This window comes from Rhamphochromis sp. 'chilingali' (assembly GCF_963969265.1).
Source record: "Rhamphochromis sp. 'chilingali' genome assembly, chromosome: 2".
Taxonomy (NCBI): Eukaryota; Metazoa; Chordata; class Actinopteri; order Cichliformes; family Cichlidae; genus Rhamphochromis; species Rhamphochromis sp. 'chilingali'.
Genome location: NC_137930.1, coordinates 55,075,239 through 55,219,001, shown reverse-complemented (window position 1 = coordinate 55,219,001; position 143,763 = coordinate 55,075,239). Strand labels below are relative to the sequence as shown.

General features: G+C 40.6%; 7 protein-coding genes across 13 annotated transcripts; 5 read left to right on the top strand and 2 right to left on the bottom strand.

Moving 5' to 3' along the window:
* Window positions 1-13,081: 13,081 nt before the first annotated feature.
* On the top strand, window positions 13,082-33,424 carry ano5a (anoctamin 5a). Of its 3 annotated transcripts, XM_080873270.1 has the most exons (21): window positions 13,082-13,335; window positions 16,939-17,006; window positions 17,534-17,671; window positions 21,122-21,229; window positions 23,052-23,120; window positions 24,234-24,518; window positions 24,703-24,822; window positions 24,954-25,069; window positions 25,594-25,728; window positions 25,832-25,937; window positions 26,069-26,129; window positions 26,736-26,887; window positions 27,602-27,676; window positions 28,239-28,467; window positions 28,586-28,761; window positions 28,877-28,974; window positions 30,553-30,683; window positions 30,941-31,146; window positions 31,237-31,430; window positions 32,222-32,327; window positions 32,423-33,424. In XM_080873270.1, exons 1-21 carry the CDS (start codon window positions 13,266-13,268, stop codon window positions 32,651-32,653), a joined length of 2,874 nt encoding a protein of 957 aa, XP_080729396.1. In that variant the 5' UTR covers window positions 13,082-13,265; the 3' UTR covers window positions 32,654-33,424. The 3 variants fall into 3 exon arrangements, with proteins under 3 accessions (XP_080729396.1, XP_080729397.1, XP_080729398.1); XM_080873271.1 differs by lacking the exon at window positions 17,534-17,671 and having other exon boundaries at window positions 13,083-13,335; XM_080873272.1 differs by lacking the exons at window positions 13,082-13,335; window positions 16,939-17,006; window positions 17,534-17,671 and adding an exon at window positions 19,351-20,439.
* Window positions 33,425-34,943: 1,519 nt separating this feature from the next.
* LOC308390971 (P2Y purinoceptor 4-like) lies at window positions 34,944-36,265 on the top strand. The gene has a single exon (XM_080873378.1). It carries the CDS (start codon window positions 34,959-34,961, stop codon window positions 35,943-35,945), a length of 987 nt encoding a protein of 328 aa, XP_080729504.1. The 5' UTR covers window positions 34,944-34,958; the 3' UTR covers window positions 35,946-36,265.
* Window positions 36,266-36,492: 227 nt separating this feature from the next.
* slc17a6a (solute carrier family 17 member 6a) lies at window positions 36,493-47,813 on the top strand. The gene is made up of 12 exons (XM_080873296.1): window positions 36,493-37,136; window positions 38,604-38,859; window positions 39,262-39,380; window positions 40,280-40,394; window positions 41,381-41,468; window positions 41,665-41,751; window positions 42,244-42,386; window positions 42,475-42,624; window positions 44,114-44,246; window positions 44,333-44,443; window positions 44,542-44,669; window positions 45,018-47,813. The coding sequence occupies exons 1-12, from the start codon at window positions 37,051-37,053 to the stop codon at window positions 45,345-45,347; spliced, it is 1,746 nt and encodes a 581-aa protein (XP_080729422.1). The 5' UTR covers window positions 36,493-37,050; the 3' UTR covers window positions 45,348-47,813.
* A 3,717-nt stretch (window positions 47,814-51,530) lies between these two features.
* fancf (FA complementation group F) lies at window positions 51,531-53,815 on the bottom strand. The gene is made up of 2 exons (XM_080873335.1): window positions 53,757-53,815; window positions 51,531-53,503 (listed from the first exon to the last, which is right to left on the bottom strand). Exon 2 carries the CDS (start codon window positions 53,449-53,451, stop codon window positions 52,420-52,422), a length of 1,032 nt encoding a protein of 343 aa, XP_080729461.1. The 5' UTR covers window positions 53,452-53,503; window positions 53,757-53,815; the 3' UTR covers window positions 51,531-52,419.
* A 195-nt stretch (window positions 53,816-54,010) lies between these two features.
* On the top strand, window positions 54,011-73,487 carry gas2a (growth arrest-specific 2a). Of its 3 annotated transcripts, none has more exons than XM_080873349.1 (9): window positions 54,011-54,514; window positions 56,596-56,659; window positions 58,803-58,953; window positions 61,695-61,825; window positions 64,517-64,658; window positions 65,910-65,973; window positions 66,090-66,300; window positions 66,387-66,494; window positions 71,995-73,487. In XM_080873349.1, exons 3-9 carry the CDS (start codon window positions 58,809-58,811, stop codon window positions 72,202-72,204), a joined length of 1,011 nt encoding a protein of 336 aa, XP_080729475.1. In that variant the 5' UTR covers window positions 54,011-54,514; window positions 56,596-56,659; window positions 58,803-58,808; the 3' UTR covers window positions 72,205-73,487. The 3 variants fall into 3 exon arrangements, with proteins under 3 accessions (XP_080729475.1, XP_080729476.1, XP_080729477.1); XM_080873350.1 differs by lacking the exon at window positions 54,011-54,514 and adding an exon at window positions 56,151-56,326; XM_080873351.1 differs by lacking the exon at window positions 54,011-54,514 and adding an exon at window positions 56,345-56,483.
* A 1,327-nt stretch (window positions 73,488-74,814) lies between these two features.
* Window positions 74,815-81,051, bottom strand: svip (small VCP interacting protein). Its single transcript, XM_080873390.1, has 4 exons — window positions 80,378-81,051; window positions 80,056-80,106; window positions 78,993-79,109; window positions 74,815-76,719 (listed from the first exon to the last, which is right to left on the bottom strand). The coding sequence occupies exons 1-4, from the start codon at window positions 80,438-80,440 to the stop codon at window positions 76,705-76,707; spliced, it is 246 nt and encodes an 81-aa protein (XP_080729516.1). The 5' UTR covers window positions 80,441-81,051; the 3' UTR covers window positions 74,815-76,704.
* A 2,382-nt stretch (window positions 81,052-83,433) lies between these two features.
* ano3 (anoctamin 3) lies at window positions 83,434-138,801 on the top strand. 3 transcript variants are annotated; one of them, XM_080873239.1, is made up of 26 exons: window positions 83,434-83,537; window positions 88,423-88,581; window positions 107,856-108,062; window positions 115,284-115,414; window positions 115,539-115,694; window positions 115,786-115,886; window positions 116,011-116,055; window positions 120,062-120,196; window positions 120,771-120,877; window positions 121,490-121,545; window positions 124,495-124,616; window positions 125,421-125,555; window positions 125,637-125,733; window positions 126,249-126,309; window positions 130,553-130,635; window positions 130,746-130,886; window positions 131,270-131,434; window positions 131,612-131,648; window positions 131,760-131,871; window positions 132,227-132,284; window positions 132,591-132,688; window positions 132,952-133,106; window positions 133,253-133,405; window positions 134,506-134,656; window positions 134,740-134,929; window positions 135,407-138,801. In XM_080873239.1, the coding sequence occupies exons 1-26, from the start codon at window positions 83,498-83,500 to the stop codon at window positions 135,587-135,589; spliced, it is 3,078 nt and encodes a 1,025-aa protein (XP_080729365.1). In that variant the 5' UTR covers window positions 83,434-83,497; the 3' UTR covers window positions 135,590-138,801. The 3 variants fall into 3 exon arrangements, with proteins under 3 accessions (XP_080729365.1, XP_080729367.1, XP_080729366.1); XM_080873241.1 differs by lacking the exons at window positions 83,434-83,537; window positions 88,423-88,581 and adding an exon at window positions 93,426-93,640 and having other exon boundaries at window positions 115,287-115,414; XM_080873240.1 differs by lacking the exons at window positions 83,434-83,537; window positions 88,423-88,581 and adding an exon at window positions 93,426-93,640.
* Window positions 138,802-143,763: the final 4,962 nt, after the last annotated feature.

Genomic DNA, 143,763 nt, shown 5'->3' with positions numbered 1-143,763 from the left:
TTTTGTCACATAACTCAGACATAGTTTATGACATAACTACACCATGTCGTCACATAGATCTAACCTACCCTATCCACTGTACTATTTCTGCACTTACGTTGCCAGCTGAATACCAGAATATGACATTGTGGTCTAAAAGTGAGAATGATATAGGATTTATTGACTGTACACTTTATCACGTACAAAAACACAACAAGCCAGTATATGTCAAGCAACATCCCATTTCTGCCGAAAAAGCCGCAGCCCTAGATGTCATGATAGGATATTTATTGACTACAGGAGTAATAAAGCCCACACTCCTGTCAATCCTGTGCCAAAGCCTAACAAACCTGGCGTATGGCGTTTCATACAAGACTTAAGGCAAATTAATGCAGTCAACATTCCTCTGCCACCTCTCGTTTCAGATGTTCACAGCATATTGACATGCATTGCATACACATTTTACCGTGGTGGATTTATGCTCCGCTCCTTTTTCTCAGTACCTGTGCATGAAGACACACAGCCGTTATTTGCATTAACACATAGAAATAAGCAGTACACTTGGACTCGTTTGCCCCAAGGCATGATAGACAGCTCTGCTGCTTTCTCAATGGTGCTTCACTCCTCCAGGGCTGTACTGGATGACCTCCTCCTCTGTGCTGAAAGTGAAAAACTATGTCAAACTGCTACACACATGCTTCTCCAGCACCTCCAAAAGACTGGCCACAAAGCATCAGCAAAGAAAATGCAGTACTGTCAGACTTCTGTTCAATATTTGGGATTCACACTGTCTCACGGAAAACGTTCCATGACTGCAGACAGGGTCAAAGCTGTGACCTCCGTCCCTCGTCCCACTACACAGAAGGAAATGTTGTCCTTCCTGGGCATGGTGAACTATTGCAGACAGTGGATACCAGACTGTTCTTTTCATGACCACATTCTGCGTGACTGTTGTAAAAAAGACAAGCCTCCTCGAATACTGTGGTCCACAGAAATGCCTGCCTCTTTCAATGCATTAAAGGGAGTGCTGATCTCCGCCACTCAAAGGTGCTGTCCGTGGTTGTTCAGGGAATGCCGGCCTGCCTGAGGGCAGTAGCAGCTTGCTCTATCATGATAAGGGACTGCGAGAAGCTCACACTCTCACATGACACTATTCTACACACCAATCACCAGGTCACGACCATTCTAGCAAACATAACTACACAACATATGCAAACCTCACCATAAAAGCGAGCAGCACACCTGATTCGCCAGCACATTTATTGATCCTATGCTGTGTTCTTCTGACCGACAGGATGGCTCAGACAGGCTTGACGATCATGACTGCATGACACGTATACAGGAATCCACAGCACCACGTCCAGATTTAGAGCAAACACCTATCCCAGACTCAGCCACGGTTTATGTGGACGGGTCCTGTTCAAGGCCGAGTGACAACTCATTTCTTTGTGGCTATTCAGTGGTAACAGTGCCTGACATCATACTAGAGGCTCACTCATTACCATTTCACTCAGCACAAAAAGCAGAGCTCATGGCTTTAATACGCGCCTGTGAGCTACATTTGGATAAGCATGTGACGATTTACACAGACAGCCGCTATGCATTTGGCGTTGTGCATGACTTTGGCACATTGTGGAGACAGAGAGGATTTAGATCTGCTGATGGAAAATAAATTGCTAAATTCTGATCTTGTGCAAAGACTTTTTCAGGCTATACAGCTACCATCGGCCGTTGCAGTTGTAAAAACGAAAGGACACAGTACAGCTGACACAGACGAAGCAACAGGTAATGCCTTAGCAGACGTGACAGCCAAGGCTGCAGCTGCATCACAGCTCCCACCGCCGCAGGAAGTATTATCTGTGCCCCTACAGCTGCCACTTGTTACACTCCCAGACTATTTAGACACAAATGTTGATTTAAAATTCATACAAGAGCGAGCCTCTGCATGTGATTACACCTATTGGGAGAATAATGACTGTACCTTAGATGACAGAGATGGCTTATACAAAATCTTAAGGGTTTGATTGCCCTCCCATATTCCCTGATGCCAGTCCTTGCCCGACATTTTCACTGTGTGAGTCATGTCGGACAAAGAGGGGTAATAGGGGCAATAAAATCAAGATTTGTAATTGAGAAAACATCACATGCAGTAAAAGCATATTAGCAACCTGTCTAACATGTGCGCGAACTAATGTAGGTAGCTCAAAAGCAAAACATCAGCATTTACCACAACCAGATTTTCCATTTCATACATTACAAATTGATTTCACACATATGCCAGCACAAGGAAGCATCAAGTACTTACTGGTAATAGTGGATCAATTTAGTAAATGGGTAGAAGCTTATCCAACCTCAAAAGAAACTGCAGAAGTAGTCTGTCAAAAGTTGAGCAATGAAATAATACCCAGATTCGGAATACCTCACCAGATTAACAGTGATAGAGGATCTTCATTCACATTAGAAGTAATTCAAAAGTGTGCTAAAACTTTAATGACCTGGGTCAAATTACTTCCTCAAGTCCTCTGTGGGATTAGAATGACTCCATCTGCAGTAACCAAATTATCTCCATTTGAAATAAGACTATTCCCAACACCATGGTCAGCTTCCAGAGGGGCACCGCTAGTAGAAGGTGATGTATATTGCATTGTCCACTGATGTTCACAACCTGGTAGAAAAACTGAATAATAACTATCAGAAAGTTTGTCTCTCTCAGCCTTTCCCCTCCACAGTTCCACCAGTGGAGACAAGGAGATGCGTGTTGGAGAAGTCACTAAAACCAAGGACACTCTGGGAGGCCGCGCGTGTTCCAGCCCCAGACTGTACTGGCAGTGACGAAGAACCAGCATCCTCACAGACGGACAACCTCAGTGGATTCATGCCAGCAGGGTTAAGACCAGCCCAATCGGACCATCTCAGGCGTCGGATCAAGCAGATGACATCTCCGGCGGGCCAACCCCCTTAACCAGAGCAAATAAACACACGGGTAGACGACATCTCCGGCGAGCCAGCGCCCGGATCCAATGTACATACACACACGCAATCACTGATTAACACACAACGTCTGAAAGAACAACAACAAGGTACTCAAACATCCAGCAGGAACAGAAAGCCAAAAGTACCACATGATGTCTAACCTGATAAAGCTAGACTCATTCCATCCTGATAATGGAGAAAATGAAATGCCCATTGTCATCACACGACGCTTATTCTGTGTCTCTCGAACCTGGGACCAGGCCAGAAGACGACTGAAGAACTGTCTTTCTTATATATTTAGGTTATCTATCATATCTATCGCATTAACCTTAGGATTTCTCTTTGCTATTTTGTATTGTAAACTGCAACCATGTTCATATTTCTGCAGGTCATATTTTGCTGACGATACCTCATGCTCTATTTTGCAAGACACCTACTTAATGCACTCCTCACGTTCCCTAAAATCAGTAAATGACAACATAAACGCCACTAATAAACCATTTTATGCACCCTCTAGAGCAGGAGCTAACGCCTGGTATGAAAATGCCAGAACAGCCGCTCGTGATTTAGGAAACAGTAACTGTTATGTCTGTTCAAAGGCTAATCCAGAACAGGTTATAGTAGGATACCCCATATCCGGTTTCCCCCTCACTGAGGGACTAGAGGAAATCGGCGGAGATAATGCTCTCCTTAAAGACACTTTACAGTTGACTCTGAGCCCCCTCGACTGCCTACTTAGACACACACACAAAGCAACTAACCCTGAGACTCCATTAGGCGAATTATTGAAGTTATCTAATGACACCGCAGGGACCTGCGCCCCAATGAAACGCCCCAAGAATAGGTTAAAACCCTCACTGCCCTTAGGACAGATCCCTCTCCATTTTAATACTAGTATGATATGTCTGCGCAGACTAAAGTTAACTGGCCCAGACACACACATAGATTATACAAAGGATAACTATACATTTTTCTCTGACTCCCCAGGTGCACGCTGTAATGAGACATGGCTAGCTGTCTCTATGGCTGAAGTTGTATCATATCTGGAGGAACACACACACAGTTCAAGTTCGAGCGGAGAATCGATCATTGTTCCCCCAGACGGTGTATTAAATGACACTGACTGGGGGGAGTTAGTTAAATCACACATGGTCACGCGCCTGACCAGACCAATCCCACATGCTTATTGGTTGTGCAATAATACCCTTAGATTAGCTTTACCTGTTAATTGGACCGGTACCTGTGGTCTAGTAACCGTTGATGTATGCTGTACTTTCATTCCCAATAATACCGCTCCTAACGGTTCATTCACACAAGCTATGAATAAACTTGAAGCATTGAAGATAGAACTAATTGCCAATACAGGCCACGGTCAGTGGCTACATAAGTGGCTACAGGACACGTTTGGAAGATGGAAGGAACTAATTGTAGCCTTTGTAACCGTTGCAGCATGTTTTTGATGATTATTGTCTGTTGTGTGATACCATGTATACGCTCTCAGAATTTTTGATATTAAGCTTACTCGAAGGACTAGTTACAGTTATGATTTGTCTTTATATTATGTTATTACATTCTGTCTTTATACTATGTTATCATTTCATGATAAAAGGAGAGAACTGTTGTGATATTTTGATACCACGGTTAGCATTTACAGGATATTGTTTTATACAGGAGAACTGTTACTCAATAAGGCCCATCTACTAGTTGTTTTTCTCTTTCTCTGTGACCCAAGAATTAATGTGTAAGACTCACAGGCTGGTACCCCAAGGTCGAAAACACCACAGAGACGAGACCACTTCCTTACTCCCATCCTCCCTTCCTTATCTCTTAGAAAAAGGCTCGTTAAAGGCCAGGTGGTTTGTTTCAGAATTCACTAATGAAAGAACTCTGTATTCTATGTCTAGGAGTGTATTTTGCTGGGATGATCATAAATTGTAGCTGAACTGATAAACTACACACAGGATACTTCTTTGCTCACAAGGCAGGAAGACGTTTCCTTATTTGGTCTGTACCGGTTTGAACTGAGAACTTGCTGACACACGAACCTTTTTTTTCTCTATATAAGCTGTTATGTACTAAATAAACCTTTGAGTCGATTTGGGAAGACAACCTGAAGCAGTCTGTGTTTCCTTGTTCTCCCAAGCTGCTCCCGACGTCGTAACTAACCCAGCTGAATGGCATACCTGAGTGTTACTTTAAATAATTAGGAATCTTAGAAGGAAAGGACAGAACTCTGCTTATCGCTCGTGCCTTGGAGGGAAAACCGGGATGGACATTTTTTCCTTCAGACTGCACAAGACCACTTCAAAAATTCTTCAATAAAGCACTGTATTTGTGTGGTTTCTGATTTCTGTATTGATTTGGTTATATTATGTAGTGAACTTGATTTTAGATTTCTGGCTTACTTACTACCATTGTGTGGGACCTATTTTCAATGTTTATGAAAAAAAGTGATTTTTCAATCTCAGATTCCTTGCCTTTGGCTCATGTTCTGTGAAGAATATATCAAATAGCACATTTTCATTGACTTCACACCTCTAATTACTGTGTTTCACCTCAATGTACTTGCTATTCCTGCACAAGATTCCAACATTGTTATATTTAAAGTACCTGCACGTATTTGCTCCAGCATTCCTGCACGTTACCCTCTGTTTTACAGCAACCATTATCTATCTTCTCACACTCTATCCTAGCTGTAAATCAGGCATCAGACATAACAAATAAAATTGTTTTGTGGCTCCTTACCAATCAAGATTGTAAAAAAGAGTCTCTGCTCAAAGAACCTCAGAGATTTTAGTTCAGAAAGAAGATTTGGAAAATCACAAAGAAAGAGTTTCCAGAATAGAGTCCTTTCACCATTATTGGATGGGGCAGTGCAGACAGTAGAGAGAAAGGTGGAATGACACAAAGGAAATGGTCTGGGGTAGACTGAAACCCAGCCCCCTTCAGTAAGAGCTCTTACCTTCAGTTCATGGCTCACCTGCTCAACCAGGTGAGCAATCTAAGCCCTGTCAGAGTCTGACGGTGAGTTTAACGATGAGAATGAGACACGCCATCAGTTAAAAAACACAAACTGAATGGTCTGCTCGCAAAGAAATGAGTCATCCTGTATGACTGCTGATGTGGTGCAATCAGAGACAAAATAAAAGGGTGATTCCTCTTATTAAATCTCAGATAAGCTGGCACAAACTGGCTCTTTGTTCAGTGCGGCTGATACAGTTATATAGGTGGACGCAAACCTGTTCACCTGTGATGTTTTATTAGATAGTAAACATAATTGTTCAAGATTAACATGTTTTTTATTATGATTATGATTATTTTTTTCAAAATTTTACCTTAAAAATGATAGACCTTTTATTCATAAATGGGCGACAACAGGGGTCAATATCAATCATGTGGTCTGCATCACTTAGAACTGAAATAAAGCTGGTTTTAGGGTTCTGTTGATTTAAAAACACAATAATCCACCCAATCCCCCTCCAATATACAGACACACAGTCACAGATACACACACACACATGGCTGTTGGTTCTCACAAGGATAGTAGAATGCAGATTTCTGTCCTCACAAAGAAAGCTAGACACAAACACACACACACACACACACAACATCCAGTGGCTGCTTTTCCCCTCCAGCACAACTATTTTGATGAGCACTTCCTTTACTGTTGTTCTTGCAGAGACACGTTTTTACAGCACAATCACCTACTGAAATCATTTTAAGTCTCTATCAACAATTTATGTACACACTATTTTATATTTGTCATGTATGGAGGGTCATGTCACATAAAAACCTTATTAAAGCCAGTATGAGATTAAATCAACAGGATAGCCATGACTAAGCATACAATAAAATTGAATGACTAAACATTTGGCCTATCATAATTTGACTAATGTATGTATCTGATACTACAATTAGATTCTGTGTCACCTCAATGTATTTAAACCTGCCTGGTGTCATTACAGCTATACTTTATTGAGCTATGTTTTCATTCTGTTTTAATGATTTTGTGAGATGATGGGGATATGATTCCAGCTGTGCAGTCTGGATCTATTTCTGTGGCCCTCTTCTTAAACTTTAACTAAAGAAAAGGCAAAGTAACATGTCAAATGGGTGGTCCTCCGTGCCTTGTTATTAAGGAGGATTTTCATCATTAGTCTTGGAATCCTGGAAAGGCAACGCTCACCCAGGAAAACCCACATCTCAAGGAAGATAGGCGATATGAGGGCGGAGAAAAAGTGGTTGCGAAAATAAGCTGCTGTATTTCTGTACTCCACCACACCCCTAAGAGGAGGACATCATAATTACACCCACACAGGATTGTAGAACCACTTCAAGGGTGATGGAGGGGGTGGGGGCACTGCTACTAAATTTGACCCCAGTGTAAGAAGACTGGCTGGGGTGGATAGGAGGTGGAGTGAAAATGCTGCAGATAGTCTCTTTCCTGAACTCCACGCCAGAGAGGAAAAGACGTGCCAAACAAAGTCCTGCTCTAAACAAATCTAAGCAAATATATACAAACATCCACTGCTGAGGGGATTAGTTCCAGGAAATGTCTGCTCAACAAAGAAGTGAAAGTCTTATATTTCATACATATATATATAATCAAATTCAAATTTTATTTGTCACACACACACAACCATACACAGTATGACATGGGGGTGAAATGCTTGTAGCTGTACAATGCCCGACCATTAAATGACAGAAAAAAGGTTTTACAGTATTTACAATTTACAGGTTACTACAAAATTTACAAATTAACTTAGGAATTTACAGTAAAAAATGTGCAAACAGCAGAAAGAGATTATAAAGATTATAAATTATAGGAAATGTGTGGTGGTGTGTGTGGTGATGTGATGTGTGTGAGAGTCCAGTCTTATAGTGATGTGTGTGGGAGAGTCCAGTCCTACACCTGGTTCAGGGCCTGAATAGCCTGGGGGAAGAAGCTCCTCCTCATTCTCTCTGTTTTGGCCTTAAGGGAGCGGAAGCGCTTCCCAGACCTCAACAGTGAGAAGAGTCCATTGTTGGGATGGGAGAGGTCCATCATAACCTTCCTAGCTTTGGACTTGCACCGCTTGGTGTAGATGGACAGCAGGTCAGGGAGCTCTGATTGAATGATGCGTTCGGCTCTAGCGCACCACTCTTTGCAGATCTTTTCTGTCCTGCTTGGTGCTGTTCCCAAACCAGGTGCAGATGTTTGCCGTCAGGACGCTCTCGATGGTGCAGGAGTAGAAGTTCTTGAGCACCTTCACTGGCAGATGGAAGTCTCTAAGTCTTCTGAGGAAGAAGAGACGTTGACGGGCTTTCTTAACCAGGGTGTTGATGTGACAGGACCATGACAGGTCCTGAGTGATGTGGACACCCAGGTATCAGAAACTGTCCACTCTCTCCACTGGTGTGCCACTGATGATGAGGGGTTTGTAATTCCTCGCCTGCTTTGTAGTGAAGTCCACGATCAGCTCCTTAGTCTTGCTGATGTTTAGGAGGAGGTTATTCTCCTGGCACCAGTTCTCCAGGTTCCTAATCTCCTCCAGGTAGGCCATCTCGATATTGTCGGAGATCAGGCCCACAACAACAGTATCGTCAGCAAACTTGACAATGGAGGTGGTGTCTGATGTGGCTACACAGTCATAAGTGTACAGTGAGTACAGCAGGGGGCTTAAAACACAGCCCTGAGGCACTCCAGTGCTGAGTGAGATGGAGGGGGAGACTTGTTTTCCCACCCTCACTGATTGGGGTCTGTCTGTGAGGAAGTTGAGGATCCACTGACACAGTGATGAGCTGAGTCCTAGATCCGTCAACTTGGTGAAAAGCTTAGAGGCAATTATTGTGTTGAATGCTGAACTGTAGTCCACGAACAGCATCCTAACATAATTCCCTCTGCCAGTGTCCAGGTGACTCAGGGATGTGTGGAGCAGGTGAGATATGGCATCGTCTGTGGAACGATTAGGTAAGCAAACTGAAGTGAGTCGATGGTGGCAGGAAGTGAAGAAGTGATGTGATCTCTCATCAGTCTTTCAAAACACTTCATCACAATTGAAGTCAGTGCTACTGGACGGTAGTCATTGTGGCAAGCGGGCTGTTGTTTCTTTGGAACAGGGACAATGATGGACTGTTTGAAGCACGTGGGAACCACTGCTTGGGCCAGGGAGAGGTTGAAGATCTCCGTGAACACCGGTGCTAGCTGGTCAGCGCAGGCTCTCAGGACCCAGCCAGGGATTGCATCTGGTCCTGCTGCCTTCCTGGTGTTCACCCTCCTGAAAGTGTTCCTCACGGCATGCTCTGTGATGATGAATGCATTTTCTTCACTGGTGCACTCCGAGCGCGCGCAGCCGTTTGTTGTTTTAATTGCTGCGGCGTCAAAGCGAGCATAAAACGTGTTCAGCTCATCAGCCAGTGAAGCATCGGCATTCATCATTGACGAAGCTGGTCGTTTATCATTTTATCACCTCATGGCACATGAGGTGATAAAATGGGGTCACCGTGTACCCATTTAACTACCTGAACACCCTCTTATGTGAAAGACAGAGTAGCTTGTGGGATCCTACACATACTGGGAAATGTGTTGTGTCTGTTCACATGAGTGTTTGTGTGAGAAAGAGACAGTGCCTTCCCAAAGTTAACCCTGGACATTTTGCTAAACAAATTACACAAATGAAGTTTTACAAGACATCACTGACTAAAAAAGGAAACAAAATCCTTGTGACCATGTGACCTCTGTTTTGGTTTAAAGCAGCAGCAGCATTTTCATTGTGAATTGACAGATCTTATCACAAGGGCTGGGTTGTTGCTATGGCTTCTTCTTCTTTTATTTTTAGCTTTTTCATTGGTTTCAGTGTGTGAATAAGTGAACCAATGATTAGGAGACAAGTTGGGACAGAGCCATGTTTACCGCTGTGTAGCATTCCCTCTTCTTTAGACAACACTCTGTAAATATCTTTCAGCGCCTGTGGTGCCTTTTCCGATCTATAAAGTTCCAGTTCTATGTATAATGGGTCAGAGATGCAGCCACTGAATGCAAGTCAGATGTTTCATCTCATCTTTAGTCTGTAAAAAGTGTCCATCTCTTTGCAATTTTTATGTTGAGGAATAGTAATGTTGTAAATGTAGATTTTTGCAGACTGGTGATTCTCTGTCCATCCTCACTTCTGAAAATCTCTGCCTCTCTAATGTCCTCTTATCTATGCATATTCATGTTACTGACCTGTTGTCTATGGAACGCCAGGACTGCCATAATGAATTAATTAAATACACCATTAAATAATTAATTAAATGTGGCAATAATTAATTAAAATTGGAATTAATTAATTAAATAAATAGTTATGACACATGTAATTAATTAATTATTGCCACATTTAATTAATTATTTAATGGTGTATTTAATTAATTCATTATGCGATTCACATTCGTATATACGCAGCCAATCAACGTAGTTGACAGGCTATGACAGCGTCCTTATGTGCTGACACTGGTGTTTTAGCTAGCAAAGCGGTGTGGCTGATGTGGAGGGAAGCCAACGTGTACAACCATTGGAGATGTGAGCAGGACAGACGAAAAATTGATGGGAAAAGTGTGGACTTTATAACAGTTTTTAAATTGTGTTGATAGGCCACATAACACCAGAGTTGTGATAAAAAGAAATGCAATGTTTGGTTTTCTTCCTTAATACTATCGTTGTTTATATTTACTGCGGGAAGAAACGGTAAAAACTGCGTTTTATAAGAAAAAAAGCTTGAAAGCATTCTCCGCCTGTGAGCAAAAACAACCCCGCCCCCTCTCCCCCGCTGCCCCTTTCCTATTCGTCCAAAAAAGTACCATGCCGACCAATCAAAAAATGATATGGCAACCTGGCATCTAGTTGTTAAGAAACGGGGGAAGTTTTAGGAGTGACGGCAGTGTTTTGAGATGTGAGAGATTTGAGACATTTAGCGCAAATCTTGTGTAGTTAGTGTGTAGTGTAGTTTTGTTGTGTGTGTCAGAACAATGAGGCGACTGCTGAATGTTACAGGTGTTACAGGAGTGATACATCTCCTGTTGTCAGGCCTGCAGGTATCAGGCTGTTTTTCTCCTTTATCTCATAGTGGACAGAAATTATTTGTTGGAGTAGCACAAATTTGTGTGGCATCAAATTTGATGCAGAACAGTAAATAGTTTGAGATGTTTAGTTAAAAACGCCTTGGCTGCATTTAAAAAATAGCTGCAAAAAACGTTGTTTGCTAAACTCAGTTACTTTTTTTGAAGAAGTAACTATATAATTAATTGCCCAACATTGGTCATTATATACTGTATTTTGCAGACAGGACTCTCTCCCAGACCACAGACTCATACTCATGATACAAGTCAGAGCTTTATAAAAAGAAAAAAAAAGAAAGTTGTGTTTTCGAAATTGGGGTTCAAGTTATTTTTACTTCCAATAGTCTTAACATGTCAATGACTAGATTTTTTTTTTACATTTTCATTGTAAGTGGGCTAAAGTAGTTAATTAAAGGTAGTCTAACATAAATGTAAATGCTGTCATTTGATTTGATTTTAATAAACCATGTAACTTGGATGGATTCGATGCTGGCATCACCACAGTGCACACGTCTGATGTCGCTCACAGTGGTCCCAGGGATCGCTCAGGGAGTTTGTGTGCTTGCTCAGACACATGAAAAATTAGAGGAAACATTGCTCCTGGTACAACTTAACTTTTTGAGACTTGTAGCTGGCTGAAATTTAAAAAGAGATCATATTTTTCTATGAAAAAGTAAAATGTCTCAGCTATTTGTTGTTGTTTTTTTAATCATCTGTTTATTATAAAAGCTGAGAAAGCGACCAGCATAGTATGGAAACTTCCAAAAATTTAAAATGCATCAAAGAATCGTACATATCATATAAACATAGAAACAGTGTATAAAAGAAAACAAGCACAGACTTCTCCAGATAAACATTTCCTTGTAAATTTTAATTACTGACTGGCTTTTAATAGTTGATACACATTTTAGAGACTTTGAGAAACATAAACATAATTCTGCACTGCATATACATACAAGGTCTTGAAAAATTGGGTCCCATCTTATCTTAAGAACCTCCTTGTACCATACCACCACAATAGAGCACTTTGCTCTCAGATTGCTGGTTTACATGTGGTTCCTAGAATATTTAAAAATAGAATGGGAGTCAGAGCCTTCAGCTTTTAGGTCTCTCTTCTGTGGAGACAGCTCCCAGTTTGTATTTAGGGAACAGAAACCATTTCTACTTTTAAGATCAGACTTAAAACTTTGCATTTTAAGGAAGCTTATAGTTAGGGCTGGATCAGGTGACTCCTCCCTTATTTGGCTGCCCCTCCCTGAGCCTGATTTTGCTGGATGTTTCTTCCCCTTAAATGGGAGTTTTTTACTTCCTATTGCCGCTAAAATGGTTGATCACAGGGGTTTCTATGATTGATGATTGTTGATCTACCTTGCAGCATAAAGTACATGTAGGTAACTCTCCGTGTGACTTGGCACTATATAAATAAAACTGAACTGAATTACATAATATATCTAATAAAACAACCAGGTTAATAATATTATGTAACTATTTTCCATACAGTCAAAATAGGTGCTTCCACAGAGTTATACGCTTTTGCTGCTCAGTCCTGGAAAAATTAAATTTACCAACAACTTTTAGCAATTTTGACATGGGTCCCCCAAACGGGGGAAATAGCATGAACAAACAAACAAGTGCAAATGATTTTATTAGAAAAATACAAAGAAACCAGTTAAGGTCATATTGCGCAAAGTTCAGGTTAAATACATAGAGATACGTTTAACAAATACATACAATTCAATCTAACACTATCTACCAAGAACAATGGAAAGATTCAGGCTATTAACACAAAAACTGAATGTAAATGTGTTAAATTACCATTAGTTTGACTACGATGACCTGGATGACTGAGAACCTTCACAGCCATTAGTTTGTTTCTTTGTTTTTGTGTTTTATCTACGGTAAGCGTAATATTGTCACCTGGACTATCTTCTTGAATTAGTTCAGTGTACATAGCACGTGGACACTTGGGTGCAGTGTCTGTTCACCGTCGGGCGAAGACTATTGGCTAGTAGCGTGGAGGCACTTCCCTCATGGGCCTCCCTTGAGGCTGTGGTGATGCGCCAGTGAGCGGTCAGTGGGTGAAGGAGGGCATCCTGGCGAGTGAGTCAGCCGTTTGGCTTCCCGAAGGGGGATCGACTGTGAAGCGGAGCGGTTCGGGCGAGACATAACACGCCTGGCTCGGAATATATTAGTCCAGACCAGAGCGGATTAGAACGGCTTGGCTTCGCGAGTGTCTCAAGATGCACAGATTAACGGGGAAAACGGGAGAAGACAGCTTAATTGAGATGAGCCCGACAGACTCTTTCAGCGGTAAGTAGCTGAGAGCCAGCGTAATGGCTGGTCGGCCATGTAAAAAACGTTTAAAATGTAGCTGAGAGATTTTCAGCCTGCCGAGAAGTTACTGGAGTGAGCTAAGTATTCTCAAGTCTGTACGCCAGACTTTCACAAGCTTGCTAAAATTGAACTACAGCTATAATATGAGACCTTTAATATTTTAACAATATAAATGAAACTTTCCAGAATGGGTTTTTCCAGCATTTTTAAGTAACCTTTAAGTCAGCTGACAAATACAATTGTTCTTTGGTTAGCTTTCTCACCGTCAGTTATACAGAGGGTATATTAAAACTTAATTATGTAGCCGTTGCTTCACTGTTGTAAAGCGTTTCCACCCTGGTTATTTCCCCTTTAAGGCTCCAGCCAGCTCACAGTCTGCCTTTCTCTTAATGGAAGTCACAGTGACTTATGTGCAGCTGGGCTCTGGCAGCTGGCCTGCTTACTGGAAATACTGTGTCACTTACAGACAACCACGTTATCCACCAGCAACAACCCCCAAATCCATCTCTGTTCCCCGCCTATGTAAATTTTAAACCAGTGGCCGGACACGGATTTTATTTACTTAAATTTTTTGCCATTTAGGGATATATTTTAAAGAAAATGTGTGTTGATGATTAAAAGGTGAATCATCCTGAATGCAGAAAACCTTATCAACAATATTAAAATGAAGTGTGTCATTCAAACAGTCTGAAATGAAAGTGATAACCACAGGGCCATCCTCTGTCAGTTTGGTGTTGTGTGCTTATGGTTTGTTGAGATAACGTTGTAACAGAAGCAAAACATATCTCACAGTAGTCACAGATGACTTGGTTATTACAATATAGAAGTACAGATTGTGTCTTTTATAGTTTGTACGTAAAAATCACAGAGCTGTTCATGATTGTGGGTTTCACACGAACATGCGTTACTGCTTTGTAGCAGCATTGCCTTAAGATGTGAGCTACGTTTTGTAAAGTAGGTGTATGTGTGCATCTGAAACCAACCCCTCTGCAACATGGCAGGTGACTACTGGTTTCCTGTGCGTGTGAGGAAACCAAACAAACTCATCTACTTTCACTATGGGCAAAATGTAGCAGTTTGAGTTGAGTCTAAAACTGTTCATTTAGTCTAGAAAAACAGCTTTAAAATATGGCCTCCACTAGAGCTGGGCGATATATCGAGTTTTTAAAACATATCGATATATTTTTATACGAGATATAAGATGTGACAATATCCTTTATATCGATATAGTCTATGTTACGTTATAATTATAGTTGTGGAGCCGCAAGTTTGCCTCTCTTTCGTCCATTTTTGTCTCTACGCAACGTTACTCCGCCTCGCCTTCACTGAAGACAACTCCCCCTCCTACCCCATCGTTTCACGTGCAGGCAGCGACAAGACGGACACGGCAAATCTCCGTTAACGAGTTACTGCGCATCGCCCCATGCGTGGGGCTGGACGGCGTCAACGTGCTAACGAGCTAAACATGCTAACGAGCTAACCGCGCTAACGAGCTAACCGCGCTAACCCTAAAATCCTTTCATTCTCTCAAAAGTTGATAGCGCGCCTTATGTATGAATTCTGGTTGTGCTTGGTGGCCGCGAACCGATTTTATGTGGTACACGGCGTTCAGCAATCTGTCAAAAATGTTTGAGTACGACTTTGGTAAGCTACGGAACTGCACCGCTTGATAGATTGTCGGCGCATTACGGCTACCGAGGAGCTTCGCGGAGTGATACGTACTGTGCATCAACGTAATATTACCGTATTGTGTGTGTATAAGGACCATAAATGGCACCTGTAAGAGACGTGGTTATGAAGCGGATTTCAAACTCCAGGCTATCAGTCACACAGTAAAACTTGGGAACAGAGCAGCTGTAAAATCTGTCTGTCTTTGTTATTACGCTCAGCGTCTTTTAGTTTACATTTTGACTGCACAATTGTGAGCTCTTTGTTTAGCACAAAAACAACCTTGTTTTCTTTTATTTATGGAGCATTATTATTTAATGAATGCTCATAATTTAATTTTGAGTAATTTTTCATGTACATCTGTGCTGTATGTTAATAAAAGTGCCTGTGTGACATCTGGGACACAGCTTTGACTAAGAACTCTTTTTGTTCTTACTTTATGGCTTAAAAAAAATATCGAGATATATATCTTATATCGCCATCCAGCTAAAAAATATCGAGATATGAATTTTGGGTCATATCGCCCAGCCCTAGCCTCCACCTGAGTTCAGCTATACCAGTTCTAAGAAGCTAGATCAGTCAAATGAAAGTTGTTTACAGTTTTGACTTTTTGTTGTGACACTTGGGCTTGGTGTAAAATTGATTTGGCGGGAGTTGTTGCCTGACCATATTTGTCGCCGATGTTGCAGTTCATTTGCCATTTATTGTCAGCATGCGCTGTGTTGCAAAGTAGCTTTCGTGTAAATAATCAACGTATACAGTTTTTGACCCCATGAGCCTTTATGGCTCATGGGCTCATAATTTCGTTGTTCTCATGACAATGACAATAAAGTTTCTGATTCTGATTCTGATGGTTGTGCGGCTAACAGAGCGAGAAAGAGGGAGGGAAGCAGCCTTGTGGCATTTCCACTGATCAGCTGCTCACACTTGAACAAAGCCTCAACTGTAGAGGATATTTAGTGGGAAACGACTCTTGGCATGAATGAACTGGCTAATATTGCACACATTCTTGCGCCCAACTGTGCAAAGAATATCCTCAGCTGTTTGAGAGGCGTTGTCATATGTTGCAAAAGAAATCTATCCAAATGACAGTCACTTGCTATCTTCTCTCTTTGTGAGAAGCTGAAAGGCTTTAAAGCTGTTGTTCAGAAGCTGAGAAATGAGTTTGTATTTCACTTTTGAAGTGTGTCTTTTATAATAAATGTTTGTAATTTCAGTTTTGCACCACCAAGTTTTACTTTGTTAACTTGGCGTTTAATAATGTAGACAACGGTCTGTGTAGACACTCTTCCTGTGCTGAACCCAGACTAAATATAACCGGAGAGAGAGAGAGAAACTATCAATTAGAACATTTTCTATTTTAAAACACAGACACAGAGCCCGAGACCTTTCGCTTTATATTTTTTTAGCTGTAGTGGTGCAAGCAGGGCTCCATGTTTGTCTTGCTTTTTCATCTGTCTTTCCATTTGTTTATGTAACTCTTTTCTCAGAATGATCTGGAAAGTTGTAATTACATGCCAAGCAGTGAGCAGTAGGTAAAGTACAACTCAGTTTCAGTTTTATTGTGTAGCCAACGTTCATTTAAAAAAAAAAAAAAGACTTGTAGGGGGGCTTTCCAGACGTTTCGGGCATGTTTCCTGCAGTCACTTCTGAAATGGGTGCATATTCATCTCAGTAGCGTCGTTCACTGTTAAGTCACCCTGTTTGCCCCACAAGACCACAAAATGCTGTAAACATATAGACCACAACATGGGCCAAAGTCATTATTCAGGCAGTTGTTTCTGCATTATCCTGGCTGTCTGAGATAACTTTTTTTTGTTGATTCTTATTATTCTTTTACACTGGTAAGAGAGCCGTCTTTTAACTGCTAACTGTGTTTTTAATTTTGTGTTTTATCTTTTTGTCTTGCAGATGATGTAAATGGCTATCACCATCATGCATCATCCAGCACAGGTTCACCGGAGCAGGGACGATCGGAGGTAAAAACCAAACTCACAGCATGCCCTCAGTCACACAGACAATTCTACAAAGCAAGAACTCCATCACTGACAGTCTTTTCACAACAATTCTAAGTAGGATTTTTTATTGTTATTATTGGTACCTTATTTTTTTTGCATTTTTATGATTGTAGGTGCTTTAGTTGTTTTGCAGTACCTGCTATTTAAAGTTATGGAAAAAAAGCCTTTTGCAGGCAGATTTATGGAGCAGAAGGTCCAAGCTTCACATTCAGCTCCCTGCCTATAATCGTGGTTGCAGGAAGCATATTGTGTATAATTACAAAGATTAATCAAGATTTCCTTCCTGCTCTTTATCCACTTCTTTTTTTTTTTTACCTACCCACCAAAGCAGTTTATTTTGCGTGTATAATACTACAGATAACTGTACTGAGTTTACTTCCATCTTTTCAGTCCATTCATGCTGTTGTTTCACAACATACAAATGGCAGAAGAGAGTTAGGTATAACTCTAATACTCATGTATTCTCCTCTTTCATACTCTAATTAAAGTTTGCTTTAACGCCCGATGTGCGTGTAGAGAGCTGTGAGTCTCTCAACAACAGCCTGGCCTCGCTGGCTCCCTCTGACCACAGCGACAGTCCACAGTTTGCGCCTCAGACCATAGAGCAAATCAATGCTTTAACTGGGGTAAGACACCAGTCGGGGGCACAGGTCGCTGTTGCTTGTGTCTGTGTGTTCATGTCTCTGTCGTGTCTCATATCTCTGAGCCTCAAACATCTAACTGACTGTGATTGTGCCTGAATCTTCATGTATGAAGTGTTTTTGGACATAATCTGTAAATGTATGTAGATGTAATGTAAGCGTGAAGTGCCTGTTCCCCTCTAAAAGGGTGCCGCTTCTGTTTTAGCGGTATGCTGTTGAATTTTGTTTTGAATCGTTTTGTCAGGCTTTCTCTCACTGTGCACTCGGTTCCTCCACAGTTTTCGAGAAAACGGGCCCTATTCCTGAAGTTTCGTTCCAGGGTATGGCATGGTAAAACAAGCTTGTGTTATGATGCAGAAATGTACGCTATATGTGTGACTACCAGCCACCCATTATCTCCTACCTGCTGCTCAGAGTGTATGCTCATGGTCGAGTTTCTCTAGCAGTATTGGACATTCAGGCTATTAAACCTGGACATCGGAGAAATCAATAAGCATTTCTTGGTAGAGAGCTGATGTTGGCTTTTTGAAGGCATGTTTTGTTTTGCCTGCTGCGAGAAATGGAAACATGCTGTTGTGCGTGTTGATGTATCGTGAGAGTTCATTAAAGGTGAAAAAGGCCTTTTCTCTTGGTTTGTTCTCACCTGTGATTATTGTTGGCCTCACTAAGAGAGCAACAACCCAACCATGTGCCACAGCATAATAGAAGCTGCACATGCAGATTTCCACCTGCCTAACTCTTTTGTGTGTGTGTGTGTGTGTGTGTGTGTGTGTGTGTGTGTGTGTGTGTGTGTGTGGTACAGAACTGTATATGCTGTAATCATGGCCCTACCCTTTGCTCATGACAGGACTGCACTGTGGTGTGGCTAACCATATACTGTACTGAAGGCTTCTGCCTTTGAATCCTCTTCAATATGGCCTTGTTTAAACACTGTGCAACCCATGTTAATGAAAAGTGTGACCTTTTATTCAGAGCAGCCAATCTGCAGGGTAAAAAAGAACATTACATTCTAGGACTACAACTTAGCTGAGCATAAGGTCACATCAAGGAGTTTTAAAGGCAGCACATGTATAAACTGGCTCTGTAGTCATTACAGGGATCGAAATCTTGTTTCACTGCAGACAACACGGTTTAAACTACATGTAACTCTTCAAGAGGTTTGGTTTATGTGCATACTTGTATTATGCCGCTAAACCAGATGTAATTTTCTGCAAATCTGGAGATCCAGCTGGACATCTAGCTCTGCACAAAAGTGCACGTTTCAGAACAAACATGCAGATTGCGATGCTTTATTGCAAGCAGAGAAGCCATTGCAGTAATACAGCAGTCACCATCTACATTCTCCTGTGAAAAAAGGGGCACCTAAAGTACTTTAAACAATATAGCTAATACACCGCCTGGATGTTAGATTGAGTGGTACTAAAATCAAAGTGCATTAGAGAAGGTGGATTAAAAACACAGACTGAGGATAGACGGGGGCGTGTTCTTTGTCAGATGAGTCATCACTGAAGTTGATATACACCATAACCTAAAACATACTTTGGTTTGGACAGCATAGGAGTAACATTCTCTGCTGGTCTCCTACTTCCTCTTAATGTTTCAAATAACTTAATAAAGAAATAAAAAGTAAAAATAACACAATTACGTTTCAATATCAACTAAAGTGTGTTCAGCAACTCCTGTGTATTCCAAACTAATTAAGTGACCTGAAAATAAGAATTCATGGTTAAAATTATCCCTCCACAAAAAAAATAGTACCTTGAAAGTAAGTTGAAAATTTCCACTTACTTTTCTACCCCCTGAAATTGGAAGACTTCTTGTGTTACACCATATTCTACATTTACCCTTCACCATTAAGATAAAAGGAACACGTCGATACGCCCAGTAGTTAGGGGTTAGTTCATAAATGTATAGAAGTCTGTGGCTCTGAGCAGGGGCACGTCCCAGCTGATGCGCCGATTCCATATGGCTGATCTGTAATTACTGTAAATTAGAGAGTTTCTGTAGCAACATCCCAGTTACAGAAAGTACCACCCTGCATTGGTCAGCACGTTCCAGTCCAGGCTGGGAGGCAGTGTAAACCAGCAGTTTGAACGTATGCATAATTTGGAATAAGAGACTGTGACGGTGTTGGAAACGACAAGCTGTACACGTTGAACACGTAGTTCAGTGGCCAGACAGGGTGGTAGATACAGCTGTGGAGCTGAAGCATTTAAAGTATATTTTTGTAGCTGAATTGTGCAAGTTGTCTGAGGCTGTTGACCCAAGGCTACACAGTAGCTACCAGTTTTGGTTTTCTTTATCTCCCCCTTATCACCCTTTGTAGAAAAGATTTCTTCATGTAACTGTTTGACTTTTGCACCAAGAAAACTTGAGATGATGTAATTTGAGGGACAGATATACAGTTCAGTCACATTACCTCCCCCCTTTCCTGATGCTGTGCTCTGATTAGATTAGCTAGCTGGCGGCAGCTATGCTACCCCTCTGCTGATGTCATCTCTAGGACTGTGCTGTGTTTCTCTCCCAGTATCCCTCCTCTTCTTTTATGGATGACTGAGCAAGAAGTGAGGGATTGTCCTGGGAGGTGAGTGGACTGGTTGGCTCCCGTTTGGATGGGGATCAGTGGAGTGAGGGTGAGAAAGGCAGTGCTTGCTGGCCTGGACTCTACTCCCAGGAGTAAAGCAGTTTAGCTCTATCAGGCAGCTGGCCTGTTTGCTGCTGCATCGTAACGGTAAAGGGAGTGGACCATGAAGGTAAAGTGCACTTCCTTTCCTCCCTTCCTCCAGAGTGTTGCCGTGATGGCACGGGGCAAAGACACTAGCCAAATATGTGCCTGAAATGGATATTACAGTTTTTATTTTGCTTAATGGTTCTGTGTATTGCCTGTAGTCCTACTGCTGCTGTAATGTGGCAGAGAGAAACACACTATACATAGTTATTTTTAGCTTTCTGAACAGCTGAAGCAGCAACCAGTCATGGGTCCTCTCCTTAAGCACTCCTTTGCGGTCCAGTTTTTGTAGCTTGCTAAGCAACTGCCTCTGTGGGGCTGATACACGTACTTGGAATTTCTTTGGAGGTCAGTGCTGATTACAGAAAAACAGATTATTAAATTGCAGCAATGTTGGAGCCTTAAGTCAGTATGGCTAGTTTTGATCTTCGATATCTGTTTTAGTTTCGCCCTATGATATAACAGGTTTATCGTCTTGTTCAGTATGACTTAAAAACAGACAACAAACAATAAACATCAAAGAAGCTACCCTCCATTTGGCATGTTGTTTGTGTTTTGAGTGATAATTATCAGTATTTTGCATTTTTTGCATTAGCTACTAGATGCAAAGCTTGACTTTCTGGTCTGCTGTGGTGACTGCAAAATATCAGTCCCTGTCTATTTATGTGTGTTTAAAATCTCACCTCCTTTGTGTTGTCTCGTTCTAGATTGACAAGCAAAAATACAGTAAGGACTCCGTGTTCTTCCGTGATGGAGTGCGCAGGATCGATTTTGTTCTGTCCTATATTGACGATAAAGATGATCAAAGGAAACAGGTAAGACATTTTCAATCACATTTTTTTTCAGTTATCACTAACTGGACTAACTTATTTTTTTCATGTTTTGCGTATACAATGCTGTTACAGTTGTATGTACAACTGAAAAGAGTCCCATACAATTGCACTCAATATATCTTAGCGCAGTTTAAATGTTGACGTTATTTCCACTGTTAGATTTTAACAGTCCGAGGTGGCTCATACAGGATATCCTGTGGGTTCCTGTGACTCCACAGCATACCATAAATACCACAAAACAGACAAAGCTAGGAAGACTTTTGCTGTCAGCTGTTAATAATCCTGTCAAGGTATTTTCTAATAAGGTGACTTTGACATGTAAATCCATTCTCAAGTCTTTTTTTTTTTTTGTATAAAAATAATTTGTTTTTAAAGTAAGTCCATATGGTTAGTGGCCTGTTTTATTTATTTATTTTGTGGTTTTTGTCTGTGGCCTGTCTCTCTTCCCTCACTGATAGCCAGTCCAGTTAAATGGCAGCCTCTCTCTGACCCAGGTTCTGCTGGAGGTTTCTTCCTGTTAAAAGGGAGTTCTTCCTTCCCACTTCCTTCCTACTTCTTACAATATAAAGTGCTTTGAGGCAACTTTTGTTGTATTTTGGTGTAAATAAAACTGTATTTAATTTAATTGGTTTTGTCTCCAGGATTATTATAGTTAACTAAAACTGAAATCAAAATAAATATTTACCTGCAAAACATCTTAACAAAAAAAAAATATGCAGGAAATATCTTTACATTTATTTTTTTAGTCCGTGTGGTTGAAATTTGTCAGCATAACTAGTCTGAGGCAGTGTTGCTTCATAGGGTTATTGAGACTGGGATGTCACATTTATTTTTTTAACACTTTTTCATATATCTTGCATCTGTCAAATACAATAATGTTTTTAATGTAAAACCAAAGCTAACACTGAAATTCATAAATATTAAAACATTTCCTGCACTAAAAACTAAATTGAAAAGAGCAGGCCCACTGTGCAGGCTAACTGAAACTAAACTGAATTAATGATGTACAAATAAAAAGAAATTAAAAATTCAAAGATATAATAACTCTGCTTTGTCACCTGTTGAGTGCTGAAAGGCTTTCATTGTTTCACACTGAGCTGCTAGCTTTACATGTGAGTGTCAACACTCCACAGCTGACTCCCAGTTTTGCTTACGGCCTCAGTCGGTGAGTCAACAGTTAACCCTCCTGCCTGGTCAGGAAACCACTAATTTTTTCCACTGTATGAGGAAGGGTAAACCGGAGGCCAGTTCCTGTGTGTTATCTGCATGCATTGTTAAACGTGACTCTAAAATTCAGTTCTAACAAGGCGGATTTATTTATTCAATTTTTGTCAGTTTTTTCTGCAGTGATTCAGATAGGTTTAATGTATCAGAAATCCTCTTGTAGAAAATAACTAAGTGTCATATACCGTGAAAGCTTTTGTCATGTTACTGTTAGCTTATTTTCACTACCTGTTCTTTCTGGTAACTGATACTTCCTTGTCCACCATGGTTTATATATCACTTTTGTAGCTGTTTTGTAGCACCTGTGTCTTTTTTACTTACCATGTTTCCATGATTTTCCTCTTAATGTTGCACATATGAGCCGCTTTCTCTCATTATTATTTTATAATGTATTATTTTCTGCTTATATTTTGCTTTTGGCTCAACATACTTAAATTATTCGGCTTTTGTTATTTCACTTGTTATCTAGATGAGGACATATTTTATCATTACTTCTAATAGTATGCAAATATTCCCTACACTGGCTTTGTGGTAATATTTTGTCCATGTGTATTGCCGTTTTCTTCTTCTACTGCTTTAGGAAAGGAGGAGGGTGTATGAATCCAACTTACAGAAAGTCGGCCTGGAGCTGGAGACAGAAGATAAAACTGTAAGCTACCTACTTTCGCCTGCGCTCTTATTCACAAGGGGTCACCACAGTGGGTAGCTCCGCATTAATGAGTTGTCAGAGTGTGTACACCTTGCACAACCCAAAGGGGATTTGTGTCTGCTCCAGGGATTCTTCCAGGGATCTTTTGCTTATACGGCGAATGTGCTGATAAACACAATCCAATTGTGTGTTGTTCACAGTGTGATCAAAAAGCTCTGTCCACGCGTCCATGAAAATCAATAACTTCACCTGATGTAAATATGGCCATTTCCTGTTCAAGATCATCTCTTTGTCCTGTCCAAACTCCGTCCAGCATGGCTCACTGGAAGTCCCATTATGACCAACTGCACTGTGCAGGCTACGATAAACATGCACAGAGGACAGACATAAACTTGTGCATCAAATACACCCAAATTTATTGTAGACGGTTATAAACTGTGAGAGCTGGGTCTCTGTCTATAACCAGCTGTTTTCAATCAAGATGTCCAAAGCTTACAAGCTTGAAAGCAGCATATTAAGTGAAAAGTAGGATCAGGTATTTGCTCATCTTTCAGGGGGCTTTGAACCTTGAGTTTGTCCAGAGAGTGCGATTATGGACATACTATCAGGGACAGCATTCAGGGAAACCACCTGAAGTGTGGTGTGTACCAGTGTGTGCTAAGTTCACGCTGAGTTTTTTCACTTAAAATGTCGGCTGCTCCCCACATTTGGTTCACTGTAATCTCATCCACTTTTTGAAAATGAGAATCAAGTTCACACGCTACAAAAGAGGCAGAATGACTTTAAAGGGATAAGTTTGAGGGGACTTGTACGGAGTGATCTAAAAACACACACTTGCACTGAAAACCATTTAGACGAAAAGATGATATCTACAACAAAAGTTGTTTTTTTTTTGAGCAGATTCCCAGATTGTTTTGCTTTTTGATCACTCACAATATGTCATAAGACCTTAATGCTATTTAGTGAACAAACTAAGAGCTATAGATATAAAACCTGTCACTTTTCAGCGATGTCCTTTTTTTTTTTTTTTTTTTTTACACTCATTATACTGTAATATACATTTCTATACACCACAAACACAGTGCTAATATTACTTACTGTCATTATTATCAGGAGTCAGAGGATGGAAAGACTTATTTTGTCAAGATCCATGCTCCATGGGAAGTACTGGCCACATACGCAGACGTGCTGAAAATCAAGGTTCCTTTCAAGGTCAACGATATCCCAGACAACAGCGAGATCCCCATGAACTGGCTGTCGACGCCTTTCCGTCTGCCGGGGCACATCATGAACCCTGAGCCAGACTATTTCACAGCTCCATTCAACAAGAGCAAGTCTGACTTCTTCCTTATCGAAGACAAAGAGACGTTCTTCCCTCCTTCTACTCGCAACAGGATCGTAAGCACGCTTATCTTGTTTGTCACCTTGAAGTTCTAAAAATACTCTGGCATTCAGAACTGAATTAGGTTCAAAAATGCAACAATAACATTTTTCCAACAGAGTTATTTAAGTAACTAACCTTCCAGCATAGAAGGTTATGTTTTATAAGACCAATTTATTTTGTTTCTGTCTTCATGAACAGGTCTACTATATCCTGGCACGCTGTCCATACTTTAAGGATGAATGTGGGGATAGAGACAAGAAGGGAATCAAGAGGTTGCTCAACAATGGGACCTACACTGCTGCCTTTCCTCTGCATGATGTGAGTTTTTTCTACTCCAGTTTAGACATTTCTTAATCATTTTTTAGTGGAATATACGCCTATTGTTTTTGAATAGTAACATCTATTCATACAATGAATGACAGTGATCTGTGTCTTCTGTGTGTCTTCAGTCAAGGTACTGGACAAAGTCAAAGGATCCCAACTGCGAAAGTGAAAGATTCAGTCTCTACAAATACTGGGCCAAATTCTTTTGTTTCTTCAAGGAGCAGCCCCTCAATCTTGTGAGGTAAGCCCTCAACACAAAGTACTTGTCTTTGCTTTCTTAAAATATCTGGTTTAATATGTTCAAAAAATTAATTCACAGTAAAGAAGGGAATACACAAACAAAAAGGAAGCAAGCAAAAAATGTGCCTATTATTGATAATTTAATGCACAGCCAAACAACTCTTGTTTCTTTTTAAAAAGAGTGCAGGTGTTGGGAATTTTGTTCATTCAAAATCCATAAAAGCTGCACAGAAACATGAAACACTACGTGGGTTAAAATAAGCATGAGGATAAAATGAGACCAGCTTTCTGTTTGATTGGTTGTTTACAAAGTTAAAAGGGTCTCCAAACCCTTCTTAAATATTTCTTATCTTTCAGTACGTTTTCAATTTTTTTCTACAGATTAACCTCATTTGTTTTATCATTTGTTCAATGAGTTTTTTTCAAAAACGGTGTTTTCTTTGGATACACACTAAGCAGAAATACTCATTATCCAATCTGACATCAGAATGAATGCAATAATTACTGTTTTTCAACTTTCAACAGGAAATATTATGGAGAAAAGATAGGTATTTATTTTGCGTGGCTGGGTTTCTACACTGAGATGCTGTTCTTCGCTGCTGTAGTTGGGACAATTTGTTTCGTTTATGGATTCCTGACATACGATGACAATGAATGGAGGTGAGTTTTTATCATCAGACAGATTCAATTACATCATTAGTTTTTTTTATGTTAATAATATAATCATCTCTTTCATTTAAAATATCCTTTGTTTCCTCTACAGTAAAGAAATATGTAGTGAGGAAATCGGAGGCAATATTGTCATGTGTCCCCTTTGCGACCAAAAGTGTACCTACTGGAGACTCAACATAACATGCAACTCCTCGTGGGTGAGTAATTGTTGTACTTATCATGATTCATCTCTACCCACAATATGTGACATTTAAAGAGCGAATGCAGCTTAATGTCATCAAATCAGTTCTCAGTTACCTCACTTTTTCTTCAACATGTTCTCTTTCAGCAATCACACCTATTTGACAATGTGGCAACTGTGTTTTTTGCCATATTCATGGGGATTTGGGGTGAGTAAATGTGTCGCTTCTCTGCTTTTAGCATTTTTAAGTCCAGTGCTCCACCTAGTGGGATTATCAGTCGTTCAGAATAACTGTTAAATAATTTACATGCTTGGACTGCAGCCCTAAACTTTTTAGCTAGTGTAGTTGTATGTGAGAACACAAAGCTGGGTGATGTGCAGCTGTGCTCACGTGAGAATAAAGCAGGTAACTGTCCAGAGACTTCACAGTGAGTTCATGCATGCCATCATGTCCTGCCTTCTGTGTGCTCTACCTGGGCAAGCAGCTAAAACCATGTGGGGTATTTTCAGTGAGGAAGAACTTGTCTCCTGTTACATGCCACTTGTCAATGTCTGGACTTGTTTATTGCTCACTGCCCTGGCTTCATGAATGAAAATAGCTGCTAGCTGCTAACTTTTCTGAATTTAAAGGACGTGTCAAAAAACTTTTAGTCAGAATTTTTAGGTCTAAAATGAGCAGTTTTACACCACATGTAATGAGTTGTCAAAGCAGTAAGCAAAACTTTAAACAAAATGCCTTTGTAAGCCAGGCAATATTCTTAGTTGATTAAATTAATTTGAAATAAGTTTGTGTGACGTTGGTACGTCTCTGCAGTGACGCTGTTTCTGGAGTTCTGGAAGAGGCGGCAGGCGCGTCTGGAGTACGAGTGGGATCTGGTTGACTTTGAGGAGGAGCAACAACAGCTGCAGCTTCGGCCAGAGTATGAGACCAAGTGCACCAACCGCAAGCTGAACCGCATCACTCAGGTGTTTGTGTGCTCATGAAACACTAATATCCTGTATAATCCTGTTGTGATATAAAGCCACACAAGGTTTTGCCAGGCTAAGTGTCCTGAATGGTAGGACTTGATGACACATTTCAAACCCCCTTGTATTAATTGTTTATAAACTGGTTGCACTCATTTATGAGGTGCTTTCATGGCTTAAATCAAAACTCTTTGAGAACATAGTTATTTAGCTAAATTATTAGCGGCTGTGACACAGAATTTACTATAATTTGCCATGACCACATCCTGCTCGTCTTTAGGAATCAGAGTGGGTTCTTGAAAGGACTGCTACAGATGTAATGGGAAAATTGTTTCTGTGCTGGGCCAGCGTGATCCTCTGGGTAAGGGGGGGGAGGGGTACTCAACGTGAAATGCCAGCTTGATGAGGAGAAGGCTTTGTTGTGATGTAGTTTGTAGATAACAGATATTTCTGGAAAGACTCGGAGGCACGGGTTTCCTTCTCCACCACATTTACTGATTGTCTGCTGGTGGATTATTCTGTTGGAGGTTTTTAAGAGCAGAAAATCACTCAATGAAAGAATTGGACTCAGGCTAATACAATTACAATTACTAGCTCTGCTTCACTAGTGAGGGTTCAGGTAATTCAAGGAACGTGGCCTTTTAGAGATCCTTTTCAGGATATAACAAAGGGTGACTGACTTCTGTGTCCGTGCTTTGCTTGCTTATAATTTAGGAAATGGAGCCTTACTTACCCATAACAAGCAAGTGTGCACGCATATGCCTGTCTGGAGCTACCGTCCTGTTGTGGGTGAGCATAGTATCTTTGGTACAATTTATCTGTTTCCATCTTTCCATCTGTGCATCAACCTGATGTCATTTGTCCTTACTAAGAAACTGTTCATTATAATCATCATTATTACCAAGGCTAGTATGTATAAAATGAGCCCTAAAGACAAGTTGGGAGCTCAGGCTGTTACAGTTTCACTTTGTTTGTGCTTGGTACTTGTGCATGGTCTGATTTTACGAATACTGGCAAAATTATATGAATGTTTGAACTGTGAGCCATTGAAAGTTTATACATACTGGTCCAAACCTCATTACTGTTGTATTTTTGTTTGTAAAGCCCTGTAATATGTCACTGAGCTAATGAGAAGAATATGGCCTGACTTTTTCCAAGAGGCATGTGTGCACACTTCAAGTTTGACATTTAATACTAACATGTCCCGCTTTGTGGAAAAACGAGCTCTCGCTCTTTGCAAAGATGTCTGCATGATTCGTTTGGTGTTCTCACTCCAGTTCTGTCTTTTGATTTTCCTGTGCCATGTTGTAGTTGTCTTTCATTTTGCTTTCATGTTTTCTCTGTCCTGAAGATCTCATTGATCATTGCCTGCATCATTGGGGTCATAGCATACCGCTTGGCGGTATACGCATCCTTTGCTAGCATCATGAAGAACAATACCGCCACCAACCTGGACGTGGTTGCCCCCTACGTCACCCCACAGCTGGCCACTTCTGTCACTGCCTCTTGCATCAACTTTGTTATCATCATGATCCTCAACCTCTTGTATGAGAGAGTGGCTATTAAGATCACTGACATGGGTGAGGGGCCACAGCAGGTTTTCTGTGTCTATATGTCCACACGTCAGTTCACATCATCAAAGTTTTCGACTGATAAAATGTGGAAGTGTATTAAAAACAAATGTTTACTGTTTTATAGAAATTCCAAAGACCCACGTGGAGTATGAGAACAAACTGACAGTGAAGATGTTCCTCTTCCAGTTTGTCAACTATTACTCTTCCTGCTTCTACGTGGCCTTCTTTAAGGGAAAGTTTGTTGGCTATCCTGGAAATTATACCTATATGTTTGGAAGCAGCAAACTGAGGAATGAAGAGGTACTAGATATATCTACGTTATATAGAATCATACTGGTTTTTGAGCTTCGGCCTGAATTTTTGTCAATGTTTGCTCTTTTCCATCTCTTTTCTACCTCGACCTGTGGGCACTCAGTGTGAACCTGGTGGTTGTCTGATTGAGCTGACCACCCAGCTGGTGATAGTGATGACTGGTAAACAGGTGTGGGGCAACATCCAAGAAGCTCTCGTTCCGTAAGTACAAACAAATACATGCAAGTACGCAGTTCATCGGCATCCACAATAAATGCCTTGTAATCTGCGGTGGTGGGGCCACTGTAAATGTAGCCTCGATGCTTAGAGTGATCTCTCCAAATAAGAACTTTTTTTAATCTTTATCTTACCTAACCAGTTTGCAATTTGGCTCAACAAAGTACACAAAGTAATGTCAACATAAATCCACTAAATAGTACTCAAGAGCTGGTCCAGAATTTGATGTGTGAACTGTGCTGTGATTTTAACCTAAAAAAGATTGTTACTAATTACATGATTCAAATAAAGAGAAAAACATTTTTACATTACTATTTATTTTTATTTCACTTATTTATAAAGCACATTTAATAACAACAGACAGTTGACCAAAGTGCTGTAAAAAGTAATAATTAAACAATAACATTAACATCATCAAACAGGTAAGAAAATTCGAATAAAAAATTGGTAACTCTTATACAGGATAGAAAGCCAGCGAGAAAAAATATGTTTAAGATGGGATTTAAAAAGAGTAACAGTTGGGGGCTTTCTAATGTGGAGGGTTAGATCGTTCCACATTTTCAGCACCACAACTGCAAATGCCTGATCCCCCTCTATGAACCATTCTAGACTTGTGTAAGGTAAGGAGCAAATGACCACTTGATCGAAGGGCTGTAGAGGGTGTATAAATCTGCAAAAGGTCAGACAAATAGTCTGGTGCTTGGCCATTTAGCACTTTATAAGTCAAAAGTAAGATTTTAAATTTAATTCTAAAACGCACCGTAAGCCAGTGAAGAGAGGCAAGCACCGGGGTAATATGTTGGGGTCTGTTCATACGGGTCAAAAGGCGGGCTGCAGCATTTTGTACGAATTGGAGCCATGCCAGACTGGACTGAACGACACCAACGTATAGCGAATTACAGCAGTCCAGTGGAGGACTACATGGATTGCTCGTTCCAGGTTTTTAAAGGATAAAAATGATCTCGCCTTGGATAAGAGCCTTAGTTTAAAAAAGGACCTCTGAACAACTGAATTAATTTGTTTCTCAAATGTAAGTTTGTTATCCAAGAAAACCCCCAGGTTTTTTACGTGTGTTTTAATAAGTTACAAAAATCTAAATCTGGGCCATTAAAGTTACAGCTTAGTCCAAAAATAATTACTTCAGTTTTGTCCTCATTAAAGGTAAGAAAATTTGAGACCATCTGGGTTTTAACTTCGTCAAGGCATTTGAATAAAGATTCCATGAGAGTGGAGGTGTTTCTATTGAGCCGAAGATAAATCTGGGTGTTGTCAGCATAAGAGTGGTCTGATTTGCTTGAAATTCTGTAGGTTACATTTTATAATGCTGGACAAGTTTTTACTATGATGCTTAAATGTTATTTTAGAGTCCAAAGTGAGCTCAGGATATTAAAACGTATTTACAACCTCAGCTCCTTGCAGTGTAATCATATCTGTATGAAACTTCGAGAAATATAGTTCTCTCCTCACCACCATTGTTTGTGGTTCAATACAACCTCCAATTTGGCTGTGTGAAAGGGATTACTTTTTCCTAATAGCACTCTATCGCCCCCTTGTGTCGCATAGGTGGCTGATGAACTGGTGGGGCAGCAGGAAGGCACGAAGTCACCCGGAGAGTCTGTACAGCCGCTGGGAGCAGGACTACGACCTGCAGGGCTTTGGGCAACTAGGCCTCTTCTATGAATACCTGGAAATGGGTAAAGATCCAGTACACAGTCAGACTATTACACACATTACTAATGACAGATTATTGAGAAATATTACTATTATACCAGTGATGTGTTAGTATTGACCTCAACAAGAAGCTGAGCTCTACAAAATATATATTCACCTTCAGTAAAAGAATAGGGTGGATGTATGGATTGATTGGTGGACTGGAGTGATCCACGTCATCCTGCAGATGGTGCTGTTTCATTTGTGTCTCTTCCCATTTTCATTCCTCTCTGTGTCTCAGTGATCCAGTTTGGTTTCATCACACTGTTCGTTGCCTCCTTTCCCTTGGCACCCCTGCTGGCACTTATCAACAACATCATTGAGGTTAGAGTGGATGCCTGGAAGCTCACGACGCAGTTCAGACGCCCTGTAGCAGCCAAGGCCCACAGTATAGGAGCCTGGGAGGAAATCCTTGGTGGGATGGCCGTACTCTCTGTAGTCACAAATGTGAGTGCTGGTCTTACTTCAAAATGTTTTGGCAGACACATTATGTTTATTTAACTAAACAGACTAACATAATTTCTTTGCTTGTTATAGGCATTCATCGTGGCCTTCACCTCTGATATGATCCCACGGCTAGTGTACATGTATGCCTACCGTACACACGATGAGCTGAATATGAAAGGCTACATAAACAACAGCCTGTCAGTGTTTAACATCTCTCAGTTCTCCCAAGAAGAAAGGCCTGAGGAATATCCATCCTGGTTCAATAGCAGTATCACAACATGCAGGTGTGTGTAATTACGAGATGGAGAGAGCAGGACTGTGGCTTTATTGTCTTTTGTGTAATCTATATATTCAAATATTACAATTATTTTACTAAAATTAAAGTTGAGTCACATTGCAGAAATATTACCAATATACCCGTGACATGTTAGTATTGACTGTATTTAGACAGTAATACAAGACACCTGCTGGTATGCAGGGCCTTTAATTCTTGAAAATGCGTAATGTGATCTGCTTCTTTGTACCATAATATTATTTAATTCTTCTTTTTTTCTTATTTTTCTTATATCTATCTATATCTATAGATAGATATATAGATATATGGTGGGACAATAATGAACGTTAGTGACATTTAAGATGGCCAAATATTGAGTTGAGTTTATATACAAGTAACTCCTGTGAGCAAAAAGTCAGATGTTATGCTGCTCTAAACACCAGGCTTGGAAAGGTTTTTTTCTACTCCTGACTCTGTGTAATTTCATAGACGGCAGATATCATTTATATGGTCATCTACAGTGCAGCACTCTGGCAGCCAGTCAGATCAAAGTTGGCCTAAAGAGAATGTGGTTTTTAAGGTAAAGAAGCTAAAACAATGTGTTTTAATCAGTAAATGAACTAAAGTGCTGCACAAAAAGCTTCTTTTTTTTTTTGAGAGTTAAAGTATAACAATATAAAGCTGGAGGTTAGTGTGACAATTCTCCTTTGTGAATAACAATAAATAATCTTGAATTGGGAATCACAGTTTGTTTAAAAATCTGCAAGAAATCAAAATACGTGATGTGTTGCTGCTCTGCAGGTATCGCGATTACCGCTATCCTCCTGACGATAAGAAGAGGTACGAACACAACATGCAGTTCTGGCATATTTTGGCTGCCAAGCTGGCTTTCATCATCATCATGGAGGTAACACCAGCACTTAATGACCTTTTAAGCTTCACATTTTTAAGCTTTTTCTTGACCTGGTCTTATTTCACTGATTGTGTCCTCTTCCTCTGCAGCATGTTGTGTTTATGGTCAAGTTCTTTGTGGCCTGGATGATTCCTGATGTTCCATCTGACGTGAGGGCTCGAGTAAAGAGAGAGCGCTACCTGGTCCAGGAGTACCTCCACAACTATGAAGTGGAGAAATTGAAGATCCAGCTCAGCCAGAACAGCAACAATGACTGCACCTGCACACCCATGATCTACCCATCTTTATCCAAACATGAGGTGCTATCAGAGTGCCTCTAGCCCAGCAAGCTGCTGGTCAGTCAGTCGAACACAGTGACATAGATTTCCCTGCTTGTGTTTTCTGATACTGACCACCAGTTTGCTGCAATGCCATGACACTTGCTAAAGTGCTAGACCTCTTGTTCTTTACTCACAGCCATCCCTCTTCTGCTAATCAAGCAATAGCAGAAGATCACACAGGTGAAAGACCAAGTCTCCATGCATGCTGAAAGTTTGAGACACTTGACTTTAAACGTCTGTCGCATATTTATGATTTCTCACTCTCTGTGTTCTAATTGTGGTGTTGAGGATGATCACAAATTTGGTTTAAGGAAAGACAAAATCTTATACACTGTGTGTCAACCAGAGAGCTTTCTTATGTTCTAAATACAAGCCTATTTATTGTTAAGTGCCACTATGAGTAACCAAAGATTCGATGCCTTAATGTGTAAAGCATATGTTGTCATTGGTGTGTCAGTCAAATGATAACTAATGTAGTTTTAAGGCAGAGTTTGCTTATTCTTGAATATTTTTTACTGTATGTGCAGCTTTGTAGAGCCACACAATAGAAATTCACGTTCAGCTCTATTGTTTGTTTGTTTCTGTTTTTACTGTGAGCATTGTTTATTTCTCTGCATCAAGGTCGCAGCACAACTTTAACAAAACCTTTCCTGTTCTTCACGCCACTGGCAGTTAGGAGGCCCAGGCACATTTTTTGCTATATGCTCACATTGGCCTCGACAGTTTCTGCAGGCCCAAACCTGACATGTGAAGTAGCTACTTTGTTTTTTTTTCTTTAAATGAACGGAACTCTGTGCTGCTGTTACCGCTGTGGCGATGGACAGATTTTGTCCTGCAGTGGCCAGTTTTTCAGCCACAGAAGCAGCAGCTGGTGCATGTTGAATGTTGACAGTCCGCCCCATTCTTGGAGATGGGAGTGAAGAGATCCCTTTTTAATGTGCCTATGTTTACCAACACAGAGCTAATGAAAGCCGGGCCTCACCTACTGAACTATGTTTGCTCCATTACACAAAGCACATCAGCCATCACCGCCTTCTTGTGCTTCTGGCTTCCTCAGCAGTGTCTTTGTAGAGAAGGAAAGACACACATTTTGTTTTTTGGTTGTTTTTTTGTTGTTGTTGCACAAAGCACTTAATGAAACATGACTACCGAGATATAAACATGTAAATGTAATTCTTGTCATGACACTACAGATTCATGAGCAGTGTTTTGAAGTGTGTGCGAGTAACTGTTCCTTTAAATGGAACAGGAGTCGTGCTGTAGGTAAGGAGTTCAATGTTCTTTTAAATGTTAACAAGAAGATTAGAGATGATATGAAGGACATTTCACATTATGTGGTTATATAGAGACATGAGAAATATCTGTTTCTGAAGTATTTGAATTTAAGTAGCTGACTGGTTGTGCTGTAGACTCTGTTTGAGGTGTATTTACCTGTGACCACCTTACTGTTACATTTTGCCTTACTTATTATGTCTTCCTAGTTGAACCAGTGCCTGTTAATGCCTTAATGCATCTAGTACTTTCCCTTTTGTGTGTAATTCCCCTTTATTTATCTTTCATGCTCACTTTCTTCCCTCCTGTATTTCATTTGTTTTGCTATAATAGGTCAAATGTCCACGCTTACAGAAAAAGGTGAAGGAGTTTACTGTTTCCTTATAGTTTAAATTTGTTTTTTCTATTTTCTTATGTTATTTTTGTAAACCAGTCCTATATCCAAAATGTGTAATGTACCAAAAAAATAAAGAAAGTACTAATTAAACTTGAGCATTTGTTTGACACGTTTGGACCGATGCTGCCGACCAGCAGCTCTTGTGCCGAGGACATCAAAGTTGCTTTTCACAGAACAGATGGCCGGAGAGAGAGCACTGATAACTATTCAGTGTTTGCTCGCACTGGTGGGTGTGTTTTACACCAAAATATGTTGGCAGGGTTGTTTCACTTGGCACTGTGCAGATCCTACAGTAACAAAGACATGGGGAACAGTCCGGTTCAGGTAGGTTGTAAAGACTCAATGTGATTTTAAATGTGTATCAATTAAAGATGAAACTGTGAATCAACTGAAATATTTTTCAGCTCTGTGATTAGGGCTTATATGACTATCATGTTGTTCGATGAGGATGAATACTTCTAGTGTAGCCTAGATTCTGTATATGAGCCCAGTAAACAAATCGGATTGATAGTTTAGATGATGATGTATTTAAATGCCAATGAGCTGGACACTGTGCTTGTGGTCATCCAGACTCCAGAGGAAGACCTTTGTGATCTGGACACCCATCATGGTTTAACTGTGGTCGAGCTCTACATTATGCCCGCCTCCTTCCTGACTGTGCTTATCCTCGGGCTTCCCCTCAACCTGCTCTCCCTGTGGGTTTTCACCGTGCGGCTGCAGCGATGGACCCGCAGCACGGTGTTCCTCTTCAACCTGACCTTAGCTGACACCTCCTGGCTCCTGGCCTTGCCTTTCCTCATCCATTACCATCTGAACCACATGTACTGGAACCAGGGGCTGCCGCTCTGCATTGCTGTGAGGATGTTTTACCACAACTACTTCTACCTCAGCATCTTCTTCGTCACCTGCATCAGTGTGGACCGATACCTGGCCATCGTACACCCACTGCGCTCTCTAGTGCTGCTCGATCGGCGGAAGGCCTGTCTGCTGTGCGCGGCCGTGTGGACGGCCACGCTGCTCCTAAGCATACCTGTTGCCCGGATGACTCTGATCCAGACTTGCCCCGGAAGCAACCGCACCGTGTGCACCCTGTACGTACTGCTACGTGAAACAGGGGAGAGCCTCCCTTATTCCCTCATATGCTCCATTATCGGCTTCCTCTTCCCGCTGCTCGCCATCTGCTACTGCGGCCTGCGCAGCATCAGAGAGCTTCGCCGTCGACCTCTCCACCCCGATCACCTCAACAAGAAACTGCGGCTCAGGCGGCTGCTGGGCGCAGTGCTAGTCATATTTTCGTCGTTTTACCTGCCCTATCACCTGAGCCGCAACGCTGCCGTCGTGATACGGGCGGTCTACCCCGACAGCCCCGCCTCCTGGCGACCCGCAGACACGGCCTTCGTCCTGGAGATGTGTATTTGCGGCCTCATTACCTGCGTTAACCCCTTGTTCAGCTGCCTTACAGGACGCCAGTTTAGGAATGAGTTTTACGGCACGATTGCTGCCATGTTTCCACGTTGTCCACGCATGCAGGCAACATCTAAAGGGACCCAGATGAACCTTAGGAAAAGGCAGGAGGTGTCCAGTGTTGCACCTGTGCGCGCACTGCCTGCACCTAGACCTTAATGAGGAATTTGATTAAATGTTTTTCTTTTTTTGTGTAAATGTGTCAGAGATCACAAACCGCTGTGAGCCCTCCCCTCCCCTCCCTTTCTTAAGTGGCAATATCGGATACATACACTGCAAAGAACAATGGTTTCTGGTCTCCTTTATCTTGTCTGTTATCTGTGAAGGTTGCTCTGCTTCTTACACAACACTGCCTCTGCGTGGTTGACTGCGTGCTGTACTTTCTTCTGGTTCTGCGTGCGTGAATAGCAAATCTTTTAAATAAACAAATGAATTCAAATACAAATAGTGAGCTGATATCTTTGTTGGATTTTAGCAAAAGCAAGGCTTTCAGCATGTTTTGTTTTGTTTTTCACAAACTATCTTAAGCCGACGAAGACCAGCCCAGTGCTCGAGAGCTTGCCCTTTTATAAGTTGTCTGGAATCATCTTGAAACTATCTTCTCCTGAATTAGAAAATAGGGAAGGGTGGGGAACGATTATGCAGTTGACAGCCGTAGCTGTTAACAGATCTGAAGTTGTAATTGAATTAGAGGAGACGAGCGGTGGGAGCGGAGGGAGGAGGGGCATTGCGCGGAGCTGCTGACAGGTAGATGAGCTGTGCGCTGTCCGCGGTGCTGAAACCTCCTCCAGCTGCACCCACACCGGAGATTCCCCCACCTCAGGTTAGACCTGAGCTCCGATCATCTCCGCCGGCTCAAGCTCTCCACAATCCCACCTCAGTTTCTCAAATAATAGAACAATAAAAAAGGAGGAGAAAAAAATCCAAGTTGTGATCTTCGGTGGTGCCTTTTTCTTATCGCGGGCTGGATCTTAAGATGGCACTGCACGGATTAACATTGCGCAAGGCAAAAGCGGACTTATTTGACTGCTGTTTTGTGACTGTGAAAGCAACCCTTTCAGACTGAACGCCTCTCTCGTCTTTCTCCATTTTTTTTCTGGCGCATCTATTTTATTTTTTAGTTTGTTTCTACTGGACACATGCTTTTCGCTGAAGAGAAATAGGCGCCTTATTTCTGGATTAATATCTTAACAATATGCTTTTTAATGCTGCACTTATATTTGTTATAGTATTGTAGAAATTGTTTTCAGAAGATAATTTGGATATGGAGCCAGGAAAGGAGAAAGCTCTCCCCACCAGTAAAGAGGGGATGAAACAAATGGCAGGAAAGGCCCTCGGGGCTCTGTACAGGTAAGAAATTGTACATCTCTTTTAATCGCAGAATTAGTTTTGGAAGGATCAATTAAAATAGAAAATACGTCCAAATGATTAGATGACACAGACAAAGAAAACGTGCACTGGCTTTGAATGTGCTTATTACTGCATTACAATTATTACAATTTTTTTTTTTTAAGAAAAAAGGTGAATCTCATCTTTATGAGGTGAATCACGAACAGGGTGCTGAGAGCAGAGTCGTGTGGCCCGAATATTTAAGGATCAGATATTTCCCTGGAGGACGGTCCCCCTCCACCAGCAGCTGTGGGTGTTTTTTAATAATTAATGAAACAGAACGAGTCGTGACACAAGGTCGGAGGATATCTATTACCTCACGTATTCATCTGTATTACTTCAAGATAGATGAACTTCATATCAACTGACTTCCTATATTCTTTAACGGCCACGAAGAGCTGCATGAAACGTGGCTCGGGTGAAACTGATGGCTGACTACAAAGGAAACAGCACCCGTTTAGATTTGGAGCAGGGAAGCAGGATGTGGTGGAATAGAAGCGAATTATTATTTATTTATTTTTTCTTTTTAATTCTCATTGGGAATGCACATAAATTATATTATGGCAGCAAAAACAAATCTTCGACAAGTATTCCAAAAGAAATACGAAGGTTTTAATCTGGGTCTGCATATGTTTGGAACTCTTTTGAGCCTTATTCGTTTATTTGCTGAACCAGAAATGATTTTTAGAAGCTGTAGCACAGAAAAAAAAACGTGACTCAAATCTGTTTGATTTAAGCTGTAGCTAGGCCAGTCATTTCACCGGATGAGGCCTTCGCATGTCAGGGTTTTTAAATCCACCTTAAATTTCGGTGAAAATTCCCGAATTGGAGCCAAAGCGAAATCCCTACACCGGATTTATGGCAGCTAATTAAATATTTAATAAAAAACATATATAGGGCGAAATTTAACTGCAAACAGCGCTGATGCAGATGATACTGCAATGCGGTATGAAGGTCATCTTTTTCTCCTCGATTCCATTCATCCTTTCCTTTCAACAAGTCAAGAAAAAATTATAACAGGATATTTCCCCCCTCATGAAGAGTGTGCAGGCGTTTGGAGGCCTGTGTCAGATTAAAGAATAAATTAGAGCCACTGACAGGGCCTGGAGTTGAAATGAAATTCTCATTCATAAACGCGAAGAAGCAGTGTTGGGTATTTCCAGGGGAATTATTTCTGCTGATCTGGCTTAAAAATCCATTTAAAAAAAAAAAAAAAAAAAAAAAAAAAAAAAATATATATATATATATATATATATATATATATATATATATATATATATATATATATATATATATATATATATATTTTAAATACTGTTTTCTTTCTTTAAACACAGTATCTGGCTGGTACTTTGTTATCATCCCTTCACGCCGGCTTTGAACATATGAATCACCTAAAAAAATGAGTATTATATAATCGAAATGCAGGAGACTCGAAAAGCGGCAGCAAACAGGTGAAGCGATCGAGCTGACGGAGGATGGGAGACCGCGAGCGGACGAGGAGCGGAAGACGCCCCTGTGTGACTGCACGTGCTTCGGGCTGCCGCGCAGATACATCATCGCTATGCTGAGCGGGCTCGGCTTCTGCATCTCCTTCGGTATCCGGTGTAACTTGGGTGTGGCCATCGTCAGCATGGTCAATAACAGCACAATCCACCAAAACGGGAAGATAATCATCAAAGAGGTGCCTGTAAACCCCGCCTCTTCATTCACCATGAACCCCATCCTGCACCCCACCCTACCCCACCCTCTTATGTGTGATAGGTGGTGAGATAGAACTGAGTCTGTTGTCCCTTTCAAGTGCCTTTCATGTGTTAAACAGAGTAATTAGCAAAATGAGTATAGTTTGCGCTTTTTTGTTGTAAATTTATTGGAAATTGTGATTTTAAAAAAAAATCATTTTAGATAATCACAGAGGTCAATTTCACTGCGAAGCATTACATTTTATATACACCTTTCTGCAAATATTTCTCTCCTGTAACACTTACCACTTAGGGAAAAAAACGAAAAAGTGATCTCACTGCGATACACACTACAGCGAATTAAAAGAGACGTAATTTTGTTTTTATTTTTATGTGCCTGAAAGAAAGCGAAATTCAACTGGGACCCGGAGACTGTGGGGATGATTCACGGTTCCTTCTTCTGGGGCTACATAGTTACTCAGATTCCAGGAGGGTACATCTCCTCCAGGCTGGCTGCAAACAGGTAAAACTATACACATTTTTTGAGTTAGGTCTTTGAGGAGATTATATTTAGGAAATATCGGTTTCCTACTGATTTCCCATTGTATCTACGAACAAAAAATGTATAATTTAGTGTGCAGACTTGTTGGCAAACCAGTAGGTTTGGAGAAACCTGCAGATAAACTGGGGATTTGGCTGATGCCCGCCAGGCGTGCCTCCTCATGTTAATGAGCTCCCACGGGACCACCGTGTCTAATCCTTTATGTTCAGAGGCATGGCAACCACACCGGCCAAAGCCATGTGTGCGAAGTGCTTCTAAGCAAAGATTGTAGCGTGATTTCAACCACCGCGTCCCACTTCTATACCTTATTATTTCATTAGCAGCTGACTGGAAATATAGATAAATATACAAAACGATCATTCTTTAAAAAAAAAAAAACGGTTAAACTATCGATCAATATTAGAGCGCAGTGTAGACAGATACTGCAGAAAGAAGGAGATGCAAGGAAAAATAAAGTGCGCTAAGCTCGCAGCATGGGTCCTTATTACATTAACATTACAGGATTGTTAAAACTGAATCTAAATGAATCTTTGAAGAGCTTCATCATACCAAGTCAGCTGAGCCCTCTGACGCCTTCTGCTGCAAACACCTCCTGTCCTCACTCCCCTGGAAACCGAATAACAGCCTGTTGTGTGCGCGCTTTTGTGTGTGGCACCCAATTAGGACTGGTTTGTCTTGATTATGAGTGTTTATTCTTCCACTATATTATAAAAATTTAAAATATAGGATTCAGTCTACTGTTTACTGATATTTGCAGTTGATCAAAAAGATGCAGACCCCACTTTTCTTTTCCTTGAGCCACATACAGATTTCATTTTGATACAAATTTGACAAATAATCTTGTAATGCTGTTTATCCAGAGTTTTTGGTGCTGCCATCGTGCTGACATCTACCCTGAACATGTTCATTCCCTCTGCCGCCCGGGTCCACTACGGATGTGTCATCTTTGTGAGGATATTACAAGGGTTGGTGGAGGTACTGATGCACAATTTGGTTTTGACCTTTAAAACACTCAAGGATGATGCCTCATTATCAAACCAGGAGCTGAGTTTGACCCCTTCCTAATGAAATTGTCCTGACATTCTGTTTTCAGCCAGGTTTTACAGCAATCTTCTGTTTCTATTCAAGCCTGCTGCTCTCTATTTGGATTTCTGCTGAAAAAAAAGGAAGCTCTATTCATTATACTGCACACATATTAGTACACAATCGTCAAACAAAGTAAAACCCTGAATAGCAGGGCTTATGTGTACTGGCTTACCTGGCTTAGAGAGCTCCATGTTCACATAGAAACACAATGAACAAAAGAGATAAAAACCACTTGATGCGGGCGGCTCCCGCAGCTCAAGAAGGGGAATGATTTCAGAGGGAGAGACGCTATTATTAGTTTGAAGGTCATCTTCTTTTGTTGTTTTGTTTAGCTCCAAACTGTAGTTTCAGTTGCTGCTCATGACCATTCAGAGAGGGAGCTGCCTGCGTTCAGCGCCATGGCTTATTACTACAAATTAAACATTAGCATTTCAGGGTGTCTCCCACTGCAAGCCTCAGCAATTTGTGTCTATCAATAGTTGATTGTATGCCACTTAGTGTGTAATGAAGATTTAATGGGAACAATCCAGGGCTTCTTTTTTTTTTTTTCATGAAGTGGGCAGTCAGCTTGAATTTGCACTGACTCACACCTAAGCCATTAGTCTCTATTAGAAAGATCAGCTACAATGCATGTCAGTTTGTTTGTTATTAACTGCAATTTGACTTGTAAGTCTCTGGCAAAAAAGAAGAGACGGCGTCAATCAAGCAGAATATATTTTCATTAATTGTGAAAACAGCTACAGTTTTGATGAAATTAGCAAATTAAGCATGTTGTGCTTTTACGCTGTCAAAACAAGTATGTTAAAGCTGGTGGGAAACAATCGCTGTCTGATCTTACTGTTGCTGTAATGTTGTGTTTTTCATTCACCATACAGGGAGTGACTTACCCGGCCTGCCACGGGATCTGGAGTAAATGGGCTCCGCCGCTGGAAAGAAGTCGTCTGGCAACCATCTCGTTTTGTGGTACAAAACAGACACACAAAAGCAAGATTGGCTCGTCATTATCATGCATCATCACGTTACTTTATACACTTGAGTGCAGGTTTAGGGTTACATACCACTGTGCCTAAAAGGTGTGCAAACAAGAAGTGAACACCTTTGTAACTAAATACAAACACAGATCGCTTTCTGCTCAGTCATGACAATTTGTCCTCTTCAGGATCATACGCCGGCGCAGTGATCGCCATGCCTCTGGCTGGGATCCTGGTCCAGTATACTGGATGGTCCTCTGTCTTCTATGTGTATGGTAAGTACTGCTTTATCTGACTGACTTCACCTTAAAAGGACACTCTGTTCCATGTAAAGGTAGAAATAATGTAACAGTTGGGTTTTTTCTTAGCCATAAATGCCATACAGTTCAATTCTGTGCATTTTTCTTGTGCTGCTACAGTCTCATGTGGGCTTATTAGATAAAGTTAGCAAAGTCTACAAAGTCAATGTTATATAACTGACACCGGTGAGTCAGTTCACTGCCTCTCCCATGTCTGTCTATGCATGCAACTATCTAACTAATATATACTCTCTAAACTTCTGAAATAAGCCCAAGCATTATTATGACTAACCCATTAAATCAGATAGTATATATGTTTGTTTTCCATTATTTTGTACAGAATTAACCAAACTTCAGACTTTTGTATTCTGATTTTGACAGCAGCTAAATCTCCGCTTGAATTTTACGTTCTGTGGATCTGTATCATCTGAAGTTTTTTTTAATGACTGATGTGTTTGATTTGTTCAGGAACCTTTGGGATATTTTGGTACATGTTCTGGATTTTGGTGTCCTATGAAAGCCCGGCAGAACATCCAACAATCACCGAGGAGGAGCGCCGTTACATCGAGGAGAGCATTGGCGAAAGTGCCCAGCTCATGGGTGCGATGGAGGTGGGTGCTCAGTCTGTATCTTCTGATTTCTGATGCCACACCAAACACTGCTCAGGCTGATTTAGCATTTGTCACGTTGCTTCAACAGAAATTCAAGACTCCCTGGAGGAAATTCTTCTCTTCTATGCCTGTCTATGCAATCATTGTGGCCAACTTCTGCAGAAGCTGGACCTTTTATCTGCTTCTCATCAGTCAGCCTGCATACTTTGAAGAAGTTTTTGGCTTTGAGATCAGCAAGGTGAGTAAATTTATGCTTCATAAAGTCTATTATTAGGCCTAAAATGTCTCATCTGATCTCACCATCAAATTTCCAAAAAAAAAGATGCTATAATTGCTTCTAAAAAAGGCATAACAGGTCCATTTTGTTGTTATGCCAGCCATCTAATGTCATGTATTTATTCTTAAAGACTAAATGTTTTCATTTTCTAGCTGAACAAAGGTATCCCAACTCCGGAAACCAAAAAGAGGGTTCACCATGCAGCCACTGCAGTGACCCTATGCCTCACCAGTGGGGCTCAACCCATGATTTCAGAACCACAGGGATAAACATACCAAACTGGCCATAACTGAAATTTATTCGAGTAACATAACTGGATGAAAATATTAAAACAGTGTGACAATAATAAAGATTTTGTTTATACTTAGAAACCTACAGAGAATTTTTGGCTTCCTTTAGCTTTTCACCCACAAAGCTGTGGGTGAAAAGCTTAAAATTTCACCCACAGCTTTTACTATTTTAGTTCACTCTCATTATAGTTTTCACTCACAGATGGGCAAAGGTGTTTAAAGCAGCCATAAAGTACTTAAAACATATTATACCCTACTTGGCACATCAACCTCTTTGATTAGATTTCAGCCGCTAACGACTCCCTTTGGCAGCTAAGTAAATAATAACTCAGTTTAAAAGAAGCATCCTAGGAAGAAAGTTTGGGTCTAAATGGTATAAATGTAATTAAAGCCATGCGGTTTTATTCATATAGCATCAAATCACAACAAAAGTTGCCTCAAGGTGCAACATTTGTTCCTGGTTTCTTTTAAGTACTATTGCATTTTAGATTGTATTAATAATTGTCACCCCAGGGTTAAATTAGGCTGGAATGGTAGACCCACGTGTATAATTGTACGTTTAGCTGCTAATACAATGCAGCAGGCTAAACGATATCATCTTAAAAAGTAATATATGAAGAAAGTTTGTTTCTGTTGAACCATTATTATATTTGCTCAACCTCAATGGAAATAATTTCCTAATTTTAAATGTATAACCATGGATTTAAAAAAAAAAAGAACAATATAAAACAAAAGATATTTTGTTTTATATTTAAAAAAGAACATATATAAAAATTAAACAATAATTCTGAAGTTTAATGGATATTTACATTTGCAATTTTGGGACAACTTGCTTTAGAAAATGCTGTGATTTGTTGTTTTTACCTGTCCTCATGTGTCATACATGTAAAAAGAAAGCAGCCAGTCTCAAATTACCCCAGTCCTCTGAGCTCCAGCGAGAGTGTAAAGCATCACTCAGGCTGCTCTGACAGATGCAATTCAGGCTGAGGATGAGTTTCTGATATTAATGTGGTGAATTATTGCTGACATGTGATAGAGGAGCCAAGAGGTTACAGCAGAGGCTGAGATTTGCTCTGAGACTGAGAGAATCCCCTTCTTGTTGTGACAGCTGCTCTGCTGCTGTTGGAGCTGCTTCAGAAAAGTATTTGATGCTTTCCCAGGTTGGAATCCTGTCAGCTCTCCCTCACTTGGTCATGACCATCATCGTGCCTTTAGGAGGTCAGCTAGCAGACTACCTGCGAACCCACAACATCATGTCCACCACTACGGTCCGCAAAATCATGAACTGTGGAGGTGAGGTCTTAATCGTGAGATTTTTGTCAGTTCTTTGAAGTACTCCTCATCAGTTCATGACTTAACTCTTTTCCTGCTGTTTTCAGGCTTTGGCATGGAGGCTACTCTTTTACTAGTGGTTGGGTATTCCCACAGTAAGGGGGTGGCCATCTCTTTCTTAGTTCTGGCGGTGGGATTTAGCGGTTTTGCAATATCAGGTGAGTCCTAAAACAACGATGTATTGTTCATATTTGATCCCACCTCAATGTGAATCAGCAGCAGACTCAGGAAGTCTCCTTGTTTCGTTTGGTTGCAGGTTTCAACGTGAACCATCTAGACATCGCCCCTCGCTATGCCAGCATCCTCATGGGCATTTCCAATGGCGTGGGAACACTGTCAGGGATGGTCTGCCCTCTTATAGTGGGAGCAATGACAAAAAACAAGGTGAGTCGTAATCAGGCAACAACAAACATATTTTTGTTTGAGTTTTTAAAGCCCACAGCCATCTCCTGATCCTAGTCTACTGTTTAATAGTGTAATCATTTAAACCTGGATCACAGAGCTTTCCTTACTGTAGCAAACCCTCTCATTATGCCCAAAATATGACCAATCCCCTCTGTGCCTGATCCTTACCCTCATATTTTTATTTACTTAAATGCAAACCACTGGTGCAGTTGTGGCGTATTTGTTCTGCCTAATCTGAGCAAGTTAGAAGAGCACATCTGTTCTATGATATAACCTAAAACTTTACAAAGGGACTCAGCCTGGCTCCAACCTTTGTCCATTTCCCAGACTCGTGAAGAGTGGCAGTATGTCTTCCTCATTGCTTCTCTCGTGCATTACGGAGGCGTGATATTTTACGGGCTCTTCGCATCGGGGGAGAAACAGCCATGGGCTGACCCTGAAGAAACCAGCGAAGAGAAGTGCGGTTTTATAGATGAGGACGAGCTGGCAGAGGAGACGGGCGACATCACCCAGGGATACGGTGCGATGGGAGGTCCGGCTAAAAGCTACGGGGCCACGGGGCAGCTGAACGGAGGCTGGGTGCAGGACTGGGATAAAACGGAGGAATACGTACAGGAGCCAGCGGGAAAGATGTACACCCAACGCGGCTACTCTTAAACCAGACAGTTGTGGTGAGTCTGCCCACGAAAACAGACTCATCATCACCAGTTGCACAAGCATTATATTAGATGTTTAAATCCATTCTGTATGTTAAAGTAAAAGAAGATTCAAAAGCCACTGTAAAGAAGTAGTTGCAATGCAGAACAATCCTCATTAGAGCCTCATGTTTCTCATCACATGTACCTACAGTAGGGCTTCACTATACAGACAGCAGTCGTACTATTTAGGACCCAAAGCTCATCAATCTACTTGAACAAGACAAGCCAGACGAAACTGCAGTCGACCATCATGTAGGGTCTTTCTCTGAAATACTACTCTGATTGCACTGAAACTATGAAAGTATTCTAAAAACAAGATTCTGTTTCTCAAATATGTTTTATGTACTGTATATACCTGCATACTGTTTCTGTGAGACTATTGTGAATTTTGGGTCGTTGATCTGTGTGAACATTAATATAAAAGGCCATATTTTTCATGGACAGTACCTCTTCAGGGAGACGTCTGCTTGCAAAAAAGGTCTTCTTCTTCTCGAGTGAGGCCTGTAACACAATATAAGACAAAAATAGCGTGAGTGAAGTTGAACCGTAGAGTTTTAGTGTGTGTTTGTTGCATGACTTTTGCTCAGATCAATGTTTCAGACGCGGCCGCCTCACAGCCACCGATAGTCCTCATTCAGCCTACTTCTTTGTTCTTAGATTCAAGCGTCTCCCGCCATTATAAATAATAAGAGGAATTTTCGTAATCAGGTTCCGGTCGTGACGTGAGACAAATCAAAAAAGTTGTGAAGGCAACTGCTGCTCAGAAAACATTGACTATTGATGTTTGGTGTGCACTGCAATAAATTCTGTGTACCAGCTGCCACCCATTACATTCTGTTTTGTAACGTGACACTGGCTTGCTGTATCTTAACTGTAATTGTTTTTGGAGTCATGTGATGATCAACATTAAGGTGTGTGTTTTAACAAATTACAATTAGTGTCTGGAGATCCCCAGCTTTAGTGCTCATGACGCAGGAGGAATGCACTGCTGTGTATGAACAACCACGTTTTGTGAGCCCCTGGTGTCCCTTGGTTATTGTCATTGTCACCAAAAAGTACTTTATTGACACATTGATATCGTCGCATATGAGTGGACCACATGGATTAATAGATGGCTCTTCCACCTGACTTTATTTGCTGTTTAAACACTTTGATTCATTTTGCTGTATGAAAAATCTGCAAGGATGTTTAAAATATATGAATATTTAAGAATGTTTATGATGACCAAAAGATGCTATTACGGCTTTGTGCCTAAAGATTATGTAAACAGATAAATGTGATTTTATGGCTTCTAATATTGTGTTTAATGAAGAGGTATGTTGATGTCAAAAGGTGTTATAAAAAAATACTCATATCATTTTATAAAAAAAAAAAAAAAAAGTAATCAAAAAGGTAATTTTTTGTCATTTTTATCTCGTGTGTAAATGGGATGATACATTAGTCCTCATTGACTGGAGACAGACTGCCAAATCGGTTAACCACCAATTCTCCAATCACTGCCAAGCATCTCCTGTTCTCTCCAAGTTTCTCATTAGTAAATCAATGGCACAGGTCTCTGGGGTCTAGGGGAGAGCACTGGACCCTGTAGCCTGGAAATTGGTAAGAGGCAAGAGATACAGCATTACTAAACTGTTTCATCCATGCACACCACCACCATTTAACATCTTTGCAGAGACTTCTGATTTTAATAAGCTGATGTGGAGTCAGGTTGGGTCTGTTTCAGAGGAAAAAAGATCAGGAAAAAACAAAAAAAGGAAAGGAAAGGTGATGACATTTTAATGTTTGTAATGTGCGGTCTCAGACACACCCATTTCCTTCTCTGCACATTTGAGCTCAACACTGTTCTCTGTAGCACATTAAGGTATTGACCCAGCTCCTTCATTATGTCCAATCACAAGACGAATCAATATTGTTTAGCTCTAGAATTCATTAGCATTTTAAGATAAAAAATGCTCCTGTTTAAAAGATTTAAACAGCACTGATGATTCGCCTTAGTAGTTATTAATGCATTTTTGTTAGAATAAAAAAACATATATATACAGAGCAATAGTAGTCGTAGTCACTGTTTGCAGCTTTAAGGTTGAAAAATATTTATATTGTTGTCATAAAATTTACCTGATAAAACTCAATAAAATAAGTAGCTCTGGTAGGGAAAATTAAAGCATAAAAACATAAAGGAATAAAAATGTACAATGACATTAGAACAAGTGACATATTGATATCTATGGAGATAATCTGTGTAGAGTTGCTGAAAAAAATGCAGATTAGAACAATCAACTCGTACTAAGAAAAATGCTCTAAAGATCAACTTTTTAAAAATATAAACACTGACTCATCTTCTCTTTCTCTTAAGATAAACTGAACAGTAACAGATTTTTTTCTTTTAACTGTTTGCTAAGTAAAGCAAGCAATCTTGATAACTGTGGTAAATAATTCATGTACGTCTCCAGCTTATTGGTGTATAAGACTATGAAAAGCACAAAATAAAAGGAATGACTGACTCCATCATCAGAAGTCTGATCAGCTTCTTGAAGAATGGCAGTGTATGAATTTCCATTGTCCTGTTACTGCAGCACAAGGTGAAAATGTCCTGGGAAAACCTCTGTAGCCTCGTGCACGTGAAACCTTTGGAGCGCTCCTCTTACCCGAAGGGAACGTTCGAAAGGCGTGACGTCTGAAGGGTTGTGTCAAGCACTGGTTTCCTGCCCGTGATGGACATTCAGAGTACAGTAGCCTTTCACCGCCTTAATTGATGGTTGGATCACAGGAAGCAGCTTCATGTCTAAATCATCCCAACTGTCAGGAGGGGGAGCAATTACAATAAATCTCAGTTTCTCCCCTGATTATTCACCCAGCCGAGGAGGGAAACCATTAACCCTCACGCCTGCCTGGCGCACGTTAATTTGACAGAAAACACAATTGTGTCACCACTCACGTGGAACATGTTTTCTCATGCCTAACCAGCCGGAGTCGTCATGGCTGTTACACCAGTGACGTGCCCGTTAGGATGCACAGTAATTGGGCAAAAAGCTTCTGTCAGCATTTCTTTCACAGGTGGAAAGTCTGTCAGCCTTCACCTGCCTGCATCACTGACTCTTTATATTTCTGCAGCATCTCCGGCTCGGTCACTGTGATGTTCGTCTGGTTGTGTAATCCGGAGGGTGAGTGGAGGGGGATTGAGTAGTTGTCAGTCTGTGGGGCAGGTGCACTTTGGCTCCTGGGGGACTGTAATGGGATGAGGCCCAGCCACAATGAGTGTTTGATGACGGGGTTGCACGCCTCCTGTGGGACTCTCCCTGCATGCAATTATCCTCCTGCTCCATCCTCCCGTCTAGTCTGCAGCTCAGACAATTTCTTTTTCCACACTGCATTCTCAATATTTTTTTAGTCCTAACGTATAATTCACATTCCTCATACCCCAAAACATCAGGTATTAATTAAGGCCTAAATTTCAAGGCAGGATTGGAGTAATTACTGTTTTACAACACCCCCCGACATGACAATACACATCCCCGGGGCAAGTGGTTTTTCCACACACCTCCTTCCTCTCTCTTGTTAATTGCTTTATTAATGGAGATCTTGCTGGCTCAAATTGGATTTGCACAAAATAACATGTTATATATCACTACTTTGCACCCACTACAAACCATATGTAATTTGAACATACACACACACAAAAAAAAAGACTGGTGTGTTTCCACCATGACTCCTAAACGTTTAGATATTATATTAAAAAAACGATTTTAAATGAAACCCTCTGCAAAACGGCTTTACAACGGTGTGCTATCATCTCTGCTGTACTTTCCAGTTGTATCCATTAGCATTACATTTGATAGCATTTGCTCTAATGAGTCAGAGAAACGGGGATGCAAAGGTGAGAATTTTCCAGGATGAGAGGAGTAGACAGAGACTGCTACATTTAATTTATCTTTTGTTTTTCACCTTCCACGGAAGTGCAGTCACATTTGAAGCAATCCATCACAGGTCCATCCACTTCCCTACCCCCCACCCCTCCATATCGGATTACACTGACAGCTTCATACACGCTGATATAGTATCAGAAGCAGACAAAGGAAGATAAGATCCAATACGATACTTGTCGTGTTTTGACAAAGCACCGTCAGCTCTGGAAGAAATCGTAATAAGAGAGTGGAAGAATTTGCAGGTGATGAGACAAAATATTTTGCAGGGTTTATTTTCACTTTGCTTTTCTGCACATAATTTTTCTTTATTTATATAATCCATCATGCCGCTCAAAGAAATAAATTTGTTGCCACTATCTTTGTTCAACCTTCAGAGATGTTTAGTTTAAGATGTTATGATGATAATCAAACCCATTTAAGCAGCGTGCCTGCTGACGGTGGTCGCTGATCGTCGTCATCCTCTGAGTGGGACACAGGTGTGCGGAGGGGTTTCTCCTGCCTCTGTGATCCATCGCTGAAAACACAAAAGGGGCCAGACTGGAGCGGCTTAGGCACGTGCCGAGGGAGGGCTCTACCCTCCTGCGCCCACCCCCTCAGAGGACTCCCTATTTATACCACCAGATGGTGGCTGGATCTGAGTTTTAATGAATGTTATCCTTCATGACCCTCCAGGAGCTGCAGGACAGCAGTCGCTCTCAGCACGTCTCACTGCAGTTTGTTACCCCCACGCTGCTGGAGAACAAACGTGACGCTGGACGGATGGAATGTAAAATAAGGAAGGATAAGACAATCATCCAACTCTTTGCTTAGAGCATGTTCTTTATAACAGACAGAACTGATACACATGTATGAAATTATAAGTTTTCTCATTTGTCCTTTTGAATTAATAAAGCGCATGACACATTTAAATTAAATAAGCTGGATGTAAGCGGCTGACTTCGACTCTCAGTCTGTTCTAATAAAGGCTTACTAGCTTGCTGCAAACAGCTGGAGGTCAAATATAAAATAAGCAATTCAGAAGATAGATGGATAGGTGGATGTTTAATAGCTAAATAGTGTTACAGACTGCCAAAAGAAGCAGTTTCTTCTTAGTGGTTTCCAGACATGTGGGTATGATTTAGACTGTTATAAATAACGGGTAAAACATGGTTTTATTAAATATTAGATTGGCATAGGCATAGTACTAAAAATGCTGCTTTTCTTGTAGGCTTATTGGAGTCAGATGGTAACACATCTGAATCATCACCATGGCAGCTCTCTCACCCTGCCAGTAACGTGTAAGGCTGTGAATCAGAGTGAGAACCACAAAGTCTACACAAGAAAATAACTGTGGGTGGAAGCACCCGATGGCTACATGCTAAAAGAGTAGAGGTGGATAATTCTCGTTAGTTTGTGGAATGGTGCTCTGAAACTGCATTTTTGTAGATTTTGTAAATTAAACACACTCCCAACAAATTCATAATTATTTTTGCATGCATTTATAACACAAGAGCAGGTTAGATCTCTGCAGTCGTTGCTGGTTGGCATATGTTCTTCACTGGCTGGAAATAAACTGGTTGTGTATGCGCTGCCCTTTACTCAGTGACCCTCGTCCGTCTCTACGAGAATTGCTTTCACGGTGTGTTAAATGAGCCGTGGCTGTGTTGGTGTTTCCCTCCGCACGGTGGCCCGGGCTCTAATTCGCTGACAGGGTTATGTCACACACCAGCCATTGTGCAGAGTTTGATTGAAGACGCCTGATCTGACTAATTGATCCCTCGCTGCACAAGCGCTCAGACACATGGGCAAGGTCTGAGATGTGTAAATTGGCAGTCAGGTCACATGACTGGAATTAAGCCAATCCAAATGTATAGGTTTAGATCAAGCACTGCTGGAGGCTTTTACTGACAGATGGTGTGAAAAAAAGTGAAAATCATTTGAGGTGTGTAGAGTTAGGAAAGGGTACGTGGTTGCACAGCGCTTTTGCTGGCTTTGCTTATTGCTATTTCCTTATAGCCCCGAGCTTATTATCAAACCCATCTCTCTCCACAGATCTGCATAATGTGGAATTAAACTTTAATTTCTTTTTAGGTCCTCATAAATCAGCCGCTGCAGAATAATTTTAAACAACGCAGCTCCTAATGGCTTGGTATTAGGATCAAATTTATGAGGCTGAATGAAACCTTGAGCTTCCAAAGACCCATGGCATCTGTTTACTGTCTCACAAGTACGTTCAGTTTAAGTGAGTCGGATCGTGTGCTGACACGGTTTACAAAGCAGCACAAAAGCTATAATGTGTCCAAACAAGTAAGTTCAACAGTTCAACAAACAGCCAACTGGACTGACTAATATATATACATATATATACACACACACACACACACACACACACACACACACACACACACACACAAAAAACAATAAATCCAGAGATAGAGATTAACTCCTGAAGCATCAAGAGCAGGATCTCATTTGCCATTGTTCTTGTATCATATGCCCCACCCTGTTCTTCGTCCTGCCTCTTTTTCCACTTTTCTAGATTAAAATCTCATATAATAAGCAATCTGGCCAATTTCACCAACAGTGAAGTCATCACAAATATTCTAATTATCACAATATATCATTAAAAACATGTTTACATTTCAACAAGAATTACTATATTGCAACAAATTTTCAGTCTGAGAGGAGCCACCACAGTGACCATTTTTATTATATCTTTCTACTGCATCTGTAATTAGCAGTTATGTGTTTGTCTAGATACATGAACTGAGGAAAAGTGCAACATGAGTCAAATATTGTACTGAAACACATTTCTGTAAACAAAGGTGGAAAACATTCAAGAAGAACCTAAAACTTTTTGCTCTGCTAGAACAATTCTTCTCATCACCAGCCTAAATTCTCACATGTTAAATATTTCATAAACCCACAGTCATGCTCACACTTTGGTAAAATTAAACAAAACTGACAGAAATATCATTACAATTGTTAGAACAACGTGACCATTAAGAAAAAAAACTGATGTCAGCTGTTTAATATGCTTTTTCTGATACCGAAAAATATAGACAATATCAAGATATAAACAGGAATTTGGCCACAATTTGATCATCTTTCAAGCTCCAAGACCATCAGTCACATGTTTAAAGCTGACAGCAGGTCTCCCCACACACTCAGCCCTGTGACATCAAAGTCTCCATCAGAAATCTTCAAAGCATTTAGTTCTTTTTCTACATCCCCCCTCAGAGACGGACTGGCATCGAATAAAGCCAGAAAGAGCTCAGTAAGTTTCTTGAAGGACACTCCGGGACCCGTGCTGGTTAGAACCCATTCGCCGTCACTTAAGCTGTATTCCATTTCCGAGGCCCACTTTTTCAGTACATTACAAGATGCATCTCTGAGTTTCTGATGTTCTTTTGCCAGGTCTTTCAAAAGTGTAGGAGACAGTAGAGAACACATGTACTGCAGCAGGCTGTGTTTCTTTTGCAACCAGTCTAAGAGAAAATCATGTGCAGCAGTTTGTGCAGTACAGCTTTTGGATGTCAGCAGAGCTGCAGCGATGACTAGACAGAATTGTTGCAATGCCCCTTCGCATCCCTGGAGAACAGAGCCTAAAAATTGCTCTGCCCTGCAGGTTTCACTGCCTTGGTTCAGCAGAGCCTCCAGCCTCTCCATCAGCATCTCCCCCTGCACCTCAGCATCAGCACCAAGGGCTGACATATCAGCTACGGGGCTCAGGACCTTATAAACTGATTTGCATTGAACTATGTGACTGCAGAGACCTGTGACGTCCTCATAGTCTCCGTGCATCGTCTTGACAGGACGCGTTGTGTCAAAGAGGATCTTCATGAGAGAACTAGGAAGTTCTGGGTTGTTCAACAACCTGACGAGCAACAAGTGCTGGCACCGGGGGAGGTCCGAGAAGGAGACTTCGGTGTATCCGGGGATGGTATCTCGCAGAGTTTGGTTTGTGAGCTGCAGCTGTTTCTCCATGATCCTCCTAATAGCGGCGTTATTATGGAACCTGGAGAAGACGTGCTCGCAGTACCGGGCCCAGTGAAACGCCCTGGACAGAGTTTGTTTATCCCAGTGATTCACCGCATCGCTCTGCGCCGCCACCGCCAGCATCTCCACCGTGCTAGCTAAGTTTTTCAGCACCGCCTCCATGTGGCGCTCTCAGCATTCAGAGTTCAGCCTTCAGTCCGGCTTCGGAAACCCACTGAGGAGAAAGGTTACAGCCTGAACCTGAATCATCTGAATTTCGCTATGCTGCTGAAAAACTGCTATAGCATTTGAGATGTAGCGGTTTAGCTACATGTTAGCTAAGATGTCAACATACTAGCATGGCAAAACAAGACTTCCGGTGCCGCACTTCAATAAATAATTCCTCTTGAGTAACGTGGGTTTCAATAACAGCTGACGTTACAATAAAAAATGAATATGACAGCACGGAGAAAGTTGAAGAAACTCACATATCTGTTGCCGGTTTCTACTGCTTGATTTTCCGGTTGAATATACCGCTCGTTAGTGCGCAAGTGTGCCAATATAATTTCATCCCCTTCAAAATAAAAGCACATCAAGTGATCTTAGCGCCACAAAATGAGTTAATGAGTTCGGTACACACAAACTCGGAATTTTTGTGCTTACGTGTATTTATTATATGGATTACACACACATTTACATTAAAAAGCATCATAAGGGTGTTCTGACTAGGAAGACTACACCTGAAACACGTAATTAATGTATTAATAATGATCGTCATTCATTATTTCAATTTATTCTCAAATGCAAGATAGTGTCAAATTACGCCTAAATGAACCAGTCTTGATATAATAACAATGCGACTAGATGGATCAAACAGCACAGTTGCACACACAGACAAAAACTTTACATCAAAGCGTTTGGAAGAATAGAAACTCAGGCCAGAAAAAAATGTTACAGAGGGAACACAAAGAAGAGGCAGTGCCAACACGACCAAACTTTCCTCCCATCATCATAATCAGCAGCAGCAGCGTAGCCTGCTGTGAGTGAGTATATGTGTGCGCGCGTATGCGTGTGCTTGTGCAGTCAGCTTGTGCAGCGAGAAAGATCACCCCGGTACACACTGGTTTGTGATTTTGGAGGCTAACCTGTGGGTCGGTGCACCACTGTGAAAAGCATGAAAATTGGGAACCAGCATCTCACAGGACGAGTGAGAGGAAGGAGCGCACCAGCGAGCTGAACCCTCAGGGTGAGCACACACGAGAAGCTTTTCATTCAGGACATTTTTCGCTACTTTTACACTGTTGCTGTATGACTGTCAGACTATTCATACTTGCATTTCTGTTTTAGGTTTAGATCATTTTTAGAAAGTACCCTTTGCAATCTCTTCCTTTTGTGTGCTTTGCAGAACAATACTATCTAATGAAACTCATTTAACAGTTGAGGGGGGCTTGGTTGAATCTTACTTCTTGACAGTTGACAGGAAGGTGCTTGCCTTTTTACTCCTTTCAGAGTTAACACCAGACATCTGTAATTAAACGGAATATCATATATTTTGTGTACTAGCTGCTCTCAGTCACTTCATTGGTTTTTAATTAGCAGGCGCTCTGCTGGATTTGAGTCATAACTCATCAAGCGTCCTCCCTTGGACCTATTTCAAGAGTGGTAAATTGTCTGTTGTGGGCGCTTTATTTGTGACAGCTGTAAAGAAGGAGACAACCTAAAAAGCCTTATTGCAGTTGTAAATGAAGTGAGAGGCCAATACAGTTCTACCCAAAACCAAGCCCTGGCACCAAATTCAGAGAAACTATAAAAATAGCTCATTTTATCTGTTTTCTTGACATACAGTCAGCCTGAACTTTGGTTTGTTGACAGTTCAAATGTTTCCTTAATCAAAGGTCTGAGGTTGCATATTCCATTATGAAATCATTTCATTTGTAAGACTTAAGTGCAGATTCCCATACAGACAGTGTGCTTCATTGACTGTAGCACCTCAAGCAATCTGATACCTGAACACAACAGATTACTTGTCAGCAGTAGAAACATGCTGAGTGTCCTTATTTAGATGGACAAATCAACCTCCAGATCGGCTAACTGTTGTAGTGGAGGAGGGCACGCAGGGCAAAGAGGGTTACGAGGACAGAGCCGCTCTTGTACTTTCTAATGTGATTCATCAGTCAAAATTCCCATCCATATGCCTTTCCCGAAGCAATCTGCAGCCAACCGTGGCACATTAGCATGGCTTTAGTGAAGTCACGAGATGACTCAGGATGAATGTAAATTTTGTATTTCTATATATATATTTTTTTAATGTTTTGGGTTGAAAAGTGGGATCTCTTTGTGAATGCACAAAGCCTAGCATTCGATCATGAACCAGATTCTTAAAATACACGCAGTTTAGCAGAGTGCAGGCTGCTGAAGCAAAACATGTCAGGAAACAGTATGGTGAGAGGAACCAGGTATGTTTTACAACAGCTGGCCGGGGCTATTTTCTTGGGGAAAAAATGGTGAAAATTGAGCTCGATGTTTGTTTACGATCTTGTCAAGAACAATAAAACTGAACCAAGGTTGACATGAAGATTTATTGAACAGAGACTAGTATGTGCGAATTCAAACAAAGCAAGAAAATTGTAGTGAATTTTAAGTTAATTTAAAGTGACATGTGAGAAGACACATAAGAATCTTTCAGAAAGTTTTTATACCATACAGCTTTAATAAGGAAAATGTACAATAACAATACGTAAAATAGCAGCTTGATGCATTGCCCACTGACGCAGCACAGGGAATGAGCTTGTTAAGCTCTTGCACTGGGAGACATGAGACATCCTAGTGCCCTTGTTCTGTCTGTCAGCCTTCACCAGTGGACATGGGAATGTAGCACCTGTGTGTGAGCGCCGAGCTCCAGACTTTTGTGTGTGTATGCAAGCGAGTAGAAGTTGCCTTCTCAAAGATCTGACAGCCTTGGTCGGACATCAAGGTCCTGATGTCCAGTTTTGCATCACGGTGCCATTTAGTTGCAGCCAACTCCAGACGGACCTTGAAATGTTACACAGCTTTAAAGGTCAGATTCCTCATATCGTGCTGCACTCACTCAGTATTCACAGGAAATTTTCATCCACCGCGTGCTTTGAACTACTTGTTCGTGGCAGCTTCCTTGTTTAAATAAGCTCTTCTTGCAATTTGCATCCGATATCCTGTTTTTATTTGCGTGCCAGACGGTATGTGAAATGTTCCTGCTTGGAGGAAGCGGTGGAGGCAAAACCTTTAAAATGCAACAACAAGATTTCAAGAATGTGAATTCTCTTCAAGTAACTTTCTGTTTCTTTAAAGAACCCCGGACAAAGAACTTTACCAGAAAAAAGGAGAACAAAGTCACTTCATCATTGGCTGTTAGGTAAGCTGTAATGATACCAGACTTAAGATGTTTGTTCTGTATGTAACAGAGAAAAGACATTTTGCTCATATCTTATTTGTTATTTTAAAATAGAAACTCTTGAGTACTTTGGGAGCCTTTAAATCCCCGTTATGCCACTACCTCTATGCTCTAAAGGTTGGGGTGTCTCCTTTCTGTCTGCATTGCATCGTTTTTCTATGTCAGAGTACTTTAGAGAACAGATTGACGCTTGCAGTGCTGCTGATGTGCCCTGTTACACAGCTCAGGTCTTGCATCTGGTGCCCAGTTGTTTTGTCAGGCACTCACTCTTCTCCACCGCAAATCTGTTAATGGAGTGACACTGGACTGATATCTGAAAGATTTTCATATTGCAGCTAATGCGGTGCACCCTTGGCGCACTGTAGCCTGGTATTGGAAAAGACTGGGCCAAATGCTAATTTACTCAGTGACTTCACTTTCAAGGAAATAAGCAGCAGTTAAATATTGTTCCAAGTACTGATGTCAAATGCAATCTGTCCATCAACCTGTAATGCAAGACCTGCTGCACTGTTGACTGTGATGGGCTGATATGCACCGCTGGATAGACTGCTTAATAGATGGCAGAGTAATTTGAAGGAGCTCTTTGTTGGTTGAATAAAAGTCCTACTGTACCAGTCTGGCTGGTATAAAAGTGTCTCTTGTCCAAAGAAGGGGTGGAAAGAAATGGTGCTCTCTAATGTCATCAGGTTTATTGTAATCCATACCAGGATTTTGACCAGGAGAACAAAGCTGCTCTCCTTTCCTGTTTCAGCTTGCTCCTCCTCTGCCCCTTTTGTGAATATGCAACATGAATGATAGCTAATACAGAAGAATTTTATTGTGAGGATCCGTTTAGATCACGAGTATAAAACACACACATGTTCAGAGGTTCCTTCTGTTATCGTGACATATCATGACCGCTGTAACCAACTTTGTTTAAGCTTTCAAAAGAGCTGCACAATATTTGGAGGATGCTAACTAGAGCTGAAATGACGGATTAGTATATTTCCAGAAAATGTGTAACTACTTTGAAGGTAAATGAACCTCTGGTTTAAGGTTATTACATATGAGAATTCTCCGATTCACTCTGTTTTGCATCACTGTCAACTGAATGGGTATAACACTGGGAATTTCTCTTTTTGTTTTTTGTTTTTTTCCTTTTTGATATCAAATGAATTGAAGAAGCCCTTTCCTAGAGTGTACCCCAGCTCTTGCCCTGTGACAGCTGAGATAGGTTCCAGCCCACCTCCTGGCAACTCTAAATTGAATTAAGTGATGCATTGCATCACCTAATTATTCCCTGGAGAGAGTAATTCCTCGCAGTACTTGTTACATTACTTTAGCATTACTCAGAAACATTGCCTGAGATGAATTGTCCCATTTACCAGTTAATAGTATCAACCTTGAACTACAGTGCCACACACTGGCATGAATCCCTATCCTAGTGAGGACACAGGATCTTTCTTTTATTGTTTAAGTATTAACACAAAGCTAACAGCAAAGTTGAAAATCAGCTCATTGTGCAGATAACTGAAGAACCTTTGTAATCTAAGTAATGCTGACTGTGAAGTGTGCAGGAGTGGGTCTGCGTTACAGTGTGATCAGGGGACTTGGTTGGAGGGAATGTCTTGGACTCTTTGTCATGTTCTTTGAGCCATTCCTGAGCCGTTTTTGCCATTTGATGAGGTACATCGTCCCGCTGGGGGAGGCTGCTGCTGATGTCTGGCAGAGTTTTTCCAGTTCTTTCCAGCTGAACGCTGCTTTTTAACAATATGATCAATGTTTTTTTCACTTCACCACTTAATGGTTTTAATGTTGGGGCTCATGTATGTATATACATACATACATGGGTGCATACTCAAACATATGCATGTATAGAGAAGAACATGATGGTTTTGTTGCCTGCTACAACAACAAAGCATTTATTAGCAGGACTTAGATGGAGTCCAATTAATATGCTGAGGTATCTGGATAATATGTACCTCCTTTATTAATGTTTTGAAGATCTGCTATACTGCACACTGGAGCTGCACATTGTGTCTGCTTGCATAATATTACAGATATCTTACATGTTCATGAATTCTATATCATTGGACTGTCTTAACCTTCTACTGCTGATGAATAGGGAACCATGTGCAGTTCCCTGAGCCCCAAACAGCCCAGCGGGCCCGGCCTGACAGACATGCAGCAGTACCAACAGTGGCTTTCCAGTCGACATGAGGCCAGCCTGCTGCCTATGAAGGAAGACCTGGCCCTGTGGCTCACTAATATTCTTGGTAAGTCACACTAACGAGCAAGAAACACATGCTATTAACAGTGAGGATTTATTACCACGAGTTATAGTTTATAACATGGTTTAATTCGCTAAGCAAAGCGAATTTAATTCAGTTATATTTATATAGGGCCAAATCATAACAACAATCGCCTTGAGGAGTAGTAATACTATTACATATATAAAGTTACAGTTATATTCCTGAACTGTGGTTAAAATGTGTTTTAAATCATTCATTTCTCAGATGTTTTGCTAGCTGTGCGAAATAAAATAAATTTAAAAAATCAGGGTGTGGTTTGTAGATTCATTGGATACACAGGCTTAGAAATAGCTTGGCTTTGAAAAAATCCTGCACATTTCATTGCTTTGTGTCTAAAATTAACTTGACTGGTCTTTGCTGATGTAAACACCTCTGCAGGGGATTGTGATCAATCCGCACCTCATTACAAACTATTTTAAAGTCCCCAGATTGTGTGGACCTGTTTCAGTTGCAACGCTCTTTCATAGATTTACTTTAAATGAATAATGGACACCATTAACTGTTCTTAAATAATGCACAGTGGGTGGGAGCATCAGCACTGTGCAAGGATGTGGTTGCATAATAAACAATTCTCTGCGCTGTACTTCTTTAACAGCGCAGCCACAAAACAAAAGCACAGTGCACTTTGATCTGATTTGAATGGGTGTGTATGAATGAGTTTTGTATGGTTTTTTTGTTGTTGTTTCTTTTTGTTTGTTCCTAGAGCCAGGGAAAAATTTGTATTAAACATGGATATCATTAGTGAAATACCTTAGAGAAACACCTACAGTCATTTCCATGATGTTTTCTTAAGCATTCTTGCACCAATGACTCACCAGAGTCAGCTCATAAATATTCTTACAAAGGCTGCCACCAGAGTAAGAATTATGTATTTGTTAGTTGGGTTTCAGAGATGTAAACTGTCTGTTAACCAGTGTTTCATCAGAATTTTAAATTTGTTAGAGTCAAGTTCTCAAAATTTCAATGACTGAGTGCTAATGAGGAAGCCAGTGTATGAGTGAACACACAAAAATACACACATGCAGCACGTTTACTCTAGCTTTTGTCATAAGTATGTTGGTTTGTGTTTGTAATTATCATGTTTGTACTGCTTTTAGGTTATTAACAAGGTCGCACCTATATGTTAGAAGAGATAAGTATGAACTGCTTGATTGTTTCTTGTTACACAAAACCAAGGGCCTCCGCTGGCCCTGGTGCTAAACGCTTCATAGACTGTGCTTTTTGTTTAAAATATGCTTAAGAACTACTGTATGTGTTATGACTGGGAGTTACTCCTGGATGCATATAACAGACACTTTTCAAACCAACTATAAGGTTCCTGAGACTCTCTCATGTCTGTGTGTAAACAACTTAAAACAACTTCAGTGTCTTCCGCGTTATCTCTGGCTGTGTGTGTGTTTGCACTGGAACCAGCTGAGCCAGAAAGCCATGGAACTAAAGGGTTCAGAAGCAGGAGCATGCAAGTGTTTCCAGTGAATAAACACTACAGAATTAATTTGTTGGTTTAGGCCAAGTTCTGTATTTGCTCAGTATTTTTTTTTATTCTGTGAAACAAGATGCTGACATCCTTGATTACAGTTTCAGGTGAGACCTGCCGTGTGGCCCGCTGCCGTGTGGGAGGCATATGTTTGGTTATACTGATGAGTCATTGTTGTCAAAGCGGTAACAGCTTGGCTCGTATTGTTTTCACTTCCCGAGTCTGTCTTTTTGTCTGTCATCATGGCAAAATGTGCTCCTCAAGACACTTACTTAAGCAGGAACTACCACAAAGGTGGTTTAAAGCACTTGGCAGGTGTTTATGTTTGTCTTTGTGCATTTGTCTGTGGACAGTTGTTCAGTTGTTTAGCAGTGCAAGAAAAACCCAAGAAACTTAACAGGTGTTTAATTGTAGTTTTAATGCAAGGAGAAGGCTGAGTTTGCAAACGGTCAGAGCTCACTGATCCTAATATATTCCCAGTGTAAGATGATCTCAAGTCAGATTGAAGGAACTGGGCAACTCGTATGATTAAATATTTAATTTTACTATACTTCTATTGGAGCCCGGTGAAAGATATTTTCCTCTCACAGCGTGGAACGAGGGTCGTACGAGTAGAGTATAAGACTCACTGAGTGTTTCTCAAGATTTCAATCTCTCTTTTCTGGGCTCAATTGCAACATTTGGAACTCATTAAACATTGAACCCCTAAACCCCTCCTCCAATAAGACAGAGAAAAGGGATAAAAAAAAATATCTCCAGTTTCTTTCCACAGACACCCCCCTGCCACCACCTCCTATTTCACGATGATCTAACTAAGAAAGAATGGTCCTCTGGAAGTCAGTCAACTGGACACCACATGTTGATCACCAACGTAGCTCTGCAACTGCACAGGATAATGAGGCATTACTGTGTACAAACAGATGCCACGTTTTTTTTTGGATTTTTTTATGCATCCCCGTAGTTGCCATCCCACGGTGTGTGACCAGGAAATCCCCCAGATCCTCTCAAATCATGTTGTACTATTTCAGCTTTTGGCTCCTCCAGAGCCGCCACAAACCCGGCAGCAAAAGCGACGCTCGGTCATTAAAACGGTTTTAGGAATCAACAGCACTGCGTCAGGTTTGACCGCAACTCGGAGTGAAGTGGAGATTAAATTTTATTTCCTTACGCTATATGTATATTTTTTAAACTTGTGGCGCTGCTCTTTCTTTATGTGTCTCCTGCTCAGGTCTGGAAATCACTGCTGAGAGCTTCATGGACCGCTTAGACAATGGCTTCCTGTTGTGCCAGCTGGCTGAGACACTGCAGGAGAAGTTCAGGCAGAGTAATGGAGATCTGCCTACCCTTGGCAACAGCAAGGTACAGAGAGACTGCAATAGTCCTGTGTGATACAGGTTACAGTAAAAACACTAATCTGAAAGTTAAATCTTGGCTGAAAATCTTCCCAGACTATCAGCTTGAACGATTTCACAGAGCATTGTTCCTGAGTATGAAAACATCATCTGAGCAGACACTTATTAGGTCAGATTGACTGACAGTCACTATTTAAAACCACTTCCACATGTAATGGTCTTTTTCACATCTAAATACAAAAGGATATCCCAACACAACATTTGGAAAGTAGCACAGAGGCAGAAAGACGCTCTTGATGACTGCGCCCGTGAATTCCTACTTTGCAAAGAACTCCACAATTTTAGAAAGAAGTGCACATAAAGTGGGATGGGGGGATGGGGGCCTCTTGCCTTCAACAGGGCAAAAAAGAAAAAAAAATAAGGCTAGCAAGGACACGTTAACTGATGGGGCCCCACATCCCCTGTGAGATTTGGGAGAACAGCATTAAACGTTCTTTTCTTGTGAGCCTTGACTGAGGATTTAATGAATTTCATTAAAACGGGTGCCTTGAGAGTGGTTACCTGTAATTTCACCCAATCAGTCTGTCCAGATGTATATTTATGGGGTTGGTGACTAAAACAACTAGGCAAAAGAAAAATGTTTCTATTTATGCCCCATATATTATAAAAACCCCATGGATACATCCTCAAAAGTTCAAAAATATATGTTAAAAGATGGATATTTACCTTCAGTATCTGTTTATTGCAGATATTTAAATGCTGAAGTGACAGCTGGTCTCAGTGGCATGCAGCAAAAACTGTGATTGGGTCATGTTCGTGCCTCTGTTCGGAAGGCAAGAAGTAAAAGATGTTTGTTGGTCCTTCAGTGAGAGTTGTTGATGTTTGCACTGAAGCATTACTGTGCTGATGTCAGTGGGTCTCCTGATCTCAGTGTGAGCGCAGCAGCACAGATGTGAGGAAATACTTGAGGTCAATGACCGTGAGACAGCAGAGGAGCTGCCGAAATAGAGGAGTCTATTGATTGTGAATGCCAACAGAGGGAGAGAGAGAGTCCTTGGATAGGCTTTAAAATGAAACAAAGCTGCATTATGATATTGTGCAGCGAGCGTGATTTGATTCTGTTTGTCTGAATTAAGGGTTTTCATTAAAAGATTAACCGTGTTATTCATGTCTGATACACAGTATGTCATCCAATGAGTCTTTATGCTTGTCGTGGCATTTGATCAGCTCTAGTTGTTTGCTATCAGATTTCACCACTTAAAAGAGGACATCCATCTGTGTTCAAGCCCTGTTATAAGTCGATGTGGTGTGTGAAGTGGGCCTGTGACTACAGCACAGGGGTACCATCAATCACACTTTGCAGATGCTGTGCTCCAGACGTCTTCCCATGTGTTTATATCAATCAGTATTAAGTCCAGATGAGCAAAGGTTGTTTTCGTTCTTGTCATAACACTTTGACAGGCTGATTTTTGTACAGTCATTTCAATAACTGGGGGAACTTATTGCTATAGCACTGAAATTTTAAGCAAAAGTGCAATGTTCAAGACTTGGTTTCGGCAGGAGAGTGAGATGAGAAGATCAAACATCGTAAATAAGTAGCATTGACCAAAAGGGATTTTTTTTACAGGGAAAGGAAGGGCCATGAAGCTAGACGCAGCTGCTGGTTATCTCAGCAGAAAGGCTTGGAGAGGAAAAAGTAGCCCGGCTCTGTACAAAGTTCATGAAATCTGTCCGCTTGCACCCATAAAGCACACCACATATTTGCTTAACCAGTGCAAAAACAGAGATGTCAGTCGAAGACAGTTCAACCTCCAACTAACATATGTGATAATAGCATAATCTTCTCATCTACCTCTTAAAGTAAGAAAGTACCAAGTAAATGTATTTTTAAAGTGTCAAACTGCTCATCTCGTGTGTGCATGTTGAGGTATTTAAATTCTTTGAATGAAATAATTTGATTATAGCTGTCGTTGCTCATTTCAAGCATAGCAGTTCCTTTTCCTTATTATTATTCCCATATGTTTAAAGATAATCTTTTCCAGAAGTCCCCTACCTCCTGTGCAATCATTAGACATTCAAAGGTGCAGATCATTTGGCAGCCAAGGCAGAAATAATAATACATTCATCTGATTGTTAGATGAAAAAAAAAAAAAACAACCTTGGCAAAGTTGAATATTTATCCGGGAATGCAAAGTCATTTAACACAAAAGATCCCCTAAAAAAAAAGTCAAAAGGAGAGTCTGGAATGAAAAGAAAAATACCCACAAAAGCTTGCATATTTCCAGCATGAGCTCATTCCACCTTTCTCAAAGCACAGACACACATATCCTGTATAAAACCACAGCAAAGCGCATAAATCTCCCCGAACAGACCGTGTGGGGGCTGAAACCCATAAGCATGTCATTTGAGCCCAAATCATAGACAGCCTGGTAAAGTAGCACAGGTTTTCAAACCCGTCATTTCTCATATTGATCTCAATGGGAAGGGTTCTTGATCCTGGGCTGAAATCAGAGCCTCAGCAGACATCAGTGTAGATGTAGATAATGTGGCTCTGTGTTTTGGTGGAGCTCTGGGTATTGGTTCGAACAAGTCACTCTGGAGGACTTTTGTCCTTTCTTTGTTAAACTGCAGAATAAGATGTTTAAATCCGATCTTGTTTAAGTGAAAGTAAGGGGGTTCTTCTCTGTGTCTGTGACAGAGAATTCCCAATCGGAGGATACCGTGTCGGCGGAGCGCTCCATCCGGCTCCTTCTTTGCACGGGACAACACAGCCAACTTCCTGGCCTGGTGTCGTGAGGTCGGAGTTGGAGAAACATGTCTGTTTGAGTCAGAGGGTTTAGGTGAGTCTGTTTTTATTTCTCACCCTGCGAAAATGTCAAGATGTAGGACAGACCGGGTACATAAACAGGCATCACTTTCCTCACAAAGATTCAGTTCTCTCAGGCTTTGGTTATCCCTGGCACTGCTGGGGCAGTGGGCTCAGATTTCTATCTTCTGTGAATGGCCTGATTGTACAGGTACAGTGACATGCAGGTTGGCCTGCTTCCCTCTCCTCCCCTCTGAGGATTAGAAGCCTCACATCACCAGACCGAGCCTCACCTTCTTTGACGTGCTCAAAAAGCTCACAGTCCGGGTAGCACAGTGATGGGAGCAGCTCTACCTGACAATAAGGGAATCTCAGACAATGCACTCATGCACAAAACATCTAAAGTAAAACTACAGGAGCGTGGACATAAAGGTGTGAGATGGTGAGAAAGTAGGCCAACAGTATGCAAATGTTTTCCTCAGCGCACAGTAGGGATATTTTTCTCTCTTCCTCATTCGCTCTCTCAGTGTTTATCTGTGTCTTTCTGATCTTTCGCAGAGCTTTCTTGCACGTTATTTCACTGCAGTGTCCTTGCAGCAAAGATATGCCCGGACTGAAATATTTCCCTCATAATCAGATGTGCCCCTGACAAGAGCACAAATACGCAGAATAGTCATAAATTCTTGCCATATTTTTGACTAAAAGGTTGATCAGCCATTGCTAAAAATATTCAAGCTATGTAAATCATTTCTGGATTCCAGGATATACACACACGCAGTGAGCTAGCTGCAGTGAACTATAATCGCCTTCGAATCCAGTGGACATGTGATTGTAATAAAATGCTTCAGTGAACAATCCAGCTGACGAATGTCTTTTTTTTCTTTCTTTCCTTCCCTCTTACTTTCTCTGGATGGATTTGTCAGTTCAGCAGTAGGTGTAACAACATCAGGTTTGCTATCACGCAGTGGATATATTCTTTCTATATTGCATGGTGTGGTGTGTCACATTATTCATGCTTTGTGTGTCCACAGTCTGGTTTGATCTATTATTTGCCGTGGTTACCGTTACCCTCTGAAGTGGTTAAAATGAACATGTGAGCAGTATTCTTTCCATTTGGTTTGGGATGAACAGGATTAGAGAGGACCATGTGATTGCATGAAGTTCATAAGCTTGTTTTTATGTCCATTTCACCATCACACAGCCACTCATTCTCATTCATCACCTTCATCCAGATACAGTACAGTATTTTAATCACCAAATCCTAAAAGGTGATCTCTTTTTGCAGTTCTTCATAAGCAGCCACGAGAAGTCTGCCTTTGTCTTTTAGAGCTGGGCCGGATAGCATCACGGTATGCTCTTGGTTTTTACATTTTCCTCCTTGATTGTCTAGATTTTCCTGTGTATGTCTTTGGATTGTTTTGCAAATCCTTTCATAATTTCCGTGTCTCTTTTATTCCTCATCTAGGTACAATGTGGAGCCTCCTGGCCTTATAAAACTGGAGAAAGAGATTGAGCAAGAAGAGAAAGCGCCTCTACCTCCTCCGTCACCTGTATCTCCAGCTCAGCCTGTCCCTCCATCACCCTCTTCATCTCCTTCCCCATCCCCTTCCCCATCCCCAACTCCTACCAAAGTGACTTCTATCAAAAAAAGCACAGGGAAGCTTTTGGATGATGCCGTAAGTTAGCAAGTGTTCACCTCTGTTTGCTGTTTCTACTTAACTTATCAGAGGAAAAACATCAATGTTTGTTTTTGTCAAAACAGGTAAGACATATCGCCAATGATCCACCTTGCAGATGTGCAAATAAGTTCTGTGTAGAGAGACAGTCGCAGGGTCGATATCGTGTTGGGGAGAAGATGCTCTTTATTCGGGTGAGTGTGTTACAGTATTGTACAAAAGTCCTCGTTTCTTTGTATTTTGCTTCCAAGGAGCCAGACTTTCTTGGATTTTTTTAAAAGCAGTCTTGAAGAATACTTCTCCAGGCTTTTTGCAAGTCTTTCCAAGTTTTTCTTTGGATATTGGCTGTTTTTTCCCTCATTTTGAGTCCAGTCCTTGTACCCGACCAGTTTCAGGAGAATGTTTTTTTGGTTTGTTATGCCACTTAGCACTAACCTATGACTCATTGAAGCATAAAAAACGCACATAACTCAAAAGATGGCCCAGTCTTGCGTCTGCACGCGACAGAGACCTTAGCAAATCGTCTATCTTTAGGCACCTTGTTATTAGCAGTCTGTCACAAAAACATAATTTGTCCCCATTTCTTTCGTTGCATCCAGGAAAATGTCACCATTTTACATGAATAAAATAGTATTTTTGCAACAACAAAGTGATTCCCAAAGAGCTATTAGCCAAACACTTGACATGTGGTGTGCAATATGTCCTTAAAATTTTTGAGGAAAATGGACAAATAGAGGAGAAATGAAGTTGCAGGCCTAAGAAAAATATCTAGAGCATAAGAACAGGATTCTGAAAGTCCCGTCCTTAAGAAATGGGGGGGGGGGGGGGAAATCCACCAAAGACCTGAGGCAGGACCTGAGCTGATTCATCCACTATTCACTGCAGCCGCATCAGAGATACTCTCAGCGGAAGGGTGGCTAATTCTTAAGAATAGAATAGAATGCCTTTATTGTCACTATACAGTTGTACAATGAGATACAGAGGAAGGGAATCAGGGAAAAATGGCTGTGGTATGCCACAAAACTGAACTGAAAATCAAAATCATCAATATGTATGGGGCAGGTCACAAGAGAGATACAACTACAGCAATCTTAAAAACACAGTGATTGCTTGGGGGTGCATTTCAGCCAGTGGTGTTGGGGATCTTGTTAAAGTGGATGGAATTATGAACACAAAAAGGTACTGTCAGATTTTGATCTACCAAGCAATACCACCTGGAAAGCATTTGACTGACAGTTTCAGTTTCATTTTTCAGCATAACAATGATCCCAAATACACTGTCAGTGCAGTAAAAGGATGCAATCAGTCAAGGATTGGCCTTGCCAGAGCTCGGCCTCAACATTATTCAGGCAGCTTGGGATCATCTTGACAGAGAATCCAAGAAACGGTGACCAATATCCAGATAAAATCTTTGGATGTCCTTCAAGAAGACTGCTTAAATAAATTTATAAAAAGCTTCCCTAAGAGAGTTGAAGCTGTGTTGTAGTATAAACGTAGTCATACCAAATACTGACCTTCAATCATGTTAGACTTGTACAAACTCTGTTTTTGCCTTATATATTCTATTTTCAATGTTTCCTATTTTCCTTGCAAAATATAAGGAAATGAGTGATGGCTCAAGATTTTTGCACAGTACTGTATATAATAATTAACATAATCGTTTTTTCACTTGTATCACTTTCATATGAGGTTATCAAATTATCAGGTTTTGGATATTAGCATAAAACTGTTCAGTGGAAAAAGTCTATTGTTGGGAAGGCCCCAACGGACATAGTTCTTTACTGGTGAGCTTATCCTTAAGCTTAGTTTTCAGGTCACTGTTCTGAATGTTTCACATTCAGTTTGCTATTATTACACTGTTATGCACTACTATAAAGTCTCAGTCCAAATAATAATGAAGACATTAGTCCCAGCACTGAAGCTTCAGAGGCAAATATTACACATTATACAATAATGACTCTATGAAATAATTGTTCAAATAAAGTAAATCATACATTACATTGTAACCTTCTTTTACAAACTGGCAAAAAGAGTAAATAGTCTATTTCTAGCAGTGGAAAATGACAGTAACCGTTTTCTTATTTTTTAATTATTCCATTCATTTTATTTTCATTCCACTTTGCGGTTTGTAACAATAACGTCTCACATTGCAAAGCAAACTCTTTTTCCAGTCGTATAGCAGATATGTGGGGCTGGTTTTGGCATGAAGGTCATCCATTGTGTCTACAAATGGCCTTTGCCTTGACAATGTTTACTTTCATTTGCTGTAAAGAGAAAGCAACATCCACACATTCACCTATGATCTCACAACCAACTTACCACTTGGAATACGTCTGACCCAGAACTGGCTGTTGTACTAACATAATCACACACAATCAGTCTTTAAGCTCAGGAAATGTTACTCAGCTTTCTCTGAGTGGAGAGATAAAGGCGATTCGTGAAAGATAAATGGAGAATAACAGATCGGAGAAGTAGCATCTCTCCCCTTGGGATCCTGGTTACTTGGCAACCCACAACCGGGATTTACACCTCCAAAGATGTGATTCATGCTGGCGGTATGTGTACATTAGCAAAAGGGAGTTTACTCTTGGATGTCCTCTGCTGTTTGTCCATTGTATTGCAACTACTAATAGTTAGTAGTTGGTTTTTAAAAAACAAACCAAAAAAGTCTTAAACAAAAATGGGGAAAAAAGCTTCAGGACAAGCAGCAGAGGATGAATATATACCGTATAGTATATAAATGGGCAGCCATACTGAAAAATAGCTAAATTATAACAACATTATTAAACATCCGTTACCATGTGTCATCGTGGATACTAGTCACACCTTCAGTATGTGCGATACTGCTTAGGATGACAAACAAAGCAAGTGTTAAGCCTCTGTTCCTCTGTCTCCCAGCCAGCACTCTTCATGCTGAACATGCTTTAATTAAAATTCCTCACATGGCTTTTTCCCCCCCAGCAGCTGGGTCGACTGAAAAGGCATGAATACAGTAAGCCCAGTCACTGTCTGTAGGCAGCTGGGAGCAAGGACAGCAGTGACGTGCAGCAGATCTCACTTCACAATAATCTGGGCCGCTGGAGAGGCTGACCTTCTGCTGGAATAAATGAGCTAGTTGTAGCTTGAATGAGAGAGCAGAAAAACACCAGAGTGGTTTTGTGAGAAGTGCTGTCCCAGCTCAGCCCCGGGCCTCTGCCCTTCTCTGGCCTACTGAGAAGGGTTTGGAGTCCAGCAAGGGTCTCGTCCCAAAGCAGCGTGATTGAAAACCCCTCTGCATCACACAGGTCCATTAAATCCACAATCACAAAGCCTGAGGCCTGGTGCTGATGATTGGATCTACTGCCCTGCTCCTGCCCTCACGATTGATTCATTTAAGAGGCCTATAAATGTTGTATGTTATGCTGCTGCAGGGCAAGAAGCGTCATATCTGGCCAAACTGAGGTGACAATTGCATGATGTAATTTGCCCTTTTTAACTATGTATTGTTTTCCTATTTGTCTGAATCATTTTTGAGTTGAGTAAATAATCTTTATAATAACTTGTTTTGGATTTACTCTTCTTCAGATAGGGCCATTCAGCAAACAAGCTTGTTTCCTCAGAGGTGTAATGGTGTGTTAATGAGGTAGAGGGGCAAAAAGCCTCCATAGCAAGGCAGACATGTTTTATGTGTGCAGCCTCTGGGGAATGCAGGCTTCTGATCATCGAATATACCAGCGCCTTTTATTTCGTCTCTTTATTATAACCGGTGACGTTGCCATGGTAGCCAACCTTGGGAATGTGCCCTGATGTGGCAGGTGGCATCGTTTTCAAGCAAATGTTGTAGAAAAGGGATAGGAAAAAAAAAACACTGCATGTGTCTGTTTAACCAGACATATAATTTAAGGTTTTATGCTTTTTAGTGATGAAATCACCTGAATATTTATTAGCTATCCTAGTAGGTTGGGAAGTTGATCTTCCAGCTTGTCAACTCAGACCCATAAAATGTTCAGTGTTACCAGAAGATATCCCATTAACACTGCAGATTGTATGCAAATTCATGTGTATGAATTATCAGTCAACAAAATTGTACGATGAAATTGGGGTGGCTGTGGTTAAGGAGTTAGAGCGGGCAGCTATTGAAAGATTGGTGCTTCTCTGGCTGCTACAGCCTGCATACCAAACTATCTTTGGGCAACATGCTGAACACACAGTTGGTCCAAATGTGTTCATCACAGTGTGGTAAATAGAAAGCATTTAGACGTAGAAAAATGTGCTTGCACGGATGTGTATGTGTAGGAAACATGTTAAATAAAGTGCCGTGAGTGCTCCAGTAGAGTAGAAAAGGGATATATAAGAACCAGTCCATTTACCATATAAAAGTGAACATCTGTAAATTTTTCGGTAATGCTGATGTTTGTTTAGAGTCAGTGATGTAAATGTGTCAGACTTAGCCACATAGGCTAATTTTCCTCAGCATTCCTTGGCAGGTTGATTATATTTACAGACATGCTTCAACTTAACTTCCATTCATATTTATTGCCTGATTATCTATGTCCCACCTGGACACCAGTGGGGCCTACCCCGCAGTTTGAGAACTACTGGGCTAAGCTATCACTTATTGATTAACCTGTAGACTTTATGGGTGGTGTAATTGGGAAAGTAACAGTAATAAAACAATAGAACACCACTCACCAAAACTGAAGCACAAACCTCTTGGATGTTAATAAAGTTGCTGCACCTCAACCCTGCTGTACAATCATTAAGTGGGTAATTAGCTAAAAAAAAAAAAAAAAAACAGCCTGTAAAAGTGTCTGCTTCTGCTCTGAAGTTGTAAATTGTAACATGGGTGTCAAAGAACACTAACTTGTTTTGGAGCCAGTATTAAGCACCCATTCAAATTCAACAAACTGCCCAATAACAATAGAAGTTAGAACTGGAAGACCTTGTCTATTAGCTAATGCTGGCAAGCTTGGTTTGCTTGTTACATATACTCTAGGGGGACTACACACCGACACGTCTTAATTAGTGCACAATTAGCAGAAGGTACAGTAACAGAACAAACAAAAATTCCCACTTGACAAACATCAGTGCTCTCTTGACTTTTATTCTACCACCAACAGCTATTTGTCATTGCATTTTTTGCATGACAAAATATATATGACCCAGTAGATAATCCTCAGACTTATTTGAGGGAATGTCTCATTAATTAATAATTTCTCATACCGACCATAAGGTCCCACTCAGAAGGAATTTTAATAACCTAATCCTTTGATGTTTCCTGTAGCACCATCATCATCAAAAACTGGAAATTTTAATGGGCCTAGTTTATCATCAAATGCCTGCTACTAACAGAAGCATTTGTGTTTAGGGCTACTTTTATTTTTATATGAGCATAAGGTCAAAGCAGTGCTGCATCTGCACACAGTCTCATCACTGTTAGAGTTAAGAAATAAGAGTTTCTTAGTAATCAATTCACCTAGACGTTAGGGCAGCAGGGTTGATAAAGAATCCCTCCAGGGATACCAACCACTTTTGGGACACCCACATCAATCAACAAGCTTTGACATCAAAGCCGCGCTTACATGTTCGTTCAGCTAAAACCCAAAGCTTCAATCAGGGTAATGACATTAGTCCTATAGAAGGGTTCACCCACATCTATTAAAGCACCCCTTCTGACACACCAGCATCACAACATAATCCTATTTTCTTCCGCAGATGCTGCACAATAAGCACGTGATGGTGCGAGTCGGTGGAGGCTGGGAGACCTTTGAGAGCTACCTGCTGAAACATGACCCATGCCGCATGCTCCAGATTTCCAGGGTGGAGGGCAAGATATCCCCTATAAGCAGCAAGTCCCCTAATATCAAGGACCTCAGCCCTGACAGCTACCTGGTGGTGGCAGCGCACTACCGCAGCAAAAAGTGAAGACACGAGACTGAAAAAAATTCCATTAATAAAAGGACAGATTGACTTCGTGCTGTTTTTTACTGTGTAGAGAAGGGGGCGTAGCTATGCAACATATCCCTGTTCTCATGAAGTAAATATTAAAGCTGTAGTGCAACACCATTCACAGAAAGCACATTTTTCTCATAGTGATGATTTTGTTTTGTTGGTTAAAGGTCATTCTTGGGTGTTTTCATTTGATTGGGCCTGGACACATGTTAGTAGGCCTCTGGGTGTTATTTACTTTTACATAACAGCAAACAGCTTTGAAAAACATGCTCATTATTATCGTAACAGTATAATTGGTTTCATAATTAGTGCAAGGGAAGGTGTAGATTTTCTTGAGATTTGAGATTTTCCTGTTTTTATTGCATCTGAAGCAATATCACATATGGTAGGTAGAACACTTTCATCTTTTAGCTCCTCATATAAATATCTGTATTTGTACAAGGTAAAAACACAAGTTGTTTTTTTACATGAAATGAAATGGGTGCTGGAGATGTCGGCAATTTTATGAAGCCAGTATTCCTTGGTACCTTGATGTGGATTCTATTGATTTGTCTGTGCTAGTGTTGTTTTCCCACTTTTTTTCATTTCCCATCAAACTGATCTTCTTATCTAATTTTTTAATAATACACAGACCCTATCGGGCTGTGGCTCAAATGGGATTTTATCTCCCACATTAGAAGAATTATTTAAACCCAATGAAGTTTAAATGCTTTACTTTATACATTTAAATTCTTGTAAAAACTCTCATAAAACCTAAATTTATTCACAAAATGTTATAGCTTTTTCTTTGTGCATTTCTTAGTAGGCTAAAAAAAATAAAGCAATGCTCATATTGTTTACATTTTGCATAACTGTTCTATGCAGTACATTTATATATTAGCATTTTGATTGTATTATGCATTACTAGAATAGATCCTGTGTGTAATAATGTCTTCATCCGACAATCATATGTTCGAATCAGTTTCACTAGCTTGTGATTTATAAATAGATTTACTCATTTAAGGTCTCACGTTCTTCACTGTGTCGTATTACTGACCCCTACAGGTGGTGCAGTGATTTAAATACGATTATTATTGATTACTTTTGGGGGGTTCTTACAATGGAGAAATATCAATCACTGCATAATAACTCATGTTATATTAATTTGCTTTTATTCCTGGAGAATAAATATGTCGGTTTGGTATTATATTCACTGGTTGTGGAAAGCAACTTTCAAGCCAGATTTTAGTTGTACATTTCCAATAAATGCTGAAAAGTTGAAACTTCTCATTTTGATATTTGCACGTTGTATTTTAAATTGTTAATGAAATACTAGTTTGCTTATCACTTTAAGAGTAGGCTGCTTTTTTGGGGGGGGGGGGGGGGGGGTTCCATATGTATAAAAACAAAATGTACGTACGTCTTTATCTGATCATCCTACAGTTACGTCCAAAAGACCCGAGCCGCCCGTCATGTGCACAGATTCGGTGAAATGTGCAAAAATAAGTGGAAATAGAGTCCATCAGGTAAAAACAGAGTTCATGCTGTTCTAATGAGACGAGGTTTTGGTTTTGTTCATTAATACTGTTTCTTTTATTTTGTGGACATCGTGTCCGGTAGGAACTAGAACTGATGTTACAGGCAGTTTGTGTGTCAGCCAAGAACACTGTGTGATTTTCAGTCCCCTCAGTAATTCATCTCCGGTTAATACTGCATTAAAATCTGGCGTTAATAAGAGGTTGCTGAAGGGCATGCCTTTTTTAAAAAAAAAAGAAATGTTACTGTTAAGTCTGGAGAGATACAGAAACATGTTGCTGTTTGCACATATGTTATAATGAGGTCTGCACAGAAGCTGAAGAAGAGTCCAGGATAATATTCATAATAAAAACACAGCAACGATGATGTTGGTTTGTGACTTTGCTTATGTCTGAACATACTTATTTCAGTATACTCTGGGAGACAGAGCTAATGTTTCAATACGACACTGACCTGTAACGTTCAGGATATTTTACTGTAGTTAGACGAAAAGAAAATATGTCTCCTTCGAGCCGGATTTGAACCAGCGACCTAAGGATTTCAGCTGTGACGTCTACAGTCCTCCGCTCTACCAACTGAGCTATCGAAGGGACGCTGACAGTTAGCGTATCCATGTGTGTGGATGAGCTAACGAACACACCGGAACAATACTTCTGCGTCAGCCTACGTCATTAGTTACGCCTTAAGGCAGCGAGATTGTGAAGCGCGTGCGGTTCGGGTAGATGACGTATGTGATATTCGAAGCCACGTGAGCCGGTGTTGTGGCAAAACGTGATAATCTGTTTAAATAAAAAAAATCATTTAAAAAGTCTTTTTCAAGAGCGATCAGACCAGGAGTGCAGGATAAACGGCAACATCTATAACACAAGTTATATATTTTTAAGCGTCCAAACGGACCCGGATTGATTACAAAGTAGAAGACAGTCGTAATTACACTTAGAAAACAGGTTATTTCTTTATTTGTATAACCAGTTTTAATCCTGCTGTCTGCAGACTATTTATCAAAAGGATATTAGACACCCGTGGTGTGTCAAAAAGTAATCATCTGACCAAAAGTGATTTCCGGTATTTGCCAAAAAGTGATTATCCGTATTTAAACAGCTGTAAATGATTTGTTGGCCAATAATATGTGAAACAATGTCAAATGCATCCCTCATGAATGATATCAAGTCATTTGGAGCCACAAACAACATTCCTGTGACAAAGTAGAAGATACTATCAGTCTATTTAGCAACACAAGCAAAGATACATTTAAAAAAAAGAGGCACAGACAACATTAAACAAAATCCTTAAATATAAAGAAATTGGGGGTGGCTCAAGACTTTGCACATCTCTGGCTACACCTGAACGACTCTAGACACATCACAAACTGTAAATATTAATATTTGCTTATATTTTTGTCAACTATATTAACAGTGAAACTCTACCACTAAGTATTACCTCTAAAACTGTGATTCTACGCATGAAATTGACACAAGGGTAGCAGAAATGTGATTTATTGTAGCAAATAACATTGGCTAGATTTCTTCTACAAAATGACAAGAGCACCAGAAGCATTTAAGGAAGGCTGTAAGAAACGCACTCAGCCAAGTAAGTCAAAGAAAATATCTTAAAACATCCGTTTTCTCCTTCATATTCCTTCAGTCTCGTTTCCATTGTAGTGGACTTGAACCTTCGAACGAAAGTGAGCATATTGGCTGATGGTGTGCAAATAAGTGTGTAACAAAAGCTTCAGTTGTAGTATGGCAATTCACAAACATTTCTCATTTAGATTAAGCAGCCATTCCATCCGTGTTTGCATACACTACAATTCAATGCAACAAACTCAAAAACTGTGCGTGATAAACAAAGTAATTTAAAAAAGGGCTCTATTAAAGTAGGGCAAAGACTAGTGCGAAGAACTAGGGCATTCTTATTGGCTGGAGAGTGCTCTACAGTTGCTCTACATCAGGGGTGTCGAACTCCAGGCCTCGAGGGCTGGTGTCCTGCAGGTTTTGGATCTCACCCTGGGTCAACACACCTGAATCAAATGATTAGTTCATTACCAGGCCTCTGGAGAACTTCAAGACATGTTGAGGAGGTCATTTAGCCATTTAAATCAGCTGTGTTGGATCAAGGACACATCTAAAACCTGCAGGACACCAGCCCTTGATGCCTGGAGTTCGACACCTGTGCTCTACATTATTCAGCAGTATTTATTAGCTGCTGCAGTTTTTGTCAAGTATAAAGTTTGTGCTTACCAAGGAATCGCCGCATTAGATGCGCCACATAGAGTTCACCTACATTCTCAGCACAAAACACCCATTTTTCCCCCCAATACAAACACACAAAATAATGACCCCAATGTGGTCTGTGTCACTGACTCGCCTCGGTGATGAGCAAGGAGCCCATTATGAGTTGGGTAAAGATAGTCAAGTTTGCACTGTTTGCACTAGTCTTTGAGTTGCCAAATAACAGAGCCCATCACAAAGTGAGTTCATGCTAAAAAGGTATATCCAACTGTTAATGGATATACGTGGAATACTCTGACTAGGAAAACCAAACACACTGAGGGAAGCTCTGTATTAATGTACAACTGCATATTATAGCGATGTTCTTCCATGTTACCTAATGGGAGTCACTGTACTGCAACACTGTATCTAATCAATCTTCACACAAATCTCACATAATTGTGTTTGCTTGCACATTACTGTGTCACCCCTGACTCGACCAAAGGTACAAACTGGTTTGTATAACTTGGCAAATTCTGCTGTGTTTTGTGTGGAATAACTTAACTGTTTTGCACCTGACAACTGTAGACTCATAACATGACACAGATACATAACAAGCAAAGAAAAGAAAAAAAAGAAAACGAAAGAAAAAGTAAAAACGGACAGCAGTTCCAACATCTTTCAAGTCATCTTGCAGCAATACGTTATATATTTAGACATCCGAGTTCAGACTTTACCATCAGGATTTTCAGCCCACCTGCCACTACAGGAAAAAAGAAAAACACAACACAACAAATTACAACAATGTTTATCATTCACAATGATAAATAGCAATCATTGATATGAAATTATCCTCTAGAATAACCAATCACTTCAAAATACAGTCACATTTTAATTAGCTTCAAAACTATTATAAAAGTTCTTTTGCAAATGTCAAAGATTTTTCTAGTTTAATTTTTTTTAAAAAGCTGACTGGTAAAGTTCAGGCCAGAAAAAAGAACACAAACACAGACATGCTCGAAGTGGTGTTTAATGATTTCTAACCCATCTTATGGGTAACTACTAGGGGTGCAACGATACTCGTATCGATATTGAACCGTTCGATACAGTGCTTTCGGTTCGGTACGCATATGTATCGAACAATACAAAGTTTTTAATTTATTTTATCAACTTTCCTTCTGACGATGCTGTCTGTGTTGAGCGCTCAGTGGATCTGCGCTCGACAGTGCAGCCTAGGCGGAGTAGTCGAATGCAGATTCACTGAGCGCAGGGCAAGCTAGCGAGACAGAAGTTAAGCTCTCCTTGCAACATGGCAAATTGAACCCCCCCCCACCCTCATTCAGATGTGGCGTTTGGAACTATTTTGGTTTTCATGTGACGTATGACCCTGAAGGTAAGCGCGTCATGGACTAAAGTAAAACAGTATGTTGGATGTACCACGCAATGCTCAATTACATTGGTGGGAACTAGTGTGTTAGCGCAGTTAGCTCGTTAACGTGTTGACGCCGTCCAGCCCCATGCACGGGGCGATCCACGGTAGCTCGTTAACGGAGATTTGCCGTGTTGTGGCTTTAACGTCATTTCAACGAGATTAACGCTGACAGCGCTAGTGGGAACACAACGAATATGACTGCACATTTACTCCGACAGCATCCTAGTGCAAAGACAAGTGGAAGCAGACAAAAACAACAAGCACGCATGCTACAAACCCGAGTCATACCCGAGTCATTTAGACAGCCGTTAGCACATGATTCTCCTTATGGGGACCTGATATGTTTAATATGCTGCTGAGAATATAGCCCAGAAGAAGCGTATAGTATAGCTTTTATTTTGGAAAGAGCCATTTCTCTGTAATAAACTCTCTTTTCCAAAGATGAGTGATTCCTCAATCAGATATATTTATTTTTTTTATTACTTTGTTGTTTCAGCAACATTAAATTTAAAAACTGTACTTTTGAGTTAAAATATATATTTATAATTTTAATAAATGACAAATTAAAAAGGCATGAACATTTTTTTTTGTATCGAAAAAATATCGAACCGTGACACCAAAGTATCGAACCGAACCGTGAATTTTGTGTATCGTTGCACCCCTAGTAACTACATGCTGTGCAGCTGTGTTCAGGTTTTGCGTTTCTGCTTTATTACTTGAAGTAAAACAATGGAAACTATGCTGGTGCTGAATGTTTCTGCAGACAGGCCGGAACATAAACACCCCTGTTATCTTCTTCACTGCTGTGGTTTGGATTGACATAAACTCCATGTCAACCCAAAGTTCATATTTCAAATTCCAAATAACTCCCTGCTGTGTTTCAGACATTTTGTGCATGAATTTACGTTAAAACAATAAAAATAAATAAAAACATTCTGCAGCCTAGTGTCCCCATTCCTTTTTACCCCTTATTGAAGTGTGAATATTTTTTATGATGTTACTTGAAGATAAAGTGCATAAGCACACAGTCTAAAGAACAAAAATATATGCCAATACATAATTCAGAACTGTGTTTGATAGTGTGTTGGTCCTGTTGTTATGTTGGCTTGGTTGTGCCACTTTGTGTTCGTAGCTTTTCTAGCCTTGTGTTTTCATATCTCAGTGTTGATTAAAAAGGGCAACTTGTTCTTTTTTTAATCATATGATGTTTCAATTATTAAAGATGCAAAAAAACCTTTTTTAATGAGTTAATGAATTCAATTTAATGTAGCCCTAAAAATAAGACATGCCATAAGGACTTTTACACCTGAGTTGATAAAATACAGGTATAGCTCATCTATAAGATTTATGATGCACTCAAGACAAACTTTTAAATGAGGCTCTGAAGGCAGGATGTCTCATTTTGTTGAAATATCTTTACTGAGGAGATGGGTCAAGGAGAGGTATCGAGCATGTGCAATCCTGTGTCTCTCAGTATAACCAAAGCGTTTTTTGATCACTTTGATTCCCTCTGAGTCATGAGTTTATGGCCCACCACTGCCACTATCTACAACAGATACTTCTGTTTTTAACCCGCTAAGTTTGAGGATAAACACACAACTGACCTTCAGCCCGCCACCACCACCTGACACAGAGGTGCTCATCGCTTGTTTCTCAGCTTCTTCCTGTTTTTTCCTTTTCCTTTCGACTGCTTCTGGATTTTTAACACCCCTGTACGCCGTCTGGAAAAAAGTGTGGGGTATAATCAAGTGCCAAGATGCAACAGCTTGATAATAAGTGTTTTGTTTTGTCTATATTTTCAGCATATACAAACAGTCTCAAAAGCATGCATGTGGGTTTTAATAAATTATTTTACCACAACCTTTCAGGTGCACACAAGGCTTGTTCAACCACAACCAGCGAGGGGGCATTCAACTGCCAAATAAGGCAGTTCAGCTGGAGGTTGAAGCAGCTACTTTCAGCAGTGCTGTGCTGCTCAACTGAGACGACTGTGGGTTGTTAGAGACCAGTGCTTTGACCTGCATCAGAGTGTGAACTGTCATGGTGTTGGAAGATTTAAGGATGAAAACGGTGACTGGGAGCACAAGGTTGTGGTAGTTAAGCCAATCCAGAAGACTCACCTGGCCAGGTAGAGTTTTTCACCCTGGTCCAGGTCTACTTACCTTGAGAGAACTCTAGTGCGTCTCTTTTTCAAGTGGGTTTTCTGTGCGATAAAAAATACTCACCACACTGTAAACTAACTCCACCTTTAATACTGCACTCAGTTACCAGATTACTGGGTACGTATGTGGCGCCAAAGACACAGTCCAATACATAAATACCGGTAAATAATACATTTTGTGAAGTTCAGTTTTTGGTGAAACTTTTGTTTGTTTGTTTTTTTACAGAGCTCACTTTAAGAATGGTGACTTTTATTCATATTTTAATTCTACTACCAAAAATGCACTTCTAGTGATGTTATAAAAAAGCTAAAACAAAAAACAACACAATTCAACTTCACTGCTGATTTCAATGAGTGATGGCAGAGTTCATGTTTGTACTTGTACTGAATAACACACCTCTGCTATAGCGAGCTGCACCCAGTAACCTGGTAAATGTACTACACACGTGTAACAATGTTTTAGTACTTGAAAAATGGACAATAAGACGCGACTCGTCGTAACTTACCTCTTTTTGTCTCTTTTCGGCGGCTTCAGCTAACTGTTGTCTCCGGGTCTCCTGTTGGAAACATGGGAAACTTGTGAGCTAAAGCTGTCCTCTCTGAGCTAAGCATGTTGGGCCTGAAGCATACTTATTAACATGCCGCTGTTCACATACAGTCAACGCCTCCTCTGCGTTACCTACCAGGGCCCATTGGTGTCCTAATGGTGATTAATCAAATTCACGTGGGCTCAGCTAATTCCTATATCAATTCGTACTCATTACTACTATACAGCTGACCGAATTATTGTTAAAGCTGTGTAATAACAATCATAGTAACTTAACTTACAGGATCTGGAGTGACCACAACGTCGTCCGCTGCTCCACCAAGGCACGGTAAGCACATCCCCATACTTCAGTTTTTAATTTAGGCAGTAAAAGGCAACGCTGAAAATTAGTTTTCTCTGTTTTCGTGGTGCCTAACTACAAAACTAACTAGATGGCAGGCCCGTTTATAATGCTGGGTGAGAGTTCAGGCAAATAAAATAGGAGCAGCAGCAGCTTCTATTCCCAACTACTACTACTGCTGTTGGGTCATCTGGCATAACGTTACCGTTAGCTACGGAACATTAGCATTCTAGCTAGCGGCTACCACTACAAGCCCAGCTGCGTCTCCAAGCCGCATGATAAATTACTCCTCCTCGCACCTCTTGTTTAATCGCCGCGACATTTGGAAAACAGCAGTGTGGAAGTCAGACGCCTCAGTCAAATGCTTTTTTTCCTCCTTTGAGTTTGTTTTGGTCCGAGATCAACTGGCTGACGAGTCAGCCAAAGTATGTTCACTAGCGATAGGTTAGTAAACACTCTTTTACTGTTCGCCTCCAATAAAAACAAGAGTAACCATACTGCAATACCACCATGAAAAACACAAAAAATTTACTACTGTTTTTAACAGTTGACAGTACAGTAAGTAGTTGTAGTCTTATTTAGTTTTTACTCTCTGAATAACAATTAGGTGTAGCGGGACTTTGAACATAACTAGCTGACAAGGGGCGGATACTTCGCTTGTAGATAGGTCAGCAGCACCACCTTGTGGCGAAGAGTGGAACGAATCGAATGAGAAATACTTTATATTCTTTTGTTACAACGACAATCCGGTTGTTCAGTCTGACGTCACTAGCCGTGTCTGGGTCTAAACTCCGCTGCAGGTCCATATATCAAACGATCACTGTGGCATTACTGAGAGTTGAAAAACTGTCTAAAGTCTTTCATCTTTAATAAAATGATCAGCGTTCTGCTCTCCCAGGTGTAACAATTGAGTTTAACATCCAGGCATCCATGAAAACGGAATTTATGACATTTAACGGAGTTAGAAGTTAGCAGGGAGTTAGCTCGCTAGCTTCTATCTAAATACAATATAGCATGTCCTGACTGCGGGGTTTTGGAAACAAATTAAAACGTACAGCTCTGTTATTACTTCCAGCATAAATGAAGACAGAAAACTAAACAGCAGTAACGTTTGTAGGGTTACTGAAGTTGGGCTAGCTGGTATATAATGATGTGCTGCGTGACCGCTAGCGACACAGCTACGTTAGCATAATATAAACAAGCTAACTTTTTTTTCCACTCGATAAAAGTTACCGTGAGTGTTCTCGGTGGTCAGGAACAAATGTAATCGCATGGCAGGATGCTGTAAAAGGACCAAACTTCAGCCAGGAGAACAACTGAGATAATCCATCCACAATACGAGGTTAGTCATTCATATACTGCTGCATGGGCTGGGCTGTAGTTACATCCTAAGGTTTTAAAAACTGAGCTTAAATAAATGATTAGCGGTAATAAAAGCCGAGGGAGGTCAACAGTGATCACTGACTGTTTTAGGAGCTTTTTGAGATCAAATAGAAGAAAATACATAACATTAAACATGTTAACAACACAAAAGCCATATTAAACGCAGACTACTTTAGACCCGGAAGTAGGATTCGTCGCGTCATCACTGAACAACCGGATAGTAATGATAATGATAATAATAATAATAAACCTAATAACTAATATTAACTAGCAGGTATATTTCTGCTAGATATATAAACTGTTTTATTCAAGTGATAGCAGGTGGGAGTGGAGTTGAATATGTTACAGAAAGTGCTCTGCTGCTTGTCCAGTAAGGGGTGCCGAGGGCAGTTGGGATTTTCCCTGATGGATAACAGACCTATTCTCCACCACGACAAAAGTGTCCAGTTTGCAGCCAGTCATAGACCCAACCTTCCTAATCGGTTTATGTAGTATGCTGGTGTCACCAGCTCCCCAGCAGACCACTGCAAAGTACACTGTGTTCACCACAGCTGAGTGACAGAAAATATCCATGATTTTGCTGCACACTTTGAAGAATCTCAGGAAATTAGATCTTGCTCATCCCCTTTTTGTGTATGGCATCTGTGCTGATCTTCCACTTCAGCCTGATGTAAATGTGGATGCGCATAATCAAAATAATAACAAAATATACGACAAAAGTTCTTTCAGATCTACAAACAAGCCTCGTTACTTAGCAGAAATTTTAAAATGTCTTCGGTCACTTATTTTGGTAGTTATTGTCAGTCAGAATGAGAATCAGAATACTTTATTAATCCCTGGGGAAAGTATGTAAATTAGTTATCTAACTTGTGAAATCCAATTGTCATCTGGGCATCTGCATGGAGTCCAGTGAAATCTGATAAAGGTTTACTGACTTACACTCAAAAAAGGTATTACAAGCTCTTGTTTCCCAATGGTAGTTATGCATTTAACATCATCTTTGCTCTTTTGAGAATTTTTATCACAGATTGTAATTCTCTCTGGTAACAAGTGTTTTTGCTGGATATACTCCCCTGTAATAAGATATTATAATACCAGGATATTATATCCTTTTATTCTCATTCCCACAAGGACTCTCGTGGTGTACACATAACTACCTTGCAAGCAGAATTCACCCCCTATAACCTGCACAGTAAATGTTGAAATGATCAGATCAACAAAAATGTAAACACATGTTTAGGGTTCATTATTCCCTATAAATCTTGTTTTGAAGCAAAAATGAATTAACACAACAAAACGCTAAAAAGTTTTTATTTAAAAAAAAAAAAGACCCTTAAAGGGGTGGATAGATTCACAGTATGTTCTCTTAATACACTTACACTCTAACTTACACAATCTCCCGAGAAACCTTTGTGTGTGAAATGAGTAATGTTCCATAAAGCACTCAATATGCTACAGTCAATAGTCTGAGAGTTTAATGTTGTACCCCTCTTTGTCGGACCAAACCTCAAACTCCACCCATTCATCCCTGCTGCAGCGTCTGGGCTATTTCACAGCTTTAAGTGCTGCACTGTGGGACTGACAGGTCCATGAGGCTGCACAGCGTTTGCAGTTTGTGCAAGTTATCATTCAGAAACTTATTGATGGGGGAATTATACTGAAGGTGGAAGCAAATGCAATGGAAGTTAAGGCGTCACAAGCTCTAGGCACCTCCTCAGGTAGGTTCAGCTCACTTCTGAGCAGCTAGCTGTAAAACTAAAGGGCTTAATATTAGCTGACTTGATAGACTTGATATGATCTGTTATACAACGTTATCTTATTTCACCCAGCTTGCTTATTTAATGGCTTTGCCTTTGGTAACAAACCTATTTGCTGGCTATACTCTCGTGTATATGCTGTTCAATATTCAGCTGTTTTCCCGCTCTTTTTTGTGTGGAATAAACAAACGCTAATATTATGCAGTCATTCAATAACATTGCATGCTGTAGCAGTGCATGCTTTTCACAGTGCTTGCAACATGAGCATCTGATGAGAGCATGAATCTTTCATATGTATGAAACATGCTGGTAATGCTCCTGATGAACACTGATACTGGTGGGTTAATTTATTAATGAAGCATGATGTTAAATGAATAGCACTTGGAAGTGAAGTTTCATCATGGTCAATAATAATGTTCCTTGGAGAGGTGGGTGTTCTTCATGTCATTTTCTATAAGTTAGGAAGAGAGAAAGTGGCCCAGCTTGTGCTTGACTAGAACTGATGCGCCTTCTTGGAGCATGCTAACTTATCAGTGTCTGCACAGCACTCAGGAAAGCTCATTGTAATCTTGTACTGAAAACCTAAGTGGTAAGCCACAGACTGATAAAAGTAAAGAAACTTATTTTCTTTTTTTCCTAGCGAAATCCAACAAACATGTCTTGTGTCATTCAGTTCAATGAGGCGGCTAACTAACGCACGAGTGGAGTGGCTTTTATTAGCTGCTCTAAATCACCTCTGCCACAGGCAATCGGGGAAATGGTAAATGCTGTGGTTATCCCATCTGTGCTGAGTGGGCGATGTATGACCAGGGGACAGGCGCTCTTGAGGGGGAGGGCGCGGGGGCCAAATCGTGACGTGGTGGCGCGGCAGGAAGTGTCATGAAGTGGTCGCAAGTCATCAGGAGTTCAAAGCTGTGAGTGTATTCTGGTCCATTTGGGTCACTTCTCCCTGTGACTGCCTCACATGAAGCAGAGATGTCACAGAAACAGTTTCTGATAGCGAGCGACCCGGGACGTGACCAAGTAACTGTGCCCACGATGCTTATTTTGTAAATGTCAGGTTTTAAAATCCCAGTTAGTTCACGCTCCGAGAGTCGCTGCAAAATGTTATCTCTTGCTGAAAACAATGAACTGTAACGAAAACAATACTGCAGAATGACAGAGTGAAGCTGGATGACTTTAACCTGAAACTTCTGTATGAAAAACGAGGCCGTAGCTTAAAGTGACATGAGTGTTCAGGTGAATATGCAACATTTTTTTTTCCTTTTTTGCTGACAATTTGTATTTTTTCAACTTTCCAGCACTGGACACCCGATTCCTTGCTGACTTTTGTAACATATATCAATCAATTTATATAAAGAAAAACACAAAAATCAGGAACAAACTGATGACCCAGCATAGGCAGGTGTTTTCTGAAATCCTCTTCTTCTCTTTTTTTTTTTAAAGTAAGGATAATAAAGGCAACAGGAGGTTTCCCCTGTGCCCTCTTGTTACACTTGATTCTTTTTGTTCTTTTTGTTATAGTGTTGACAGGCCATGCATACAGACCTGCTGCTTCATAATGCATTTTTTAATAAATCTGAAGAAGGCCAGTATATTGTTCAGTCACTTTGGATTAGAGAAAGAAGCACGCATGTTACAGCCATTTATGTGGCCTAAAGTGATTCACACAGACTAATGTAAGCTGTCCAGGCTCATAACAGCTTGGAGTGGTCATCGTGTAATGTAAATACCACACAGTAAATTTCCCATACGCGGACATGCACCTCCCTTTAGCTTACATGTGTTAAAATGATAAACACTTAGGCCCTTTTTATTGAATTAACAGCAGGGGTAGATGTGCACCTGACTACACTTATCACGAAAAATTACATTATCAGCTGCTGACGTTGACAAGTTTTAGCTGGCTTGAGTGCGAGCACATTAAGCAGTTAAAAGTCCAGTATGTGTTTCTGGGATTTGTTGTGTTCGGTCATGCTTGTGAGTCCAGCCCTCAGGAAAGTTTGGCTGCCGTGTAAAACGGAAATAAACCAAAACACTTAAAAAAAAAATCCAAAATGAGCCAGACATTCAAATTGTTTTTTTGAACAGAGCTGTGAGCTTTTAATGGAGTCACTCTTTCCTCGACAGCTCATCGCAGATTCGCGTCTGTTTAAGACGGGGATTTAGTCAGCTTTGAAACGCACTTGTTTAAATAAATAATCAATCTTCCAGGAAGTTTGAGTAGGAAGTTCCCTGCTCATCAATCGATACCTAATGTCTCTATAGTTTTTGAAACCTTCAGGAGAACATACTGCTGCACTTAGCACGCACATCTTTAATGGACGCAAGCACATTTTGGCAATATGTTTCTCCCTACTAGTTTTCCAGAGCTTTGATGACCTGGATGTTGCACTTTCTTTGATCATCCCCTCAAAGTGTTATGATCTCGTTAATGGCAGAAAGTTTAACATTTGGCATTTCAGTCACAAACTGTACTCAACATGTCTGCTTACCAAAGTTTACTTTTCTTGTGGGCTTCATTAAAATGAGACATTAAATCTGTGAAGAGTCATTTCTGACATGAAAACTCTTAATGTTACTGAGTCATGTTGTTTGGACTGTGAGCTTCCTGTTGGTCTTAATGAGGCTAAATATACACATCTCCCTTCATTACACACACACACACACACACACACACACACACACACACACACACACACACACACACACACACACACACACACACACACACACACACACACACACACACACACACAGGATTGTTATTTTCCTTTTTACAATTAAAATGTGGTTAACCTTGGTGTGACCTGTTTAAGACTATGAATCGTAGCCTCCACATTAACTGATTACAGCAATTATTTCAGTTTAACTTGTTTAAATAGAATAAATAATAATAAACTGGTTAAATATAGTGTAATGTTTAAGAGGCCTTAAGCCGTTTCACCTTGTGTTCATTATTTCAATTCAACACATTCACACAAAGAAGAGCAAACACTGAGCATAAAGAATTCTAATCAATTAAATTAAGTTAAAAAAAAACAATTTTCATACACTAAAAAGTCACTTATTGTGCTTTTTCTTATCTACTGTATTCAGATATTCAGTATATACTTTCACTATAGTGAACTATGTTTTATTTACTGCTTCTAAAAGCCACATATTTTTTTTAAAAATAGATAAAATAAAAAAATACAAATAAAGATAAATATTTTTTTGAAAGTACTCTAACTCTATGCAAGTCTTCTTTTTTCTTTCTTTCTTTTTCTTTTTAAAAAGAGCAAATTTCTGTTAATATTAGATCTGCAAATTTTCTTTGTGTTCTCTCCCATTTTTCCCATTTTAAGGATGCTCAAATCAAACATGGTCAGAGTTTCAAATATAGAGGTCAGTGCAGTCAGTGTGGACATGAAATAATTCCAGTGAGTCAAAAGTTCAGACTTCGTGGTGCTCTAACAGCTCTGTTTCATATAAGATCAGTCAGAGCACGCATCCTTACTGTGGTCATCTCGGTTACACAGCTGAGGTTAGGAACAGTTCCACCACCTGCTGTTCAAATGTAATGCTGGCAGGAAGAAGAATAAAACTGGCTTCAAGGGAGAAATACCTGTAGATTTCATGAACTAAGGCCCATAATGCACTGTGTATCATGCATAGCTACTCTGGGGTGGCTTTAGCTCAGGCGGTAGAGCAGGTCATCTACTGATCGGAAGGTTGGTGGTTCAATTCCTGCATTCCAAATATCCTTGGGCAAGATATTAACCCCAAATTGCTCTCCGATGCATCCATTGGAGTATGTGTGTGTGACTGTTACTTAGAAGGCACCTAGAAAAAATGTGCTGGTGTTAATGGGTGAATGCTTTGAGTGCTCAGAAGAGTAGAAAAGCGCTATATAAGAACCAGTCCATTTACCAGAGTAGTAAGTAAGAGGAGTCAAGGGTACAAAGAGAGAGGCCCCCCTCACGCATCTCTCCCGAGTCCTGCTTCAAAGTTTTGGTGTTAAGGTTTCTAATACAGTCCCACTTAGTTTCCAGATGGGTGGGTTCACAAGAAGAATAGAGGTGTTTGACAATATAAGTGATGTCCTCATTTATACTGTTGAACTCTAGTAGAGACTAAGATTAAAAATGAGGTGCTAGAAAGGAGAAGAGTCCCTCTAAGAATCAGTTCTAGCGAGTCGGGGCATGGACACGTCGTCTCTGGAGCTGCTTTTGGCAGAAATCATGTTGGCTTAGCGGTTGGATGAGGTTACAATATTTTTCTGTGTCAAAAGGAAGCTCCAGCTAAATGCCAGATGAAAATGCATGACAGATGTCGTTTGTTTTGCCAGCCAGTGGATTTAATAATGCTGCTCGTGTATATTTGTGAAAATCCACATTATTTAAAATGTGAGCAGATGAAAAGGTAACTTTACATAACGGTGTAGGCCAAACCATCAGTGTCTTCCAGTTATTTTAGTTTGGCTAAAATCTGGTTTTCCAAAGCTGGTTTGAGTGAAAATGATCCCTTAACAAAGCCTTGATATTAAACATCTGGACTTGTCTGTTAGTTTAACTGTCCCACAGTTGAGTTTTGAAAGCCAGAGTGTTTAGTGGTCCCCATTAGTGTCAAGTATCAGAAGACAAAAAGGAATATCACAGACTCATTAATAATGGATGAGCGTAGTCACTTGAGAAGGATAAGTAGAGAGCTGGGCTTCTCTGATCATCAACAAAATTAACTGATGTGGACATGCAAGCTTAATTTTCCTGTGGACAACTTACACAAGTGATATTATTGTTTGAGCTGGAAAAAGCCTTCGGGATGCTACCACTCACTGATTTCTGATATTTTCTTTGTTTCACAGGATCATGTCATCAGGAAAACTCTGTGTACCTCCCCCTGCTGGAGAGTCAGGTCTCCAGCTCCTCCAGTGGCATCAGACACCATGCTACTATCAGTCCCACCATCAGCCCATCCTGGAGCAGTTCCCGCTCTGGAGGCACAGACACCGACCAGCAGTCTGGTGAGCCTGCCAGCAGGTCTTGGAAAGCCAAATGTTTACAAACAATCCAAGCACTGCCTCCTGTCGATAAGCATATTTTTCCACATCTAAATTGTGTGTATAAATTTGCGGTTTATGACATTTGAAGCTGTCTCCCTCGTGTTGCCCAGTGAGTGGCTGACTCAGTCAGTCTAGAGCAAGCTCCACACATTTGCGCCAAAACAGCACAAACAGCACAAAAAGTGTTTGAACCAAAGTTAAAGCCAGTAAAGTCAATATTTTGAGCCCTTATTTTCATTGTTTCATATTTTTTATAATATGTTACTGAAAGATCAGTTACTGTAATATTTATTTCAATTCAGTTTTATTTTATTTATATAGTTCCCAATGACAACAACAGTCACTTCAAGCTGCTTAATATTAGGTAAGGTAAAGACCCTATAATAATACAAAGAAACCCCAGATGACGTCCTATGAGAAAGCACTTTGGCGACAGAGGGAAAGAAAAACTCCCCTTTAACAGGAAGAAACCTCCAGCAGAACCAGGCACATGGAGGGGCGGCCATCTGCCACGCCTGGTTGGGGGTGAGCTGAGGGAGAAAGGACAAAAGACATTCTGTGGAAGACAACTAAAGATTAATATTAACTAATAATTAAATGTAGAGTGGTGTATAAAAACATGGTGAGTGAAAAGGTTGAGAGAAGGAGAAATGTTAAGTGCATCATGGGAATCCTCCAGCACCCTATTGCAGCATAACTAAGGGTGGATTCAGGGTCACCCAATCCAGCCCTAACTATGAGCTTTCTCAAAAAGGAAAGTCTAAAGCCTAAAGATTAATCAATGAGAATTAAAAAGCATTTGTTGTTCAGGCACACATTGGGAGTGGTTGGCTTCACTTCGGTCCAGAGAGGAAAAGTTTTGAGCTTCAAATGAACTTTTAAACTGACTTAATCAGCAGATCTCTCAGTTGCTAAGCCTTACAACAAAACCATCATAGTTAATTTAGCTGAAAGTGTTGATGCCAGAGGCCTTCACTATTCAGGAGCCTCTCAAGCAGCTTCTTTGATTCTCCGAATGGCACGCTAATGCAGATCCTTCCTGAGGGGCGAGTAATGTGTTGAATATTAGATAGCTTTGATGGTTTCTGAGTGGCTGTTTTTCACGTTTTCTCTGAGTTGAGTATCTGTTATTCTATATTACGCCACTGCTATACAGGCTGAATAATGGTCTAACTACAAATCACAGCTCAATAAAAATGTATTGATGTGCCGACTACTGTTACTAACAGATTTTTCATTATGGCTTTATTGGCATTTCCTCTTTATTATCCACATTTTCTGGCCATTTACATACATTTTTATGTAATTGGCCAGAAACCAACACTCAGTCACCCAACTGATTATTCCAGGCAATTTAGTTATAACACATATTACTTAAAAATAAAAACTGCAAATAAAAACTTTTCATTCCAGGATTTCTAGAGGCCCTGGGTACACATTTCCACTCTTGCCCGCACTATGACGCACCTGCTTTTTTTAAAAATGTAAACATTTCATGCAGCTGGCCATTTAATTTCAAGGATTCAAGGGTGTCCTTCTTTTTGTGTGTATTTGCGCTCATGAGCTGAGGTTAATAACAGTTAGCCACACTTTCCACACGGTGGCAGTATATCATTTGTCTAAATTCATCCCTTTGCAGTGCTCCCATCTGACCTACATCCTCTAACTACCAGGCAGGAATGGAAAAGATAGAATTTAAAGTGGGACTGACCCACTGATAAGAGCTGCAGTTTTATTTATTAATCACCCCAGTAGAAGAAATGCATTAGCTTGCTAGTTCAATGTCGCGTCGCTGGGGTTGGCACACAATGCCCTGATAGCAGTCTTTAATAAACATCAGAACAGTGGGAGGAGTAAAAGCATGCCGAGCTGCAAGAAAACAGATGGTATTTGCATCTATGACAGATGCCAGGCTTCTTTTCTCAGTAACCCCACAGACGTAGATTAATATACAAAACTAAGGCCAAAGGATTATGTTATTGTTCCCGAGGCAAACAGTCACCAGATAACAGCAGTCAGTTCAGTGTCTGCTTGCACAGAAACAGCATGAAACACCCATGAGAGAGCTTTCCCTCTCATGATCCAGATTAGTGGTCTGCTGCTGTAACTCTCTGGGGATGACATTGAAATAAGACCAGTGACCTTGCAGATAAACCTCGATGAACTGGCAGCTTGGTTAATACTATAAAACTGGAGACTTAAAAAGAATTTATTTTCTATCCCATAAACTACCTGCATGTTTTACTAATAACCGTGATAATCACGATCCTCATTGACATGTTAGGTAATTCATATACACTGAATTTTGCTATACTTCATGGCTAAAATACATAGGATTGCATCATTACTCAAATATTATTATTACTATATCAACTGAATCTATCGTACAGTCTCACTTTTAACAACCTGATTGTAAATAATAAAAATAATCTCCTGATTTGTTCCATTATTATTACTATTATTTTGTGACTCTGACTACAGCTGCTAAAGAGAATGCCAAAGGAAGAAGGTGGCACCTGTGATAAAAAGGTAACACGTGCAGTCTTTGATTAAATGTACAATTTTTTTTAAATATCATTATCGTGTTTGCCAGTATATAATGTCAATAAGTTATATTAAAAAGAACATGTGTGGTCTTAGTTTAAAGGTTCGGTCCTAAGTCCTTAGAAGGTCTTACAATTCTGTAAATACAATCTCAGCACATGACAACAAAGCCAAAATGCAGAAGCAGTGTGTGGAAAAACTAAGCACACCTCATGATTTAGTAGCTTGCAGAAACACCGCCTACTTCAATTATTTGAAGTTATTTTCTGTATGACTTTATCAGTCTTGCACATCACATAGGAGGAGTTTTGACCCACACTTCTTTAAACTTCTTCTTCTTTGACGTTTTTGTGCATTTCTTTATGCACAACTCTCTTAGGATCCCACCACAGTGTTTCAGTCAGCTTGAGTTGAGGACTTTGACTGGGCAATTGCAACACTGTGATTCTTTTCTTTGTTGGCCATTCTGTTGTAGATTTATTACTGTGTTTGGCATCAATGTCAGACAGATGGTCTCACATTTGCCTCTAGAATTCTTTGGTATACAGAGGGCATCATGGTCAACTGAAGGACTCCTTAATGTGCTTAATGTGGCACATCATGGGCAAACATCTCCACGGTGGTGTCATCTCTCCAAAACACATTTGTTCAAAAGCAACTTTGCAAACTCAGCTATCAAAGCATCTGCTTAGATAGAGGTACTCACACTTAACTGTTTGACTTGCTGTCAATTAACAGTTGCATTTGAATAGTTGGCTGTTACTTACCCTCTTAATTCCTAAAAATGCAGGAACTGCATTTTGCTTTAGTGTTTGTTAAAGAAATAATGGCACAGTGTAACATCTCAAGTATTATTGTTAATCTAATTTTGTATTCACCTTATTTTAAGACCTTATTTTAAGGACCCAATGAAGTTTTAAATTATACTAAATATGATAGTAATAGCCTAGAAATTAGTGCGGTTGCACTTTTTATTTTCCACATAACTGTAATATAACTGTTTAACACTGTCAAAAGCAGTGCAGGTGAAAACAAAAATGTTAACGTGCAGAAGCAGAGAATGATTTCCTGATGAAATATACACTGTTGTGTATTTCACTGCCCAAATCTGCAATAAACAACAAATCTCTCATTTAAGTGGATTTCTGTTTGTGCAGTGCACGACTATTAGTCCTCCAGTTTTAATAGTCTGCAATCAAAGTGCACTGCAGCTACATGGTGCCCTGTTCAGCTTTAGTTTTCATGACTGATGAAACATTTACTGTCATACAAGGGGTCCCCTGCCTCTGCAGCCTGGGCTCTGTGAGGCCTGTGTGAGCTGAGATATTGACTTTACAGACCTTTTGCTTTTGCATTTAGTTATTTTTTTTTATTATTATTATTATAATTTCTTTTAGTGTTAAAAAATTTGAATTGAAGCCTGACTGTAGCTGCAGCTTCCTCTAACAATAATAATGGATTGGATTTATATAGCGCTTTACAATTCCATTATTCATTCACTCTCACATTCACACACTGGTGGAGGCAGCTACAGTTGTAGCCACAGCTGCCCTGGGGCAGACTGACAGAAGCGAGGCTGCCATATCGCGCCATCGGCCCCTCACCAGTAGGCGGTAGGGTACAGTGTCTTGCCCAAGGACACAACGACCAGGACAGAGAGCTCGGGGATCGAACCGGCGACCTTCCGGTTACATATACGCTTCCCAACCCCCCTGAGCCTCGGTCGCCCCCCTAACAACAACTTTACGCCATCATTGGTCTTGGATTTTTATGATCATGTGTCCCATGGCTTGAGAAAATTAGAGAGGGAAAGAAAGTATTTTTACATTTTCGTATTTTTCGTTTTGTTATAAAAAGGCTGATTGCAGTGTCTCAAATGTGAATTCAACTTAAAAAGAACAAACAACAACGTCCCCATGATTACATATTTTTATCTGTGATATTTGGGAAGCAGTAGCCTGTACTGCATTATATTTAACTTAATACTGGGTCCACGGCTGTGGGTTTTTTTTTCTGTTTGGATAAGTGCAGCTTTCAGCAGGAGGATAACTGGAGAGCAAATCAAATTTGTCGACGGTCCATTTGCAATTTGCCGTCCGTGGTAATTTCCCGCAGCTTTAGTAAATCAGCACGGAGGAGGATAGGAGGTGGACGCGTCCATCTCAGGACCTCCCCTACCTCCGGTCGCCATGACAACAGCCGTGGATGGTGGCGATAGGGGAGCGGAGGGGGGTGTTGGGGTAGGGGGGTGGGAGCTTGCATAGAGGAGACAGGTGTTGCTGGCGTTTGCGCATCGCCAGTGAGCTCGTTTGGCAGGATGGGAACTGAGGGAACACCTACACAACCCCGCCACAGTTTCCCATGTTTTCCGCAGTTTTGCTTTTTTAAATACGGAATTTGATTTGCGCTGGGAACCAACTGAACGCCGCCATGGTGCACCACTCGGGCTCAATCCAGTCCTTCAAGCAGCAGAAAGGTTTGTGGATAACGTCAGGGGAAATTCAAGGTGTCAAGATGTGATTTTCTTTTTTGTCGTTGTTTTTAGACGAGTGTGGCTACTTTTTTTCCTCTTGTTGAACAGTTTGTGTGTGAAGTGGTGCTCGGAGGTAATGGTCTCTCCACTTGCTGTTAGTGTGACGCAGAGTTGGAAGCTTTGCAGCCTCGTCCTCCTGGGAAGAAGCCTGTTTCTGAAACCTGCACTTTTGGTATTTTGTCCGCTACTTGACGTTGCACCGACAGTCATACCCACGTTTTTATTATAAAGGTCCAGCCTAGTTAAATAAAACCGTACAGGTCAAAATGATCAGTAATGTAAAACAAAGATCAACAACTTGAAACTTGAAGCACGTTTGGTAGATTTAAGCGGAAAGCTGCGGGTTCTCAGAGAAAACACATTTCTGCGCAGTTCATACAAAAAATAGCCCAGTTTCTAAACTTGTGTTCGTATCCATGCTCATATGAATGAGTAGGACAAGAAGCTGATAACCAAACTTAATATTCAGCTGTGCTTTGAAGGGGAAAAATAAATAAAAACCATTCTGTTTAGATCTGTTCAGAAGCATGCCAGATAGTTTGTGACAAAGTGATATGTTTGTGCCCTGAAACCTGCGAGGAGTAGCTTCCTCAGCGTTTTCTGACAGTCGTTTTTTTTTTTTTTAATGAAGCTGTTAAAAGTTCCTGTAATGCAGTCAAAATGGAGGGGAAAACAGTCAGATTTAATTTCTCCATGTTGGTGTGCTGTTGGTTGTTTTGCATTTCGGACAGGTACTCTTTTTACACACAGGACAAACTGTTCTGTAAAAGAAAACTACTTCGTGTCTGCACACTGCTGCAAATCTGTGAGGGGAAAAAAACCCAAAAAACAGTGCCACATACAACAGCTTCTAAGTGCAGCTTGATTACACTGCTGGGCCAGTATTGATTTTACACCCTAAGTAGGGTTCCTTGGGGGAAATTAGTGCTTCTTCAATGCTTTGCGGTTCTTGCTGTCTAAATTTAGAAAAACGATGAAGAAAGATCTTGTTTTTCATGCTGAGCTAGGCTAATAAATGTGGAACAGTTACCTCTTTTGTTATGCGTACCCAGCTGAAGATGGGAAGGTGCATCCCCTGGCTTCTGATGAGACATTGCTGAGCACCTCGACCTCATGAGTGGGGGATGCCCTGCTGGGAAAGGCTGCTCTTGTTCACCTCTCTGTTTATTTTGGATTCTTTGTTTAATCGTGCAAATCGTTCGTCTGTTCAGTTATTATTTCCTTCTGTATTAATGCATCAGAGAAAATCCTACATTAAAAAATTTTATAAGCTCAGAATAATGACCTCGTGACTTCAGTCAGCGCTCCAGAGGACTATATCAGATTTATGTTAAAGTTTGTAACCCAGAGGACCCACTCAATATTTCAGTGGCTGTTAAGTGCACCATTAAAATAAACGCGAAGGTGGTGAATTTTGGCTCACAAAGGCCTGCTAAAGCAAAACTCAGCGATTATATTGCACTTCCTGGAACACAATCAATTGCGCCATATGCATTAAAAGGCTTGGAGCTGGAAATGCTGTTTCACCATATGAATCCATATGAAAAGCTTTAGTAGGATTCCTGCAGCAAAAAATTGAAATTGAAATTTAACAGAAGAGATGTCCTTTTCATCTTGCCTTCAAAAATATCTCACTCGGGTGATATGAACAGCAAAAAAAGCACAGCTACAGTTAGTCTTTGGCAAAAATGACTCATCTGATTTGTGCTTTCAAAGATTTGAGTGAATTTCAAATGCTCTTTGGCAGACTGATCATGAAGTCAGATTTGTCTGCAGCATGCTGGTGGATCACGTTGAAATCCTGAACACTCTGCAGAAAGTTTTTCTTCTTTTATTTTGCTTTAAGCGTATAAAAATTTAAAGGTAACCTGGTTCTTCAATCAAAGATTTAAGTCTAAGCTCCATGCTTCTACGTAGCGTTGTGCACTTTGGTGAGAGGTGTGTAGTTCTTCCAGCCGGCTTCTATTATAGTTTGTATGTTCTATATCAGATGATATTCTGCTCATCTTCATCATGGGTGTTGCTTTTTTATTTATTTATTTATTTTTAACCCAGAAGCCCTCATTAGCTTAAAAGGGAGTAACTTTGATGTTTGCGAGTGCTTGTCAGTGGTAGATGGCATCTGTAGGACTGAGGCTGTGCTCTCTTTGCAGTTTTCTACAGTAAATGTTGAAGTTTTTGTGTATTTGTTGTTGTGGTGTGTGCATGCACACGTGCATAAACCTTTGCTTGCACAGTCCAGGGCTGACCACCTGTCCTCTTATGCAAGCAGGCAGATGAGTTTATTGCCACAGACACTAATATCAGAACAGATAATATTATCTGTCTATTATATATTTAAACAGGCTACTGTAGGATAGTAGGCAGACATCAGTTTTATGTACGATGACTTATTCAGCATGCTTGGCTGAAACAAACAAAATAACAAAAACAATGTGTGTGCGCACATGTGTGTGTGTTGTCTGGCAGTTAGCGGCTTTAACACTTTCACAGTCCTTAAATAGTCGGCGCTTGTTTGGTTGCTAGGTTATAAGAACAATGCAGGCAGAAGTTCTGCTGGAGCCCAAAACATATTTAATCACATCCACAAACCCCCGCAGGTGTGTATGCAGAAATGCAACAGACTCCGAGTCTGTTGCATTTCTGCATACATTTTCTGCAAAGCCTCTGTTGAACAGAGGCTTTGCAGAAAATCCTGTCATGTAGTGGAATCAGAAGCAATCGGAGGCATAAGTGGATAGTGTGACGTTAAAGCGATGAGGACGCAGATTGGAAGAGAAAGAGGATGTTTAATCTCCTATAATGATGCAACCCAGAGGTCCTGCCAGGCTTGTATAATAGGATCCTGAATTGTGTAAACAGTGGGTAAAAATTTGCCATCTGTGCAGAGGTACGTTTACGGTCAGGCTGTCCGGCTCAACTGCACGTGACTGACAGACGGGTCCGTGGGGCTAATTATAAATGTTAGAAACCATTTATGAATTCATGTATTTCAAAGTGTTTTGCTGTTGGCATTTAAAAGTTTAATCGAAGCAGTGACCGTGCTATGTTGTTCTTTGAAACCAGACTGATTAGAGACCAAGTATTTTTTTTAATTGGTCATTCACCAGTTCCTCAAGCACTTTAGCTGGGATGCAAACTTCAGAAATGGGTTGATAGTTATTTAATAAAGTGGGATCACCACCTTTTTGGTAAAGGTAACACAAAAGTTCTTCTCCAAATATCAGGAACAGTATAAGAACATTTGACACTGTTTGGGCTATAATACCAGCAGTGAGATGCAAGAAATATGGAGGGAGGTTATGAAGACCTGCCGATTTTTTTTAGGATTGAGGCCTTTTACAGTCTTTAAACTTCACTGACAGAAAATACAGAAATAGAAAAAGTTTGATATTTGAGAATTTTTAGCCCTTATTTGAGCCTTTATTTTGCAAATACTAATTGTTTTGTGATGGACTCGCAGGCCTAGGCCCCTGCAGCCTTTCAGCATATGGGTCGCTTGCTCAAACAGATGACATATAGTTTTAGCTCCATTGCCTGTTTTTTAAATGCTTTTAAAGCTATTGTAGCCTAATGCCACTGTTTAACCACACGGTTCATTACACAAAAAAAGTTTGAGGGCTGAATCAATTATTAGTGCACAACAGAGTCGCCAAAACTGCAATTTTATGACAGCTGAATAAATGCACTGAATACTGCTGCGTGTTAAATCAAGCTTAGGGATGCGTTATTGCACTCTGCTGTGAATCTATCACTTGGCAGGTGTGCACTGAAAACAATCTGCCACCCTTTGCCATCTAATGGCTTTTAAGATCATTCAAGGAAGCTGTTTGCACCAAAATTCTCATATGACTCATATCATTAGAATAGCCTTCACACCATGTTTTACTGGCTAGGCCTGATAAGGGACGGATGAATGGGAAAAGTGCCCTTGCTCTATGTGTTACGGCTCTTGTTCAGGTCCTTCTAATTAAATGAACTTTCCAAGAGGTGATACATCTTCAATGCCTGATGAAGCATTAAGCTTTAGAAGCTTAGAGTTAAGGCAATCTTAAATACTGTGAAGAAAAACAAGACTCGAAGACTCTCCGGACTTTACTCAGCAATGTTTTAAGACTGAATTTCTCATCATCTGGAAGTGGGGAGTCATAACTGTGTATGAAAAAGAAATGTGGTAATCTGTGTGTCTTCAGTCAGTGTTTGCAGGTCTTTAAACTTAAAAAGTATTGGTTTATTAAAGATGGCATCATTTTGTGCTTCAAACCAGTGTGCCATTCTCCCAGTAACTTAAATGTGTGTCTGTGGTCGTAGTGTCATTGTGTTCCTGAGGTCTGGGCAATTTCCACAGTGTGATCATCATATCGCCCCCCTGTGTGATCAGCAGTAACTGTCGCCATCATCCCTGGGGGTGTATCACAAAAAAACGCAAACAACACTCTCACCAGAACTGCTGACACACACACACACACACACACACACACACACACACACACACACACACACATGTTTTGGAGTTTATTTCCCACTCACAGCATGATAACAAAGAATAGAGGCTATACCAGCGGGAAAGCCTCCTTCGCATACAGTGGTGAATGATTTAATTTACTGTTGTGGATGGATATATCGGCCGGACAGCTAAAACCCTGTGAAGTCATAACATTTGCTCGGTTCTTTATTTTTCTTTGTCCCTGCATGTCTTCCTCTCTGTTTTCATATCTATAAAATGAGCAATCCCCACACACAGCAGACTCTTTGACACCTGCCTAGTTTTTGAAGGTGAAGACGGAGGATGAGCGTGTATTTCTGCAAAGGCTCAAATGCAATAAGCTTCAAATCAAGCCAGCAGACACAAACTGCACTCCTGCTGTTGTCCTGATGATGATGGATCAGTGTAACTCCTCTCCAGACGCACATTCATCTCAAAGAGGAGAGACGTGAGCTTGAACTTCTGCGTGGGTGCCCAGACAGGTTTCTGTAGCAAGTGTCAGTTATTTATATGCAAGGATGCTGACATGAAACTATAGCAGGTTAAATATAATGTGAACCTTATAATGATGATAATAATAGCTGAGTACAGTAATAGGGCTGCATGCAGAAATTTGCAGTGATTTGGAAGCTGTTACCAGTCACTCCACCCATCATCCACCCTAATGCAGAGAGCTTCGACCCATTGTGTTCCAGTGTTCACAAGCAAAACGGCTTTTTGTAGATCTGTGTCCTTTAACTTTAGCAGGCAGTTAGGTGACTACAGTATCGACAGTGTCTTACTCACCAAAAACACTGACATTGCACTCAGGATCATTTCCAGTTGATAGGAGGATGGAGGCAGCTGGGCAAGGTAGTGCTTCAAATGATTTCAGAATATATTCTACTGTGGCCAGGCTTCATGTCAAGTATTGTTCAAGTAAGCTTTTACCTGACACCAGGGGGAAACTGTGGACTTTCATGTGGACTTGTACAGGATATTACAGACACTGAGCAAGTCCTCTCACCGGATGTGGATGAACAAGAACCAGTTGGATAATGAACACATGTGATTTCCCTTCACAGCTCACCCTGAAAGGCTCTTTGAACCTCATGAAGTCTTTAAAACAAGACAGAGGCCCCACTTGGCTGGAGTATTGGAGTATTCTGTCTGCGCACAGGCCCGTACTTGATCTGAGCCTGCAGATTTTCTGACCTCGATCATATTTGTTTTTTTACATACTTAATGCTCCTTAGAGGAGGTGCATTTGTTCATTCCCATGTGCTGTTGCCTCGGCGTTTTACTGCAAATGTCAAGTCTGATGGTGCTTGATCCTGCAAACCTATGCATGAGTAGGTTTGAGTCATCTAGAACCGTACTGTTTATTTTGTGAGGTGTTTGGAGGAAAAGCTAATTGTGTTGGTCACAAACGTTAATCCAGGCCACAGTGGTGGTGAGGGAGAGGCCATAGTTGTTATTTCATAGTCATTTTATTATGGTAATCAAAAAAAAAACTGTGTTTGTCATCAGTCATAAATGCAATTAGTTTCTAAAAAATGAAACTGATGAATGGTTTACTACATGAGCTTTTCTCGTTGCTGCCCCACTTCCGTATGTCTGTTTTATGGAGGGATTCTATTCTTGAAGTTAAACCAAGCTAAACGCTACAGTTAAGAATCACGTGGGCTTTGAAACACGCTGCCAAACTCTCGAGAGACAACATCAGTCACATTAACACAGACTTCTGAATAAGTCTGTCCCAGCAGCTAGCAGAGAGAGCACTCAGGTCACATTATTATCATCTGAACTGATTCTGTCAAGATTTTATTATATAAGAAAAACATGAAGTATTACACACCCAGAAAGTACAGTGAAATATAACATTAATGGTGATGATGATAACAAGAAACACTCCGAGAGTGCAAATCTCCCCCGTGCAGCTCACTCTCTGGGTATTCTTTACTTTTAAGGGAATATTTGTTTTCTTTGTGGTAGTGCAGGAAAATAATGTATTTTGAAAGAAACGCAGATGTGAAAGTGAGGTCAAAGGTCAAATGTGTATAAAATGCATCCTTGAATGTGATATTTAGAAACACCATATACCAACATCATTTTCTAAATGTTCCCAAACAAGCAAAGGCAGCAGAATTTCAAGCATAGCTTTAAAGATAAAAGACATTTTATGAAGATTTGAATTTATTTGACCTTGAAGAAAAGGTCAGAGGTCCAAAGTAATGTTATGCTGTTGAACGGCAGTAAGAAACATAGTTTTGAAAAGCTGTATATAGCAGTATTATCACTTTGACCATCACATCAATCTAGTGGCCTCAGATGAAAAGTCAAAGGTCAAATGTGACATGATATTTTAAATATTTCTACAATAACAGTACACACCACACTTGGTTATTCAGGGTTTTTATCCATTTTTGACCAATAAATCATTGAGTTGACATTTAAAAACAATTCACATCCTAGAAAATAAATGTGGACGTTCACGGAAGAAGAAGAAAAAAGCTTCATCATAAAAAAAACACAAACAAGGTTACATGTTCACAGTTGCAGTGATCTATAGAGATTGACAGACCACGTGACTTTCGCGCGTTGCATGCCGGGAACTCGTGGCGAAACAATCCAAGTACCGCATCAAATGCAAGCATTTGCAGCACCGCAAAACATTCATTCTCCGGTTCCAATAAATTCTTGGTTTTTCTTTGCCCCCCAAAAAAGGTATGTACAAAACGAAGGAGAACAATGCCGGTCCGTACAAAGACAGACTTGATGAAAAGTCAAAGAAAAGATACGAGGAAAAAATCAAAGGAGTGAAAGGGTTAGACCCTTACGAGCACACAGAGTGGACAAAATACGTTAGCGTGCTGCCCAACTTTCACCACGCTCATATTTATAATTACACGGTTCTTGGAGTGAGTGCATACACTCATGAAGTTTAGTAACTTCAGGTCACTGCAACAAGCCCAGGTACGGACCTTGAAATACACTGTGTAGAACGAAAGACCATCGTACGTATCATAAGTTTACCAGTCTCACAAATCGTCTTCATAAATACACATTCGTTAACCGTTTATTAATAGGACCTTTGAGCTCAACGGTAATTAATTAGTAGTGGAAATAATTTCTGGTAGCATCACAGAAATGTAGCAGTGACAATAATATTGTATGCTGTAATCGTACTGGGCAATTAGTGATACAAAAAACCTGTTTTATCCTGTGAATAAAAGTATATGTTTTTGTCAATGTACCATAATAACAGAAGCGAAACACAATATTGTTTCAGGACAATTCACTATTTATGCACAATAAACAAAGGAGCATAGCGCGACAATTTCTTATATAGGATCACCAGTCATATCTGACAATTTCAGACTTGCTTGTAACCTATATCACCAATTATGTTAAGAAAAATGACGTATTAACTACTACAAAACACTCACCTTTGTGGAAATGCTTGGAGCAGACTAACCTGTGAGCTGGAGTGTTCTGAGACGTTATATTTGGTCTTTGAATGGCTGCAATCCAGGCCATCCGTCGCCTCTTTGTTACTTCGGAAACATGGCTCAAACAATTTCTCCTCAACGACGTAATCCGATAACAACCGATCTCTTTACCCGTCGGCTTTCCGTGGCTGTCATGCGACCGGCTATTGCAGTTAATAATACAACAGCTTCTTGCCATTTTTTGTGTTTCTTTTTATCGCTGTATAACTGATTTCAATTGAAAGCCTGCGTGCGCTAGTACCGCTTGCCACGAGTTCCCAGAATTCTTTGCGGTTTTACCCCTGAATGACGTCACATTTTCAATCTCTATTCTGACCAACTCTCTGTGAGAGAGAGGGTTTGACAGCATTTATCCAGTGCCTGACGTCTGGTCTGAGTTTTACTTTGTTTTGCTTTTAGAGATGAAATAAAAGAAGTGCCTTCGGGTGAAGTGTATTTTCCTTTTGAGATACTCCTGCTGTTTTTTCATCGGAGGCCACACATAGCACTTAACCAAAGTGATTGTGTGTCAAATGTGAATAGAGAAAAAAATAATGAAAAACTCAATTATCTATAAATCACCACGTCTTGAAAAAAAAATATTAATTAAACATCATGAAGAAAATAATGGTGATCCAGCATGGAGGAGTGACTCGCTTTGATAATGTAAAAAGTGTTATCTTAGGATGCAATGAAAATGTAAACTAATCAATATGGAAAAAATCGAATTTTTAAATGTAATTTGGTCTAATTAATATTTTTCTTTTGTAATCTGATGACACAATCCAAGTGATGTTTAATCCTTAAGTACCTAACCCCAGCATTGTTTGAAAAGGCCTTGATGCAGTGTTCCTAATTTGAAAGCTGTGACAGCGAAAGTGTTATAAGCTGAACAAGGATGAATAATTCAAAGGGTAAAGCAAGGAAACTTAGAGGCATGATGGGAAACAGCCCACTGACCTGAATTCTCTTTGTGCAACATCCTTTCACATAAAGCCTCAATGCCTCATAGCCCTTTTCAGTGATAGCGGACAAAAGTGACTCAAAGTGACATCCCGCAGAACTTTACGTCTGTTTCACCGCACTGTTTTTAATATCTCACTGCTTGTACCTGATCATCAAATCCTTGCTGTTTTTCAAATCAACCGCTTGCTCTTCCAGCTGGCTCAGAGTAGAATCGCTGCATTCACACCTAGACACAGTGCTGTGAAGCTGTCAGGCGTACGCCAGACTTATCATATTATGACAGAATTAATCAAGAGGAGCATAACGATCTGATAATCATCCTCCTTTCTTGGCTTTAGCATTTGTCACTAACATTTGGAGGCAGTAATAGAGTACACAGTATACGATCAAACAGGCACATGTATACGGTATCATACCCACACACATGGACAGACCTGAAAAATCCTTTTAATCTCACATTAAAAGACCGTCATGGACAAGCTGCACAGGAGAGATCCAAATCCCAGATCACGACCCTCCCTGAAGCTCGTCCAGCTTCACGTCAGATGAGCCTGAGTGGGTGTTTGCGAGAGTGCACAGAAACTGTCTTAGAGACTTTGTTGTATGCTGATGCAGAGAGAATTTGGAGGTGTTTTTTAACCTTATCACCTCACAGCGAGCGTCTTTTTCTCTGAATAGTGGGCGAGTCCCGTACAAAACTCGGACGTGCACACATGCACGCACAGTCTGAGCATGCACATGGGATTAACTTTCTCCTCACAAACCAGTTTAAGCCAGAACACAGCGAGATTAAGCATTACTAGATGAACCCCTTTTATATTTATGTCTTACACAGTGCACCGTCTTCAGATGCTCTGACAACAGAGTACATAGATTCATCCTGCATGACAAAATTGGGCCAATATTATTGATCAGGCCAGTGATTGTCAGATAACTATTATCATATCCCTAATATCCACAGAGTCTGATTTGAATGGTGCTTTTATCATCTCTAAATCATCTCAATTTCCACAGAAGCAATTTCACACAACACCAACTCCAATTTGTGGGTCTATTTTAAACTTTGAGGACCCATCGAGACCACCAAGCAGTGCCCCCGCAGACCAATTAGCTCACTTTGCTCTGACGTATCATCTCAGACATGTTGAGTCTTGCTGCTGTCTTTTAAAATAATCGGGACATTGTTTGACTTTTTTAACCTTTATGCATAAACATAAGCGATTCAACACAGAGTCAGCTTATTGGACAGTTACATTGTATAAGGATACAGCCACTCTTTAATCTAATCCACTGTGACCAGTACACTTTAGGCCTCTAGCCACTTAAGCTCTCAATGATTTACTCCAGTCATAAAGCAAAACACGCGCTGAGCCTTTTTGCTAACCGGACCGTAAAAGCTCTGTTTTCTTTTTAAATGTTAGTGCAGATGTAATTGTCACAAGAAGTCTCCCCACAGAAAAAAGTGCTTGACAACCTACAGCTCTGAGTTGATTAGAAATATCAAAAGTCCTTCCAGAAACAAGTCTTGTCACTAGTCTTGCCATCTTGAAATGCCTCTGGGAACTTAGTTGCTCAGTTATTTTGAAGCATTGCCTTTTAGTGGCCACTGGGACAACTTGTATAGGATCACCAGTCATATCTGACACTTAAAAAGTTTGAAAACTTTTCCCCAAAATAATGTTTTAAAACTTGGAAGTTGTGCCTCTACAACTGTCTTTTGAATTGATTTATCCCACAGATTTCAGTCTCTGCATGTAATGACTCTCTCTGATAATGCCTCTGATGAAACTGACTGAAACGTTAAGCGTGCCAAGGAGGAACCTTTGTGATCCCATGTTGTTATGAGCCTGAGGACAAATTACATGATGAAAACAAAAAAATAATTTCCAGCCCCCATGTCGTGTTTTTGCTGACCATTCAGAGTTATTTTTAAATCCCCGCTCTTGAATGGAGTGGATTTTAAGCTGTAAGCACAATTTTTCTTTAATGCATTGAAGTTTTTCACTTTAATAATTCATTGTAGATGTTAGCTAGAGCTTACGACTTTCATTCATTTCATATCTGCGGGGTTATTGGGGGAACGAACACCATGATTGGCCGACAAGCTTGCATATTAAACTGGCTTTATTCTCACTCAGTGCTGAAAGATCCCGTGATGGTTGGCTGAATGTTAAAAGCATCAGGGGTCATTAAGTTGTTTCCGATTCGAAGCTTGCATTTTTGTTTTATTTTCCCTTTGTCTTTGGAGCTGGGGATTAATGCTGCACATTTACAGTTAAATTCATTAACTGTAAAAAATGAAGAGCAACAGGATGCTTTAAACTTTAAAAGGAGAAACTATAACATACAACTTTGCACCGGGCTATAACCTTTTAAAGTTGGGCCCTTGGTAGAGCAGCCACTGTGGCCTGATTTACCAAAATGACCCTTGTTTATATAAAGCAGTCTGCTGCCTTAGCCTACGGGGCAAAGGCAAATTTTTCAGACTCCAGTGTTGCCAGCATATCTCCAGATAGTTAAAAAATGGATGTGTGGCTCAAGACATCCTGCCGCGTGCATTAGTCATTGTTTACAAATGCAGATGATTTCAAAAATCTTATAAGATGCGAAACTGTTGTCATGCAGCAGCAAATGGATTTCAGATTGTATATCAGCAAATTCAATCCCTCTTTTGCTTTCTACATAACTCGCTTCAGTCCAAACTCTGAATAATCCATTCAAACTTTTTATTTTTTACACTCCTACATTTTTCTATTTCATCCATAAAAACTACAAGTAAATCCTTCTTAAACCTCATCACTGATTTAAATTTAGTCTACAAGCAGACTCTAAACAGAAACCAGGTCTGATACCAAGCATCTTGTAAATTCTGCATATTCGCATGTAAATATCTGTTTATTAAGATTGTGCAGACCAGTCCAGAAGAAAAAAAGAATCAATTAACTTAAAGTGGTGCTCTTTCATTAACAGACTATATTTAAACAATACTAAGCATGCTAATAGTGGAAACTTGGTCTCCAGCTGCCTCCAAGCTTTCCTCCTCGTTATGTCATCAAGGAAAGCCCACACCACATGGGGGTCAGTTTGGTCCTTCCTGCTTTTAAACCAGAGAAAGTGCGGCCTAGAAAACAGGTGAGAAACACGAAAATGAATTAAAATCTTCTTCAAGATCTCATATATGACCCTGTGTTCAGCATAACACTCACAGGTTTAAATGCTTAACCTGCAGCACGATGGAAGGATGAGGATGACTGCGGTCGACGAACACTGCGTGCCACGTCCTCTTTAATTTACAGGGCCTCCCCATGACAAACCCATTCAGCTCAATGTCATGAAAATGAATTATTGAACAGCTTGCAGCTCGGGCCCTCACTGTACAGAGAGTAAATGATCAATTCATGTTTCACTTGAATGTTTCAGGAAGGTCAGTGAGTGAATTCATCACTGGATGTGAAAAGAAGTCACGTTCCCGTCTAAAGACAACGCCTTAATTTTGTTAATAAATAAGTCAGGAGCTGCAGAGCTGAGGCTGAAGGTCATTTACAGTGTTCTGTTTCAACTGATGGTCGTTCATTATTCTCATTAACTTCTCTCTTTACAGTTCATCGTCACAGTGATGAATATTCTGTTAGCGCAAACTAATCGGGGTGTAGAACAAGTTAATGTTATTAAATGTTTATTTGTTCAGGCGGTTGGAGTGCTAAGGCACTGCTGGTCTCGAGGTACTGGAGTGCGTCATTTGATGGAAATGAGGGAATGCTGATGGTTTTAATGCACTATGAAGGACAGACATTATCAGTGGAGCCCATAAAAAAGTGGACCTTTTGACAGAGATTTCGCCTTTCTTTTGTTTTGTTTTTTCATCCCCTCTCATGATTTCAGGGCGCTCAGTTTTTTTTTTATGTTTTGTTGTTATTATTACTGGTCATATATGCTGTTTTGTAAGATACAAGCAAATATAAAAATGGTGAATGCAAAGCAGATACAAGCAAGGAAGTAAAATGATAAGATGAATATTTTAAATAAACTTGTAGCAGGTTGACTAACTCTCGTGTTGCCTCAGTGATGATTCATGATCTGCTTTCCATGGGGAGTTTGCATGTTTGTGTTGGTGTTGCTTTTCTATGGGTGCTCTGGTTTCCTCCCACAGTCCAGAGACAAACACTTTAATTAAATGTTGATTCTGAATTGGGCTGTTAGTCATGTGATGTAGCTGTTAAAGGTGTAACCCTACATCTTGCCTAATGTCAGCTGGGATAGATTTCAGCCCCACTGTGACCCTGGTTGGATAAATGATTAAGAAAATGGATGGAAACCTGATAGGAAACAGCGGAAAGAAACTCATTAATGCTATAATTGATGTACAGCATGTCAAGTTCTTCTTACTTTAACATCTTACCAGGGGTGTTATTTTACTGTTTATTGACTTCAGCTGCTTTATTGAAGAGATAATCCAGTCATGCGGTGTTTATTATATTATATAAAACTGGCTGACCCAGAAGAGCTGGATTTATTAAAGAATTATCCAAACTGATGCAACATCAAATGTCCAAACTGAAATGCCATCATTGTGGTGATTTCCACAATGTTGTACAAGCATTGAAATTGGAGAACAGCATTACATGACTGTTGTCCACTTAGCCATAACAAGTAAGCTTACTTTCTGTTGAGCGGTGCGCCTTTCATATTTTCTTATCACTTTCTCATTCATTAGCTACTATGCTACCAGCTGTCAACATGTAATCTAACGGTGTGAGTTGTGAGCAGACCTCTTCCCTGATTATTTTCAGAGACTTTCGTGGTAATACGTGTAACCATCACATACCACATGGACTTTAGAGTACCACTTTTGTAGTATTGCTGACTTATAATGAAGTGCTGATGTAGTGGTGAGTAGTTCTCTCTGCATAATTTTTGTTTTTTTTGATGTCTCTTTGAGAGCTTCATCAACGAGCGCAGCCAAAGCCAATCCATCCTTTAATGCAAGTGCATCTGATTAAAACATATTTGTATTATTCTATTTGCCGTATATAGAAATATAAATTTCACAGTGGATCTGTGTATAAATTGTACAATATGACATAAAACTAAGTGTATAAAACACTTTCTTTTTCTCCATGAGCTATTCTGAAAAACTCATGCATGGAATTTTTTTAGGCTTGAGAGATTTCTGACTGCTCTTCTTTCTTTTAAGCAACTATTGGCATGAACTTTTCCTCCGTTTCTTTTTCCTCAGGCATGCACACAAGCATCAGCGAGATCCTGAAGGAGAAGAGCCTAAAGCCATCTCGCCGCAGTCTGCCCTGCCTGGCCCAGAGTCAGACTCATCCAACCAACCTCAACCACTTCCTGTCTGTGCCTCTGAGCCCGGAGCCTAAACCAGAGGTTGAGGGTCTGAGTCAGAGCATCAGCACTTCCTGCAGCCTCCTCCCCCCACAGACAGGTCAGTCCGCTGTCAGTAACTCACATGTTTTCTATACTCATTAGTGGACGAGATGCTTCAGTTATTAGAGAGCGCCTACATCAATTTAAATTGATCTTGCGAGATATTGAAGCTCACCATGAAAGTATGTGCACACTTTAACATTACAATATCATACAACTGTAGGTTTAATCACTGTGTCTTGTTTGCTTTTAATTTGTGACTTCTGCTGTTCTTTGCTGGCCAAAAAGAAATAAATAAAAAAAAATAACTTGAAATAAGAAATTCTTGTTTTTGTTGACGAAGCTTTATTTTTTATTTTAATTTTTTTAAAGATCCACAGCAATCATGGTCTGCAGGGCCTCCTAATAAATATACAGTGGAGGAAATAATTTCTTGATCCGGTTAATGTGCTTCTTCTTTAGTCACTCGTTTGTTTTTTGGTGGTATGATTGCATGTTTTGGATCACTGTCGTGCTAGAAGACCAAGAGTTCTGGCTGAGGGAAGGAGGTTCTCTTCCAGGATTTTATGGTACATGGCCCCGTCTAATGGCCCCACAGTGACGTACAGTTATCACGTACTCTAGCACAAGAACGGCCCAAAAACATAACGTTTACATCTCCATGCTTGATGGGGATAGTGTTCTTTGGGTTTATACTCAGCATTGCTCTTCCTAAAGAATTATTTCCCCCAGTGTAAGTGTTTTCTGTGAAGTAATTGTGTTGTATACATCACAGGTTGTATAATATTTCCAAAAAAACAAAAGCCTCTGAAATGTTTTCACCATTATCGCCTTTCATTGTCTGAATGGCATGTTTAATTATTTTCTCTGTCCTGTGGACTGATTGTATTGAACTTTAGGTTCAACAGGAATTGAGCTGGTCACTACACGGATTTTTATATTGATGGTGGTACTTAAGGTTTGTGTGTAATATTGATGGAACAGATTGTGTTAATGCTGCAGGGGATTTAGAAAACACTGCGCAAAGTCGCAGCTGCTGGGAGCACGTTCCGAGGGAATGCGATAGCATGGGAAAACGCTGGTAATATAAATGCAGTATATTATTGTTATGGGCCAGTACCACGGATGTGCCTGCTGGAGACGAAAATTACTCGGTCTCATTAACAGCTTCAAGAATATTTAGAGGCCACAGACGGTGAGAGTGCTATTTTTTTCACAGCATGAAAACTAGTGCATGCAGCACTTCAGCATATTGGTATTTTCCTGACCTTGAAATGCCCTTTATCTGCATACTTGTTATTTTGGTGCGGAGTGCAGTGTGCAAAAGTGGGACTTGATATAAGAATTACACACTGTCTGCACGAGGTGTTTCTATTCTGGTGTAAACCGTCTCTTCGTGTGAGGAGCAGGTCTGAATTTTTTTTTTTCCTTTTTGGCTCAGAGTGCAGACAGAAGGAGAGAGTGTAGACAGAGCAAAAAGCAGGAGCTGGTAAACAAGGAAGATCATCCATCAACAGTTTCCCACCTGTGGAAAGTGACAGATGTTTTTCAGTGGTTCTCAAGCTGGAAGACAAACTGCTAGAGAACTGAAAATGTACAGCGGGTTATATTTTACTGCTATTGTTATCATTTTATCGCACCTTGAAACAGGAACTACAGGCATAAAAATCCACACAATTTTTATTTGAATGAGAACTTGAACAGTGCCCACATTATATAAAGACAATTAGATCACACTTCACCTTAAAGGGACACATTCTGCTCATTATTCCACCTCCTTACGTGTACAGAATGGTGACAACTGCACGCTCAAGAAACCCTGCAGCACCTGTGGTGAGCCACTTTGGTCCTTCGAGCCGGATATGCCGCACCTGCATGACATGGCTGCCTCCAGAGAGCAGGATGATGCACGAAGTCCCAGTCCTAGCAGGATCCATCGAATCCCTGGACATCTGGTGGACTATGAGTTGTCCTACCATATCCGTGGGCCAAGGCTGTCACCCAATCTAACAGAGGAGGTTATGATGGCACCGTCAGACTCCCACTACACAAGGAGGCCGGATGTGGAGGAGATAAGATGGCGAAGAATGGAGGATTGTCTGATTAATATCCAGCATCAGATGCGATCTCTGCAAGTGACTGTAGCAGAGTCCCGCGACCTTAACAAACGTGTGCAGCGACTTGAGCAGCTCACCTCTCCAGTGCCAAAGGGGATATTAATGGAGGTGGAACCAATGGCTTCAGCTGTCTCTACACCAAATCCTACAGCCAGGGAGCCCGAATCAATTCAGGAGGGGGAGAGAATTACAGAGCCCATCCGTGTGATGTCAGCTCCTTTAGCCCCAGTCCCTGGCACTTCCACTGCACACGTTGGGCCACCCACAGTGCTCTCTATGGATAGATCAACGTCTGCCCCGAGATTCACTTCGCCATGTCCTTACTATCTTCTCACACCAGTGCATCCAGCAACTCCTGCTCCACCTGCTGTAGCCAGCACTGTAGCTCCACCGGCAATACAGATGTCTGGGCCTCCTGTGCCATCGCAGACACCTCAACCAGACCCTCCCTTAGTGGCTGAGCCAGCCACTATGCAACCTTCTACTGCAAAGGAGGATTTCACTCGGGGTTTTGAGCCATGGATCCCCCCCACTTTGCCCTCTTCCTCAACAGCCTCGATATGCTTCATTCCAGCCTGTGCTATCTGCACAGGAGCTTAGACCTCAGCCAGGTATGCCCCCAGCAGCAAACCACGTGAGTTCAGAACCCAGTATGTTGGAAATGTTGATTGCATTATTCTATGGCCTCCCTAAGCCCAAGCTCACTGTTTTCAGTTCTGGGAAGGAGAGTGACTTTGCCTTACTGAAGAAAGGACTGGATAGTGTTCTTGGGCCTCACAAGCACTTGTCCGAGGATTATAAGTATCAGATCTTGCTAGATCACTTGAAGTTCCCAAGTGCATTCCAAGTGACTAAATGCTACATCCATGACCCAACTCCATATACTAGTGCAATGAGGGCTCTTGAGCAGAAGTATGGTCAACCAAGACAACTGGTACAGAGTGAACTCAGCGATATCCTGTGCAAACCCAAGTTGGCCTCTGTTTATTATGGACCTGAAACCACAGCCACCAAACCACCTGCTGTGGCCCATCCAGGTCCAAAGGCTGTTGCGATGCAGAAGAAAAGAGAACGTTTCAAGCCTTACTACTCTTTCTGTGAAGGGACAGAGCATTACTGGAGTGGATGTAATGAGTTCTCCCGGCTGGATGTGGCTGCGGTTTGGACTGGATCAGAGATAAGAATAAATGTTGGAGGTGTGGCCGGAACCATTCTGCTGACAACTGCACGCTTAAGAAACCCTGCAGCACCTGTGGTGAGCAACACCTCCTTGTATTACATAGCCTCGCCAAGGCTAAAGAGCAGAACCTCAGTATCCTGACCATGTGCACAGCATCCAGTGTCATCTATGTTGACCATCCCAGTCACTCTGGGAGAGTGATGTTGAAGGTGGTAAGAGTTCAGGTCCGCAATGGGAAGAAAACCATGGACACCTATGCTGTGCTGGATGACGGTTCAGAGAGAACCATAATATTGCCTGCTGCTGTGAAGTTCCTCGGCCTAGCCCCAACAGACGAGGCTCTGGCCCTCCGAACCATCAGACAGGATGTCCTGCAGCTGCATGGGGGAAGCATATCATTGGAGGTGTCCACTAAAGCTAAGCCGAAGGTGAGGCATCAAATACTAAATGCATTCACAACAGAACAACTGGTTCAGGCGGAGCAATCTAGCCCAGTGGAAACACTCAAAAGGAAGTACAGTCACCTACAAAGACTTCCCTTCACAGGTTTCAGCAAGGTGAAACCTATGATCCTGATTGGATCAGATCACCCGCACCTTATCACTCCAGTATACCCGGTGCTTCGTGGACCACCTGGAGGGCCAGTAGCAGTCTGCACAGAGCTGGGGTTGATGCTGCAGGGACCTGCCAAGAGTCTTCCTCATCCAGCCGCTGGACAGGCATGCTTGCACTCATCATTCATCCCACAGACTTCAGAGCTCTCCAAAGATGTTGAGAGGCTATGGCAGCTTGATGTCCTCCTGTTTAGGAATGAAAAGGAGGTCACCAGGTCAAAGGAAGACCAGCAGGCAATCGACATTCTTGAATCAAGGACAGTCCGCATACAGGTAGAGGGAGTCCACCGATATGCTACTCCCTTGCTTCGCCGCACGGAGTTTACTCAGGTGAAGGCACCTCAAGAAGCTGTCATGGCTCTTCTGAGGGCCAATGAGCGTCGGCTATGAAAACTGGAGAAGGCGGGCTATCCACTTTGTACAGAATGGTGTATGTCAGTTTAATGCTGGGTGGTGCTGCAATAGTAACTATCCTCGGTCAGAAGGAGAGGCTGACATCCAGGGATTAGATTACCGCAGGTGGAGTTTATTGGCGGTCAGATGGATGGTACAGGGAGGTATGGCATACAGTAGGAGGATGTGGGGGGGTAATATGGTGTGGTTTGTTTATGTGACGCACACCATCCCCAACAAATACAGGATGGGCTATTTGCTTTCCTTCCCAGCAGCTCTCTCCTCAATCGTTAGCCCAGGAACGAACGAAGACCATCTAGCTCAGAAATCCCATGAATCCCATCACTGCCCAGAGGCCACTGGGTAATGTAGTTCACACTAACACACTGGCTTTTCTACATTAAGTCTATTGTTTGACTCTACTCCGCATTATTAACAGTCCAAAGTAATCCTTACTTATCTCAGACTGGTTCTTGGTGCAACACCTCAGTTAATACACTCACAGAAAGAAGCTATTTTACCTCTCTTCCCCCTGTAACAGTACACCTGACAGAAAACAGGGAGAAACATAACCGGTCCCCCTTAAAGATAAAAAGGTTTTGACAGTTAACATCACATTAAGTAGCAAGTATTTCTGCTCATCTGTATTATAATGATATTTTTTCCAGATGTGAAATAAAATAGATAAATCCGCTCGCTTTTTACTTCTGAGCCTCTTCATGAATCATCGCAACTGATCAGCTTCAAATATTCATATTAGTTTCACAGTGTAATTGGACATCTCGTCTCCTTTCGGATTTGTTTTACTACCAAATATTAGCCAGACGCCAGTCATTTTTCAACACAATACTTTTATTTCTAAATGATAAAAAAACTACAAATATTAACTTTAATTGTGGGGAAACTTTAAACTAGCTGCTTTGTTAGGTACATCTTACAAAGTACTGAGTGTGGACCCCCTTTTTCCTTCAGAGCTTCCTTAATTCATTATTGCGTATATTCGTAAAGGTGCTGGAAACATCCAACACATCCCCAAGGTGATCTATTAGATTGAGATCTGGTGATTGTGGGGGCGTTTTGAGCACAGTGAACTCGTTGTACCAATTTGAGGTTATTTGAGTTTTGTGACATGATGTGTTGTCCTGGTGGAAGCATCTATCAGAAGATTTATCCACTGTGGTCATAAAGGGCAGGCTGTGGTGGTTAAACAATGCTCAGTCGGTACTAAGGGAGCCTAAAGTGTGCCACAAAATTATGCCACCATGAGCGTGAACTACTGATTTAAGGCAGAATGGATCCATGCTTTCATGTTGTTTATGATAAATTCAGAGCCTACCTTCCCAACACTCCTGCAGAAATTGAAACTCATCAAATCAAGCAATGTTGTTCGAGTCTTCTCTTGTGCACGTTTGGTGAGGCTGTGCAAGCTATATCCTTGGTTCCCTGTTGTTAGCTGACAACAGTGACTTTCTGTGTTGTCCATCTGCTTCTCTGTGTTCAGAGATGTTCTGCATACATTGATTGTAACGAGTGGCTATGTCAGGTATTGTTGCCTTCCTGTTAGCTCAAAACAGTCTGGCTATTCTCTTCTGTCATCACCACCCAGAGAACTGCTGCTCACTAAATATTTTCTCTCTTTCGGTCCATTTTCTGTAAACCCTGGAGACAACTGTATGTGAAAATCCCATTAGATCAGCTTTTTGTGAAATACTCAACCCACCTTGTCTGGCACCAACAACCATGCCACATTCAAATCACCTTTCCTCCCTCTGTTATTTGGTTTGAACTTCAGCAGAAGGCACACTCTACACCTGCCCCACTTCATTAACAAGCAGTTGAGCGGGTGTACCTAATAAAGTGAGTATAAATAGAGAATTAAAACAAACTGTATACAAACTGTGTACACCAGTAGGTGTAAAGAAGGTTGTCAATTTAGCTCCTCTTTCTGGACTAGATTTGTAGACTTGGGAAGAAATGCTTTAATACTATTATAGTTTCATCCTGTTTGTGCTGGGGAACAGATATTTCCTTCCATAACCTCCCTGCATTCGACATCTGACACATGTGAAGGTGAGCTGAAAACGTGGAGGTTGTTAGCCACAGCAGGTATAAATGAACCCTATGCTTCTTCTTTTTTTTCCAAACACTGAAGTTTTGGCTCATTCTGATCGCTCTAAAAATCCAGACGAAAACTCCAGGTCACAGGAGCAAGGTTAGCTACAGAAAAATAAGTAGAACCCATACAGCAGCATTGCTTCTCTTAATATGGATTTCTTATACTTGGTTTCTGCACATCAGTATCAAACAATACACTACACTGATAAGGAGGTAAAGATACAGCTGCCTGAAGAAATTAGCTAATGAGCTGTCACATGTACCTGAGAAAGTATAACTTGTGCTGTGCTGTGAAATGCCTCATCTCCCATGTCACGCAATTACAGAGCTTGTATTATGAAGTTTAGATTGTGTCATAACAACCCACACAACAAGTATTTCTTGAGACTAATAAATCATTTTGTTTTGCACAGCAAACACATTTGCCCTCATAAAATGGTGAGCTGAAAAGCTAACACACATTTTGCTGCAGAGGAATAATCAGCAAGGCAAAAAAAAAAAAAAAAGCAATGCTGGGACATTTAGAAAATGAATTTATGGCACAATATTTACTGTTTATATTGTGTGGGCTGGACAAAATGTTATTTGGTTTGCACATATCAAGGCAGGAAATAAGATTGGGGCTTTTTAAACGTCGGTGCTCGGATCTGTTAAATTGCATCAACCTGTTTTCAACCTGACACCCACGTTTAAATAAGTTAGCTCTTAGCGAAATAAAAATCTAATGTCAGCGTTGGCAGCCAGATTAGGGAGAATATTGACTTTAGCAAGAACAAAGACCTATTGCACTTCAGGTACTCTTAGTTGTTTCTTACCAGTTCAGTAGTGTTTTTATTGGTCCTGCTGTGACTTGTGTGCAGCAGAGGATGGCAAGGATCACTTTGTGGAGGAGTCTGAAGTGAGTACGTGTGAAACGAGGGCAGACGAGTCATTTCTGCTGCAAAAGCCTGTCACCCGTGCTAAATTAGAGGCCCGCACAGATTCAGTTCAGGTAACACACTTTCACTGATCCACCTGAATCATCACAAAATGTAAACTGATGATGTTCCAAGTTATTTTGGCATTAGCACACTGAGAAGCAGTCCTTTGTGTTGGATAAAACTTTGTTGTTCCAGAGAAAGAAACCAACGGATTCATCCGGGCTCTTTTTCCGAGATGGTAAAAAGCGCATCGACTACATCCTGGTTTATAAGAAGTCGAGTCCACAGGTGGAGAAGCGGTGCACGTTTGAAAAGAATTTACGAGCTGAAGGTTTGATGCTGGAGAAAGAGGTAAATATACCTGGGAGACTTTTAGTTGCTTTATTATTTACTTAAATCTCCCTTGTTCTCAGTTCCCTGCACTCCTTTTTTGTTTCGAAAGCCTTCCTTGACGAACAACGACATCATGTTTGTGAAGATCCATGCTACCTGGGACACGCTTTGCAAGTACGCTGAGCAGATGAATATCCGAATGCCTTTCAGGTAAATAAAGAATGAACCTTTTAACTCTGAAAAAACATAAAAGTAGATCTTTTTGTTGTTGTTTTTTAAGCCACAAGCAACTTTACACAGTCTTTCTAACCTATATTCTTGTCTGTTATTAAAGAAAAAAATGCTACTTTACAGACTGGAAGAGCAAAACCTTGGGCAGGTAAGTCGATTTAAGGAATAATTTACTCTGAATACATCGGTGTCTCTAATCAAATCCATAGGCATAGGTGTGTCTGGGGGATTCAGTAGTAAGTTGGATGATGGACTGAATTTATGAGTCTGTGAGGAACAGAGACGGTGGAAGATTGAGTAAGCCTGTTTTTGTCCTTTTGCAGCCCTCATAGTGATAAAGTATGTGAAAGTTGAGTGTACTGTACATATAGAGTATTTATAAACATTGGAATTTTAAAGTTGGCAGGTATGCAGTAAAGATGAGTTGCAATAAATAATTGAAAAGGAAAGCTTTTAACAATAATTAACAATATCAACTACTATTCTTAACTGATTAAGTGCGGTACTTAATTTTTCAGGGTTTTCCAAATACATGGCCTTTTTTATTTATTTAAAAAATAATGAGTTTACGATACAGCACGTTTTTAAAGGTCCAGTAAAGCAGCTCACCCAGTTCTGACTGCTTTTCTATAAAATACTCTTCATAAAAGATAAAATGGAGCCCCACAGACTTATTTGCATGCTATTTTTAGAGAGCCGCATTTGCGCTTTGATGTGGCGTTCAAGTGTTGTCCAAGTTCTGTGAAGAACTCCAAATTTCCATTTCCTCTTCTCACTGGAAAGCAGACAGAAATAACCAGAAACTGAAAGAAAATGTGGTAGAACACTGTTTTAAAAACCACCATACTAAAAATCAAAACACCTGGTTCTTAGATTTTTGTACACCAAACTTATTTTCCCAGTCATGTAAAGGTCGCATCAAATTGCTGGATAGATCATCAGTATGTGGTTAATCACTCGTGAATGAGTCGTGCACAGCCATAGTTTTCATTAAATGCAAATGATTCTCAACTGATGGTCAAATATATTGATTTACAATATTTCCTTTAAAATATATACTCACTCATGCAGCAAAATGTTTGATAACTTTAGTCATGGCTTATTTGTTATAATTATTTAACATTACGGAGAAATGCATAAAATTTGAAAGCTATTTTTTCAATGGCTTTACTCACTTGATGAGAAAGAACTAAAATGATACTTGAGCAACAGCAAAGTGGACACTTAATGTCTGAGCTATGAAAGGGCCTTTGTTAAGCTCTGTAAAGGTAACATTTAGTGAAGTGTGATACTGCTGGTGGTGGAGGACTGTTCGCTTCAATCCATTAAACTATGAACATGCTGGGAGTGTTGTCGTTGCTGTTGTTTTGCTGTTTTGAACACAGCTTATTAGCATAGCTGAACAAGGCTAAGTGGACCTGACACACTAACTGCAGTATAAGTGCCCGCTTTAGTGTTTTATTCTACTTAAATGCCGACTGCGTTGTAGCCATAAACTAACACAATGACACATGATGGACAGACTGTAGTCAGTAGAAAATTAAAGAGGTTGACCGTACTCTGATAACTGCAGGCTTGTTTTGTTACGCTTTCACATACCGTGTATACACACTAACCGCACGCACAAAAATCAGACAATATCACACGGACAGACAAGAATCACTCGCCCACCTGTCCAACTGAGAACAAAGCACTTCAGGGAACTAAATTAAATCTTGTGTGAGAGCGATCTTAGTCATTGTGAAGAATGAGGATCATTATGTTTTCCTCAGCGCTCCTGCAGGCTTTCGCTAAGCTGTTGTTCTTAAAAGAAAAATCTACCCGAGCAGTAAATGAGCTTTATGTGTTAACTAATGGTTTGTCTCTAACTCACATTTCTGTAATGCCGAACAAATGGGCTGTGGCGACTGCTTGTTGGTTTGATATCAGTATCTTTACATACAGTACCTGGAGCCTTCATAACAACACATTAAACACTATCTGTCAGCAAGTACGTTTTGCAGCAGAATTGCTATTTGTATTTATTTAATGCATACAAGAACAGCAGCCTCACAAATTACTGGAGGCCTCTCCAACAAATCTGGAGAAGGATGCATTGCCAAGCGAGCAGATTTTTAGCTGCATAGCAGAGTCACTGAAAGAGTGTCTGTCTGAAGGCTGATCAAACACTTGTCCAGACTGAAGGATTGTCAGGACATTTTGTACAGAAACTGATGGCTGCCTGAGGATAATTCCTGCTGGGACTGATATTAAAGTCAGATACATTTTATTAATAAAGCCCGGTATCAAAAACTGTGATGTCCTCTCTACCCTTAGATCCTTACATCTGTTTCTTTTTGCAGCTTCTTACTACTTATGTCATCACCATTAGGTTTCAATTTATTAGATTTTAACTTAAATTTCTTTATAATTGTGAGTCGACTACAGTTAAATTTTATATGCAAATTTTTACATTTATACAGACCAAGGCATCGGCAGCAGCTCTGAGATTTTCACCTTTTTATACTTTGAAATATCTTCAAATGTACTCTTTGCATTGATGAAAATGATAATTCAGTTAACTTGTTATTGACTAAATATCTGAAAATTAATGCTTCACTGTATTTTTTTTATGACAAGTTAATGTCCTAAAATTAGATAGTGTGCAATGTAAAACTCAGACAGGATATAAAAGATATCCAACAGTATCACCCAGTTTGTTAAATTCTGTTTTAAACTCTCTTTTTTTGGGCGCCACAAATGACCATACTTGGAACTGGGTTCAGTGCTAACGTAATACTATACATTTGGTTATTCCTGAATGGTGAATATATGTATATATGGCACAGTCATACAGATAGACACTAGTGCACATTTAAATGGCCTGTATTTGTATAGCGCTTTTACTAGTCCCCCCCCTAGGGACCCCAAAGCACTTTACACACCCAGTCATTCACCCATTCACACACACATTCACACACTGGTGGAGGCAAGCTACAGTTGCCCTGGGGCAGACTGACAGAAGTCAGGCTGCCATATCGCGCCATCGGCCCTTCTGGCCAACACCAGTAGGCGGTAGGTGAAGTGTCTTGCCCAAGGACACAACGACCGAGACTGTCCGAGCCGGGGCTCGAACCGGCAACCTTCCGATTACAAGGCAAACTCCCAACTCTTGAGCCACGATCGCCCTACTACTTACTACTTCTATAGGAATTCAGAGGCTAAGTTGGTGCCAGATGTCTGCAATTAGATACCCAGGAAAACCTCATCTCTCTGACAGCCCAGCTTAGATTTGCAGTGTCCTTTGGACCACATTGGAGATGTTTGGCATAATACACAGTGGAACAGTTGATTTGGGCTTGTTTTGCAGCCACAGGACCTGGGCAGCTTAGTCATTTAGTCGAGTATGAGCTCCGCTGTATATCAGTGTATTATAGAGTCAAATGTTAGACCATATGCCCAACAGCTAAAGCTTGGCCTGAAACTGGGTCATACACCAAGACAATGATGCCAAGCACAGCAGCAAAGCTACAACAGAATTGCTGAAAAAGAAAACAATCAAGGAGCTGCAATGACCCAAAGTTCAGAGCTCAACCAAACTGAAATGCTTTAGCTGCATGCAAACCTCAATGAAGTAAAGTAACGTTTTAAAGAAGAGTAGGTTAAAATTCTTTATAAGTGAGACACTTATAAAGTCATATAGAAAATGATTGCTTCACGTTATTGCTGCTAAAGGGGGTTGTGGACGCTGTAAAATGTAATGGCCTACACCTTTCACCAAATGAAAACATTTGGCATGAAATAAACAATAAAAAAAAAAGTTTGTGTGTATAGAGACCGCATGGAGTTCAACAAAAACTTTCCTTTTTCAATTGACTTGGGTAGGTGTTTGTTAGCATAAGCAAAAATATAGTGATGCTATGATTTGGATTAAGCTAGCTGTTATCCTGGATCAGTCTCTCTCGGGCTCACGGAAATGAGAATGAAAAAAGATAATCAGACGTGCTGTCCAGCAATGCATGTACATGTGTGTGCAAACATGCTTTTTTGTGCTAGCGCGAAGTCGTCATGGTAGGTCCGGAGAAAAGGGTCAGGGAACTCCGTCTCATACCAAAGTAAACAATCTTCATTTAATCTGTGCTGTTAATCTCGTTTCTCTGCGTGCGCCTGTGCAGCAGGTTTCATCTGAGATGTCGCCAAATCAAAAGCTGGCTTCCCAGAAATCCCATGAAGCTGGACAAAGAGGCCTTGCCTGACCTGGAGGAAACCGACTGCTACACAGCTCCCTTCAGCAGAGCACGCATGCATCAGTAAGGAGGATGTATACACACTCGTGCATGCCAGGACTCACAAACAGGATCACAGTGTTTTTACCGGGCAACAGCATTCCTAGCCCCCCCACCCCTCTTTTTAACCATCACTTCCACTCACGTCCTGAAGTCTTAATGTGGAATTTAGAAACCACGCGATGAAGTTTGCACTTTAAAGTCTTGTATATTTTATAGTTTTGCATTTGAACTTGGGAGCCATGATGATAAAGACAAGTTGATCATAAATAAGAAATTGAAATACAGCAGCAGATGTGCGTGAAATAACTTGCTTGCTGTTCCATATTTTCAACACTTCCCTGTGATGAAAGGCATCATCTAATCTCGTCTATCAGTGAATCATTTCCACTTTCCCTTAGCTTGTCAGCCTGGGCCGTTTTTTTAAGGGGAAAGGGGATAATAATGTTGGGATGAATACAAGCTTTGCACCATAAATTGTGTTTTAATAACCTCCCATCGTTATCGACTCAGCTCTCATTAAAGGCCTCTGCTGAGTGATATTGATAGACTGTTGCTTTATGAATAACTGAAGGAGTGTGCCGTTATTTCCTCCCAGCTTCACGATCAACAACAGAGAGACCTTCTTCTCCAATTCTACCAGAAGTAGAATAGTCCATCATGTCCTGCAGCGCACCAAGTATGAGGACGGAAAATCAAAGATGGGTAAATCACCGTGCTTTCTCCTCACGTTCAGAACAATGTTTCCCGCAGCATCGCACAAATGCCATTCCGTATAACCATCTTAATGATCCATTTAGGACAATTTATCCACTGAGAAAGGAACGGAGCCTACATTTATTTTAAAAGGGAAAACGTCAGTTTCTGTTAATTTGATTTCAGAGTGATAGGGGGAGCTGCCGATGCAAAAGTGGTACAGTCTAATTTGTGTCTGATCTCTCCTCTCTTCTCCTTCTGGGCAATTGGTTTTCTTTTTTTCTTTTTATCTCAGCATCTTCTCTGTCTACTGCCAACATTATTTGCTGATTAAAGTTTGGCCTCAGCATCTTGGAATGGGTTTCACGTTAATATTTTAATAGCTTTGACCACTTTACTTTCCAAGAAATCAGATCAGCTCAGTCACAAGATGGAGCAACCCTTTTCAAATCCATACTCCACCTTATCGCACTGTCTGGTGTTTCAGTAAATGGATGACAATAATTGCGCTTTTGTCCTGCAGAAATAACGGTTTTAATGAGCCACTCTGTGGATTTGTCTCTCAATTACAAGTGGGTTTAAATTTTTAATGTGGCGTCCTTGTTCTTTATTCCACTGTAGGAATCAACCGGCTATTGGGCAACAATACGTATGAGGCTGCATTTCCTCCACATGAGGTGAGATGATTTTAATTCCTACTGAAAAGATGTTGAGACTCACAAATTACTAATATGAGTAATCACATTTTTATTCATGCAGAGTTTTTAAAGGCATTCAGAGACCTTTTGCATTGATTCATTCATTCAAAGAGAGAGAAAGTCTTTAAACTACGTGGTTTGATTACAAATCCATAAAGAGCAAATGAGATACCTGATATAAATTTGGCTGCTATTCTCTTCCAAGTTCGCTCCTCACAAGGTAATGCACCTCATCCAGAAGTCTTGCTATAAGACTGTGCATACTCATGCCAGGTCTTGTACTTACTACATGAATATTCACAATTGCAATTTTACCATTTGATGTCAGACTATCGATGCAGAGCTCTACAACTGAGGTGTCTGAGAGAATGATCAATGCAAACAACCTAAACTTGTGGCTCCAATTCAGTTCCAGTTCAGTTCCAATTCAGGGTTGTACCTAAAAGCTAATTCAGAAATTAACTTATCCTTTGGACTCTGGGAAGAAGCTGGAGTACCCGAAAAGAACCAATGTGTGCCCAGGTAGAACACGCAAACACACACAGAAATGTCCTGGCTGTCTGACTGGCTGGCTGGTGGATTCAAACCCTGACGCGAGTCCCAGATTTGGCTAAAATTAAATTCAGATTGCTTGCACAGGCTGTGCAAACATCTTGAGCTCAGTCCCTCACTTCTTTAAATTTTGCTAAGAAAGTGAAAAGCAGTTAATTTTTATTTAAACATTGTTACAAAATCAGTTTCACCCCGGTTCTTTTTTTATTCCTCGAAGCATCCAGAGACTGCAGCGGACTCAGTAGTCATTTTCACAAAAACCTTTATTCATCTTTATTCATCTTCATTTACGCATGCATCTTCTAGAAGGGAAGACGTGCAAGGCCGGTGTCCCTCTGCAGATCTTCCACTCCTTTGTCTGTGAAACACAATTTTGTAGAAGTGACCCCATCATAAAACCCCCATGGTGTGCTGCAAACTCTGTGTCTGTGTGTATGCACGAGCACGTGAGTGCCTGTGTGTGCGTGTACCCTGTATGTCTATGTGAGTGCACGTGAGTGAATGTGCGTGTGGATGTGTGAGTGTAACAGTTTAAGCACTGTGTGTGTGTCTCTGCGTACGTGACTTCCTGGGGGTCATAAAAGTAATCTCACCCAAGCTACACCAAATTCCTCTACACAACATAGAAAACAGAGTTAACATATTACAAACACTGAGACCCCCACTCTGCATGGGTCAGATGGGCCATTGGCCTCTTGTTGTCTTACATTTACAGATAAGGTGGAGAGTCTCCTACAAACCTACTTCTAAGTTTATAACAATTATGAGTTTTATTAAAGGTACAAGCATCAGCATCAGCAATCCCCAACTGTAGCTTCCTGTCTCCTTTTATGGCAGGCAGACCCCCAGTGTCCATAAATTCCTTTTTCTCTAAACAAATACACACTCTCAGGCCTACAGCTAAGCCAAACTAAAACGCAGACAAATCCTTCCCTATTCCTCTGATCTAAACAAATTTAACACATCATATTATAATAATTATTTTCTTGTACTCACAATAATACATAGAAATACATATATATATGTATTTGGCATAACCACCTTTACTTCAAAGTTTGAACTCTCTTAGTCAAACTTTCTTAGAATTTCTATCTGAAGATGACTTTTCCATAAAGTCATCTTTAGGAATATCCATTCTCTTCTGCTTATCCTTTTCAGGGTCACAGGGGGGCTGAAAAGGGCCTCTTGCCTTAAGCTGTCTTAGGGCAAGAGGCAGGGTACACACTGGACAGGTCACCCATCTGTCGCAGGGTCAACAAATAGAGACAAACAACCATTCACACTCACAGCTATGGGCAATTTAGAGTTACCAGTCAACCTAACCCCACTAACTGCATGTCTTGACTTTGGACAAGAGAATGTGGGAGGAAGGTGGAGTACCCAGAGAGAGCCCACGCAAACACGGGGAGAACATGCAAACTCCACACAGAGAGACGTTGGCCTGATGGTGGAATTAAACTCAGCACCTACCCACTGTGAGGCAGCACCTTGCCACCGTGCTGTCCCATCTTCAGGAATATTGCTACAGATTTTTTTTCAGATCACATTCAAATCTCTTCTTTGAATGTTGTCTGCCTTTTGTTTTGTTTTCAGTAAAGGTGATCCTACACAGTTGTCATGTAAACTATTGTCATGCTGAAAAATGAAGCTGCTGCCAATAAGATGCTTTCCGTATGGTATTGCATGGTGGATCAAATCTGATGATACTTTTTGAGTTCATAAATCCATCAATTTTGAAATGCAGCCCCAAACCAAGACAGAGCCTCCGCCACAGTTTACAATTAGCTGTAGACACTAAGTGTTGTACACTGACACTGATTTTGATGAGGCCTTTGTGGACAGTACGTGGCTCACCAAAGAGACCTAAAGAAATTGGTTCTTTGCTAACTGGCTGTTGTATGTAGACACAAAACAAACAAAACATTCCTCTGAAAATAGTCAGGTACGAGAACTGGACTGAAGATATTTGAAAAAGCAGATAATGTACAAAGAAAACCTTCGACCTTCAGAAAGCCTGGAAAACAATTGCTCAAGACCACTTTCAAAATTACGAGCAAGTCTGGCACCTCTGAATCGAAATGTAAAGAAATGAGGTGCGGCTCAAGATTATTACACAGTACTGTACATCATTTTTACACTGTGAAAGACTTCCGGTGCCCTTCACAGAGGTGCAGGTGGAGAGAACCTGACTTTCCATGAAAGGCAGCAAATATAGGAGTAGCTTTGGTAGTACTTCACTACATCACAAAAAACAACAATGCAGGGGATAGTGTGAAAATTCAAATCTGGTATGTTTTGTGTTTCTTATCGGCTGATTATATCTGAAGGATATAAAAAAAATTTTTAGTCTAGACTCTTCTTCTCTTGTCTCATCAGGGCGGTTACAAGAGCAGACATTCAATCAAGACGCACGGTGCCCAGAACCACAGGCATCTTCTGTATGAGCGCTGGGCCCGCTGGGGGATGTGGTACAAATACCAGCCTCTGGATCTCATCAGGTAATCAGCTTTGAAGCAGGTGACACAAATCACGAGCTGTTTTCGTACACATACATTGTGTACGTGTGTGCGTCGTACGCGAGATACCGCGTCCTGATTATGTTGCCGATCCTTTCTTTGATCACAGTCAAGATATGTTGTTTAAATGGAGTTTGAAGTCTGCACGATCACAGATTTCTCACGAGGAGCAGTCTCATCTACAACTCCTTGACATCGCAGCACGTCTGTTATTTCTGAAGTGATGGAGCTATTTTAACAGCTGATGATGAACTCGCTTTAGTTTCCGGCTTCCTTGGTAGCTCTGCATTTCATCACCATCTGTCAAGTCTGTCATATCCATCTTATTACGAGGAACATGAGAGTGGCAAGGAATGGTTTCATATTTAGGGAAATATTATTTTCACTTTCTTGTCAAGAGGGAGTTGAAATGATGACTGTCTCTGAAGCACACCTTGTCATTTTCACATTCACAGCTTTGTATGCATTAAACAGGTGACAGACAGCGTGAAAGTCATTAGGTTTTCGAGGTTCTAGTAAGTACTTTGGAGAGGTTTTTTGGTTTTACACTGTATTGGATCTTTACGAGAGCAGTTTTGAAATAAATGTCTTGCTTAAGCTTGCTGGGATCATCGATTATTTTCCAGCCTTAGCGTTCAACCTTCTATCCATTAAGCCGCTGTGATCATCTCACAGTGCACCACTGACGCCCACAACTCCACGCTGAACGGGCACGGTCAAGTCTAATTAAGTCGTCACAGTTAATTGGTGAATTTTCTCCACTCTATTTTTTTGTGTCTCTCCCAGGCGATACTTTGGTGAGAAAATCGGTCTGTACTTTGCGTGGTTGGGCTGGTACACGGGCATGTTAATCCCCGCTGCCCTGGTTGGGGTTTTTGTCTTCCTCTATGGTCTTTTAACCATGGACGCGAGCCAAATCAGGTCAGTTCACACAACTATGCCATGTAAGTCCGAACATCGTGTCGGTTGATGATGGCATTTATTGGTTTACTCTCTCCCCAGTAAAGAGATTTGCGAGGCCAACACTACCATCATGTGTCCCATGTGTGAGGAAAACTGTGAGCCTTGGACGCTGAGTGACAGTTGTGTATATGCAAAGGTCAGTGCAGCTTTGGTATTTCTCCATATGCACAACATTACATGATCTTAGAGTTTCTCAAAACTGTTACAAAGATGCCAGCAGACATGTATCTAGACTAGAAACGGGGGCACAGTGAACCTGGTTCTTCAGGTGAAACCTTAGGTTTATTATTTTATTTGACTTTTTTAATGTTGATTAAATAAATTAGGTCTTTTTTTAGTAAGTATTAGGTGGATTTATTCCCACTTGACAATAACCAGTGAGCTGTTTCCACCTGCTTCCAGTCTGCATGCCAAGCTAAGCTAATCAGTTGGTAGCTGTAGCTGTACGATCATTATTATAGGCAGTTGATGCTATTTTAAAACCATGATTTCTTTAACAAATCTCCTGCGTTGGGACCTGAACTCAAAAATGTTGATTGTCAGAGAGCCTGGAGATCTTTTTGGGTAAAATTGGGGCTGTGGATATTGATAATGTATTCTGTTTCACTTTTGTGTTTTTAAGAGCAGCGCTCCGTGTGCTTGTGCTTCTAGGTGACCTATCTGTTTGACAACGGTGGCACTGTATTCTTCGCTATCTTCATGGCTATTTGGGGTGCGTAGAAGCAGTTTGTGTTGGTGGCTTTTTCTTGTTGTTCCACATAAGCTTTGTTCTCTGCCTGATACCAACCCTACTGGAATTTGATTCTATTTATACTCGAGTGCTTGTGTTTCCACTCACCACTCATCTCTCCCAAACATATTAAGTTTTTCAACTGAGAATTTAGTCCACAAGACACTCTGCAGTACACAAACAAGACAAACAAGAGATCGTCAGTCTGTAATGTGTTTTTCAGTAAGTAAATCTCAGTCCGCCTTCTCTGACTCCACACTTGTACTTCCAGTGCAGTTCTGATGTAATTAGTTTGATAATTAAAGATTTCTCCAGGGGCAGAATATCACTCGGCTGTCAAGGTTGTAGAATTGCACCGTGATATTCATATATTGCAGCTACGTTTCCCACAGCTATAATAACTTTGTAACGTGAAGTGTGAGCATTAGAGTGCATCGGCTGGCCCAGATCCATCTATCTGTCAAGGAGGTAAATAATCACTTGTGCCAGAGGGAGCAATTGACACAATTTGTTCTTTATTTGGACTAAGTGAAGGATAATGAGAGCTCAAAAGCCAAAGAATGTCCACACAGTTGCACTAACTGAGGTCTGTAGCTCCAAATCCTGCATAAAAGCTTTTGGCTATCTGGACCAAAGTTAGCAGCACTGCACCACTGAGTGAGTGCACTCAAAGTCTGGAGTTAGTGTTAGTGAGTGTGTGTGAGATAGACATGAAAAATTGGTTAGCCCAAGGGATTGAATGTAGGCATCAGAGAAGGCCGCTTTTCTCTCTCTTTAAACAAAAGTGGGTCAAGCTATATTAAACTTCAACATCTTTACGAGCGGCTAAAGTTGTTCTGACTGAGGATTCAAACTCTGGTGCATTTTTTGCCTCTGGTCTTTCTCATTTTACTCTACATTAAATAAGTTCACAGAAAATATATCACTTGTTTGGTTGCTTTGTTTGCTTGATTTATCACTTATTAATCTGCAGGCTTTTAATAATTTGAGTTAAAACAGTGCCGGAAAAAAAGCAAAACAAACCACATGAGGTTTAAAAAAATCCCCAAGGATAAAACATTTTAATAGATAAATGAGAGCCATTGTGAGGCTACAAAGAACCAACCACATATTTATATATTTTATTGGAAATCTGTTATAAAAACCACATTGTGTGCATATCTAATGCAAACTAATACACAAACTGTATCACTGCTACAGTGAGGTCAATAATATTTTGGACAAAGACACAATTTGTGTAGTTTTGCCTCTGCACTACAGCACAGTGGCTTCTAAATCAAACAATCGAGATGTGATTGAAGCGCCAACGTTCAGCTTCAATTCAAGGGGTTTAACAAAAGCACTGAATTAAGCATCGCTCATTTTTACAATATAAACTGGACAAGATCGGTTTTCTTGTTCTTTCATGACAAATAATTTTCAAAATTCATTCGAAAATATTGTATTTTGTCTTTCTTAAATATGAGATGAGATTTCAGGGCAAGTGAGGGAGGACTGAAAAGACATAAAAACTTCAGGAGCAGCCAAATCAACAATCTTACATACTTGAACAGATGGTGTTGTCAGCTCAGCAACACCAAAATAACAAGAAAGACCCCAGAAGACTACTAAAGGCTGTGATGACTAGGGATGGGTATCATTTAGGTTTTATCCGATACCAGTACCAAACCGGTACTTCTGAAACGGTGCCGGTGCTTAAACGGTGCTCGAACCGGTGCTTAAAGAATGGAGAACACAAAATTGGTCCAAAAACCTCTCATGTGCAGCTGTTTTTTTTTTGTAAAAAGATAACAATGTTAGCCTTTTCTGCAGCTATAGGGGATTTATGGTATCACTCTTGGCTGGAAGCAGTGCTTAATCAATGGAAAAAACACAAACTTTGTCCAAAAACCTCTCATTTTTAGCTGTTTTTCACTTTTCCTTTGGTCATTTTAGCCTTTTTGGCCAGGGTGAAGGGAGTATCTGCCATCAAACAAGAAGACAGCCTCGTGTAACTACGACGGTGTTTGCTAGTTCACCTTACGTGCATTAATGTAATCACGCGGTTAGCGTACTCAACGTAAATTACACACGAACAACATTAAGCTACTCACGCAGAGAAGAACGGCTGCTGCTGCCATCATCATCCGTCATCATTTCTGCTACACTGGCAGGGCTAGGGGCCAGGACTCTCCTTTTCGGGTTTTTGGGGGATGTTGCTAACTCCGGGTCCGATAACAGGCACCACACCCGCAGTAGATGTGCTCGGTGTGAGGTCTCGCAGCAAGCTATCAAATACGGCGCATTTCTCGGCTTTTAACAAAAGGCTATAGGTCGCCAGGTTCGTCGTCAGATTCGAGGAGTTACCTCCTTTGACAGTATCACAGTATCACCTTAAAGCACTTGTTGCAGGCTGCTGAGTTTGCATCTTTTGCTGTGAAGTACAGCCAGACTTTTGACCGCTTCGCCTTGGGCATTTTTACTCTGTAGCTCTGCTCTAAAAGAACGTACGTACCTGGGCCCGCCTACTATCATTGGAAACGTAAAATGATTGGCTAGAATCCAAAATGTATCACAGCTCAGGAAAGAAAAGCACCGAAATAAAGCACCGAAATGTGCGCTGCTTTTCGGTCTGTTTACTACCGTTTATGTCAGAACCGATACCGGTACCCATTCCTAGTGATGACAGACTTTTTTTTTTGTCCTTAGTTAAGAAAAACAACTTCTCAACATCCAACCAAGAATACTGTCAACGAGGCAAGACTATCACTGTCAAGATCTGCACTCAAGAGATGCCTTCATAAAAGGAAATAAAAGTGTTTACAACAGGTGCAAACCACAACAAGTGCAAACCACTAGTTACACTCAAGATCAGGAAGGCCAGATTAGACTCGAAAGACTTGGAAACATCTAAAAAAGAGCCTTCACAGTTTGGAAACAATATTTGGACAGGTGAAACCTGAAAGATGAATTTGTACCAGAATGATGGGAACAGAAAATTATACAGCTGGAGAGAAACAATTCATGATCTGAAGCATACCACATCTGTCAAACATGTTAGAGGCAGTGCTATGGCATGTGCATGTATGGCTGCAATTGGAACTGGGACACTGGTGTTTCATGATGATCTGACTGCAGGTAGAAGTAGCAGGATGAACTGTGAAGTGTGCAGGGCTGTACTCTCTGCCTAGAGTCAGCCAAATACTTATAAAAATAGGATATTCTTCAATGGCGAAATAGGTGACATGATCTCAACCCAGCCGAGGCGCTTTTCAGTTGCTGAATGCAAAACTGACGACAGAGAGACCCATCTCAACCCAGCGTGATGTCCATGGGTTCTAGACTTCATGCAGTCGTTGAGTGTACAGGATTTTCACCAAAATAATAAAAACAGTCCTTATATTTCAAATTACATTAGTTTGTAGAATTAATTTTGAGCCTCTGAAAATGGAGACATCTGTCTAAAATATTTTACATTTCCTAAACAGTTAGTGCAACACTTTTGTTAAACTACTTGAATTAAAACTGAAAGTCTGCAGTTCAGTCTTAGTTATTTTATTTAAAATCCACTGTGATGTTAACAGAGGTAAAACTGCAACAATTGCGTCTTAATCCAGCAAATTGTGCATCTTAATGTATAGAATTACATTGTGTTTTCCATCATACATGATAAAGTTTCAGTTTTTTACTGACTTTGAAGCCAAATTCTTCCAACATGTGGATTTATGTAAATGATTCCTTTGTGTGCACGTTTATAAAAGCCCCCGTTTCTCTGTTACACATTTGTCACATTTTCAAGGCGGAAAACATAAAAAGCCTTGACAGAAAAAGAACATCATTTCCGACGTTGTTTTTTACCTCAAGTCACAACAGAGCCTGACACAAAGGAAACAATGCCTCCAGTCTGAAGTCATCCCACAAAAAGCTTTACTTTAGAAGTCTCTCAACCCAAAATGGATCTTGCTCGACAAAGACACAGTTTGAGGATGTGCACTGAACAAGAAAAAGTCTATTTGCTGTTGCCAGTCTCCTTTAACTTGACATCCACAGTGTGAGTGTGAACTGATGACTGTAATCAGTCTCCATCTTGGGCCGTGCACATCACTGCAGCCTGTTTCACCCAGGATATCTGACTATGATGTGCTGTTTGCTTCTGCATGGCCTCTTCCTCTTTGCAGTTAGCTGTGCTATAGTGTATACATCAAAAATGATCAATAACGTGATTGATTCATGATCCCTTCTGCAGCCACTGTATTCCTTGAGTTCTGGAAAAGAAGAAGGGCAGAACTGACTTATGACTGGGATCTTATTGATTGGGAGGAGGAAGAGGTATGTTAGACATATGCTCAAATATATGATTACCTCACAGTTTTAAGGTGTTCATGCTGTAAGAGAGCTACAGTTCAGTAGACAATGCTGGAATATGTGTTGTTAATCAGGAGGAGCTGAGGCCACAGTTTGAAGCCAAGTACTCCAGGATGGAGAGAGTTAACCCCATCTCCGGCAAGCCCGAGCCTTTCCAGCCTTTCTCAGACAAGCTTAGTCGGCTCATGGTGTCTGTGTCCGGAATATTCTTCATGGTAAACCCTTTAACCTTTGAATAATCTGTCTTTTTGGGAATCGGGCTCGGTGTAAGCTCACAGTTATTTTGTGTGCCATCTTTATTAGAACAGTGTGATGCGTTTGCAGTGGTGTAACATCTCCCCCTGCTGGACAAAGACCATACTCAAAGGAAATGGTGTATTAGCCCTTTCTCATGGCCTAATTTCTCCTGTTTACATATAAGTTGCTTCTGATTATCTATCATCTAAATAGTTCAATGTTTCTAAACTTACAGTTTTTTCATATTTATGGCACACTTCTTCCTTATAGGATAAATTCAAAACTTTTTTTCACCCTGTTAATCGTACTGGTTCTTCATCCTTTCTGCTGTGCTTGTCTTCTCTCCATCACCTCTGCTTAGATTTCCCTTGTTCTGACAGCAGTGTTTGCTGTAGTGGTTTTCCGCCTTATTGCGATGGAGAAGTTTGCTTCCTTTAACTGGTATTTTGTGAAGAAGAACTGGCAGTTCGCCACCTCTGGCACCGGTGTCTGCATCAACTTTATGATCATCATGTCTCTCAATGTGGTGGGTGCCCGGACGAGCATCATCCTACATCCCACGTTCGCATTTTCTATCCCATAAATACTTCACTCAGCACTTATTTAAGACTTTTTTTTCATTCCAGCCTTCCTCTGTTTCTCATAATCATTACCCTCCTCAACCTTTTCCTGTTGACACTGATGTGTACTATCATTTTGTCAGGTGTATGAAAAGGTGGCCTATCTGCTGACTAATTTAGGTGAGTGTTTCATGCATTTATGCCTTCATTATCTTTGGCTTCCCAGCTGGTTGAACATTATTTATTCTCTTCACCCATCTGCCTAACAAACCCCTGTCCCTCCCCTTTTAGAGCACCCACGGACGGAGTCTGAGTGGGAGAACAGCTTTGCTCTGAAGATGTTTCTGTTCCAGTTTGTGAATTTAAACAGCTCCACGTTTTATATCGCCTTCTTCCTTGGAAGGTAGGCAAACTGCCATAAACTTTACAGTGACTGTTTACACCGACTTTAATGAGGGATTGTGCAAAGATGTTTCCTTTCAAACTCCCAGTCATGACCAAGCCAAGACTCCTTCCCTTCCCCTCCTCAGCCGGGGAAATCGTGTTTTTTGGGTGTTTCATCTTTCAGCAGTTACAAAATGCTGCCCTGCCTACAAGTGTAACTAGGTCACGGATTGTTGCACATAATTAGCACCTCTAAGTGTCTTTTTTTTCTACTCTAAGTTTATTATTATTATTATTATTATTATTATTATTATTATTATTATTATTACATTGATTGAATCAACAGCTAATGTTGGCCGTCTTAATTTGATCAGGTTTGCTGGCAGGCCTGGAAAATACAATAAACTCTTTAGTCGATGGAGATTGGAGGAGGTGAGTGCAATTAGCCATCAAACGTAAGTAGGTGATTATGTCAGCAGTGACTGGGCTGATTAGTGCCTTCTGTTTTGGGATATATTTAGAAATTTCGAGTAATTCATCTTTCTAATGATCCGCCTGCATGTGAACCATTAATCTCACCACATAATTACTGTGATTTTCAATTTTAATGATTAAAAAAATGGAATCGGATCAAGTGTGTCCCAGAGTTTGCTCCTAGCTCTGAATTATTAGGCACGAAATATGAATGATACGGTTTTTGTATTATTATTATTTTTCATTGAAATCTATTTTTCTCAGTGTCACCCAAGTGGGTGTTTGATTGATCTGTGTCTGCAAATGGGAGTCATCATGTTCTTCAAGCAAATCTGGAACAACTTCATGGAGCTCGGTTATCCGTAAGTGCCTCATTATAATCGCACGCCTTCTTGTCTATGAACTATTAGAAATGACATGAAGCTTAATGACGTGAATTCAAGTGATGGCAATTAACAGGCCGTATGTAGTTTCTGCATGGCTTTTCCTCTTTCAGCTCATTTGCATGTGAAAAGATTTTTCTCCTGAAGAAGCACATCAAATCCTCTCGCATGTGGCTCAGTAAAACAGTTCTTGCAGAGCACAGTGCTTTGCCAGGGTTTATCGCTACTCTCTATGTTTTCAGTCTGCTGCAGAACTGGTGGTCTCGTAGAAAGATGAAGAAAGGAGGTGGTGGAGGGCAGAATGTAGAGAATAAGGCCCAGCTTCCTCAGTGGGACAAGGACTGGAATCTGCAGCCGATGAACGCCCATGGGCTTGTGGATGAATATCTCGAAATGGGTAAAAAATGCACTCCTACTAAGAATTGTGTTTTGACTTTCTGGAGAAGGAAATAATCCATGCAAATGCAGGCTATTATTCAAACCTCAGCATTTATTTTTTTTTTCGTGCCAGTGTTGACATCCGAATGATTCTTTCCGCTGCAGTTCTTCAGTTTGGCTTCACCACCATCTTTGTAGCAGCTTTCCCGCTGGCTCCTCTCCTCGCTCTGCTCAACAACATCATTGAGATTCGTCTTGACGCCTACAAATTTGTCACTCAGTGGAGGAGACCCATGCCTGCTCGAGCCACTGATATAGGTCTGTGCAGCTCACACGACATCTTCTTGGATCAGAGTCACTTTTAATTATTGTTTTTTCTTCCAGCAGTAAAATGTTGTGTTAGTTTAACATGACCTCTCCTACAGTGATGGATATGTTTCCATATCCTGTCCTTCTGCAACTCCATATGCTGCACCTCCCCTCTCATCAGCCCATCTCCCCATACGATTACAAACTGCATCCTTAAACTGCCATATGACCCAGTGATTCATGTGGCATGTTTCCTTGTAATTAAAGGAGGAATCCACCCTGAAACATTTAGAAATTCCTCCGCTGTAATGAACACATTATGTGTCAGTCACACAGCAAGCTAAGCTCCTTTGAAGAGTTAGGCTGACATTTCCTGATCATCCACACACAGATCTAAGGCAGATAAGGAGGAGAGATCCTTTTTATCTACTGTCTCTGTCTTCATTCAACTGCCACAAAACAAAACATTTTGTGTAATTCAATATGCTCCATTACCGGAAGCTGTTCAATCGCATTCGGGGACATTATTAACTAAGGCAGAAGTAAATCGAGTGCAGTGAAGTGAAAATGGCATCTTGAAAATTGTTACTTATAGAGCTTGAGCTACACATGTCAGGAACTGCTAACAACTGTGACCATAAAAGGTTCATTTCTGTTATTTGTGACCTTATCACTAATATGGAGTCTTGTCACACCTTCAGTTTCTCTGATCAGAAGCGAGCCAATTAGATGACGCTTACTATGCGCACAATCGGTTGGTGGAGAAGGAGCAGGATTGTTCACCCCGGGAGAAGCTTTAAACAAAAACCTGTGCAACCTATAAATTTACTGCAATTTAAACTTTAGTTTATTGGTTAAAAAGGGAGCAAGAACAACTGAATAAGATGGCCTCGTCCTTATTATTATAAATCTATCAGCTGCATTCTCATATTCACTGCATGAATGTTTAATCAGCATATCAATTTATCGGTGCCTACAGTATTTGATGTAGTCTGTGTTTTATAAAGCAAAATACGGTATGCTGGTCATGTCAGCCATTGCAGATAAAGGCACCCAGGTTTAAACCAACATACCAGCTGTTTTTCTTTCTTCTTTGTTTTGTCTGTCAGGGATCTGGCACGGGATTCTCGAAGGTATTGGTGTGCTGGCAGTCATCACTAACGCCTTCGTCATTGCCATAACCTCAGACTATATCCCCCGCTTTGTTTACGCCTTCAAATATGGCCCATGTGTGAACAAGAGGCACCACCATGGCAATGAGTAAGCCTTAAAAACAGCGTGTAACCTTTAAGTGCCCTGTATGTAGCCTATGCGTTTTACGTGATGGCCGTCTGCTTTCGCAGGTGTTTGCAAGGCTACGTGAACAGCAGCCTGTCCGTGTTTGACATGGGTGAGCTGAATAACAGAAACCACTCGGGATACTGCAGGTATAGAGACTACCGAGCGCCGCCCTGGAACACAGTGCCATACGAATTCACTCTGCAGTTCTGGCATGTCTTGGCTGCCAGGCTGGCATTCATCATCGTCTTTGAGGTTTGTAACCATTGGCCATTTCTCTTCTGTATGTTTACAAGCAGGACAAGCAGCTGAAGCTAAATCCTCTTACGCTGTGCCACTTTGAGTCAGCCTCAATATTTTTGTAGCTTTGCAAATGTTTTATTTTAATTATTTTATGTGCTGAGACCGAAACCGAAACCTCACAGCAGCAATTTAAGTGATTTTCATGGGTTAATTAAATCAAGGTCCTGGAGAAGGCTGAGAAAATTCTACCATTCGAAAAAAATAAAATAAAAACCATCACAAATTACATGGTTGCCATGCAAGATATTCCCTTGACAACACTGCCTTGCACATTCTACACTACACTACATATAAAAGATAGAAGGGCATATGAAGTTCCTTGGGTTTACTTTTACTCTTGCATGCGCCACTAATACCAAAACAAAATTGGCATCTAAAGCACGTGATTTCTCTGGATGTTGACTTATGAATAATTTAATCTTCCCTCAGCACCTGGTGTTTGGGATCAAGTCCTTCATAGCGTACCTCATTCCAGACATGCCGAAGGATCTCTGCGATCGCATGAGGAGGGAAAAGTACCTGATGCAAGAGATGATGTATGAAGCAGAACTCGAGCATCTGCAGAAGGAGAGGAAGAAGAATGGGAAGCGTTATCACCACGAGTGGCCTTAGCTTAAATCCCCTCACCCTGTCTCCGCTACGCGATCCTCAGCTCACAAGCTCCACCTCCCCTGCCTGCTTATTTATGTGTTAGCTTTTAGAGTCTAGCTTCACTGATGGCTGATTCTGTACACCAAAGACACCCTCTCGAGATCCTCTCCAGATCTGGCACTGGCCACTCCCTTGCCATCTGTTCCACCTCCCGGTTTCTGGCTCTGACCCTTTCTGCCTCCACCCTCATCCCTTACCTGGCTTCACCCAACAGGGTGCCCTTGGGTCTGTGCTGCATTGTGGCTTAGCTGGGGAAAAAAAAAAAAAACAACTTTGCAATTGTAATGTTTACTATGCAGATCAAGGGCTGCAGATCAGCACTGTTCACTGTCCCATCCTGCACTCTCTCTCTCTCCGTGTGGCAGCTACCACTTTGCTTTGACTCTGCAGTCCAGTGCAGCTCGCAGCATGGCCGTGTATCCCCTCCCCCGCCACCGCCCCAACCCTTCGTGAACATCAGCAGAGCCACTTCTGTGTGACAGAACTACAGTGGCATTTTTATTGTTGCAAAGTGATTCTGGTGATGTGGCTACCAAATAAGAATGACTCTGTTCTTGCTTCCTAAATGTATATTTGCTGTTGAAGCATGCTGATTAATATTTGCAAAGGAAAAAAAACAAACAAAACAAAACTGAAAAGCACTCCTTGTAAAGGATGTTAGCATCCATTTAGTACATCTGACAAAGTATTCCCTCAGACATCACAAGAAGTGCATGGTAATCCTGCTTTGTACCTTTTCGATAGACAAACTTCCTGTCTCGAGGCCTGGTTCACATGTGTCTGTACTCAGTGTGAGCTGTGTGTTAATCTCTGTGCTACCGCTGAGCTTGACTGTCTCGAGTTGAGGAAATGTGAACTCTGTGCAATTTGACTGTGCCTACAGTGTAACAACATGGCCGCGTACCACAGTTTGTGTCACCGAACATCACGTGTGCCTGTGTTGTGCAGCACGTGCTTTTTTTTGTTTTTCTTTGAAGTGCAAGAAATATTCTCTCTCCTCATCCTGTTGTCCTGATCTGCAGCAGACTCTCTGAACTCTCCGTTTAGGATTTGTTTTGGACATGAGTCACGCCGCAGTGTACCTACTCGGATCTCGGCTGACGTCAGCAGCGCACGCCCTAACATAACGTGTACGCTCGCATGCAGGATCCACAAATCTGCTCTTCCGCTCTGACCCTCGCAGTCTGGTTTTCATTTGCTGCTGGAAGCCCCAAAGCGTGGTTGAAAACTTGGATCACTTAGAAATACCTGTGGCTTGGATGTTCAGTTTTGAAACGAACTTCTATCCACTGTTCTTCGCTCGCATAATACGCTACAAGCTTCTGTTGCAGACTTTTATTAAACACACAGTGAGACACACGGTTTCAGCAGCTGTCTGATCTTTGATCAAACGGACGCGAGAGTTTATTCAGTTGCAGACTGGTGACATTGCCTTTTTTTTATATTGTGATCAGATTTGATGTCATGGATTAGAGAAGTGTGTTTTTGCCTAATGAACTCAGGAAAATAGGCATCGTGGCAGGTATAGTTGGACCTGCGAGGTTGAGTCGGGATAATTTCCTTTCTCTGTGCTGTTGAGTTTAAGAGTTAAAGGGTGTGTGATGTGAACTGAGATGGGGACTTCAAACACTTAAATGCATCATATTGATCATGTGGTGTTAAATGTAAAAATGTTATGCACTGTAAAGGTAAAAGCTGCACCAATCTAACATCTGAAGGGAAAATTTCTACCCTGAATGCATTGCACAACAATGACAACATTCTTCATTTTGCAAGGATTGTCCTCCTTTCTTTATTTTACTTTGCCTGTTTTTTGTATATACATTTAATGAAATACGTAATGTTTTTATACATTTGATTTTGCGCTATCACGTGCAAGTTCACTCGTTCTCACCCTCAGATAGAAAACGTTACGTCCACTTGTCTCAGGTGTCCTCTGAATGTCTGCAATGATCAACTTTTTTATCATATTTTCTAAGATGCAATCAAAGGTATTCTGCTTTTTTTAGATATATATTTTTGCACTGCCATGTTTTTGCATGACTCAAATGCGCACTCACAATAATAAGCATGTTTTTTTTTTTTTTATTATTATTTTGCTGTATGTTAGAGCAGATCAAAGATCATGGAACGCACTCACATACTTCATTTAGTTGGCTTTTTTTTTTTTTTTCCAGGTTGTTGGTCAAAAAACTCCTTTCGGGTCACATTCAGTCCAACAATTCACGATTTCATTCACCAGAGAGAGAGATATTTGCTTTCAAATCTTATTCCAATACTTAGGAAAGTAGTCAGTGTTTTCAGAGTATCCTCCCTGCTATGTGAACACCTAAAATCTATGCATGTTGTTATCCTTGAATGCTATGTTTATTTTGAACAGTCATAAATGTACTGGTACATTTGTGCTGTGGAGTATGCATGACTTAACTACTGCTTTGAGCAGAGCTAACTTCTGTAAAGTTGCGTCTTAAACATATCACTTCCCTGTTTTTTTAGTGTTGATCGTTTCTGGAAGGACCGGTGTGTTTCTAGATGTGGCAGGATTTTATACTGGTGCAGTATTTTCTAAAATAACAGCATGATCTCCAGACTGATTCATTTAAAAAATATGTCCGGGAATTTTACGCAGAGTCTGATAAAACATGTGAAACCTCAGACTTCCTCCGCTTGGACATATAATCACGCTTACACTCTAACAGCTGAAGCATTTAACCGAAGGGAATAGGGGCACTTTATGAATGAAAAATTACATGACCTTGGATGTTTGGCTTGCCCAGTTACTAATCGTTTCTGGGTGGATCTTCATCAGTTCACCTCACTGATACTAATGCTGTACAGTGGTGGAAAGGTGTCTCTCATGCTTTCTACTGTTGGCAATAGCACAATCTGGGTATTGTATAATAAGTAATAATAGCGTGACCTTGCACATCTCTGAAAATATAGCAGTCTGGAGGGGGATTAAGCTTTCTGTTCTATGCCTCCTAATAGGATTGTGCTTGAGCAATGATGTACTTGAAGCACAGTGACGTAAGCCCGTAGATTTATTTGTATAATAGGACGATAGCAGTCGTGACATGAAGTGTATCAATAACATTGTTTACTTTGTTCCTGTTTACATGTAAAAAAAGAAACAATGTAACATAAACTAATTTGGATATCACTCTTTTCTGTAATAAATCATGGATTGTATCTTTTAAATCAATTCTGCTCGCTTCATTCTTGTCTCTCTTATAAACAGCAGAGAAAAGGCCTTTGTGCCTATAGCTGATATTCTTCACACACCAAAGGGTGCTTTTTTTCCCCTTTCTTTCTTTTTTCCTCACTATTATCATAAACCACCAAGCCTCTGGCCACAGAGTGTTCATGTAACATATTGTTAAAAAAGATTGCATTTCTGTAACAAACCCACTATTTGAGTATGGCAGGGGTATTTTCCCCCCACAACTATGTTACTGTTAAATGCTGCTTCTCTTCTATCTGCTTTTCCGTTTATGTCGTCTTGGTTAACATTAGGCTTCATTTTTTACAATGAAATCTAAACAGTCCAGAAGAAACATGGTACGATTTCGTTTACTTTGAGCCCCGATGACTGATATTCTATACTCTGAGTATTTTCCTCTCTTCTGGCGCCCACACTGACATATATCCTTTCACCTCTTTGACTTAGAAAGCTGTGGTTTGACTTTCATGTCAGTGTTGAGCCTTTCAGGGAGAATAGCATTTCAAAAGTGGATACAGATATTTTTATCTTCTAGTACTGTTGCTCCATGTGGGAGGAGCTAGACCATGTGGTAATGGAAAAACTTTAAAGCCTCAGATCTATAGAAGGAAAAAAAAATGCCACTAATGGACAAAAAACTAATGAAATGGAAGCAAAACACCCAAAAACAGAATCAAATTATAGACGAGGGAAAAACCAGCGACTGAAACAATGTAGCAGTAACAGATATCTACTATCCTGCAGCACTCTAAATACATTTGAGTAGTGTGGAGCAGGGAAATTATTTTACTGCTATTGTTAAATAATTGTCATCATTACCATTGCATTAATAATATAATCTGGAGTTTATATTGCATTCAGGGGTTGAACAGTGTGTCTTTCAGAAAGGCTAAAAGTAACAGGACAGGAAACAGGCTTGGAGAGTTTTGCAGAAGTGGAAGTTATTTTGAGCAGCAGGCTAAGACGAGGCTTTAACAATGTAACAGATAGCTTTAAGAAGGCCTTAAGCAGTTATGACTATTTTATACACAATGCATATCTGTGCTTATTTGAGTTGATGTTCAGGTTCATTAATGGTCTTAAGCTTCATCTAGTGAGAGTGTCTAGGTGATCCATGCTGAGGGAAAACTAGAACATAGAAGGAATTGCAGTACATGCTTACAAAACACTTATATATCAGGTCATTTCATATTAAGGTTTTAGTAGAAGTTCTTGGTTAAAACATTTATTTAGTAGAAGACATACACATAGTCTCAGTGAGCTTCTGGTCTAGTGAAAGGTCAGAAGTGCAACAGGTGAATTGAGAAAGAGCATTTGAGGACGAGACACAGACAGTAGGTGAAGAGGTGACACAAAGAGCATGTGAGGTCAACACATACACACACATGAGTTAGATTTATTTAGAGGAGAGATTAGTCATGTCTCGGCAAGAAAGAGGAACAATTCACTTTAAGACAAGAACGGAAAGTACCAGCCATGAAAATAGAAGATGATCTTCTGGGTGAAAAGCTATTGTGGTGTTGATCTGATCTATGTATAAAATGTATCTGTGACGCATGAAGGGGCGTCAGTAAATCAAACCCTGATGCTATAAAATATCTGTTTATGCTTTGATTAAGTCGAGATCACTTGCTGTCGGCGTACAGAGTATCTTCCCACACGTGTGTTCATTAAAATCATTGTTTGACCAAGACCTTCTGGACCATGGGTGGTTTGTACTCTCCCTCCTCAATTGTGAACCTTAACAGTAGTAATAATACACTTACCAGCCACTTGATTGGGTAAACCTGTGAAAAGGTTCATTAACACATACATCTAAAAGCCAATCACATGTCAGCAATGTAGACATGGTCAACACAACCATGTGGTTCAAACTGAGCATCAGAATGGGGCATGAAGGGTGATGTAAGTGACTTTGAATGTTGTTGGTACCAGACACGCTGGTCTCAGTATTTCTGAAACTGCTGATCCACTGTGATTTTTCCACACAAGTGTGTCTAGGGTTTACAGAGAATGGTCTGAAAAAGAGAAACTATTCAGTGAGCTGCAATTATTATAGTCAGACTGCTTTGAGCTGAGAGGAAGGTAACTGCAACTCAAGCAACCAAGATATGCAGAAGAGCATGTCTGTAGGCACAACATGAATGCACTGATCTTACACTCTGGATGCTCCTGTATTGGCAGAAGCATAAAGACCCGCACCAGCAGATTCAGGGACAGTTTCTACCCACGAGCCATCAGTCTACTGAACTACTGAAACACTGGGCAGTTTATTTTGTACAATCAGTCTACACCTCTACACGAGAGCCTACAGTAGTTTTAGTAATCTGTATTTATTTATTTTATTCTGTTATATTTTTTTCTTTATTTATATACCTCATCTTATTTTTATCCAAGTGTTACTTACTTACCTTTTTATGTGCGATATTGAGAGTGCTCTGAACCCAAGAATTTCATTTCCAGTAGTAATGTGCCATTTTACCTGTACATGACAAATAAAACTTGAAACATGCTGAACCTTCAAGCAGATGAGCTACAGCAGAAGCGCAGTGCCACTCCTCTTGTATCCTTGTATCGATGTTCAGGCCTGCAGTGTAATTGTGTGGGAGATATTTTCTTGCCACACTTTGAGCCCCTTAGTACCAACTGACCATCATTTAAACCTCACAGCCTACTTGAGTATTGTTGCTTACCATGTCCATTCCTTTATTACCACAGTGTACCCATCTTCTGACAGCAGGAAGGTCTCAAACTGTGTTTTATATACAGTACATAACAAAGAATACACTGTGCACTGCTCAAATGCTTAGCTGCTCTCAATCCAATAGAGAACCTGTGTTGGAAGAGGAGATAGCTTCTGCTTCAGAAGGGGGTTCACCCCAGTACTATGAAGGTGTACCTAACAAAGTGGCTATCTCACATTTTGAAAAAAGTTATATACATAGTTATTTTTTTTCAAGGCTTGATTGAACAGTCAACCCTTGAGAAGCTCGACTTGTTATTTTATATTTTAGCCACAAAAAGTTTCACTGTTCAGTTTTAAAGCACGTCCAAGTCTGATGGAAAACACTGACCATATAAACCAGTTCCGATTACTGTGAGGCTCTTGTGGCTGTTTTCAAACTGAGGATTAAATAAAAGACGAAAGAGACCCTCGGTGTCCAAATATTGCTGTGATGGGTGCCATGATTATCATTTATATTATTATTGTTGTCATATATCGAATAAAACAAACTGAGAACATTCTGATTCTGCTGAAAAAAAGAAGGGAAAAAATGAATGAATAATGTAAGAAAGTCAAACAAATGGATGAAAAGGCTCCAGAGAGACAAGCAATCTTTTCACATGTCTGCTCCCCACAAAACGACAGATGCCCTGGTTCAATACAATATTTATTCTCCACTGAGAAGCACGTTAGTAGCTCTGCCACTAAAACAGAAAGGTTATTCACATTTTAGGCTGAGCAACCATATACTGAATGATTTAACTATCTTTCCACCCCTGACTGCAGACATCAGTTCTTGGTCTCCAAGAGCAGCGCCATGTGACTGACGTTATTGATACAACACAGATCTACACTACAAGTTAGAAAGGCAATCAATAGATCCCCTGAGACTGCCGTCATAAATCCACCAGCACAGATGTGTAAACAGGACAGCGAGTAAATAAAGACCAGCAGCAACAAATCAGAGCACTGAGATAGCTCAGTGCAGGAAAATGCTCTCAGCATTATGTAGGGAGGTGTTTACTCTTCCATAATGTGTACTTAATGAGATTTGTAATGGAAAAATGTGTTTTCACAAGCAAGTCAGAATATTTATGAATTTCCACTGATTTCATCTGGTAGTTAAGTTTTAGTTGTCCTAGAGAGATGATTCAAAGATGATTCATGGTCGTTCTCCAGAAAGAGATCTCACAATCTTTTAGTCAGTGTGCCATGACATTTTGTGCAGACATGATCCTCACAGGTTGAAAGCCCACTAACATTTTTCTCTGCACCCTCTGCGTCAGCGTGGAGGATGTTCCGAGTGAGTTTTCTCACCAGCTAAATGGACTGGTATTTACTGGTCTGGCTTTTCGCTTACCACTCAAAAGCCTTTTACATTGTGTTCAACCATTGACACACGCTCTATGCAGTTTAAGTGCTTAATGCAGAAGCTAACATGCTAATGAATGCATCGGCGACAACTGTTGTGTCGAAACGTGACCATCTGCCAAAAATGATTGCCCATATTTGAACTGTTGCAAATCACTTGTTGGCCTATAATCTGTCAAACATATCTCTCATGAATGATATCAAGCCATTTTGAACCAGAAAGAACATTCATGTCACGATGTAGAAGCTGCAATCAGTGACTAAAAGTGTAATTGACATTTAAAATGTCTTTTTCCAGAGAGATGTGGCCAGGAGGGCAGCAGAAATTGCAAAAAATATAACATCACAGCTCTGCAAAGATATTCTTTGTGGTCAAAAACGACTGGACTGATTATACTGTAGGCACAATAATGCAGTCATGAATATACTTACAAAACAGGTCATTTGTTTATTTTATATATAAGCCCTTCATAATTCCTGTTGACTCCAGTCTATGTGCCAGTGTAAGCAAAAGTATTACACAGAAAATATACAGAAACATTTGAAATCACTGTTTGGCACAGCAACGACACTGGAGGAGCCAGGGGATCGAACCCCAAACCTTCTGATTAAGTGCTCACCAGAGTTTCCATCAAGTAACAAGTTTTCTTCTGTCACACCATTAGAAAAATTGGGGCTCATAGTCTGTTTTTTTTTTTTTTTTTTTGCTCCTAAAGGTCATGCAGTAGCCCAAACAATCCAGACAGCGTTCCCATCAGCTTCATTTTTGGTTTTTTGGGGTTTTTTGTTAGCAACACGCATTCTAAATGGATACATGGT

Excerpts from the sequence above, each read along its gene's own strand:
- ano5a (XM_080873270.1), top strand. The coding sequence starts at position 13,266 with ATGCACAGATTAACGGGGAAAACGGGAGAAGACAGCTTAATTGAGATG. Across the intron at positions 24,823-24,953 it reads CTGCCTTTCCTCTGCATGAT|TCAAGGTACTGGACAAAGTC; the intron begins GTGAGTTTTTTC and ends GTGTGTCTTCAG. Across the intron at positions 32,328-32,422 it reads CTTTCATCATCATCATGGAG|CATGTTGTGTTTATGGTCAA; the intron begins GTAACACCAGCA and ends CTTCCTCTGCAG.
- gas2a (XM_080873349.1), top strand. The coding sequence starts at position 58,809 with ATGTGCAGTTCCCTGAGCCCCAAACAGCCCAGCGGGCCCGGCCTGACA. Across the intron at positions 61,826-64,516 it reads CTACCCTTGGCAACAGCAAG|AGAATTCCCAATCGGAGGAT; the intron begins GTACAGAGAGAC and ends TGTCTGTGACAG. Across the intron at positions 64,659-65,909 it reads GTTTGAGTCAGAGGGTTTAG|TTCTTCATAAGCAGCCACGA; the intron begins GTGAGTCTGTTT and ends CTCTTTTTGCAG.
- ano3 (XM_080873239.1), top strand. The coding sequence starts at position 83,498 with ATGGAAGTTAAGGCGTCACAAGCTCTAGGCACCTCCTCAG. Across the intron at positions 116,056-120,061 it reads AAGAGCAAAACCTTGGGCAG|CAGGTTTCATCTGAGATGTC; the intron begins GTAAGTCGATTT and ends GCGCCTGTGCAG. Across the intron at positions 133,406-134,505 it reads TGCTCGAGCCACTGATATAG|GGATCTGGCACGGGATTCTC; the intron begins GTCTGTGCAGCT and ends TTTGTCTGTCAG.
- slc17a6a (XM_080873296.1), top strand. The coding sequence starts at position 37,051 with ATGGAGCCAGGAAAGGAGAAAGCTCTCCCCACCAGTAAAGAGGGGATG. Across the intron at positions 44,444-44,541 it reads TAGCGGTTTTGCAATATCAG|GTTTCAACGTGAACCATCTA; the intron begins GTGAGTCCTAAA and ends GTTTGGTTGCAG. Across the intron at positions 44,670-45,017 it reads GAGCAATGACAAAAAACAAG|ACTCGTGAAGAGTGGCAGTA; the intron begins GTGAGTCGTAAT and ends TCCATTTCCCAG.
- svip (XM_080873390.1), bottom strand. The coding sequence starts at position 80,440 with ATGGGGATGTGCTTACCGTGCCTTGGTGGAGCAGCGGACGACGTTGTG. Across the intron at positions 80,107-80,377 it reads TTGTGGTCACTCCAGATCCT|GAGACCCGGAGACAACAGTT; the intron begins GTAAGTTAAGTT and ends TGTTTCCAACAG. Across the intron at positions 79,110-80,055 it reads CCGAAAAGAGACAAAAAGAG|ACGGCGTACAGGGGTGTTAA; the intron begins GTAAGTTACGAC and ends ACTTTTTTCCAG.
- fancf (XM_080873335.1), bottom strand. The coding sequence starts at position 53,451 with ATGGAGGCGGTGCTGAAAAACTTAGCTAGCACGGTGGAGATGCTGGCG.
- LOC308390971 (XM_080873378.1), top strand. The coding sequence starts at position 34,959 with ATGCCCGCCTCCTTCCTGACTGTGCTTATCCTCGGGCTTCCCCTCAAC.